General features: G+C 40.2%; 1 protein-coding gene across 1 annotated transcript; it reads left to right on the forward strand.

Moving 5' to 3' along the window:
• Positions 1–2,779: 2,779 nt before the first annotated feature.
• On the forward strand, positions 2,780–93,500 carry pth2ra (parathyroid hormone 2 receptor a). Its single transcript, XM_069663501.1, has 14 exons — positions 2,780–2,814; positions 4,974–5,076; positions 18,871–18,976; positions 32,112–32,222; positions 32,986–33,107; positions 40,497–40,594; positions 43,946–44,129; positions 57,989–58,142; positions 63,336–63,396; positions 69,268–69,334; positions 74,959–75,053; positions 83,661–83,799; positions 90,171–90,212; positions 93,029–93,500. Exons 1-14 carry the CDS (start codon positions 2,780–2,782, stop codon positions 93,410–93,412), a joined length of 1,701 nt encoding a protein of 566 aa, XP_069519602.1. The 3' UTR covers positions 93,413–93,500.
• Positions 93,501–124,406: the final 30,906 nt, after the last annotated feature.

Consider the following 124,406-nt stretch of genomic DNA (forward strand, 5'->3'; position numbering starts at 1 on the left):
AGGAAAAATGGGCAAGTGTAAGGATGTGAGTGACTTTGACAAGGGCCAAATCGTGATGGCTAGACGACTGGGTCAGAGCATCTCCAAAACTGCAGCTCTTGTGGGGTGTGGTCCAAGGAAGGAAAACTGGTGAACCAGAGATAGGGTCATGGGCGGCCAAGACTCACTGATGGGCGTTGGAAGCGAAGGCCCGTGTGGTCCGATCCAACAGAGGAGCTATACTGAAGCTCAGATTGCTGAAAAAGTTTATGTTTGTTGCGTGTTGGGCTGCATAGCTGCAGAGCAGTCAGGGTACCCATGCTGACCCCTGTCCACTGCCAAAAGCGCCTACAATGGGCAATGAGCAATGAGCATTATGTGGATGGCTGGGTGAGTGTGCATCGCTTACCTGGGGAAGACATGGCACCAGGATGCACTATGGGAAGAAGGCGAGCCGGTGGTGGCAGTGTGATGCTTTGGGCAATGTTTTGCTGGGAAACCTTGGGTCCTGCCATTTTTATGGAGGTTACTTTGACACGTAACACCTACCTTAACATTGTTGCAGACAAAGTACACCCCTTCATAGAAACGGTATTCCCTAATGGCAGTGGCCTCTTTCAGCAGGATAATGCGCCCTGCCACACTGCAACAATGGTTCAGGAATGGTTTGAGGAACACGATAAGTTCAAGGTGTTGACTCGGCCTCCAAATTCCCCAGATCTCCAATCGAGCATCTGTGGGATGTGCTGGACAAACAAGTCCGGTCCATGGAGGCCCCCACCTCACAACAAACAAGACTTAAAGGATCTGCTGCTAACATCTTGGTGCCTGATACCTCAGCACACATTCAGAGGTCTAGTGGAGTCCATGCCTTGATGGATCAGGGCTGACCACCTGCCTACACAATATTAGGCAGGTGGTCATAATGTTATGGCTGATCAGTGTGTAATTTAATGTAAACCAGTAGGGAGCTACTTGTTAATTGTTAATTTTGTTGATTTAAACTATAACTGTGCAATAAAACTATAATTAGCTATCAAACTGAGCTGAAAATTAATCAATTTTAGGTGGATAATTGATTAAAAAATGAATAAAACAACAATTTAGACTTTTTGGATGGGAAACACAAAGCATAACAGTACATTATTCTGATTAGAACCACCGGCTTTTGACTTAAGCAGAGCTAAGATGCTCTCTCATGTATCCTCTCCATACCTATGCAGCTCCATAAGCAAACTGCTCAAAAGGAAACAGCTGAAAAATAAAATCAGCTTGTGAGCACAAAATTCAAGAAAAGCTTCCAGTACCTTTGTAGAACCAAACAGTGGCACCTTTAATCATCAATTTGTATGCAGCAATTTCACACTGACATAAACCAACCATCATTCAAAATTACATTGTGTTTTCTCCTGTTCCTTTCTGACTCACAGGCCAAGTCACGTGTCCAGCTTTATAACATTTCGAGTCAAGACACCAGCTCGCTTTGAGGCGACACGTTTCTGAGATGAACGATTATGAAGGTACACTTTATTTAAGCAGCAGAGGGAGGGAGATAATGAATATATCAGATACAAGAATATATAGGACATGGTATTCAGCAATGAATGTAAAGGCTGTGGGGCTAATTTAATCAGTTGAAGAAAGGAAGATGGAAAAATTGAGGGCCGCACTTTTACTGGCAACGGCTGCTGGTGGATGAAAATAAAGGGCAGCTATGGAAACAAGAACAAATCTATATCAATGCAAGTATAATATAAAAATTGTCTTCTTTTTTTGTCCTCCATTGATTTCAGAAAATAAGCAACAGCATTGAATGTCAACAAAGATGTGTAATTGTATTGAGAAAGCAGCAATACATTTTCAGATCTGTACTACATGAGCATGGCAACAGGGGGTTACATATGAGCACTCGAGCCACTTTCTCATACTTGGTGTCGATGGGGTGCATAGATGGAACCCACCAAGGCCATCGCTTCTGCACTGTGAGGACGTGTTAGAGGAATGCCGAAGAGAGCTCATGAAAATATAAGTGGAAGACCTTTTTCCACTAATTGAGCAGGGAAAAATAAGCATTTGGGTGTAAAATCATACACTAATCACAGCCTATTTAAACTGAGAGAGATTGCATACTCCCCTGCATTAGTGCTGCATAAATACAATCACAAAGTCTTTCTATATTAGATTTACCATTTGTCTCCATTGTCAGCTGTCTGTTTCTGTCTCCCCTCTCCTTTGTTACTCTGCTAACATACCGTTGTAAAGTGGTTTATTTTTCACCCATTATATGCTGTTTCAATGCTGGCAAACACATTACAATTTGACAGCTGCATGCCATCAATATTTACCATCTGGATCTGTACACGGTGTGATGTTTGGGATGTATGTGCTTAATGCATAAGCTCATTCGTGAGTCACCAGACAGGCGCTGCCCACGGTTGCACTGTGGTACATGCTGGGCAACGCAATTAAGAGATTCACACTCGATGAAATAAGAGGAGGTGAACAGGGACCTGTTTTTCGGCCAGAGCTACTGCTGACTGTTTGTCAGTATTATACTCGCTATAATCTGTGCTAATAGGTGAGGCGCCATCAACTCCCACAACCTGATTAGAGCGCAAATGTGATGAGCTGGCAGCCTTGTGTCTCTCAAATGCTTGTTCCATGGTTTGAATTGGCTGTTGCTTTAAGCTGCCTTGTCAGCACCATGGAAAGCTCCTTCAGCATCATGGTCTCTAAAAATACTGACCGAAAGAATACACTACAAAAATAAAATAAAAACAAACATACAAATCGCGCAACAATGGCTCTGCTTTACATCAGCTATGTTGTTATACTGTAAGTGGAGTGGAATGTAAAAGCATATTTTGTTGGTATGGCTCCATGTCCTATATTTTAAAAAATATAAACTTTATCAAAGACTGTATAAAAGATGGACGACATCTCTAAAGTGAAGCCAAAATATCTCAATTGCCCCCTGCTGATAGGCTGCAGTACACAGATGGGAAGTACACGCATAATGTTGTTTCTGTCATTGCAGTTAGTTCTTATCTGATTTATGTCTAAGTGTTGATTTTTTTCTGAGAAAGTTTTAATTACTTATTTTATGCTATTAAAAGGGTGTTTTTGTCTTGATTGACAGCTGTTGCATATACAACTCCTAGGCGATAACAACTCAATCACCCCCTGCGCGTTCTTGGATGCGCCTGTGGTTGATGAGCTGTGAAAAAATGCCCTTAATAGAAAGCAGGGTGAGATTTTTTGTTAAAAACCACTTAAGCTTGTACAGGACGAAATCAGCAAAGAGACAGCACAGCTTTGTCCACAGGGGGCGCCAAATCAACACAAACCAAAAGTTCCTCACAGTAGCTTTAACAGTCGTATGTATCGCCTCAAGCAAACGAAGGCAGAGTGCAGTTAATCGCTTCGTGTGAGACCGGCCCCCGCTAACACGTTTCAGGCATTAAAAGTAACTATAGAGAAATAGAGTCTTGTTGCTGATGACCTGGTTTGCTTTTGTAGCTCATAAAGAGTATTTAGAATAAGTCTGTTTCAAAACCAGCGAAAAACTCCGCACAGGAGCTTTAATAAGGAAAATGTGATGACATGTTCTTATGGGTGTATCTTTCTTGTATTAATGAGAAAATTCTTACTTTACTTTACGTCTCTACTCAGCTTTACAGAATAATGACATCTTTCAGCTCATTTCAAGCTGTCCACATGCAATTGTACTGTTGTTTTTGACTCGTCGCTCTCACAGCGTCGTTTCCGGTTTCAGAACGAGCAGTAAAATGCTCGAAAAGCTCAGTGTACTCTACGTGCTTCAGCTCCAAACTTTAAACAGATAAGGCATTTGACCAGTAGCATGTGTACATTAATGAAGCATTTAACAGTAGTTTTGTCGGGAGTTGGAGACCAATAAGCAGCGCTAAGAACATGGGAAATGTGACTTGGCTAGCTAAGCGAGCTTCTTTCCTCACGTGGTCGTTCGCTGAAGTTGCGTTTTCTGCTAAACGTGTAAGTAGTCAAGTGTTTGCTAACAAGTTCGCCAACTGTGAAAGATGATATTCTGTCAGTCCTGCGTTAACATAATAATTAAGATGCTCCAAGGTGGTTAATAATATAAGTCTAATATCCATTTTAATATTTAATTTTTAATGTTTAATTAAGGGTATGAATTACACAGGTCTTACCCCCAGCGTCATGGGGATATGATACGTTAAAATACAGTCACAAAGATAGGATATTACTTTATTGTTACTAATGAATCAAGTGGGATTTAGGATTTTTAGAGTGTAATTATTGAAGTAAATAAACTAGATTCGCACTTGGTTGACTAAAAATTGGCATAGAAATAGTAATTCAAAAACACCTTCTAATGAACGATACAGGCATATGTTTGAAAACGTGAGTCTGCGTGAACACTTTGCTGCCAAAAGTGACACAAGCGACGCCATTTATCAACAGCGCGCGTGCTGTGATTTCATACGTGTGCGGAGAGAAGATTTTAATCACATGGTGGCGTCTGGTACAAGGCACATAAGAGGCAGCCTTTACGCACCGTCAAACACTGTGGGAGAGTGCGCGTAGGCTGAGGGGATGTTTCAGTAGTGCACTTGAGTGTTCACATTTCCCCCCTCTTATCCTGGTTGAGCGCATGGTTGTTGTCCCCGCGCGCCACATCACGGAGATCTCCAGGGCGTCCGGGACTCTTTTTTTGCTTCTGCAGTGGCCGTGATGTCACTGTTTTTATTTCTGAGAACCTCTCTGCGTGTACCGGAGCAGGACCTGAATGGGTAAACCACGTGGAGTTTGTAGTCCGATGTTGCCCACTGCCGTATGAGTCCCACTGCGCTGGGAAGCTCAGTTTTGGACCAAAAGTTGTGATGAAACTTTTTTTTAATAATGTGAAGCTCTTTGGCAATGACATTCCAAGAACAGAGGGGATGTTTATCTCGAGCATGAGGTTGCGCGAATTCAATTGTAAAAACGCGTAGTGTTATTTTTACACTGATTGAGATGAAGACAGACCGACAAACTGAGGACTTGTTCGTGTGGATATTAAACTTTTTTCTCTGCTGGGCTTCGGTTGACGCACAGGTAAGGAAACATCAGCCTACATCTACAATTGTTTTATGCGAGTTAAACGCTTTGAAACTATAGAAGTCGTTATTTTTGCTGCTGATGATATTCGTGCCCTATAATGTTACTCTCTTCCATTTGTGTTAACAGGCAAAGCATGCAACCTAATAGAAATTTGAAATGATTGCTGGAAAAAAAAAGCTAGGATTCACATAAGGACTTCAATTTAGGTAACATCACTTTCTCTCAGAGCATAGCAACAGTCAGACAGACCACTGATATTTCAATATTAAGTTATAGTTTTTTCCCCCCATCTTCAGTGTGGTAGATGTGGTTTTTGCAATAGTGTCTTTGAGGTGTTGTTTTCTAGATATATGAGCAACAAGTACAGATAAGTGGTCATAGTGCACAAACGTTACATGAGTCATATGTTTTGTTGTGATGTATTACTGAAAGCAAAATTTGGCTGTGATTACAGTTTATAGTTTTTCTAAAAACCTTAACCTCACTTAATCGCTGCATCCCCTGCTCCTCAGAAACAAAAACCTAATTTCAAAGGTAGAAGTACTTTATTTAGATTTCAAATGCTTGCTTTAAATGTTGGCTGTAATGAGGTGCACATGAAAGAGTGTAACACACACACATTCGAATAAGAGAATCTCCAGACCGCTGGGGTTATTAGTCACCGACCTGTGAATGAGAGCTGTTTGAATAAGTGTAAGCTTCTAAATGGTTGTCAGCAGAAAAGCGTTCCTGCATTTTCAGCACCACGGACAGCTCCTTCAGCATCAGGGGCACTAAAAGGACAGGATAAAAGAGATACAGTGTCGGAAAACCTTGCAACGACTAACCACATTGAGCTGCCATGACATTGCAAATCATAGAATATGATGAGTGAGGAAAAAGCTCTGGAGCTATGGTTTATTCAAATATATAAAAATGCTTAATGTCAGAGTCAGTTAGAGTGAGTAAAAATGAAGATAGATATATATATATATAGATACAAATCTGTTGTATGAAGATTTAAAACGGGCATAAAACAGCACTAATAAAAAAAGCACTAGATGAACAATCAAACCTGAAGCTTTTGCAGGAAAAGATGTGCCCTGCAATAGTGCAGCTAAGAGTGACATCTGTGCAATAAACTACACATCACACAAAACAATACAAGTACAGCCAATTTAACCTGTGTCTCACGCTCTCATTTAGGATTCCTTCTGGCCAACTTTTTCTGTTTGCTTTCTTAAATTTTTCCAGTATTTGTTCTGTTGAGATTTCTACGTCTTTCCCAGAGCCTGATTTGTATGCACTCCCTGATTCTTGTCAGTTTATTTTGAGTATACTTAACCTTTCTGGTGTATGCTTGCATTCTTTGAGCATGTCACAGTAAAAGAAGTGTACTTCTGCATTCTGCATTGCTTGGGTCTCTCTGCTTTTAGTTTGATAGGTTCCTAAGTTCTCTTTTATGTTGTCATTCCTTATCAAACTAATTGGTTTCTTTGTTTTGGGGGGGTCGGCTAGATTTCTTCAGCAGGAATTCATGAGCTGTAGACACAGATATGTTATTCTAAATACCTCCTTCTTTACTGCTGGTAATACTGGTTTCCAAAAAGTTTTCTATAATTGCTTTCTGGAACTTTTTTGCACTGGAGCCAATCTGTATGATGATTGCAGATGATGACATGGAGTCAGTCTGTTGCTCATTGTGGCTCCACCCTAGCTTCTTTTTAAGGATTCATCATTAAGTGTCTGAGCAAAGGCGCGGAGATCGTTCTTGTGAAGGTGGAGGTGGTTATAGAAGCTGTGAATGCTGAGGGTGGGTGGATTTTTTTTCAGCCCCCTCGCTCTGACATCTCTCCATACATTGTTGCACATCTATAGGTCCTGTTTGTATGTGTGGGTACATATAGCAATGTGTGGATGGAAGATATCATCTTTCTTTGTCCTCTGTGGCCCCATCTCCACAGATTCAGCCACTGTCTCCTGCTGTCTACCTAGACCATTAGTGCCCGTGTGAACAATGATGTGACTCGATCCCCCCAGTTTATACTGTTTGTGCAGATCAAGGGGCTTTGTTTCAGACTTCAGCAGGTTTATAGTCTGTTCCAGATGCTAGGCTGAAAACTACAAGGGACAATGTGTCTACAAGGCTTAGATGCTCTGGAATTATCTGCCTGAGGAAATCAGGTTGACTGAGTCAGTGATCTTTTAAGTCATTTTTTCTTCATTTTTTGAACATTTCATGATTGTATGGTCTTAAATTTGAAAAAAAAAAATGGTAATGCAGATTTTAAAAGTTCTCTATAAATGAATCAGTTTTTTATTTTATGTTCTGTTCCCTGACACCATATTGTATTTAATTTGTGAGCAGAAAAAAGTTGCTCCTCTTTTAAGAAAGTTCGATTTGAGTCAATCAAGGTTTTGATTTATTTTGTTGGCTCATCTTTGTTTTTGGCTGACAGGCTGACAGCTGGCAGATGAAAGTGAGGTGCATGATTTTACTTTGGGATTTGGTATGGTGTTACAAGATGATGGTCCTGGGTGAAGTTGGAGCAGCGTGCTGCAGGTGGAAGGTCTTTGCTCAGTGAGCTGTGTGTTTATGGTGGCAGGCTGTGCAGCTGTGTGTAGCTGGTCCTATAGTTAGCTATATGTTTGAGGCGCCACTCCGCTCCACTGATGTGAGCTCCTTCTTCAAAGTCTATCAGTCATGCAGTAACTCTGTCACCTCTTATCTTTGTTGTTGCAGTGAGGTTTTGAAGCATTTTTTTTAATCTTGCAGGGACTGGGACCCCATTAATCTCTATTTACAGATTCTGCATACTAGAATAGTCTACATAGTAGAATCTGTAGGCAGGGGCATGGATTTCTGGGAAGGCAAGTGTTCTGGTTTCCTTTTGAACTACACTTGTAGTCGAGTAATATTGACCAATCACGTATCAGCAGGCTGTGGCGTATGCAAGAAAAACAGTCAGTGAGGAGAGCAAAAGCAGGCGGAACGTAATCCACAGTAATGACATTCTGGCTCCCATCGGCGATCTGACAACGAATTAGCTTCTTATTAATCTCAATAAACCGACATGCTAACAGCTAACGATCTGTTCTAGATCTAAAATTTAACTTGAGATGAATTCCCTTGACGCTGTGTCACGAATGCCGTTCAGCATTCAGATTTCCCGACTTCCTCAAATGCATCAGATCGATTTGACCTCCGTTCAACAAACGAGCATTGTAAAGGTTTCTCTCCTCTTGAGGACAGACCTGACTAAGCTTGAATTTTTGAAAACTGTTTCTCTTTCTGTAACAATGCAGCACGCTGCAAAGGAAGTCTTGACGGGAAGTCGTTTATCGCTTACCGCCCGGCTCGTTCTGCGGTGTCCCCAGCGGCTATATCGTCTCCAGACTATAGCTGATGGGATCTGAGATTGGGACTCATGTGAATGAATATAAATGGAGAGGAATGATTAGTATGATTTAATAATTACAACATAAAAGCAGTAAAATTTGTTGAAAAAATAAGGAAATAATATCTATAAACAATTTTATGTTTATAGCAATCAGTTAATTAAGAGCAGGTCTAGACCAGCTCTTTAAAGACCTTTAAAGATGTTGACACTTCAAGCTGCTCTCAGATTTTCTGGCACACTGTAGCAGCGGTAAAAAGCATGAAAAGTGAAAGCTGTATCTTTCTGTTCCACTAATGGACCTGTGCACACTGGTACATATACTAGCACATTTGTGTTAAAGTAATACTTTTGTGTGAGTTGTTTTTGTGTTTCTGCTCATGAAACAACGTTGCAAGAAGGCACTGGGCGATGGATGTGCTATTTGCAGTCTATCTTTGGAACAGTTTCAAAACAGCATACACACATCAGTAACATCCGCCTAGTTTAAGTGCAGTCGGATCCACATATTCTTTTGCAACTTTTCAACTTCATCCAGGCGATTATTGATATGGACCACACCCCGAAGCTGATGTTCAGGTGGCTACTCCCACTCAGGGTTTACGTTAGTCGGCATCTCCCGGCAGTTGTCTGGTACAGCAATGCTTCTACTGCTAGTTTTGTCTTTGCTTTGTGTCTCTGTCAGTTTCCTTGGAACAAAATGGTTCCACTGTTGTAAATGTTTGGTGTCATCACAGTGTTTAGCCTACTCACCAATGATTAACTGGCCCCGTTGTAATTACCTGTAATGATGGCACCACTCTCCATAAAGTTGATACATTTAAATATCTTGTCTTATCTATAAAATGTTTGGCTTGATTCTGAACTCTCATTCAAGTCACATACTGACTGTGTCTTGCGCAAAGTCAACTTCAGTATTAATGTACTATTCTGTTCTCGCAACTGTTTTACTCACTGTGTTACAGTATACTCTGCAGATTTGTCCTTGGATGTCCTTTTCTCACTTATGATTGTACAATGTATGACACACTTAAATGGCCACCTCTTAGTTAAAGAAGACACATGCACTGGATTCAGTTTCTATTTAAATGCATTCATTTTAATTATCATATTACGAAAGTATTTTGTATCCTTTACTTCAAATTATCACACTAGGAACTCCACTCAGAGTTATTGTGTTTCTGTCCCTCATGCTAAGAAAACAATCAGCAAAAAGTCTTTTAGGTTTGAAGCTCCTGCAGAGTGGAATAATTATTGGAATTATTACTATGTTTAAAAATGCTGTCTTCTTACCTTGAGATGAAATGCTCTTGTTATAAGTAATGCTATCACTATTTCGATGTTTATCTATATGTTGATGATACTTAGTGATCCGTTCATACTTTTTGGTATCACTGGCCATCTTGTGGTTGTAATGTTTTTCATTTACTAACGTGTTTTGCTTGTGTGTTGTTTTCTGTGGTCTGTCTGTGTTCTGTTAACAATTGCCCTAGGTATTTATTTATTTATTTATTCATTGTATGTATTTGTTAAAAAATATTATTATTATTAGTTTATTTCATACCTTTTGATTTTTCATTGTTATTTTGTTATTTTTGTTTTATTCAGCAGGTTTTGGCACCATTTCCGTCAACAATTTACTGTATATTTGACTTTTTGATCAGATGGGGAAGGATGACATATAGTACAAGATGTACTAATATTTTCAGTCTTATTTGGTGTATTGTAGGTTGGCTTTCCCACTGTTGCTTTTAGCCGCCCACCTGCATGTTTACCCATGTTAGCTTGTTGGAGCTTCTTCTTTGTTACTGCTTTCTTGTTGGCGGTTTCTCCTATTTCTCTCCAAACTGACGTTCCTGTTGTTGATCTTTTGCTCTTACTTTTTAAGTTGTGGTATATCTCATTTAAAAAAAAAGCTTCGGTTAGTATTTACTTCAAAGTGACACACTTCTCCTTCTCAACAACAGCTATCCAGGGGGCTAGGGAGATTTTGCTTGTTTTTCTTATGCCCACCCACTAAGATTTGATATGTGGTTGGTTTCTCCAATTGGAGTTCAATGGCTAAACACAAGAGCAATTTGAATAGCTGAAAAAAATAGTCAAACGTGGAATAATTCAGAGGTCTGGAGCCAGGTAATGTAAAGACTACCAAGGCTCTGTGGCTGAGATCTGAGTCGGTACAGTTTTTGCATCACAAAAGAGCGTTAAAACTGAATGAAAAACCTGACAGTTAAAGATTTGTGTATATAAATAGATAATTGACCTTCTTGAGGTTTAGCAGTTTGGGGAAACTATGTCACGTGATCGATTGTGCAGTGTAAGGTTACAAACCAGAGCTGGAAGCCTCTTCCCCCACTTTATCAAGGGCCCTTGAGCTGACGGAGAAATCTCAAGGTTTTATAGCTTCTTTTGACAAACTGATTCTGAAGCAGGGCACTGTGACAACTGTTCAGCCTATTACTGGAACAGCAACATCTGCCTCCTCTTATTTGAGAGGTGAATCCTTGTCTGTATTTGATTATCTACTGTTAATCCTTTTAGATGTGTTGGTGTAAAAATGCCTCCTGATTGTGCAGGTGCCACAAATGTTTCCTCTATGATTTCATAATGAAAATAGGCAGGGAGGAGAGATTAACTGGCACTGTTAGGCACTGCAGTCTATTTGGCTGCCTGCAGTTGTCTGCTGTATTTTTGATCCACTTGCGTTTTTTTGTAATGGCACAAAGTATAGATCTGAAATCTGTTTGAGAAGTCAGGAGATAATTTAAAATGATCATGACCGATTCCAGTCTCTCTCTCTCTCTCAGCGTGTGTGTACGTGTGAACTGAGTGAACCTATTACTCTAAATTGAAAACGCATACGTGTGTTGTCTGTTCGAGTTGTGTAGTTAGCAAGATGTCTCGTGTGTAATTGGCTAAATTAAGGTTGTCACGACACCAGAATTTTAAACTTTGATGTGATACTTGTAAAAGAACATTACTTGATACCACTTTCAATACCACAGCAACAAAACAATAACTTGAGGTACCAAAAATTGGGTAATTGGGTATTAACAGTCTTCTGTGTCGTATAAGAACTGCAGGTGTAAGGGAGGGCGGCTCAGAGAGATACAGACATACCTGTACCTTCCTGCGGAGTTGTGCAGAGGTGTGAGCGAATTAATTTGTTGTTTAAAGCGTCACCACTGTGAAACAAGCCGAAATGACATCTTATTTTTCTGTTTCTGTTTGTTTTCATTGACGGCGCTCCCTCGCTCCACGTCCTCTCTGTGTTGCTTCACCACTGCTGCTCTCTCTCTTTTGCTCAGTCACGACAGATTTGGGTTGAAAACTGTAACTCGTAGATGTGTTTTTTTTTAAAGCTTCGATAGCTTTTAGTACTATGGAACACAAAAATAATGGCGCATGTATCCTCTTGAAACACATGGTATTGAAGTACCAAAAATTTTAACAACCCTAGGCTAAATGAGGGTATAAAGTACGAGTCAGGCACACTAACGCAAAAGGAGCAGGAGCAGTGGGGGAATGTTGTAGTTTTTTGGTAATTTGACATTCAAAATTTAATTTCAGCTACAATTATCATTTGAAATGAAATTTAAGATCATGAGATGTTGGCTATCTGGCCTTTTTCAAAAAATAGCACACTTTATTGCTGCTTTTGTTCATTGCGTCTGCTTTTCTGATTGTTAAATAGTGTATGTATCGGCCTTTGTTCTGTGGTTCCTCATACTTCAGTCCGCCCAACCTTGTTCCCTTCTTTTCACTCAGGTTCGGGCAAAATATTGCACAGTCCATGGTTCTGAAATTGCTTATCAGCAGTTGTGCTGTTGAAATATTAGATGTTGATTGTTCTGACATAGCACATTAAATCTGAATCACTCTCTGTTTCGCCCCTCTGTTTCTGTAAGTCTCCACTTAGTCTCCTCCATACAGTTTGGGACCACAACTGGTCCTCAGGCCTGGTAAAGCCAGAAAGTCCAAAGCAAAAAGTATGCTTCTAAAACTAGATATGCTCACGATTCATCTCTAAACATGCAAATGAAACCGACATGACCAAAATCAGCTCCCTGACTACTCCTTTGAAATAACGCCTGTGGTATGCCATTAGGCATCTTTATTTTTGCATATGAATACATCCCAGAACTCCATGAGGGACAGGAAATTTGCTTTCACATTTTTTCCTATAATAATTACCATTCTTGTGGAAAAAACAACTATTATCTGGAAACATCCGGATGCAAAGCATTTTGAAGCATTAATAGTGTGCCTTGAGGCTATTTTTAAAATACAACCTTAATCACAGGTCTGAGCCTAATTCCAACCACTGCATGGTTTTTAAAATGCTAAAATGGGGGCAAAGGGCTGAGGATGAGGTGGGAGGGTTATGGTTGGAGCATGTATGCAAGAGGCAGCTGTTGCTCAGTGACTACGTTCACGCTGCAAGCCTTAGTGCTCAATTCCCATTTATTGCTCAGATCTGATTTTTTTTCTTTGGCTGTTCACATTATTTTTTAAATGTGGCCAGTATCAGATTGCAGTGTGAACTGGTCACGGTCCTGAACTGATTGGCATGCGCTAAAGAACAATAACACTACTAACACACTAACAACTACGTGCAGCACGCTGTCGTACGTAAACAAACACCAGTGCCATGGAAGTCAGCGTTTACGGTTCCATGTGCCGGTTACGGTACGACCCCTCAAGTTTGGCTTGAACTGAAGTGTCATCCAACACTATATGAGGTTTAACATCTCACTATCCCTCCACTGACTAACCCCATCACAGCCGTCTTCCATCTTTATTTTTACAGTTTGACTCCCGCCAGCGCAGAATTGTGACGAATGTCGATCGAGAGTGACGTAAAAGTCGCATGAATTCCGATATGACAGTTTAGACTCAGGTGGCATTGCAAAAATGGATTTGTGCTGTACACAGCGTCATGAAAAAAACAGACCAGAGTCACATATGAGCAAAAAAATGTGGTCCACATTTGCCTGCAGTCTGAACGTAGCCTAACACATTTAATCATATTTGCTACTTTATCATCTATTTTATAACGCACATGACATGTTTAAGTGTCTGTCCATAGATCATATTTTGTATCACATACGTGAAAGTCAGTGAATTCAAGTGTTTTTGGCATTTGGCATCATATCAAATATTACCTGAAATATGAAATAGAGTTTACTTCATGTGGCATTATGCAGTCAGTGATGATGAATGCAGCTTGTCAACATTATCTAGTAGTAATTTAGTAATTTGACAGCTTGTTTAATACGTTTATTTGTAAGTTGGCAAGACAAGTGGAAAAACACCTTCAAACTTGTGCCCGATAACTTTAAAGAAACAACAGTTTGTCCTTTATCTCTGTAATTAAAACCTTACTCATTACTCTCTTTTCTATTCCCCTCATCCTCTCTTCCTATCTCATTACGCAGGTCTTTTCTCCAAACAATTAAGCTTATAGAGTTTTTCATTATTACATTTTGGAGGAATTGTGGGTGCTCCCAGGATTACATTCCCCAGTAACATTCCTTCCAGTTGATTAGGTTTTGTGTTCTTGTGCTGCACAGAAGACACAGAGATATTATGGGGAACAAGTGGGCGTGTAAATGGTTTAAGATGGTAGCTTTCTTTCTATACCTTGGAGAAGTAAGCACATTCTGCCTTGTGCTTCAAGACAAAACTGACTATTTTAAGTATAAACCTTCTCCAACATCTTTAATATAAACATAATTTTTGTGTCTTCATGGAATTATGAATAATTATTGAAAGAATTTGCTTTTGAATTTAAAAAACTTTATAATTTTATCTTTTTCTTCTGCTTATCTCTTAAAAATGTCAAGTCTGCACAGCAAATTGAGAAGAGTTAAATTTCTGGTTTTGATAAAATGAGCTCTCTGAGCAACAGTAGAGTTGATCAAAATCCAGACAAACTCAAATCCCTTTTGTTTTAACTCACAGTTTTGTCACTCGGTTTTGACACCAACTATTTGTCAACTGTAAGTGTCATTGCTCATTGCAACATTAACTCTGAAGGTTTTGCTCTGAAATCCGAACCTGGCTGTGACACAAATTCGGTACTTTCTGTTAACATTACGTTCGGAAGTGAACCTGGCACCTGGTCTTTTTCAATGGTGAGCCATCATGTATGCCACCACACTGTTACTAGCCACCCTAACCAGTGATAACTTTAGTAGCTTATTCATACATTTTAGTGAGCTACATTTGATGTTTTCCTATTGAGCTATTGACTAAGCTACGTAGCTAAGCTAACACTAACTGAAGCTGTGTTTCCGTTGTGGGCTGTTAGCATGAAGTTGTTGTTATTGTTAAGGAGTTGAGCTATGTACCTTCTTATAGTTAAGTGTTACAATATAAAGTGTTGAGTTGCAGTGTGTTTGTTGATGCCTTTGTGCTTGAACATTGCACTCATGTTGCTAGTTTGGTGCGTGGGTGGGGGTTTACCTCCAGCCTTGACCCCTGTCCCTTCAACAATGTATAAGTGTGTGACTTGCATGTGCGACTGCTAATACATTTAGCTGTAAAAAGAACATGACCTCTTTATTTAATAAAACTTTATATTCCAAGTGGTTTTTTGTAATTCAGAAGAGCTATATGTACACCTTAGTGTTAATATGAGGGTAACACTTGTATAGTTAACAAACAGTCCTGTGACAGACTTAAAGTCGAGGTGAAATGAAAAATGTCATTTTAATCCTTTTAGATCACATCCCCGGTAATTTTGTGCATCTATTTGACAATATAGGCAAAAAATATAATACAGAAAATCAATTTCTTCGTATTCTTATATCAAAATCCGATCATTTTTTCTTCCGGTAAACTCAATTTCACGCGTGCCTACGTAAGTTAGCACCAAACACTTTCAACCAATCAATCTGCAACATTTAGCCGCAGAGCACCAAGAACGCTCGGCCAGTTAGCTAGCTACTGTGCTGTGGAGAACGTCTGTCTACGCCCACTTCTCAACAATCAAATCAAATCCCTCTAAAGATATGTCCCGCCTGCACGTCCTGTTTCACTCGGAAATACATCACGATATGGAAGCTAGATACTCTTGAAATGCTGTTTCAGCTCGACTATAGATACAAGTGTTGAGAAAAACTAACACTGGTTAGTGTTAAAAAGTGTTACATTTTAACTCCAAAAAGAGTCAATAATTACACTAAATTAGCTCTCAAAAAAGAGTGAGATTAACACTTAATGGTGAGGACCCATATAGACACTTGAAAAGAGTTGGGATCAATTCTGACAGTGTTAGTCATTGGTTTACTTCATGGTGTCATGCACAAAAATGTTCCCAGCCCACATGGGCTTACAAGACACTACAAACAAAACAAACAAGAGCGAAGACAGAATGAGAACAAAAGAACAGTTACACCTCAAAATATATCAAACAACGTCTAATAAAGTATGAAAAACATCAAACATAAAGTGTCCTACTACGCCGTTGGAAAGCCTTTAACACAAACTCAGCCAATTGAAATAGTTAATGTGTGAATAGATACTGAAGCCTGCATTCATCAGATATGAAAAACAAGCTCTGTGCTCGGGTTAGGTTCAGGGTGACATAAAGCTCTTTATGGCAACTCTCTTTAATCAAACAATATGTCCTTAACTTCGGTTTATATGCTTTGGTTTATATACAGTGTTAATATGAGTTTGCTAATTTCCTGATGTTTCCTGATGAATCTGCTTATATGTGTGTTGGGAATCTATCTAGCCTATATCTATCTATAAACTTGACTTGGTTCAACAAACACAACTCTTCTCGACACGCAGACCAGTTAGAAACCATGCATTAATAATGATGTCTTTATTCATTTTTATCTGTGCATCTATGTAGTTAAAATTAACACAACACTTGAACAGACGTGTATTTGCTGATATGTTGTCTGAACTGTTGTGTTTGTTAGTACAGCTTTACCTGACAAAATGTCCCTGATTTCTGCAATCAAGGGACTTTAATCCCAGAGACTGAGTGAAAACAATCTGTAACTTTATTTGCAGATCTTGATATGACGAAGCAGTGTCTGCTCATAGGTCAGCTGTACTACTTCAAGTGAAATTAAGGAGAGAAATAGAGCTGGGTATTAGAACCAAAGGAAATCATTAACCATAAATAAAATGATTGGAAACAGTCAAAAGTAAAACAAAAAAAGAGTAGTTATTCTGAAAGAGTAATTTGAAAAGGAAAAATGTGTAATCCATGGACATTTCATTTCTCCAAATTAAAGTCTTTCATTGCTTTCAATTAAAATTAAGACTCAGGCAAGAATTTAAAAAGAACTGCTGGTACCGTAATTAACGGTGCATCATTTTAAACTATTATCTGGCCTGTCAAAAGGCCTGATTCACAAAGGATATTGTGCTACAGTGCAATCATACCCATAAAGTTTTGTAGCTCAGTGTAATTTGAGCTATTCTTCTGATTTCAGAGAAAAGCTGTCAACGCTTCCGCTCTCTGCTGTGAGAGCCATGCTCTCATAATAACTGTGTTAGGCTCTATCCACATTTAAATGATGAGCTGGGAGGGGAGCTCATTTTTCAACTGATTGTGAAACCCGGACTTGACAGAGGTAATACCAGTTACGCAGTTTGTGAGGTGGCTTCCTCCCTGAAGCAAGCAAGAGCAGGCTGTTCAGATAAAGTAACACTCCATCCCCGTCATGAGTAACGCTCCAGACACATATGAAAAAAGCATTCCTTTATGTGCCTGTGCATGTTTATAATAATATTGTCAAATAGACTGTATTAATATCATATTTATTTTGTCAACAACACATTCAAACTTCTTCATCAGCAGAAGCTCACTCTCTCGTACGAGAACACACCCACCCTACCCTGCTAACACCAACAGCATCACGGTTACCGTTGCGCTAGCATGCTAACCGCCGGTTACGGTTGCGCTAGCATGCTAACTGCCAGTTACCTTTGCGCCAGCATGCTAACTGCCGGCTACCTTTGCGCTAGCATGCTAACTGGCCGTTAGCTTACCTACCCAGTTTAAGGCACCTAGATGACCAACAGAAAGAAGGCCAACTCTTTCGCCATGTTCGCCGGTCTGAACGGGGCCCAGCTGCTAATTTGAACCACTCCCACGCTCACCTATATGCTGTGATTGGCTCAGGGAACCACAACGGCCCCCCTCCTGAAAACGTCCCCTGAAAAATCAAAACAACAGAACAGATGCAGAGGGAAGGGTCTCACAAGGGTCTGCACACACATGTATAGAGGCCCATAAGTGATGATTTATATTAGTAAAAGTCTATATTTTATTATTCAAGGAAAATCCTACTTATTATACCTTTTAAGGTCCCACAAAGGTCTAATTGTTGCCACAGGAAAGTCTAGGTGGGATGCTGCGTGTAAACAGCGGTTCAGTTACCTCAGACTCTCTGCAGACAGTAATAAGTAGTAATTCCCTGTGACGGCCTGTGGCAATTAGAGCTGGTGCTTGGGAATTGGACTTTTTGCAATGAGGCTTATTTGCATAGAAAGGGGACAGTTTTCCCAAATGTAAAGCTTATTGCCTAATTTAAACATGTGCAAATTCCATTAAAGCTCCAAGAAGCGTTTTGCTTGGCAGCACAGGAAATGTTGTATTTAAACCTTTGCAAGTTCTCTGAGAAACTTTTTTCTGCAGATTTAATGGTCTGGAAAACCACCAAGTCTGAGTTCGTCCCTGAGTTTATTCCAGCTGACAGACTTAACCTCTTTTCTCCAGGAAGTTTTGTGATCCAATGAATGAAAAAGGTGTTTTTACATTTGGATCGCATGGATAAATTCTGAAAGGTACAGGGACCTGGTGCAGCGGGATGATGTCCTGAAATTTACCAATAACTATTCCCTTGAAAGTTACTAAATTCATGGTCTCCATTGGGTTGATATGATTAAATATGCCATCTTCCATGCACGTGGTTGTCTTTCATCAGCTACTGACCCCTCCATTATTGTAGCATCATGACTTAAATGGCTTTTTCCTTCATCTGTGAAATGAAAATATCAGCCTTCCACTCACAGTAAGTGAGGATCCTGTATATATCTATTTAAAAAATGCTCACTATTTAGCTCTTCTCCTGTTTGGGGGCGGACAGCCCTATCCAAACAGTTAATCACAGTGGACAGCAGCAGAGCAGGTTGTAACATCAGCACAGTCTGGTGCATAAGTGCTTCAACAGACTATAATAACAGTCTCACCAGAGCAGAGAGCAGCAAGTCATACTACCCTGCCTCATGTTGACCGATGTCACGCTGCTTACATTTCTGTCACCTTCTTGTTTTTATGGGTATAGGTTGGTAAAGTTCACTGCCTGCTGTGCTGTTGATCATTGTAACATTATGCATGGTTTTATATTGTTCCACTGTTCTTGTCTGTTGTGCTTCACAGATGGGGTTTGATGGTCCTCTCTCTGCACAGGAGCAGATGTACATCCTTTATGAAATAAAACTGCAGTGCTACCAGAACCTCTCCAACATTGACCCAGGATCCACAGGTAAAATAAAAACCTTGACAGAATTTAACATGTTTGTAAAATGCTGCACAATTCTGCTCATTTGGTTTAATTAGCCTTTTTTCCTGTTCATGTGGAGACCATTACAAGTGCTAAAATAACAGATTTATTAGATTTAAGAACAGTTTAGCCAGATGGTAAATAATGTGTGTTGAAGCACTCTGTTTTATGTCATTTGACAGAGGATGTATACAATAGACCATCTTGATTGTAGGAGTGTGGGCCACCGCCACAAAATTATTGCCACCGCTGCTTCAGATTTCCGCTCCAAATGAGCGACCGTTGGAGGAAGAGCACTGAAACAGTGAAAGGAGTCATGGACGTCAATCACTCGTGAAGTCGTAGTAACCAAACCTAACCACAAGCGCTGACATCAGATGCTCTCTGTCCATGCAGAATCATATGCAGTACTATTACACAATGTAAACAATCCACATGCCTATATCAGCAGTGCGTTCAATGTCAAACTTTCAGCCAGCCAGCTGCCACAATATTGTAGTGAAATGAGGAGCTATTTAGCTGTCAGACACCCAGTTTTATGTCTATTTCTGTTGCTTTGAAAACACCGCAATGGACGAGGAGCATATGATTAAGGAAGTTGAAAGATACCTCCCTGGATGTGTACTCTCCGACATGCTCTGCGGGCCCTGACTCTCTCCGCTCTGACAGCCTCTCCTGCCGGTAAAGCCTCCAGATACATAGACTAGATAAAACATAGGTTATATGAAAAGTATAGAAAATATGATGTTTTGTTTAAGTCATTAAGTACTTTTTCACATAAAAACATTATGTGGTTCCAGCTTCCCCAAAGTAAAGTTTACTGCTTTTACTTTGAATTATTTTACATGAATGCATGATTAGGCTGGTAATACCATCAGGGTGCGATTGGTGCTCTCAGTATGCCTGCTTTAAAATGCCCTCTGTATAAATGTTTGATTTATAGTCAAGTCATTGTGTCGTTCAAGACACATGAAAGACACAGTCCTTTCATTTCCAACTGTAAACCCTCGATCTTGTTGGCTAAAATGACAGCTGTCTCTGGCAGATTCTATTAGCACAACATACTTGTTGGTATTCTCAAACAGTATGTTTTAACAGGCTGAATGAGGCCGAACAGAAATATAATGCTATCTTGGGTAAGGCTTGGACAATGAGTATCATTTTGCCTCGTATGTTACTACAGCTACAATTCTTTTAGTTGTGCCATTTATTCTTAGTGAATGCTACAAAGCTTGTGAGTTCATAAAGTATATCCATCCTAATCCAGCTAAATCTGGATTTGCTATTTCGTACAGACTAGTTGAAAAAGTTGCTAAAACTTTTCTTGGTAATTTTAAGTTAAGCAAATAAAATGTTTACAGCAGCCTATGTGTTAAGCAATGTGACAGTTACTTTATATTGCTTGCAGGTGCCTCCTTGTCACTTCAGTCAAATGGCAAACAATGAAAAATATGTGGTTGGATGCACCAGCAACTTTTCTATTAAAATATTTGAAAAACAAATACTTGCCTAAGCAGGGTATAGCTTCAGTCAGAAACACTCTCGTCATAGATTTAACCGTTCATTGCCAAATAAAAATACAGTTATGCTTTATGCTGATTCTTCTCTAACTTGTTTCAGTGTTTAGTCAAACTTTAGTCTTGCTCCGTCGCCCTGTTTCTGAGGTACTGTGATAACATACACTATGGACCTATAATCTGCTCACAGGCAGGTTCTTTGTCTCTTTTTCCTCTCCTCTTTTGAGGGAAAGCAGCTTTTTGAAGCCTTGTTTCTTTTTCTCATTTATGTAGTTGTTATCAAAGTATTTTAAAATATCTAAACAGTGGTGGGATATTTGACTGTTACTTAACTACTTTAAATATTTAGATTTTTATAAGCAATCTTTGATCAATGTAACAACGGAGAAGGAGATCTTTGTCTGCAGATTCAAATGTTGCTCATTTGTGATGCAGCCTGAGCTCAGGATAACATCTTTAGGCTACACTGATTAAGGCAGCTACCAAACATAGGCATACATTAATGTAGTTATATAACTGTTTAAATTAAACTCACCTGTATGAAACTACTGACACATAGAACACTTATTAATACTTTAATTCAACCTTCATATCATAGTTAGGTATCATGCTGGAAATGATGTAAATATTTCTGAGAGAGGATGATTGTGGTGCAGCTGAAAAGACTTTAAGATTTTAAAATTGGTCCAAACTATTCATGTATTTTTGCAGCATTTGAGTGACTATGTTTGAGCTCACACATGTTGAAACTATTGCTTTTTATTAAGTGCTGTTTAGTTTGTTTTTTTCAGTTGTAAAATAAACACCTAAAAATGTGAACTCTCTTCTTACCTTAAAGCCTTTTCAACTGTAAATCACAAAATCATTGTTAAAAGTTCAGATTCTTAAGTTTACATTTATACGTCCATAAGTACATTATTTCTTATCTGTTTGATTTTTCAACCTAAATTGCAGCTTCCAGTAACTTGTCCGAGTCACAGCTGTCAGAGCGGATATAGCTGAAAAAGCACATTTAAAAAACTAAATGAAACACACGGCAGCTATCGATCGTCTCTCAATCGGAAGGTTGGTGGTTCGATCCCTGACTGCTACAGTCACATGTGGAAGTGTCCTTGGGCAAGACACTGAACTCCAAATTGTATGAATGAGTATAAATACCGAAAGATGATTGGCACTTTGGCCTATGCCATCTGTGTGTGAATGTGAGTGTGAAAGGGTCAATGTTACATGTAGTGTAAAAGCGCTATATGAGTACAGTCCATATGCCATTTACCATTTACAATAGGATTCCAGCATCTGTCTATCATCTGTTAAGGAAATTCAAATATTCTAAAAGGTGAATGAGTGAAATCAATAAAACATAATGCAGCCTTAAATTTTTCTTCTTTAAAACTCAGACTGCCTCATCACTCCTGCTGTGTTTTTTAAAGAAATGTCATGGTCTGCATTGGCACTCATTATGGATCCACTGTACACCGCTGTACTTTATTTTTCCAATGCCATGGTGAATCATAGTATAGGAACTCTACGGCTGGCTTCTTTTTATTCACCATGCCTGCACAGTTCAGGGTTAGAGTCAGTTTGTCAGAGGAACACGAGTGCATTTAAACCTTCTTCTATGGTAGGCTCAGGGGACTCAAAGGGGGGACACAGCTCTGTTCCTTTCAGTTATGCATTATATAAGCCTTAAAGCAGGTTATGTAATGTGAACTAAGACCCAGTTTAAACCAGGATTCTGTATATTCTGTTGCTTTTGTATTAGGGCTCATGATTCACGATCACGATTATTTTAATCAATATTGAGATCATGATAATTAATCATGATTATTTATTATTATTTTGCATCAAACTAAGACTTAAAATTAGGTTCTTTCCCTGAATTGAAGAATGTTGAAGAAATTGAAGAATATTCTAGAGGCAAAATGCAATGCAAATTTAATTGGTAATTTCGGTCTGTCTTTGGGAGCTGGGTGGATAGGCTGTCATGCTGTTAGATGTCTGTCTTGGCGCAGGACAAGGATGGGGAGTAGCGACATTATTCCTCTTGGTCTTCATACACTCATCATGCTGCACTTTGTGATGTTTTTGCAGATGGTTAAACAAGTTAGTTTTGTTGCTTTGCGGCGCAGACACAGGTTTCATACACTCTTTGCATATTTTTTCTTGCTTGACTTGCTTGCTTCTGGTCCTAAACCCAAAATATGTCCAAACAACCATTGATGAGCCATTTATGGGGGGCTGATGTTTAAGAGTGACTTGCTCTCTTCCTGTTTTAACTTAACAATAAGCAGCGGTCAAAATGCTTTTGCACAACCAACACGTCAAAGATGAATCCGTTAAGTGTAATTTGAGGTTGTAATGAAAAATAACAAAGAGGCATTCACAAGGACAGCTACGTATTCTCTTCCCCGTTTTCAACAGCTGCTGTAGGTACGACACATACAGATGCATTCGGCTGAAAGATACCAGTTAGCATGGTCACTTGTTGAACCGAAACACCAGTCTCTGTTGTTTACGCTTGGACTCTAAACTGCTGCTGCAAGCTAAGCACTCATAACATGACATGCCAACTCCCCCAAAAGTGAAACCAGAACCTCTCGATCGCTCCCTGGGGGAGTGGCTGTTAGTTTAGGGAGCACTTGATTTGATTTGATATGCAGCTGAGTTTTTTACGGACCTTCAATCAATTATTTAATCGTGGATAAGCCAAAATTATTATTGGGATTAATATTCAAATAATAGTGCAGCCCTAATGTGTATATCACAATATAGTTAACATCATGGTAACAGACACAGCATTCTTGGTCATTTGTCACTAAACAAATATTGTATTTTGATAAATGAATAACTCCAATAAAGTCATTTGGTAAGTCTTTTGGCTCTGTCCCGTCTACAGCTCTGGTGAACAGCTGGTTACTTTGCGCAACACAAATAACAATAAACAAGTTGCAACTGCAGCAATGAACACCTTCCTCAGAGAATTTATAAAATGACATCCAGCCCTTGCCAAAATCCTCATCCACTTTGCAGGTTGAGAAAAGTGCAGGAGAAGCAGATGGTATAGAATTTGGCACAGCACAGGGACAGCAACTTTAAAGGCTTTCTTCTGCCAGACTGGGGGATCTGAAAGCTATCAATGTTTTAAATACTACAACAAACACTGAAGGAGAGCTGTGTGACGTATAGTTCTTTGTCAAGCAACCACAGCATCAGTTACAGCACAAACCATAACTCCTGTACTACTGTGCTGTGCTGAGACTCTGCTTAAACAATGAATTATGATTGAAAATATCTTAAAATAGAAGAACAACTTGTATGTTATATTAATGAGGATTTCCAGAAAAAGTTTTCTCAATGACGCCTGTAGAAAAATACCAAATTTAACAACTCTAGTATCTCTAAAGCTGCCTTAGTAATTTTAATTTTGCCCACTCTGCAGCTCTCCCCTTGCCCTCAGCCTCTCCTTACTTCCCCTGGCCCTTGTCCATTTCTATGACACGTTGCAGTCATTGTCATTCTCCACCTGATGCCCTCACCCAATCCCAGCTGTCACTGGACTCGAACACCATCTGCTCAATTGTGTCATTTCCCCAATCACTCAATGATTACATGTATTGCACCTCTTTTCCAACAGTCAGTTGTCACCTCATCAATCTTTCTTTTGTGCCTTTGCTTTGCCACCTCCTCTTCCTGATTCCATCTCCCTGCTTGCCTGCATTTCGGTGCTTATCCTTGCTGCCTTGTGAAACCATACCAGAAAATCTATGAATACAATTTAGTTAACAGAAATGCAAACATTGTTTTAAATCAATCTTTTTATTATAATTATTTAATCACGAGGCTTTGTTTTTTCATTTGAAATATTGGGACTTCTCAGACTTGGATAGACCTTTATAAGTCCTTGAGAGTATATGCAGCTGCTTGCAGGCTGCAAGATGCTTTCTTTTTTTTTGTAACTTTGCTTGCAGACAGAGAAATAATTTTGACATGTAAGAGTATTATATGTAAGTTTATCTTACAATCACAGATAAAATGGTGCACTGTGAGCTAGGACTGCAACAAGTAATCGATAAATCGATTAAAATCGATGATTAAAATAGTTGGCAACAAATTTCATCATCGATTAGTTCGGTCTTTGTTATGATGCACGGCGTGTGCTGTGAAAACGTCACTGGGGGCAGCCAGCCAATGCCGTGGCTTGTGTAGCTCACGTGATGAATTACAGGAAGTTATAACATCTCCGGTCTTCTTTGGGATAAACATGAATTATTTTTCAATGAGTATTATCCGTTTGTTGTGCAGTGCAGATGATGTGTCTGCCTCCGGTTGATTAGTGAAACGCACGGATGCGGTTTCTAACGTTCATTTAAAAACAAACATAACGGACTGAAACCGTCTTTTTTCTCTCCTCTCTGTTTTGTGATGAGCCCATAGCCGGGCCGCTGGTAAAGCAGCGGAAGACAATAGACCGTGGTAATAAAGCTGTTAATAACCTTACACCACTGGTCAAGCTGAAATTTGGTCGGACAGACACTGGAGTATAACATAACGTTATGGAGTTTTTAAATGCTTGCCGTTAGTCAGAGACAGACTAAAGTGAATCTTTTATTTATTCACATCTGATTAAATATATTTTGGTTAGTTACATTTCCCTGTTATCCTCAGTTCATGGCTGCATCCCCAACGTACTTTTTTATTGGCCTCGTCTGTACTTTCCTTTTTCATGTGAAATTATTAAGTAAATCAACAAGATATTAATGAGTTACATAATTGATATATTAACACTGCATTGTACAAGATATAATATTTTTTGTGTTTTCAATATAATGTTAATACTAAAATTGAGCTTTTCTTTTTATCCGATTAATAATCGATTCATCGTAGAAATTATCAAAATAGTTGTTAGTTGCAGCCCTACTGTGAGCCCAATGGCTGCTAGCTGAGTCATATGGAGGTGTCTCCACTCATCATTTTTGAAGGATCTCATGTATGTACTGAAACCCATGAATTGTAAGAGAGATAATTAGAATTCTCCCCAACTTAAGCCTTGGATTGACAAATGTGCATATAATGTACATTGCAATTCTGTCATACATCCAATTGATTCATGACTCTTGCAGTGTCTGTCTTTGAGCTCGAACATTTCTTCTCCTCGTTTGCTCATCTTGCTAAAGACACTCGGTCATTTCTTTTTTTTCACTGGCGCCCATGTTTCTAAATATTCTTGGTCATTATTTTGCAGCCGGAAAGCTTCTTTTTCCAGTCCAGTTATCTCCATTGCTTCAGTGATCCAGTCTTCTTGCGGTGGTGCATTTAACACAGTCCAGTGATTCATAATTACTTTTTTGTGACCATACATAGTGAAAGAAAAATGTTTTTGTCCTTTGCAGATATGATATGATTAGAATTATGTGACTTTCATAAATACACAGATTATTGCTAAAGACACTTCTACAGTTAAAGCATCCTGAATGCTGAGATGTTAAACTTGCTAGGCTCCTAAGATGTCATTATAATGCAAATAATTAACAACGTAAGAATAGAATAAGTAAAACATAATGGATACTAATTAATAATATAATTACGATAAGCAAGTGTTTCTTTTTAAATTACCCTCAAATGAATTGAAATATGAATATCATACTTGCTTTTGGAATCTTGCCAGGACTTGCTCATCATCCACATCATTGTCCTCTCGCTTCCCCCTCTCATCCGTAGGCAATGCGAAGAGGTCTAGGAAAAAAAATCCATAATTTCCCCTTTCAGGATTTGCATATAACGAGAACAAATGTGTCTTATTGTTTCTCTTTTCTTTTGTGATGTCTTGATAATAAAATACAGTATGGGCATTGGCATGGTTAGCAGGTAACGTTAGCATTTATGAGCTGCAGTCTACTGTGGATTTTCATAATATTCAGTTGATTAAAAACTTATTAAAAAAGATATTGAACATGATACATGGTTATATGTGTTAATTTAATTCAGTTACTAGTGGGAAATATAATCAACTCAAGGTCAAAAACTATTATCTTCTGAATAGATAAAACCTCTATTGGGACATACAGGCTCTGTTCTACACTGCTCAAAAATATTAAGGGAACACTTAAATCAAACATCAGATCTTGGTGAATGCATAATTCAAGTGGAAAATCTTTACTGATGTACATTATATAATTTGTTAAGAATAAAATGATGCAACAACGGTCAATGGAAACCAAAATCATCAACTCATTAAGGGTTGGATTCAAAATGACACCCAAAATCAAAGTAAAAAATTGAAATCACAGGCTGATCCAACTTGCGTGAATGTCATCATGACAACTCATGATGTGTCTCAGTAGTGTGTATGGCCCCCACGTGCCCGTATGCACTCCCGACAACATCTGGGCATGCTCCTGATGAGTCAGTGGATGGTGTCCTGGGGGATCTCCTCCCAGACCTGGATCAGGGCATCAGTGAGCTCCTGGACAGTCTGTGGCGGTACTTGGCGGCATCTGATGCACCGATACATAATGTCCCATAGGTGCTCAATTGGATTTAGGTCAGGGGAATGAGAGGGCCAGTCAATGGCATCAATGCCTTCGTCATCGAGGAACTGCCTACACACTCTGGCCACATGAGGCTGGCCGTTGTCCTGCACCAGGAGGAACCCAGGGCCCACTGCACCACTATAAGGTCTAAGAATTGCTTGGAGGATTTCATCCTGGCACCGAACAGCAGTCAGGGTACCATTGGCTATGACATGGAGGTCTTTGCGGCCCTCCAAGGAAATGCCTTCCTAGACCATCACTGACCCACTGCCAAACCTGTCATGCTGGACGATGTTACAGGCAACATAACGTTCACCACGGCATCTCCATGATTCTTTCACGTCTGTCAAATGTGCTCAGTGTGAACCTGCTCTCGTCTGTGAAGAGAACGAGGCGCCAATGGCGGACCTGCCAATTCTGGTGTTCTCTGGCAAATGCTAATGGAGCTGCACCGTGCTGGTTCTGTGAGCACAGGTCCCATTAGAGGACGTCGGGCCCTCATGCCACCCTCATGGAGTCTGTTTCTAACAGTTTGGTCCGAAACATGCAAGCCAGTAGCCTGCTGGAGGTCATTTTGTAGGGCTCTGGCAGTGCTACTCCTGTTCCTCCTTGCACAAAGTAGCAAATATCGGTCCTGCTGCTGGGTTGATGCCCTTCTACGGCCCTGTCCAGCTCTCCTCGTGTAACAACCGGTCTCCTGGTACCTCCTCCATGCTCTTGAGACTGTGCTAGGAGAAACAGCAAACCTTTTTGAGACCGCACGTATGGATGTGCCATCCTGGAGGAGCTGGACTACCTGTGCAACCTGATTGGGCTGCAGGTACCGCCTCATGCTACCAGTAGTGACAAGGACACTAGCAGAACACAAAACTAAAGTAGAATCAGTCAGAAAGTATCAGGAGAGAGCAACTGTCTGTGGCCACCACATGCAAAACCATTCTCTTTTTGGGGGTTGTCTTGCTTTTGCCTCTCCATTGCACCTGTTGTCTCTTTAATTTGCACCACAGCAGGTGAAATTGATTCATAATCACTTGTGCTTCCTAAATGGACAGGTTGATATCCCTGAAGTTTGACTGACTTGGTGTTATACTGTGACGATTAAGTGTTCCTTAATTCCATTTTCTTGAGCAGTGTATATGAAAAGACAACATCAAGTGTAAACGATTAAGAATGTAGGATTTATTAAGTTTCTGAAAAAATGGATTTAGATGGCTTGTGCTTGTTGATTCTGTAGGACCAGTCATTGGCCTGCAGTTTCTAGTGCAGAAGTTTAGCATCAAATCTGCAGTAACTTCCTTTGATAGAAACATTGTGGTTGATCTGGAAATACCCCTTGACGCAATATGAAATCCTCACAAACTTTGAAATATTTTGACATGATTTGTGAATATGTATCTACTTGAATGCTCAGTGGTGACGTAAGATGAATATTTTGAATTACGAATTATTACTTTTTTTTTTATTACACACAACAACAAAAAGACGAGAGACACGCGTCTCTTACATTGAATCAAAACGCAACTTAGACCCACCACTATCCATTTCATCCACACCATCATATACTCCTCAAACAACAACAGTCAAAAAATTAATCACTATACATTTGCCTTACACATAGATAATCATGTAAGACTAGTGTAGTGGCAAATTTCTTATAGGTGTTAAAAATGTCACTTAAGATAGTAGGAGCTTATCACGTTGCTTATTTGACGCGTGTCCACTGTGATCCATTAAAATAAGTCATGATACTCATGGATCCATTGAATTCACTTTCCGTTTATTTGACATTCGAAAAGGTCCACAATTTCCGTTTTGATACCAGAACAAAAGAATAACAATCTCTAATCACGGTCCAAAAACATTTGGCGTGACACTCCTACTCTCTCCACACAGAACAAAGAAGATTCCTCCCACATGTGCATCCTGCCCCATATAATTACTTAACTCCACACATAACCAAAATATTCACCAAATCTATATTCAAATAAATCAACCTAACAAACAATCCCTCTTTCTTCTTTTAAATCAAATATATCCCATACAATTATATTCTTATTTCTGTACTAAACTATTTTAATTCTTTTAACCAGAACATCAAAATCTTTAAATTACCATTGACTAAAATGGCTTCTACAACTACAATGGGAGTATCATTACTACAAAAGGAAGTAATAATTAATAATAATTATAATAATAATAAATACATAACAATCATTTAGTAGATCATGAGGCAGAATATATGAGCAAATAGCATAAAGTACAATGGTCATGTTGGTCATTTCTCTTTTTCACACTGATTTCAAGTACTTTTTTTTCCCGGCGCCCATGTTTCTAAATATTCTTGGTCATTATTTTGCAGCCGGAAAGCTTCTTCTTTTATCTCCATTGCTTCAGTGATCCAGTCTTCTTGCGGTGGTGCATTTAACTCAGTCCAGTGATTCATAATTACTTTTTTGTGACCATGAATAGTGAAAGAAAAATGTTTTTGTCCTTTGCAGATATTATTATTATTAGAATTATGTGACTTTCATGAATACACAGAGCATTGGTTTTGAAGTTGCACTTAACATTTTACATACACAGGTAGAGTCATTTTGTGGTAAGAGCAGGAAGGGGATGAATCAGTGAGGTGCATATTCAAACATCTGTTTCACTTCAAGTTGTCACGACCGCCTTTCAGCTTCTGTCCTGTTTCATATTTTGCACAATAACAATCCACAGACATGTGTCCGTTTCTGTAAATGGCTGCTGTTGGCATAAGATATCGGAATGTGCTGCTTGAAAATCAGTGCTGCCAGCCAAGGTTCAAGATATGCAATATGTTATTGAGATATTTAACAGTGAGTCAATTGGTATAGTGAGAATATGAATACTACAATACAGAACAATGCAGTGAATAGGATAAGTCAACCTTAAGATTTCATACATATAATAAATGGACTTTAAAACAAGTGTGGCATTTTAAACTAGGGATTTGATAAATCAGCCTCTCAACTTTCAGACCCTGGAGTTTATAAGCCTCACTGAGATGAAAATGCAACATGAAGTGGTAATTAAAAACATAGGACGTGCGAGGAAGAGTGAGGTGACACACAGAAGTTCGTTTTTTTAATCAGTAGATGATGTGGGTACATCAATTTTATGCCAACAGAGCAACAGCATGGTGCTGTCCACCACGTTGGAGCAGAAAACTAGTCCCTTCTGGGGGAATTTAGCAGTTTGAAGGATAATGATGCAGTGAGGGAAGAAATAACATTCTGCTATCTTGGTTTTAAAAAAACATTCTTATCTCTATTCTTACACTCCGACTCGGCAAATGGATCAATGCTTTTTGTTGAAAGCAGGTGACATTCAGTTACCATGGAAGCATGAATATAGAAGCATTTGGAGATAAGCACTGACAGCAATTTCTTTGACATGTTGTATACAGTTGATAGCAGTCAACATATAAAGCTACATCCAGATTAAACTTGGATGAAGCAACAGCCTTGTGAAAGGGTCTATAAAGTGTAAACACCAGGGGAATGTGCTTTCAGTAATATAGTGTGATGAGTAATGCGACCAAAGTCATCAAGATTAGATAAAGTGCATCCCAAGGCACCAGCAAATAAACAGTAAAAGCTGTGAAGGCCATCACTGCTCTTTTAATTGCCTTGCCTTGTGTTACTAACAAAGTCAGTACAATACCAATACGTGTTCCCCACAGCATGGAATTTATAATCATGTGTGTTAAGAACATTTGTATTTTTAATTTAACATGTTTTATGATAGCTTTTACAGAATAGCTGTTCATAGAAACGTAGAACTTCAGAGTAATTGTCCTCAAAGTTATAATCTCGAAGATCTCAGTTTCGTTCTCTTTGGCGGCACCCATGGCGATAAACGGTAATTGCGAGAGCACACTTCCCACATATCCAGACAGTGTTGCATGTGTGATGTCCACGGTTGGCTCCGGTTGTAACTCTTGATTTTCCTGGCTGACGGTTGCTTTCCTTTTTAGACTGTTTGCCTTCATCTGAGCGTCCAATTTGTTTCTTTTTCTTTTGATTTTCACTTATTTTTGAAGTTGTATCTGTAGTCATCCATCTTTTCTTTGTTTGTTCAGCCATAGTAGATTACTGTTTACTCGCAACACTTGCAGAGACCAGAAAAGCAGCCGCTTAGCTCCCAAGACCAACCAATGCTGGGTGATGGAAAATGCGTCACTAACTGGGTGCCAGTTGTGATTTTTTCTGCAAAAGTCGCACCGGGCACCCAGTCCATAATACTGCAAATGCAAAGGCTTTCATCAGTGAGCCATAGGCTCAATCACCATTGTGTTGCCTCATTTGGCGATAGACAGTGACTTAACAGACATTTATGAAAATCTTTAAGATTATTACTTTAAATCACTGTGATATTGTTTTACTGATGCAAAATTGATGCTTTGTAGTAAGCATTTTGAGTATAGGATTGTATTGTCTACTGTCTACAGGTTTAAGAACTGTCTGTGCTAAATGTGTCACAAGAAAAAAAGTTTCTTTTTCTGTAAACATTGCAGCATGCAGAAAAAGAAGTCTTGACTGAAAGTGGTTTATTGCTAATTGTTAGCTACACTCCCGGCATGTTCACTGTTGTCCCCAGAGGCTATATTGTTGTCAGACTGTAGCTGATGGGATCCAAGACAGCGTAACCCTTAAAGTCATAACAATTAATTGCAGGGCTTCACTCCTGTCAAAGTACAGAAAGTTCTGGTTTTAATGATGGCTGAATGTATAAACAATACTTTGTATCACAAAAAGATTTGCTTTTAATTAGAAGTGATTTGGGAAGGGCAGCGATAAGAATTTAATTCACATTAACATTATAATTAGATTATAATCTAGATAATTAGTAAAAGAACACGCTTGACATGCAGTAAATTACTTCCCTTTAAGTTTATCAGCAAACAGAGTTCAAGCAAAGTAAAGTTAGCGTTCAGTGACTGGAAGCAAGAGTGAACAGACAAAAGAAAATAATACAGGTTGAAGAAAAAGCTGAAAAGTAACCATTGTGTATATTGAATTCTTCTCACTCTTCTTCTCTCATCAGATGAAGTGTGTCCTCCTGACTGGGATGGTCTTATTTGTTGGCCCCATGGCTCCCCTGGACTGGTTACCAAGGTCCCCTGCCCGTCTTACATCTATGACTTCAATCACAAAGGTTATTGTCCAAGAGTTTTCACAGCTAGAAGACTGAAACTCAAACCATTAATGTAGAGACAAATTCAAGCTGCTTATTTTTTGATATATTGTAATATTACTGCTTTCAGCATCATTGACTTTAAGCTGAACTTCCTGAAATATTCAGAACCTGATTTTTCACAATGCATTTTAAAGCATTGTCTGTTATATTACATTACTTAAGCACTACACACACTACTGTTTTCAGTCACTCTGGCTGACGTGATGTGTGGAGCTATGATGGGAGAAATGCGAGGGCACTGGTCTTCCTGCCCTAAATCACCATCAACAGACATTTTAATTTGTAACAGGAAAAGCACAGGTGTTACTAATAACATTAGTGATGTCTGTCCAAGTGCCCCAGTCAGATAGTATGACAGAGAGCCAGAAAGCGCAGTGCCAGGACCCTGAAACTAAGGCAGCTCAGTGGACTCAAACCATTGTTATTTTTGTTAGTAACACCTGAGCTGTGTGAAAAAAGGTCTTTAAGAAAAAGGTGTGGTTTGTGGTTTGATGCAGCAAAGCTATTAGAGAAGTCAGGGAGTTAAGTATCACCTGTGAAGAGGTCTAATTAGTCTAATTAAATTCACCTGTCTAGGTTAACTAGGAACGAGGGCCTTTAATATTTTAAGGCTGGTAGAAATATTGATTTAATAGGCTCTAATCGACACAATTCAACTGAATGAATTGCTCTAATGTCTGTGTTGTAAATGTCTAAAATCATGTAAAGTGTATGTTTACAGGACATGCTTACAGGAAGTGTGATGTCAACGGCTCCTGGGTGTTTGTGGAACGCTGGAACAAAACATGGACCAACTACTCAGAGTGTCTGCGCTTCCTTCAGCCCAGCGATGAGGAAGGGAGGGTAAGTATGACTGTGAAATACTTAAGCACCAACTTGTTTGGTTAACTTGCTAGGCCAAACTTATTAACATACAGTATAATTATTGATATTTGTGTACAGATTGTAAGTGTAGCTGTCAAAGCTGTTAAACCCACAGGACATATGGTAATGTGAAGGCTGACTATGAGCCATCTGGGAAGTCCGATGAAAAGCAAAAGTCTGATTTTCAGCAGCTGTGTTGACTTCATCCCATTTTGCAAAGTTTCTAAGTCGTGCTGAGGTTTAAATTCACATATCAGCACTTGATTGTGTAACAAATGAACATCTCCGACCACCTTGTAAAATCTTCTTTTGCTCTTGTCCCTGGTTATGACGCAGGGTCATCTTTTCACAGCTCCTTACTGGTTGCATGTCTGTGAGTTGGTATCAGCCCATTTAAAGAGCGACCTTCCATTCTCAAATCATTAACTTCTTTTTTAATTTCCATATTGATGGCCATGGATCGTTCAAACCATGCAGTATTGTACTGTTATAAAATCACCATTAGAGGAAAGTCTGAAAATCTTATTTTATGAAGCCGCATTCAGTTTTTCTTATTTCCTTCTCTGTAATCATCTCCAAGTATCTAAAACTCCCTACCCCGGACACAAGAGCACTTTTTCCTCTACTGTTGTACTTAGCAGACAAATGATAAAGAAATAAAATAATCTCTTCTCACTGAACTCGCCTTCTCTCATATTGCCTGAGGGACTATTTGTCATCCGCTCCGTTTAATTGAAAACACATTACCAGCGATTGAGCTCTTGTGGGCTGTTAGGACAACACTTTTGGGACTTGGAAGCTTCAGAGAGAATTACAAGCCGGGAGGGGGGTCATACTTTATACCATACTTATCCATGAAAGGCCATCATTATATACTTCTGTATTACTTAGATTATGAGTAAGTGTTGACTCTTTGCAGAGCGGCTTAAGCACTACTATCTATCACTCTACATACATAAACACAGACCATTCTTTGAATGTAAACACGCAGGCAAAAAAAGAGTAGAAGAAGAAATGGAACAACGGAAAAAATCAGGTGCCTATATAAGAGAGCAGACGCCCACAGTCAGATCGTTCCAACCCTTCAATAAGTCAGGGGTTCCCAAACTTTTCCATGCCAAGGCCCCCCAAACAGCATTAGCTTCTGGCTGGGGACCCCCAAACCCACAGACAATGCTACAAAATATGCTCCTTCGGTCTATTTGTTGTCAAAAACCTGTCCATTTTGCGCTAGCTAGCTACACGCAAGCTTGAGGAGCAGAGCAGCTTGATAACAACCGCCAGGTCTACACAGATTATGACGTCATTATGATGTCGTCATGCCGAATTTGCAGCTGAATTTGAGAATCCGAGATTACGGCAATTTACATGTTGTATGGTTCAGGACAAATGGTTATTAAAAAAAATAATTAAAAAAAAAAAAAATATATATATATATATATATATATATTTTTTCTTATCTTCCCTACAATTTTCTGAGGCCCCCCATTGCCCCCTGGCGGCCCCCACTTTGAAAACCACTGCAGTAAGTTACACTACTAAAAGAAAGAACACTCGTCAAGAAGACCAAAGACCGACAACTGATAGATACGACATCCAGTCATCGGAAACAATCTTCAACCTTTAACAGCAGCTTTTCTTTACCACTGAGTCCACCAGAGTAAGAAAATGCAGCAAGCAAGAACCGCCAAAGGGAAGAAGAACACCTCCAGACAGCAGGAGGAAGAGCTCGGCAGAGCAACTCGATGGAGCTGGAAACTCTCAGTCGGGATGTGAGCCAGCTCAATGAGCTGCTTAACAGAGAGAGGGCTCATTGCAGCAGTCGTAAGAATGAGAGGATGCTCATCGATGCTGAGTTGGAGGAGACAAAAAAGCAGCTCGCTAAACAAAAGGTCCTCAAAGAAATGTATATCAACAGGGGCAAAGACACCAAGGAGGACCTAGAGCGGCTGCAAAAGTACAGCACCGAGGAGGCTCTCTGCACAACCAAGATTGCCACACTTGTCAGGGACACCAACCGACAAAAGCAGAAGAAACAACTTCATGCTGATTATGAGGAGCTGCAAGTGGCCCACCTGATCAACAGCGAAAAGTTTGCAGCAGAGCTCCAGGGAGAGAGGGACAGGTACAGGCTCCTCCAAGAAGAGCTGGACAGGACGAAGGTTTCTCAACATGAGATCACCCTCAGGTGCGAAACTGACGCCTCGGTGCTAGACAGCAGGTGGAGAGCCTTCAGTGTGAGCTGCAGCAGCAAATGCAGGCTCACGCTGACAGAGCGTTGCAGGACCATCAAGTCATCACTTCCTTAAGGGCCAAACAGGACGCCCTCCGTCAGAGGATGGCAGAGGAGGTGGCTGTCCTGCAGCACAATGCCTTTGAGAAGGAGAAAAAAATCTGGACAGAGCTGGAGGAGCTGAAAACTCAGCTCAGTGTTCAAAAGATCGTCCAGCAAGACTACGAGGAGCTTCAGCTGGAGCACAAGATCAGCCAGCAACGTTTCACTGCTGAGCTATAGGAGGAGAAGAAGAAGACACAGGGTCTTCAAGAAGAACTGGAGAGGTGCAGAGATGACAACCAGCAGCTCAGCCAGAGGTACCAGTGGGAGGTTCTAACTCTCAGACAGCAGGCTGAGAGCGTTCAGCATCAACTTGAGGCAAAAGTCAAGTCTCAAACGGACAGGCTGTCAGAGAGCCAGCAACAGATCTGCACCATGAGGGCTGAGCAGGAGGCCGTGTGTCAGAAGATGGCAGAGGAGGTGAACGTCATGCGGCAGCACAGCGCAGAGACGGAAAGCCGTCTTTTCAGGGAGCTGCAGGAGCTGCAAACTCTCGGAGAAAAAGATCAAGGCGAGAGGAGCAGCCAGAGGAGCAGATGTGCCTGGAAGAGAACCTCCCAGGTGCAGCCGCCCCTGAAGATGTGGAGATGCCAGGAGTGTCTGAGGAGAATGCTCCAGTGACGGAAAAGAAGACACCGTCCAGCTGGAAGCAGGCCAGACTCTTCCTGGGGTTGAGGAAGCCTCAGAGGTGGAAGAATAAGTAAATGTCTTCCCCCTATCCCCTCCCCTCCCCCCCTTTTCCCTTCTTCCTGCCTCCTTCTCCACCCCCCCTCTTTTTTCTCTCCCCTCCTCTCCAAACCCCACGCTTTCCCCTTCTTCCTCCCTCCTTCTCCACCCCCTTCTTTCTCCCCCTTTCTCCCCCCCTCCTCCTTCTATTATAACAGCTGTGGTCGGTCGTAGGCTCAATATCGTCATCATCATCATCATCATAAATATCCTTTATCAACATCGACAACAACCTCAATGTCACCATCATCAACATCATCTATAGCCTCAATATCATTAAGTGCAGAGGTGTTCATAACAGAGCTTGGTCTTTAGCTTCTACTTAAAGGTGAAAGGGACTCTGCGGACCGAATGGAGTTTGGGGGACTACTGAGGAGTAGAGTCTAATTGGCGACTTAGGACCCTGTTGTGATGGGAGTACCAGGCACCTTTCATTGGCAGAGCGTAGTGGGCGGCAGGGAGTGTAGACCTGGATGAGGGCGTTCAGGTGGGCAGGAGACGTTTTTGTTGCTGTTTTGTAAGCAAGCAACAGGGTTTTGAATTTGATGCGAGCGGCGACTGGGAGCAAGAGAAGGGATATGAGCAGTGGATACTTGACATAGAGCAAAGAAGGATGTATGTCAACAATTTAAAACAGCAACATGGGGTGCTGGTTTGGCTCAGCTGGTAGAGCAGGTGCCCCATGTATTGAGGCAAAGTCCTTGTCTCATAGGCTGCGGGTTCAACACTGATTTGCAGTCCTTTGATGCATGTCATCCCCATTCTCTCTTCCACGTATTTCCTGTCACTTCCAAATAAAGGCAATAAAATAATCTTTACAGTTATTTGGCTAGTGTGGAAGGGAATGGACCAGTTACTAGAGCATTCCCTAAAACGCAGCTCTGTACGAATCAGCTCCAGACTGAGCTGTATCACAGAGAACATCATTAATCAAATTGCTTCTAAATGCACGTTCAGTGAATAACAGTAAAGGCTGTTTGGGGTCTGGAACAGCAACAGTGAAACATTTAAAGATAATCCAGACTTTCTACAGAGTTTCTTTCCCAGCTGATAAATACATTCAGCCTGTAATGCAATTTTTTCTCCATGCAGCGGCCTTCAATATTATGTTTTTCTTTTGAGTAAAAAAACACTGGAGTGTATTTCTCAGACATTGCCACCGGGGCATAAGCTACTAAAGAAGCCACAGAGGTAATGTTCTCTTCATTATTCATGAGCAGCGTCTTATTCTTAGTACTATTTTTGACAATTTAACGTATGGGGGGGGTTTAAATTTTGCATTATTTGATATGTTTATCTAACTGGGGACAGCACAACAAACTGTAAACACACCATTGGCATTTTATCACCATAGAAAGTTACTGTAGTGTCACCTGGTGAAATGAAGTCCAACATTGGCTCCTCCTTCTGGACTTTATCTGCGGCCTGTGGCCTCGTGCCTACAACCAAATCCCAGCTGTGATGATATCCAGTACAACATCACTCCCTGTCATGTGATATTGCTTAAGTATTCAGAACACCTGAGGCTGGGCTGAGGTGGAGTGATACACAAAGTGAAAAGTCCCAGTGATGTTCTCTATATCGCAACTCTTCGAAAGTCTCTTGTCCAATCAGATTACTTGGTCAGAACTAACTGTTGTACACTGCTCAAAAAAATTAAGGGAACACTTAAATCAAACATCAGATCTTGATGAACGTATAATTCAAGTTGAAAATCTTTACTGATGTACATTGTATAATTTGTTGAGAACAAAATGATGTAACCATGGTCAATGGAAACTGAAATTATCAGCCCATTGAGGGTTGGATTCAAAATTACACCCAAAATCTGAGTAAAAAAATGAAATCACAGGCTGATCCAACTTGCGTGAATGTCATCATGACAACTCATGATGTGTCTCAGTAGTGTGTATGGCCCCCACGCGCCCGTATGCACTCCCGACAACGTCTGGGCATGCTCCTGATGAGTCAGCGGATGGTGTTCTGGGGGATCTCCTCCCAGACCTGGATCAGGGCATCAGTGAGCTCCTGGACAGTCTGTGGCAGTACTTGGTGGCATCTGATGCAGCAATACATAATGTCCCATAGGTGCTCAATTGGATTTAGGTCAGGGGAATGAGAGGGCCAGTCAATGGCATCAATGCCTTCATCATCCAGGAACTGCCTACACACTGCCCACATGAGGCAGGGCGTTGTCCTGCACCAGGAGGAACCCAGGGCCCACTGCACCACCATAAGGTCTAACAATTGCTTGGAGGATGTCATCCCGGTACCTAACAGCAGTCAGGGTACCATTGGCTATGACATGGACGTCTGTGCGGCCCTCCAAGGAAATGCCCCCTCAGACCATCACTGACCCACTGCCAAACCTGTCATGCTGGACGATGTTACAGGCAGCATAACGTTCACCACGGCATCTCCAGACTCTTTCACGTCTGTCACATGTGCTCTGTGTGAACCTGCTCTCGTCTGTGAAGAGAACGGGGCGCCAATGGCGGACCTGCCAATTCTGGTGTTCTCTGGCAAATGCTAATGGAGCTGCACCGTGCTGGGCTGTGAGCACAGGTCCCATTAGAGGACGTCAGGCCCTCATGCCACCCTCATGGAGTCTGTTTCTGACAGTTTGGTCAGAAACATGCAAGCCAGTAGCCTGCTGGAGGTCATTTTGTAGGGCTCTGGCAGTGCTACTCCTGTTCCTCCTTGCACAAAGTAGCAAATATCGCTCCTGCTGCTGGGTTGATGCCCTTCTACGGCCCTGTCCAGCTCTCCTCGTGTAACAACCGGTCTCCTGGTACCTCCTCCATGCTCTTAAGACTGTGCTGGGAGAAACAGCAAACCTTCTTGCGACCGCACGTATACATGTGCCATCCTGGAGGAGCTGGACTACCTGTGCAACCTGATTGGGCTGCAGGTACCGCCTCATTCTACCAGTAGTGACAAGGACACTAGCAGAACACAAAACTAAAGAAGAATCAGTCAGAAAGTATCAGGAGAGAGCAACTGTCTGTGGCCACCACATGCAAAACCATTCCCCTTTTGGGGGTTGTCTTGCTTTTGACTCTCCATTGAACCTGTTGTCTCTTTAATTTGCACCATAGCAGGTGATATTGATTCACAATCACTTGTGCTTCCTAAATGGACAGATTGATATCCCTGAAGTTTGACTGACTTGGTGTTATACTGTGATGATTAAGTGTTCCCTTAATTTTTTTGAGCAGTGTATAATAAAGCTTTTACTTGTATCTTTGTTTTGTTTTTTTATTCTGGACAGGCAGATTACTCTGAATAATTAACAACATTGGTGTATTTGTAAAAAACAAAAATACAAGGATCATAAAGAAAATATGAGCCTCTTTCATCACATGTTGCAATTACAGCAAGTTTAACTACACCCAGGAGAGACGGCTGCCGTTGTTCAATCACCAAATGGAAAGAACAACCAGGAGTGAAATACATATTCACAGTCATGTTCTTTAATCTTTTTTATTCATTTAAGAGTTTCATTTAAAAAAAAAAACGCAAATATATTAAAGGTGCCATTTCTGCTTTTGAACTTATCAGGATACATTTTCAAAAAATGTTATCTCTTTGAAATATAAATGACCTTTCAAAAACTGAAGCCACAATCCCACACAACGATTTTTCACATTCCTGTGTTGTCTGTCTCACACAACCCTCAGCTCTTCATTTGCCGCAGGTTTAGCCAGTAAAAAGATAAGATATCAAACTGTTAAATGTTGCCAAAGAGAGTCAGTTATAAAAAAAAACATGCACTCTAAAGGGGTTAAGGAAGCAGGGATGCAAATCAAGCACTTTGATATAGTTGGCAGCCATGGGTAAATGTTTGCATTCTGTCTGCACCACATAAGAGGCGTAATGAAAATAATAATGCATCATTTGAACACTGATTAGGCCATCCATAACCATGGCTGTAAGCTGTAGCCATCTTTTGTTCAAGTTATCAGCTTGATCTTGCTTCTTAGAGTCTGACCAGTGCTTGAAAAGATGACTTTATCTTAGATTTTAGACAAATAGGTTCTTTTGTGGTCTCCACTTTGCAAGCTGTTTCTAAAGCCCTTCATTTGAGATCAGAGATTGAGGTTTAAGACTGCCATTAACATGCTAAGGGTTATTATTCTACCACTTTCTGTCCTGTCAGGCGGAAAAAAAATATCCAACCCTGAAACGTCACTTGTGAGGGCTGTCTTCTTCTCTTTGGAGAATCCTGTTTTACTAAGCTGATATGAGTCATGTTTGTGTTTCAAAAGAGTGGACTGAATAACAAATATTTCTCTCTATGTTCACAGCAAGACTTCTTTGAGCGGCTGTTTGTCATGTACACCACTGGCTACGCTGTGTCCTTCAGCTCTCTGCTAGTGGCAATCTTCATCATTGGATACTTCAGGTAAGAGAGGATTGTAACATCTCAAACTCAGCCAATGAAAACAGAAATACACACTTAATTGGAAAAACTGCAGGAATAGGTCCTCTGCTGTGTCTGCATCTTTCTACCTTATGTTTTATCCAATAAAGTGTCAGTTGCAGCCACTACAAAAACAGCAAGGGGTTACTGCCTGGAAATGATTCACTCCTCATGTTATCCAATGGTTTGTGAAAAGCCTCTGAACCCCAGGGGATTTCTATTTTTATTTTGGCACCTGGACCATTTGGTGACATGGGCATCTCTTTTTAAACCGTGTATTTGTTTCCTAAAACAGTCTGCGGTCCTTTTTGCATACTGCTTTTAAAGCTGAAAACCACAAAATTGCACAATTAATTACAATTATGTCCTGGTGCACACCATCAACTTGATTATTGAGTGAGGTGTTGGTGGACACTATAGAGACAAATTAGAGAAACAAAGGAAATTGGAAATTGTGCACCACAGACTTCTCTATATAAAATATCTCTATATAAACAATAATAATAATAAAAATAAGTGGCAACAAAATGTTGAGTCTTTGGATTGACAAAAATAAATGCATACATTTGCATGCCATTTGCAAACATTTTGGTGGTGTTTTTTGTGGCTTTCTTTTCATGGCTTTGTGTCATTTCTTGTTGGCACAAAAGTATTCTTTTCTTGATGTCTGTCTTTCCAAAGAAATCATGGTGTAAAAAACACACTTGAAAAAAAGATGTTTTTCAGGCCTCGAAAAATGCAAAGAAAACAAGTTCATTTCTTTCATTTTTAGACCCGGGAAGACCTGCTAATAAATGCAGATTGTCTCTTTTCCCATTGCCAGTGGAGTATACTCCTTTCAGTCTCTTTTCCGCATGCATCCCCGTCTGATGTCACAAACGCACCGGAAACAGGGTTAGTAAACAATAGTACGCACAAAGAACTTCAATTATACTCTTTAGTAAGCAGCATGGAGGCATTGGAGTGGTCTCTTATTTTTTTGCGAAGCTGTATTACATTCTTTATTTGCAAATAGTGCGAGGCAAACACCAACTCACAACTATCCTTCTCCTATAGCTAACATCACTGCACCAACTTTGGCAAAAAAAAATGCAAGGTGAATGTCTTTGCATTCAAATGCCACAGCCCGAGCAGCAACTGCTTGAGACAGAGAAGGGCTGATGAGGATGCAACATCCAGATTTTCAAACTTACATCTCTCTGTCTCAGTTATGTGGTGAGAAAAACACCTGCTGTTCTTGCCAGTGAGTGCAGAGGATTATATAGACGAGGGGATGTCCAGCCGTATCTACTTCAGTGTAAGGCCAAAGAAACCCAGTCAAGCGAAGCTGAGGGTTTGGCTGCTGGCTGACAGTGTAAAGTGGCACACACTGACACTGCTGGCACTGATCAACCAGCAAGAAAACTCTGCTTTCTTAGCAAGTACAGCACGCACTGATAAATGTTCTGCTTTAATTGACTACATTTACAATCAAAACTGTTTGGACATCTACATAAAATGTGGCTTTTTCCCCTTTGATTAGTAATCTTTGGTTGGCCCTAGTATTGAATACACAATAAATCACTTCAATAATTGATTTGACTTGGTAAGATGGAGGAAGAAAGTTTGGTATAAAGCATCTAACTTCTCTGACATGAAAGTCTCCAAGGTGATTAGAGCAGCATAGTTCTAAAGAAAAACTTTAAAAAGATCACATTTTCTGGATCAGTTGAGGCCTTGTGGTAAAAACAAGTCGCATATTCTGCCTCTGTTGTTTTTCTGCAGAGATACTGTCACTGTAAACAGTGAGTGCACCCAATAGAAGACTTTATTCAAGCAAACCACAGTCAATAATGAGGTTATAACAGTGCTGAGCAACTCTGAGATAGCCTATCCTGAATATGGAACAGGTCATATTGTGATCAGTGAAAGAGAGAGAGTTTCCATGTTATGGGCATGCAAAAAAGAGAGATGTCTGAATGTCAAGAAAGTAAACCTCAAATCTTATGTCACATTAAAAAAGTTGTAAGCTTGAAGATTTCAGTTTCGTTCTCTTTGGCGGCATCTATGGCGAGAAGCGGTAATTGCTGCACACTTTCCAGATACTCAGACAGTGTTGCATGTGTGACGTCCACGGTTGGCTCCGGTTGTAACTCTTGATTTTCCACGCTGATGGTCGCTCTCCTTTTTAGACTCTCTGCCTTCATCTGAGCGTCAAATTTGTTTCTTTTTCTTTTGATTTTCACTTATTTCTGAAGTTGTATCTGTAGTCATCGATCTTTGTTCATCGATGTTTGTTCTGCCATAGTAGATTACTGTTTCCTCTAAACACTTGCAGAGACCGGAAAAGCAGCCGCTTAGCTCCGCCTACTCTCTCTGGCAGACCAACCACTGCTGGGTGATGGAAAACACGTCACTAACTGGGCGGCGCTTGTGATTTTTTCTGTTAATGTCACACCAGACACTCAGTCTGTGATACTGCGAATGCAAAGGCTTTCATTAGTGGGCCATAGGCTCAATCACCTTTGTGTTGCCTCATTCGGCAATAGATGGAGATTTAACAGACATTTATGTAGGAGATTATTACTTTAAGGCAAACATTTACAATGTTTGACACAAATATAGCAATATTCCTTTGAAATGATGAATTGACTCATGAAAGCAATTTAAGGATGAAAAAGTCTTCATTTAAAATCATCTTCAACACCACAGATATTTTTTTCTCTTTTTTTTGTCACTATAATTATAAACAGCCACAACAAAGGCAGCAGCAGTAGCTGCAACAATAGCATTGGTTGTAATTTCAATGAAATGATACTGTGTGTAATATACTGTAACACTGGTGTGCCTCTGAGGCACTTACTTATGCGAAGAAGTGGGCTTCAAAGTCCCTGAGAGCTTGTTTGGTCCCCAGAGTCGGCTGATCTTCAGTTACATCTGTGCATTTGATGTGCTTTCACTGAGTTTGAGGAGCTGAGGTTTAAAATACATTGCAACCCCCTTATAAACTAATGATTTTTCCTCTCTTGTAGAAAAAGAAAGGGTCTCTGAGGATTCACTTAGAGCAAAGGTTGACCTGCAATGCAGTATGTTTTTGATGCACTAGGCTAGTGCACTAGGTTGGCTGTATTATCTGCTGGATGCCATTCCCAGTGTTTATTTTATTAAGAAGCCCCGACTGAGGGCATCTTCAGCGCCTGAAGAGGAGAATTAATCTCCTAACAAAATATGGAATTATATTTTCACCTTCAAACCAGACTATGCCCTCTAACCCCCCCTCAGGGTTTGAATATCTACATTTTATTGTGCTCATATTTATCATTCAAAACAATGAATACTTTCTGTTCACTGCAGGCGTCTTCACTGCACCAGAAACTACATCCACATGCACCTGTTTGTTTCCTTCATGTTACGGGCAGTCAGCATCTTTGTGAAGGACAAAGTCGTCCATTCCAGTGCTGGATTACAGGACTTTGATTCCGCCCTGTTGGACAACTTAAAAACCGTCAGCATGGCACCACTGGACAAATCTCAGTATGTAAGTACCAGTCATTTAATCCTTTTTCTTACTGACAGACTTGTCAGGCTGTCATTCAAACCAAATATAGTCCTTGATGTGTTCTACAAGTGCACATGATAGCTTTGAGCTGCTGGCTTGTTTGTCTTCTGATCCTTTTATGTGAGTACCAAAGTTAGCAGAAAGGTTTTATTTTGAAAGGATCATTCCTCCACATTTTATTTCTAAAGTAAAACGAACACATTTGGAGCAATAATGAAAAAGACACATTTCTTCAGATCAATGTCAGTAAAGTTGGTGAAACTGATTCATAAGTACCCAAGGACAACTCGATAAATGTACCACAGGCTGCCGAGGCCTCATTTTGCTTCCGCTGAAGTTGAGAATGCATTTCCCAGCAGGTCGTGGTAGATGGCTGCCTGAGTGAGTCTGGTTCTGCTCAAGGTTTCTGCCTGTTGAAAGGACGTTTTTCTTTGCCACTTTTGCCTAGTTCTTTCCAATTAACTGAATAATGTTGTGTCTCTCTGTAAATAATATTACAATTAGTATGGTCTATACCTGCTCTATATGTAAAGTCTTATGGTATAACTGTGATTTGGTGCTTTATAAATATATATATTGATTTAATTCCAGCTTGTCCTTGTCCAGCGCTCAAACTTAAGGACCCCCTGTCGTTCCGGGGCTGGAAAAAATAAGATCGGGGAGGATGTTTTCAGACAAGGGTTGAATGAAAATAAAATGCTGTTACCGTACAATGAACTGTGATGAAACTGTCAGTTGTCACACCGTTATTAAGCCTCATTGACAACATAAACATGGGCCAGGAGCTAGGGGCTCGCAGGCGCCTCTCATCACCGGTATTCTATGTCAGATGTACAAATACATTGGCGTCCCGCGGTGGGATACTGGACTTTTTGAATGTCAAATCACGGAAAGGCACAGCAGAGCCGGACACATTAATGTTAACTTTACCAGCTAGCTAACGTCGGACTGATGTTAATGGTAATGTTACCTTGTTACCATTGCTAGCACCACTGTTCATTTAAATCAAAACTATCATGCAAATTATAAATTAACTATTAACTACTAAACTAAATACATTATGTTACATTGATGCAGTATATATTTCTGTAAATCTATGTGGGTATGCTGCACTGTATAACTACACTTTTACTTGTTATTTTCAGACTGCCTCAAATGCCTCCAGTGTTGTGATTGATCATTGAATCATTTGTATGATGTTTTATTTAAGTTAAAGGTCTCTTTCAATGATTTTAACTAATGATAATGTAAAGAAACACATATTTTAAATTCAAAACAACTGTGTAGCAGTAGCAGGAGTTCTCGCTTCATTTATGAGGTTTCAAACTTGGTAGACAAATCTCAGTTAGAGAAAATATCACCCTCTTCAGCCATATGATGACAGTATTACAAGCAATATACAGTGCATACTGGTAACTACAATACAATTTAACTTCCCTCTTATGTATTTATAGCTCACAACCATGTAGGATCTAAAAGATACTGATCATATTTGGTCAAGCTGTGTAATGTTATTAATGTTATTATTCCAGGGACAACTCAAGATGTTGTCACACCTAATCTGTTTGGTTCTTTTTAATCAAGCTCTATGTTGTCTGCCAGGTTAGTATGGGAGTATGAGTATGGGTCAGCTGTTTGAAAAGGCAGATGTTTGAGTATTTGTGATGTGAAAGCAAACAAACCAACCACAGGATTTTATGATACCAGATATGTTATTTGAGCAAGTTCTAATAACACCATCTGTCAATCATGGCATTTTCTTCTCAGATAAATTGCTCAAAAGCTGTTAAACTGCTGTGCTTGCAACTCAGCTCCCTGCATTCAGTTCATTTAGTCCATTAAAAACTGTGACAGCAATCCAACAGGAATAAGCCCCAACGATTACTGTGCAAGATGTCTCCTACATGTCCTGTCTGTAGCTGTTAGCCGTTCTTTAAAGCAGTATATTAATAGTATAAATGCTTACAATCAGTTAATTTTTCATCAGCTCTGTGACAGCAAAATATATAAATGTATCCAGAAACATTAAAGTCCTACAAATCTGTTACTTAACCACTGGTATTAGATTTTCCTATGTGTGTCTTAATGATGCAGGATGACAATCAGTCAAAACGTTCCAAACAACAAGTTACCACTCATTTATAACTTCATGGGAACAGGAAACAATCCAGAACTGAAATACAGCAATAAATCATGTTTTCCCCTTGGCCCAGGAGGAAATGGGCCAAACTACAGCTGTAAAAGCACCTTTAGTTATCCAGCAAAACACCCATGAGCATGGGACCCTGCTGACGGTTAAAATGCTATTTATTTTCTCATTGGTTCCTCTTGCTTGTTAGAAGCCCTTTTAAGGATGTAGCTGAATTTCCTCTAAGTGAGTCCCTAGTACAGCAGGCATTGGAGCTAATTACCATGGCCTTACATCATCATTAATACAACATTTGAGTGGACAGCAATTAAATAGCTCTTATTTACCATCATTTGCAGAGTGGTTTGCAATTTAGCCTCTCTTTTACCCTTTCACACTCACAGCCGTTGTGGTGGCCTGCTCATCAGGAGCAACTCTTGCTCGCGGACTGATTGGATGCATTCCAAGTCTAATATTTCCTTACTCATTGATCCGCGCTTGAACTGGAAGGCACTCTGGTCCATCATTTTTGCCAAATGACTTATTTCTACTCAGAGGGGCGTCCTCAGAGGGATCTCTGATAGACCATTAGTGAGGAAACACAAGAGTGGACTTCATGGAAGCTTTTTACCAGCTGACACCCCCCTAATTAGTCGGTCATGTCCATTTTGCCTCTGATTAGTGATAAACGACTTGCAGCCAAGACTTCCTTATCTGTGCGCTGCATTGTTTAAAGTCCAGTTAGCAACTTGAGAAGTAACCGTTTGTTCAGATCAAAAGTGAAGCCAATTTCGCCCGCAAAAAGACGTTACACACAGGCTGCACTCTGGCTAAATTATGCCGCATCAACCCAAAAAAGAAACTTTTCTTGTGATTGACTTTAATTAACAGGTTTTGCCTTTGCTGAAATTACAACATCATAATGTAGATTAATAAAAAATAAAAATGAAGCTTTGTCAGGTCTGTCCTCAAGAGGAGAAGAAAACTACTTTAAAATGCTCGTTATTGAACGGAGATCGGATCGATCATTTCTGATGCATTCAAGGAAGTTGGGAAATCTAAACGCTGAACGGCTTTCGTGACACAGCGTCAAGGGAATTTATCTCAAGTTGAATTTTAAATCGTTGTCAGGTGACTGCTGATGGGAGCCAGGATGTCATTACGGTGCATTACGTTCTGCCTGCTTTGCTCTCCACACGGACTGTTTTTCCTGCTTAAGCCGCAGCCATCTGATACGTGATTGGTCAATACTACTACAAGTGTACAGCTACAAGCGTACTACCAATGGAAACCACAACACTTCCCATACTAAAAATCTGTCCCTGCCTACAGATTCTGCATTTCTACGTAGAATCTATAAATAGAGATTAACCAGTTATTGACTGGATGCAGCAGCATAACTGGCTGATTTGATGCCTCTCAACATAACTCAATTTTCACACTTAAGTTTTATACTACATACATTTATTTTCATGATCTGTCATTTCCCCCGGTTAACGTTGACAACTGATCCAATACAAGTCAGAGAGAGTAAGAGAGTCTTACTTTCCTGAGAGTCAAGTCTGATATGAGTTACATAATTTTAATTTTCCCTAAAACATTCAGCCTAATGAACAAGTTCCAGGGTTTTATAACGCAACGTATAATCATATTTTGGGTTATAAAGTGAAGGACTTCCTAATATGTTGCATTATTTCACCTCTCGTCTCATGAACATCTCAACTGTGAGGGGTAGACGGACCCCGGCGGTCAGCCCTACACATGGGTCTGTATGTGATTGACTGAGTGAGTGAGTGACTGAATGACAGTATTTTCAAAGCTGTAGAGAGAGAGTTGCGACATCGCAATGGCGGATCATGGAGCATATTGGACATCCACTGACGCGACTTTCTGTCTATACGGCTCTGGATACTTTGTTCGGGGAGTAGGCGGGGCTGCTCTTCTGCTGCTCGTCTGCTGTCCTTACCTACGTCCACGGCGCATACCTGCTTTCAAACACGATGTCATCGGCCTCATAAGGACAGTCCTTGTAACACATTACCCACAAAAGCGCACATTGACCTGATGCGGTCAGCCACATACTAGGTTTTTACCTATTCATGTTAAGAGGCTTGTGATGCGCCCTTTGATACATGGACTGGAGGAGCTGGAGACCCGGATAGTAGACCCTGACATTAATGTACAACAAGCAATATGGAACTCCAGCCGCCCAAAAGCAAGACAACCCCCAAAAAGGGAATGGTTTTGCATGTGGAGGCCACAGACAGTTGCTCTCTCCTGATACTTTCTGACTGCTTCTTCTTTAGTTTTGTGTTCTGCTAGTGTCCTTGTCACTACTGGTAGCATGAGGTGGTACCTGCAGCCCAATCAGGTTGCACAGGTAGTCCAGCTCCTCCAGGATGGCACATCCATACGTGTGGTCGCAAGACGGTTTGCTGTTTCTCCCAGCACAGTCTCAAGAGCATGGAGGAGGTACCAGGAGACCGGTTGTTACACGAGGAGAGCTGGACAGGGCCGTAGAAGGGCATCAACCCAGCAGCAGGAGCGATATTTGCTACTTAGTGTGAGGAGGAACAGGAGGAGCACTGCCAGAGCCCTTCAAAATGACCTCCAGCAGGCTACTGACTTGCATGTTTCTGACCAAACTGTCAGAAACAGACTCCATGAGGGTGGTATGAGGGCCCGACATCCTCTAATGGGACCTGTGCTCACAGCAAAGCACCGTGCAGGTCGACTAGCCTTCGCCAGAGAACACCAGAATTGGCTGGTCCGCCATTTGCGCCCCGTTCTCTTCACAGATGAGAGCAGGTTCACACAGAAACATGTGACAGACGTGAAAGAGTCTGGAGATGCTGTGGTGAACGTTATGCTGCCTGTAACATCATCCAGCATGACCGGTATGGCAGTGGGTCAGTGATGGTCTGGGGAGGCATTTCCTTGAAGGGCCGCACAGACCTCCATGTAATAGCCAATGGTACCCTGACTGCTGTTAGGTACCGGGATGACATCCTCCAAGTAATTGTTAGACCTTATGGTGGTGCAGTGGGCCTGATGTGGCCAGAGTGTGTAGGCAGTTCCTCGATGACTAAGGCATTGATGCCATTGACTGGCCCTCTCATTCCCCTGACCTAAATCCAATTGAGCACCTATGGGACATTATGTATTGCTGCATCAGACGCCGCCAAGTACTGCCACAGACTGTCCAGGAGCTCACTGATGCCCTGATCCAGGTCTGGGAGGAGATCCCCCAGGACAGCATCCGCTGACTCATCAGCAGCATGCCCAGACGTTGTCGGGAGTGCATGCGAGCTCGCCTGGGCCATACACACTACTGAGACACATCATGAGTTGCCATGATGACAGTCACGCAAGTTGGATTAACCTGTAATTTCATTTTTTAACTTTGATTTTGGGTGTGATTTTGAATCCAACCCTCAATGGGCTGATGATTTTGGTTTCCACTGACCGTTGGTACATCTTTTTATTCTCAACAAATTAAACAATGTACTTCAGTAAAGATTTTCCACTTGAATTATGCGTTCATCAAGATCTGATGTTTGATTTAAGTGTTCCCTTAATTTCTTTGAGCAGTGTATGTCAAATAACAAAGATTTAAACTGTGTTTACATCCACATTCTTATGAGACGGCTTTAAAAACCAAACACGATTCTGTCCCTCGGTTCACTGAGGCTGAAGAAGCAGGATGTTGTGGTGATAAACAGATTCCCCGTGGCTCGGGGTCTGCCCTTCAGCCCGTTGAGTCTGTCACCCACATGTAATTTTCACGTCCAGCAGAGTGCACATATCCAGTTTGAAAATTGTGGGTTGATGACAGTTGTTGGAAATCTCATAAGAAGGAGAGTTAACAAGAGACTTATTGGTTTTTTTCTTCTGAACCATGTGATTGAAAAAAGTTGTAAAAGGTTTTTGTTTTGACGCAGGCAGCCTCTTTATTTCCTAAGAGATTTTCAGTGCCCTAAAATTAAATGTTTGCTTTGTCTGTCTTTTCCAAAACACTTTATGTTGCAAAATCAACTAGTCGCCTTCAAATGTTGTGCATAGGAGACAAAACTTATGGCCTCGTCATCATAAGTGTTTTGTTTTTGTTTCGTAAGGAGTGCTTTCTCTAAAATCAATCAAATGATCAAAAGACTATGCCTCTGCCATGCCTTGGCAAGTAGAGTACCTACCAGCTTGATTTCTTTAGGGTCGCATAAGGAGATTGAGAAGAAATCTTAAAATCGAGGCTGCGTTGTAGCAAGCATCAGTAAAACTCAAAAGTATCTTTTTGACAGTATGACTCTACAACAAAATGCTCATGGGGACTTTTCTGATCAAAAATAACTCATTTAATCAGTGACTCAGCCCTCTTCGTGAGCATGAATGAAAAGAGGAACAGCACTTCCATTCGGGGTGCCATATTAATCGTTTTTTGGCTGCACTCAACTAAATTGAAATCACTCACATAATCATCCCACAGTTCATTTGACTGTTTCATTTTAGCTCATGTCATTGAAAAGATGCAAATGTTGCTTTTGAATGATTCTCATTTGTTCTGTTGAGTTTTGAGAGAAATCTAAGAATCTCTAATTGGCAGAATTGCACATTTCATTCAGATGATTTATGCTATAAATAATAATAATAGAACCCCGGTAGGATGAAAGCAATTACTTTGATCTGCACTCAGCCACGTAGCTTAACCTTAACCTTGAAAATCTTTCATAAGCTGACATGGAAAATACATGAAACATTAAAATGAAGTGAGTATGCTCGTACAACAGGTCTGATATTATCCCGAGGTTTCTTATTAATTAAGTGCATGTATTATACATAGATATTACTGGCATCCATTGTATTTTCTTGTGTTTGTGCTGAGCCAAACGTTTAAAGTTCATACATTCTCTCTCCATCCCCTTTATTAGGTGCAACTGTTCAACTGCTCATCAACATAAATATCTAATCAGCCAATCACACTGCAGAAAACTCAATGCATTTAGGCATGTAGACATGGGCTGGATCTTAGGTCTCTTATTTGATATTTCCTTGCTCCCTGCTCCTCGCTCAAACCGGATGTAGTTCCAGAGCCGACATGTAGGGGATCGTCTCAAAGCTCTTACAGCTGAGGAGGAGCGAGGAGCGAGGAGGGAATTCAGAGTAGCGATAAGTGAGGATACACGAGAGCAGCCTCCACGGAAGTCTTTTACTGGCCGACACGCTCCCTTATTAGATATCAGTTACTGATTGGATGCTGCAGCTGATAGGACTCATCTGAAACTTCACAACATCACCAGAGTTTCATACCGGAGAGAGGAAGAAGCGGGCCTTAAAACAGACTTTACAGGGCGCCCTGAAACTGGCTTTAAACAACGTTCGTATAAAGAGTCTGTATTTGACTCCCTGGGATCGTTCAGAATGAAATAATGAGCATTGTCATAAAATAAATAAAATTAAGTGAATAACTGCCGATTTGATTTGTTGTTTGAGTCATCATCTTAGTAAAAATAAGTTAATTGTCTAAAAATCCAAAGTAGCAGAAACATATTAATTTCTATCAAATGTAATAAAAAAAGACCTCTAATCATGATCAGTTATATTTTATTACGGATGAATGAATGAATTCAGTGGGAGCAGGAGAGTCTCTCTGTTAGCAGTCTCTCTTAGGTCCGGTCCTCCAAGCCCCCTCCTCCAGCTGCTTCATTGACTGTCGGTGATTCCAAAACTAAAACCAGTAAACAGCACTCTCCACGTCCATCCTCTCTGCCTTCGCTCATCCCTCCTACTACTTTAAAAGTCGGTGATTCCATAATTAGAAACATCCGCTTTTTTAACGCAGCCACACACTGCTTTCCCGGAGCCACGACCCCTGACATCCTGAAGAAGCTCCCAGGACTCTTGGCCTCACTCCCATCGACGATCACGAAAATAATAGTACACGTCGGCACAAATGACACTGTCCGTCAGCAATCTGAGTTGACAAAAGCCGACTTCCTTCTCCTCTTTGAACTGCTTAACAATACCGGAAAGTCTGCTCTCATCTCCGGTCCCGTACCGACGCTGGACCGAGGATCTGCGAAATTTAGCCGAATCCTGAATCTTCATACCTGGCTCCAATCTGTCTGTAATACCCACAACATCGGTTACATTCATAATTTTGATTTGTTCTGGGAGCGCTCTTCTCTGTACGCACATGACTGGCGGCCAACTTACAGCATGCAGCACTGTCCTTCCCGCGTGATTGACTATTTACATCACACACACCTGAACCCCCGTCTTCTTCTCCGGTTCCATCTCAGAGCAATCTATCCAGCGCCAGCCCCCCCTACTGTCCTCCCCCAGCAGTAACAACGGGTTATTCAAATACGACACCGGTCACTTCCGGTCGCAGACTGCAAGCTGACCTCTACCGCGCATCGTTGCCATCATCCCATTCAGGCATAGACTCACTAGCTCCCCCTTGTGCTCAGGTGCCTTCAATGCCCATAATCCCAATTGCTAGTCAGAGATCACAGCATAGGACAAGATTACACAGACAGAAAAATCCCTGAAATCCAAATAATATTACTGCTATACCTCGCCAAATTCAATTACAACCAGTTATATCCACCACTAACATGGCCCTACTTAATGTAGGATCACTCACCACAAAGTCCTTTGCAATAAATGATTTGATCTCAGATAAGCACTGAGATTTCCTATTTCTTGTAGAGACATGGCTCAGCTCTGATGGTGCTGCTATCCTTGTTGAAACCTGTCCACCCAACTACAGTTTCTTTCATTCTATTTGGCAGAATAAAAGAGGGGGTGGAATTGCCACAATTTTCTCAGACAAATTCAGTTGCACTAGGGTAAGCTTTGGTGATTTCTCTACATTTGAGTACATTGCATTTACTTTAAAGGCTGAGCCAGTGGTAGCCAGTGTATTGCCCTCCTAAGCTATGAACAGGTTTTCTCTCAGAGTTTTCAGAACTTATGTCACTCTCTATCACTGACTATGATAGAATAATTGTAAATGGTGATTTCAATATCCACATAAATAATTTATCTGATTTCAAAGCCACAAAATTCCTCAACGTCTTGGACAGCTTAGAACTCAGTCAACATGTTACAGGCCCTACCCATAACCACGGTAACACTCTTGATCTCGTTATCTACAGAGGAATCACTGCCACGGACCTAGTGGTGTCTGATATCAAATTAATAATGATAATAATAATAATATTCTGAAAGAAAAATTTGAGAGACAGACCCATTTCTCTAAGATTATAGCTGAGAATAGTGGCAACTCTAGGGTCTATTCTCAACTATCGATAGGCTATTAAATCACATTCCCTTTCACTCCGAGCAGGTTTCTGCTCAGAGATGTGAGGAGTTTGCCACCTTTTTTAATGAGAGAGTTGCCACGATCAGGTCAGACATTAATAGAACAGCTGATAAGCCTGCTGACTCACCCCACAGCCACCCTCCAGCATTTAAATGTTTTAACAGCATTTCGTATAACGACCTCCGTGACATTGTGGCTCAAACATCCTCCTCCACATGCGCTCTTGATCCAGTCCCCAGCAATTTCTTCAAACGTGTATATGATAGCTTGTCTCCCTTGATCCTAAAGATAATCATAATACTTCCCTAGAAAAACTGCAGTAGTGAAGCCTCTTTTAAAGAAGCCAAATCTAGATAAAAACATCCTCTGTAATTACAGACCTATATCCAACCTCCCCTTTATAAGCAAAGTTTTGGAAAAAGCAGTTTTTAATCAACTTAATACCTTTCTCAATGACAACAGTATTTGAGAGAAGTTCCAATCCGGTTTTAGATCCAACCACAGTACAGAAACGGCCTTAGTCAAAATAGTGAATGATCTTAGACGTGCCACTGACTTGAATCAAGTGTCGATCCTCATCCTTTTAGATTTAAGCTCAGCATTTGACACCATTGACCATACTATTTTAATAAATCGTCTGGAAAGATGGGTTGGTCTTTCTGGCAGTGCTCTAGACTGGTTCCGTTCATGGTCCTACATAACTGGCAGAAATTTCTGTTTGTTTGGATGAACATGTGTCTGTAAGACATGACCTGCCGTTTGGTATTGCACAGGGAAGCTGTCTTGGTCCCCTGCTAATTTCCTTATACATGCTTCCGTTAGGCTACATCATCAACAAGTTCAATACAAATTTTCACAGTTATGCAGATGATACCCAATTATACATTTCTGTTGGTCCAAGCAACCCAAATGGCCTATCTTCTCTGACTGCCTGTTTAGTCTCAATAAAACAATGGATGAGTGACAAACTTCTAAAACTTAACGAAGATAAAACAGAGATACTGCTTCTAGGACCAAAAAGCAAAAGAGAGACACTTTCTAATAGGCTTGGGAACTTTGCTCACCAGAACATACCCGAAGCCAAAAGTCTCGGTGTCATTTTGGACTCTGATTCAAGCTTTGAAGCCCACATTAGCAAGCTGACCAAGACAGCTTTCTTTCACCTGAGAAATGTCGCCAAAGTAAGACCGTTTGTAACAAAGCGGAATGCAGAGAAACTGATTCATGCTTTCATTACCACCAGGCTGGACTATTGCAATGCCCTCTTTACTGGCCTACCTAAAAAGCTGATAGGGAAACTTCAGCTAGTTCTGAACTCTGCCGCCAGACTTTTAACAAAGACGAGGAAAAGAGAGCACATTACTCCTCTTTTAGCTACCCTGCACTGGCTCCCCATTTCTTTTAGAATTGATTTTAAGGTCCTTTTGCTGGCATATAAAGCTCTTAATGCTACAGGACCATCTTATATTTCAGACTTTTTAACCCCTTATCAACCAACGAGAGCCCTTAGGTCCTCTGATGCTGGCATTTAAACTGTTCCCAAAGTGACCCACAAAACAAGTGGGGAAGCTGCTTTTAGTTATTATGCTCCAAGACTGTTGAACACCCTGCCCAGTCATATTAGATATGCAAACTCTGTTGAAATCTTTAAAAATCAACTGAAGACCTACCTATTTAGGCAGGCATTTAGTTAATGTAATACGTTTTTATTTCTTCTTACTATCTGCTCTCATTTCTCTGCCTCTTACTGGATCTCCTTTAAGTAACTTTTATTTGTATTACATTTTCCACTGAGTTTATGTTGCTTTTAATGCCTTACTGTAAAGCACTTTGAGTTGTGTTCTTGTTTTTAATACCACACTGTAAAGCACTTTGAGCTGCATTTTGTGTATGAAAGGTGCTATACAAATAAAGTTATTATTATTATTATTATTATTATTAGCAGGTAACACTTTTTCTCTTTTCCCTGAAACTTTAAGCCCAATAAATAATTTTCATAGTGCATGAACATCACAGCATTTGGGCTTATTAAATAATGAATTCAGATCAGATTATCAGTCATCAAAAATGCAAATAATGAATAAATTATATTAAGGCCGGTAAGAAATGTCCGTATGGCTCTAAGCAGCAGGAACACAGAGTGAGTGAGTGAGTATTTCAGAGACTGCTGATCTACTCTGATTTTCATACACAGGAATGGTCCGATAGAGGAAAAATCCAGTGAGCGGCAGTTCTCTACGCGAAAATACTTTGTTGATGGTCAGAAGGTCAGAAGAGAATGGCCAGATTCTGGTTCAAGCTGATAGAAAGGGAACAATAACTTAAATAACCACTCGAGGTCTGCAGAAGAGCATCTCTGAATGCACCACACATTGAACCTTGAAGCAGATTTTCGCTATTCTAGTCTTCGCGACCACAGCTCATGTTACGTAAGAAACAGGAGACTGAGTACATGGTACTACATGGTACTTATATAGCACTTTTATTGCACTTTTCTAGTCTTTGCGACCACTCAAAGCTGCTTTTACACTACTTATCACATTCACCTTTCACACACACACATTCATACACTGATGGCAGAGGCAGCTATGTAACTGCTGCTGTCAACCAGTTCATCATGCCAGTTCAGTGTCTTGCCACTCTTACATGTAGCCTGAGGGAGCTGGGGATCGAACCTCCGACCTTCCGATTGGAAGACGACCGACTCTGCCACTGAGCCAAAGCCGCCCCATGGATCCATCCTGCCTTGTATCAAACGTTCAGGCTGCTGCTGGTGGTGTAATGGTGTGGGGCATATTGTCTAGGCCCCTTAGTACCAACTGAGCATTGTTTAAACGCCACAGCCAACCTGAGTATTGTTGCTGACCATGTCCATTCCTTTATGACCAAAGTGTCCCCATCTTTAAACTGGTTTCTTGAACATGACAACTCAATTGGCCTCCACAGTCACCAGATCTCAATCCAATAGAGCACCTTTGGGTTGTAGTGGAACGGGAAATTCACTTCATGGATGTGCAGCCGAAAAATCTGCAGCAACTGCGTGATGCTCTCATGTCAGTTTGAACCAAAATCTCTGAGGAATTTTTCCAGCACCTTCTTGAATCTATTGCACGAAGAATTAAGGCAGTTCTGAAGGCAAAAGTGGGCCAAACCCGGCACTAACAAGGTGTACCTAATAAAGTGGCTGGTGAGTGTATAGCCCTTTTCCCACTGGTCAAAAAACCCACTAACACTCCTGAACACCCGCCCGTTTTTTTTGCTTAGTGGGAAAGGTTACAATGGGCATTCAAACCCGGATAAAATTTTTCGACGCAGAGTTTGATAAATAGACTGCATGAGTAATAGATACAATAAAGACCTAACCACGTAACATCTTACCTGTTTACTCACCCTGTCTCCGGCGCGTTTGTGATGTCAGACGGTGGCGCAACAAAAAAGAGACCAAAAACAATATTCTCCACTGGCAATGGGAACAGAGACAATCGGCATCTATTAGCAGGTCTTCCTGTGTCTGAAAAACCTGCGTCAGTGCTCTAATTTCGGTGGAAAGGACTTACTTGACTTACTTAAATATTGAATGATGAATGATATATGGCTTAGCTACTGTAAGATATTGTTGAATAATGCTTAATTATGTATTATGACTTGCAGGTTAATGAAATGTGGCTAGAATACAGCTTTGCATGTTATACATATTATATATACAGTGGGTACAGCATGTGCGCTTAAATACATAGACATCGTAAGAGTAAATTAAGATGACAGTTTAGTCATTTACTGTCATGAGTGTGGTCATGATTGTGCATACATTTGCATAAATGGGGTTTGCAAACGACCAATGCCTGAGAGTTCGGTGGCACTGTATCTTAGTTCCACCAGTTCATGTGCTGGAAATTAAAGAGGCAAAAGAGAGTGAATCTACAAGCACAGGACCTGGCTTTACATTGCGGATACATATAATTATCATCTACTTACAACAAAGCTGCCTTATTGTGTTCTATGGGTGGTTCTCTGCTCTCCTAACAAGACATCACTGAATCCAGTCTGTATAACCCTTAGGGATGTTGTAGCTTTACTGTTCTTTTAATTCTACAATGAGAGCTGTCATTAAAGTGAGTACAAAGTAACATTTGTGGACCAAAAGTGGGTATCTACACTTAGTAGATTTGATGACTTTCATTAACATAAACTTTATATTCAGAGTTTATTTTCAGGATACTTGTCCTCATTGCTGTGCAAATATATACAAGAACAACAAGGTGCTTTAAAATGTAAATCAGATCATCTACTTGACAGGCACCTGTTGTGATCACAACGTGTGATCACACACAGACTAAACTAAACAGGTACCGGCAGGATGTTATAAAAGTGTTACTGTTTTGTTGTCAGATTGGCTGCAAGGTGACTGTGCTGCTCTTCATCTATTTTCTGGCCACCAACTACTACTGGATCCTGGTTGAAGGCCTCTACCTCCACAGCCTCATCTTCATGGCCTTCCGATCAGACTCCAAATACCTCTGGGGATTTATACTCATCGGATGGGGTATGCATTTCTTATATAACACATAGCACCTACAGCATGTCATTATGCAGCATGATTAGAGCACAAAATAATCCTCCTATTTCTTCAGCAAGCTCAACTCCACAATACAGCGAAGATTTCAGTTTATGATTAAATATACAGAATATTCAAGCAGTTCATTTTTTTGTCCTGGAATCATTATTATTGCGCACCACACCAAATTGTAGGGAATATGCATTATGCAGAGGCGATATAGCATTCAAGCCATCAGATATAATTGCTCTCTGGTCATTAATATTGTATGGTGCATAGGAAGGATGACATTAAAGTCTCTCCATGCAAATAAATACACTTGCATTTTGGAGGGATAAAAAGTTACCATTAGATCAGAGTCTTATAATTCACACTGAAACAATAAAAGGTAATATGATAACATTTGCTCTTAGGAGACTAGCTAGACTTAAAATAGGAATTATCTATAACATCATGTCAAGATTGTGAAAAGATCCTCAAAATTCAAAAGACCAAGGGTGTGTCGTGAATAACCTTTGAGAATCATAATGAAACAGAACTGCTGGTATTATTTAGAGTTTTTGGATGTCATCCACACAAGTATTTGAGAATGTTCAGACAAGTAGATGAAAGGTTTATGTCCCCCAAAAGATGTTTTTGTTCTTTTCTTTGAAGTCCAATGGAGAAAAGGAAGGGTGCATTAGATTTCTGTCTGATCTGTGTCTCGTTTTTGTTATACGTTTGCTCTCTTTCTAGAATATGAAGGTTTGGTTATATCCAAACAGTTACTGTTTCTATTAGGACTGCATGCTGAACTGTGCTTAGATTTTTGTAAATCTATTATGCAATAAATGGCAACTGACCAGAAAGAAGCACCAAGAAGGAAAAATGAGGGATTGTAGTGGGATAAACCAGTGATGCGCCATGAGTTAACAAGACTAGGTCAAAACTTAGTACGTGGCTGACCGCATAAGGTCAATGTGTGCTTTTGTGGGTAACACTGGAAACGTGGCATGTGCGTGTCGGCAGCGGGACGTGTTCATTTTCATTTTAAATGCATGAAGCAAATGAGAGTCCTCACACTGCTGGCGTGACACACGCTGAAAATGTAGAGAGGCTTGCCTATTTTTACCCCAAGCGGTTCTCAGCCAAAATACACGGTGAAAATGAATTGTGATGAGTCCTATTGATCTCTGACAGCAACATTAACATCTCTTCCTGTAGTAACAGTCACAGGCATAGAGAGTAAAGTAGGTCAACACTTCTGGTATGCTTTTTCAAAGTAAAAGCCCGATCTAGAGTCTGACTCCCCTCGTTTGTACACAGTGCTTTTATTTTGAAGTGTTTCCTGGCCGTTGTTGTTTTTTTTTTTTACTTCATTTATGACCTTTTTAGGAAGTTATTTGATCATTAAAGTCACTCACAGGCTGCTTATTGCGGTTCCTGCTTAATTTTCTTTGAAATAAAAAGGTAGTCATAAGTCTCCCGCAGGTCATAAGTGTATGGTATAAAAAATAAATAAATAGCATCATGTTACAGACTTAACTTTGGTGTGATCTGTCCCTCTCTCTCCCTCGCTCGCTCGCTCTCCGTCTCTTCATCTCAGCTACGGTTGGTTTCACTGTGTGTTAATTAAGGTCCAGTTTCTAATGTAAATAAGATCGTTTTCTGTTAAGACCAACCCACGGAAACTTTTAAAACAAAGACCCGGAACAACCTCTGGATATGCGCGCTGCGGACATGGTGAGGACAGCGGAGGAGCAGGCCCGCCTACTCCCCGAACAAAGTATCCAGAGCTATGTAGAGAGAGTCGCGTCAGTGGATTATGCTCCACAATCCGCCATTGTGATGCCGCAACTCTCTCTCTCTCTCTCTCTATGGCCCTGAAAGTACCGTCAGTCAGTCAGTCAGTCAGTCAGTCAGTCAGGCACATACAGAACCATGTGTAGGGCTGACCCAGCCAAAAAAGGTGAAAAGTTCATTCCCTTAGTAGGAATTTCTTGTGTCACTAAATGTCACGTTAATGTAATCAATGCATTAGGTTTAGAAAATATTAGTGTTGTTTTTGGCCGTTTGCCCACCTTATTGTAAATACATCCTAATTTGTAAGATTAATGTGAAACCAGATTTGCTCATTTTAGAAGCAAATTGGATTCAGTGTCCTGTTAATTAACACCAATACCTGTTTTTTTTATTGCCAAGAAACAAATAAGACATATCTTTATGAAACACCGTGCATGTTGTAATTTAGGGCCGGGCACCGTTACAAAAGTAGTGCTCTCACCACACAAACACACACACGCGCACACATACACACAAACAATGACCGCTGATAAGCAGCCTTACTGACCTGCCTACTGATTTTGTCATTTTGGATAATATGACCACTGATTCTGAGTAAGTCAGCAGGTGCTTTATTCGATCTAATCACTATCTCACACACGCACATACACACACAGCTCGGCAACAACAGCCTTCCTGATTTACAGAACGACCATGGTGACACATACCTGCACCTGCGAGGGTTGTTACATATCTGATTCTATATCAGAAATGTATCGAATGAGCTTTCGATTTCAATCATCAACATACATCCCACACGTCTTGATCAGAATATGCAACATATTTTTCTAGAGGAGATTTTGCTTACTGTAACTGACGTGCTTTTATACTTCTTTTGTACTAGCCCTGCACACTCCCCTCATACTCTGTGCCTCTGTTTCTCACCTTTCTTCATTTCCTCGTCCTCTTTTTGATACAGATGAGAAACAGAGTTCATGCAACATGTCTCTGACTGATTGTATCTTGAAGGAAGGGGGAACACTTATCTTAGATTAAGAGCTCCATGATTAATCATGTTGACCGTAATGAAGCTGCACAGTTAGATGAAGAGCTGAGGAGGATGAAAGACTGTTTGACGTTTCTTGTGAGATTCGCCTGCCTTGCACAACCACATATGCAATTTGTGCAATCTCTTGTAAGAAGCTGTGATATGAAGAACATAATGTATCATTTCAGGGGCATTTTCAAGGAAAAATTGAATTCACATTTCCTTGTTGATGACCTGAATTCTTAAAGCTCTGTAATAATATATGGATGCAACTCGACAATATACTGTAAAACAGCAGAGCCCATTAAACCAATACAGGACCCCCCTGTTAGTTTTGATGGTTGGCTGGGGTTGTGGCTGTTCTATCACTTTTAAATTCTGAATTGTAAATACGAAGAAACTGTTGATATTTGTTGCAGTTGGTTAAACATGTTTTAATTATGGGTCCTTCTTTTCTCCCAGAAGAGACTTTGTTTCTATGTTTAAATGGTGAAATTCAATCTGTAATACCATTCAGATGCTTATTTATAAATTGCCAAAGGGCACCTTATGTTTTGGCTTTTTAATCTGCAGATTAACATGGTCAGAATTGATCCAGAGAAGAGGCACTGAAGCCAGCCTTAATAAATTAACAAATTGATGAGACAAAAGTGAAGTCGCACAGAATCAATAGCAAACAGTTGTGTGTCTGGACTTGAAAGTAGTTATTTGCATGCTACAAAAACTTGAAGAAAGTACGGAATAGCTGCTCTACTCATTCGTACGGTCTTGGAATGCTTGGCACACCCGAATAACTCGACTATATTGAGGACGAAATGACATGCGGCAGGGATTCAGTTGTTAACTCTGCGAAGCTTCATATGTTAGCTGTCTCTTCCTCATTTACATAATCTCCTGCACTTGGCCGTGTTTAGGAGATCATGGCTTTAAACTGACCTTTGCTCCTGACAGTTTACCTTATGAGCTTATGTTGCTAGGTAACCTCAGCTTTAGAAAGTCTGCGTAAATGAGGGTAAAGAACACACCTGCTGTTTTTATATTTCATGTTTTCATGTTTAAAACCAACAGATGTCCCTCTGTGAGCTTTCCATCCATTATATCGGTGTTTTCAACCGTGACCCTAACTGTAACATGCGTCTCAAAACAGCTAAAGTACATAAAAAAGAAATAGTATGCCTGGTTGGGGGTCAACTTGGCTGCAGGGCCTGCAATGCACATGCGGAAACCCTGTAGTGCTTTATTCAAAGACTAGCAGAGAGTTTGTTTGCGCAAGGTACAGCGCAACACACCATGACGTGGGATTATACCGAATATCAGAAGAATACACAGAATGTGCCACACAGAAAGAATAAGTTGTCAAGGTTAAGTCAGTTGTATTTGCTACTCTGGTGAGTGAAAGAAGTAAAAGAAATAAAAGAGATGACGCCTGTCAATATGCCCCCAGTGTGTTAATGTATTTGTTTGTTTAAAAGTGTTTCTACTTTGTGTTTTGTGTATAATCTTTTTAAAAGTTCAAAATAGGATTGAAAAAAACAGACAATGGACATGGAAAATGAGAACACAATGCTGTGTGATTCCTGTAAGGCAGTGGTTCCCAACTTTTTTTTCTTGGAGCCCCCCCTGCTTCTATCCAAGAAAGGCTGAGCCCCCCCAGCCCGTATACACGTACACCAAAACAACAAAGTGATTCACTGGCAAAAATGTATACCGATCTGCCTATAGTTCGCAGAGGTGTGGCTGACAAAGTAGCTACTATATTTGAATGAGGAGCAAAAAACATATTTTTTAATAGTTGAACAGACTTTTAAATATCAGTTAAGAGCTTTTTATTGATTTAATTTAACATCTAATGCAAATCTAATCTTGACAATCTCAGTGCAGACGAAGCCTCACGCACCCCCAGCGATCTTTGGCGTTTACCAGACCCCAGGTTGGTAACCACTGCCGTAAGGGATAAAAGAGGACTATGCACCATCGGTATTTATGATGTGTAGACAATCATGTCGAGCCCTGTCTCTGTGTAGGGGGGGGTCTTTTTTTTTTTAGAACATGCAAGTAGCTGAAATAAAAGCTTTGGGGAGGGCCTTGATGGTTTGGAAAGTGAAACATTTTTACAGTCTGTAAAGGAGTTCATGCTCATCGATGACTTTTTTTTTTCATGGCTTCTACCTGTTAAAGTAAATCTTGTCAATCAAAAAGGTGAAGCCATTAACTTGGCAGGCCAAATTAAATCCAATGAAATTCCTATACTTTCTTAATATCATGTTTAGGAACTGAAATCTAAATGTGAAATGTGATGTAGGCCATAGATGAGTAAAAAAAAAGTAGATCTTCGGGACAGTACAGCTCATTTTTGTTTTGTTCAATTTCAGGTGTTCCAGCTGTTTTTGTGGCAGTGTGGGCGATTGTCAGGGCAACGCTAGCAGATGCAAGGTGAGAGAACGAGTCTCACTGTGTCTAAATGCAGGCCTTGTTTTGCACCAAAAAAATGAAGAAAACTAGATGATGTAATTAGTACTTAGTTATGGAGTCATTTGAATCATCAGTAAAATCCTATTAAATATGCATGACACAATTCGACAAAGTACACTCAGTCATGATTTCTTAGTTGAGCTTCTCATTTAAAGTTGTCATGTCAGGTCTGGAACATTACACTCATACATGATTGTGACACATTTCATCCCAAACCATGGACATTTATAAGCTGCTATGATAGCCTCGACTGTTGAGAAGTGTTCCACATGATTGTGGAACCTGGCTAAAGGGTTCTTCTATTTGCTTTTTTTGATGGATTGCATCGGAATACATACAAAATTAGACCTTTAGTGTTAATACACATAAGCAATCTCACAAGAAAGGGAATATCAGCATGTTTTTTGTTTAGTTAATCATTCATTTGGCTCAAGTTCTTTTGCCAAGGAACACAACGTTTCCCTACTCTCGCAATTTTTATGTGTTCAGACATCTCAGCAGAATGGCTTCTTTGTTATGTACATTTATCTATGTTTACATTCATCATGTGACCAGTGCAGTAAGAGACTGTTGACAGTTATTGTGGTGTTATGTGTGATTACAAGATACTAGCATGATCCATCTAGAAAGAACTGTTAGCTGTAATGTTAAAGGTATAATAAGTAATTTTTTTCCTTGCATTTTGTCAACAACACATTCAAACTGGGCCCCTCCTCCTGGGCTCTTCATCACCAGATGCTCACTCTCTCCCTCTCCTGCGAGAACACGCCCACCCCGCAAGGCTAACACCGGCAGCATCACGGTTACGTTTGCTCTAGCTTGTCCTACCAGGTTTGAGGCACCTACCTGTCCAACAGAAAGAAGGCCAACTCTGCATCGCTCATTCGCCATGTTCGCCGGTCTGAATGGGACCCAGCTGCTAATTTGAACCACTCCCACACTCACCTATACGCTGTGATTGGCTCAGGGAACCACAACAGCGCCCCTCCTGAAAACATCTCGTGCAAAGCAAAACAACAGAATAGATGCAGAGGGAAGGGTCTCACAAGGGTCTGCATACACACTCACCAACACGCATGTATAGAGGCCCATAAGTGATGATTTATATTATACTATATTTGTAAAAGTCTATATCTTATTTTTCTAGCAAAATCCTACTTATTATACCTTTCATTCATATTATTCAGAACACCTAAAAAGGTATGATATATATTGTTCTAGTGCTGTTTTACTGTTTCTTTTGTTTGTAAAAACTGTTTGTTTGCTGCCAGCATGCTCAGAGCAGATCTGTTGTCTGCGGACTAGCTGACTGTGTACCTCTGACTATATAAGTAGCGCAAATTCAATGAAAGTTGGTTATTCACCATGGTTTTATGGTATGGCTGAAACTCGGCAGGCATGCAAGGAGTGGTATTTTTTGTGCAAGAAGTATTTACATAATCACATCAAACTGCTTAGTCAAAAATACATCCATTCGGTGGCCACCAGTGGATTGAGATTCTAACAGTTTTGGAGAGAGTTCTACGGTTGTGGCCTTCAGTGGCTATTTTCATGGATGCTATTCATGTATCCTACTAGGAAAAAGACGCTACCAAAGCCAGGAACATAATTTCTAAGGAAGACCCTCTTATTGTGGCAAATCTTTTTTTCCACAAGTACAGTATATTACCAGGACCTTCAATCCTTTCTTGACAACATACCAGACGGATGAGTTAATGAAGCTATTCCTTGCAAACACTTTGGCAGAGCTCATGAAGGTCATTATCTGGTTTCATGAATACTGTGTTAAATCAAAAGGAGGTCCTCCAGTTTATATCCAGTTGATCTGACTGGATGTTGGTAAAAGAAGTGAATATTGGCTTAGGTGCAGTTAGACCAAATAATTCAAATAAGTATCAGGATGCAAGGAATCGATCGACAAGTTGTTTTATATCATTAGTTCATCCATGACAGAAACTTCAGAAACAGAAAAAGATAGAACTCATTGTCCTAAAGTTTGTGAGGGACTGCATCAAGCTGATGCTAACCATTCTTCAGAAATAACAGGACATGAACCTCTTATAAGCCTTGGAGGCAGTTGACTTATTTGAACTCTAAAAATGTGCTCTCAGACTGGTCCCAGGGCAACATGAGGAATCTTGTTGTACAGGTGTCAGTAGGTGTCTTGGTGGTTAGAGAGAATAAAGGCACTTAAGGCAGTTTTGTCTGAATTGTGCTTCATAAGGTAAAAGAAACCAGGAGAGGATCTAAAAGTGTTAGGTTTCACATTATTTTGAATATGCCTGGTTCTTAACAATATTCACTGAAGCATTGATATTCTTCTATTGATTTTTGACTGTTCCTTGGTATTGTTTCTTGCAGGTGATAGAAGTAGTTTGTGATTTATCATCTATTTCGGCTATGAATAAACCTTTCCTTTTCTACCGATCCATCATGGCTAGGCTTGATGTCTTCCTGAGCCATCACTACTCTTAGCTATAGGAGTCGTATAAAAAGCTACATCTCCTTTCCCATGGTCAGGCTACAGTGGAGAGAGGCTTCTCAATAAACAAAACTTGAGCATGTTGTAAGGCACCATGGTTCCACAAGGTCCCTATAACTAAGGAGCTGCTGTCCTTGGTTGCATCTGCAAGATCCTGGTATAGGGTGCCCCTGGATGAAGCTGATCAGCTCTCAAGCTGAGAGAAGACTGGACTCCTGATGGCACACCAAATCAAACACTCAGAAGAAGCTAGTTTATGGCAAAGGTGGGATAAAAGAGTAACTAGGTGAAATCACAAGGGATATATTCTCTTTTTTTTTTTTTTTTTGCATATTGTCCTTTTTACTAATGATTTACAGCTTTACATTAGCCAAAATGCTTTTGGTAATTGTAAATGTATCTTAAATTTTATTTAAATTCTTAGAAAGTCCTAAATGTTACTTGCCTTACAAGCTGTAGGAACCCTGAGATTTTACACATGAGGCTATCCTCATATTGTTGCATTGAAATAGAAGTAAATGCTGTAGCATCATTATTTCCCTTAAATGAAACTAAAGTGCCTGGATGAAACTATGAAAACAGGCCCAGAAAAAATGTACCCTAAAGTTTGTATAACACCTTTGACCATAAACGGTACTTCAGAAAATCAAAAGGTGAAATTAAATGTGCAGTTCAGGATTTCTACAGGACTCAAGGATTGTAATATAGTGTCATTAGTTCTTTTAAAATGGTCCACCTCCATTATCCATTTGCAGAAAAAATCATCCGAGGTTTTGACCACTGAGTTAAGTGCTGACTTTCATGCATTCTGATGTAATGGTATTTTCTGCCATATGACCCCCTGCACCTCACAGTGAGTTTGTAAGACCTTCCATTGGGCACATAGTGGAAACACAACAGATTACAGAACATTGTAATAAAGCAATAATAAAATAGACAAATACACAAAAAAAACCTTGACAGATGCAAATAAGTCATAAAGCCACAGTTTCACACATAGTACGAAATGGTTCATATTTAAAAGTCTAAAGAGGAGAGTCAGGTCGTTTTCTTATCTCTAGTATTCCGGCTACAATAATGAACTTTCCTGAATAAAGTGGACGAAAGGTTCAAATAAAACTCCTGTAAATACACCCTAAACAAAATTGCCTTACAGGAAGAGGGTTTGGGGTTAGAACGCTGTATTTTGTTGCCCTTCTCAAGTCCCAAGTTCTAAATTGCCTATTAGTGTGAGTATTTGTCTGTATGTCACCCGTCCATGGCGTTTCCTCTCAGCTTTGACCCTGCTGTGGACCTGCTCAGACTTTACAGGTTTGGGAAATAGCTTTTCCAAAAGCACAGGGGAGTTGTTTTCTTTGAATTTGCATTCTGTTCAGACTGTTTACAGACAGTCTAGAAGGAAGAGGGAGGAAGTTGTGACATAATATTACAGATAAGGCAACATTTAACAGGTAGTATGAGTGCTTCCTCTATTCAGCACAGTGCAGTCTGCATTTACCCTGTAACAGAAAGCTATGTTTATAAAATAATTATGTTTGTATAAGCTGTTTTTGGATTTGCATGTATTCTGTTTTGTCACTGCTTTCATTCACTGCAAATCTCAACTTATTCTTTCTGCTTTCATCTGCGACCTATCGCAAGCCCTGCATCAACAATATACAAGCCATATAATTGGGCTGATGGCCAGGAGCACTTCCTCGTGTCTGTGAGTGCTTGTACAAAACCCACCAGAGGGCTTACTGGTATTGTGTCATTTGTTCTATAAACAACTGTGACAGCCTGCCACAAGATAAATACTGTTATATGGATCTCCTGGCAGCACTGTACAGCAGAGATCCATTTTCAGTCTGTGAGCTGAAAAATGGAATGTGCACTGAAAAACTGAGAGCAATGTAATGAAAAGTTTCTTTATAAAGTTTTTGTTCGATTGCACTGTTGTTTTTGACACTGTGTCAGAGAGGAGCTGAATTAACTCTGTGGGAATTTATGAGGCTATGGTCAGGGCTGTTCTATTATATTGTACAGGGTTTTTTGTCTTTTTGGTGGACGAACCTTTTGTAAAACTTTTGTCAAATCTATGACTGAAAGTCAGCTTTGCACCGAAGTGAAAGAATTGACAGCAAAGCTTTTGGGTCAGTCTGTAAGTTAACCACTGGATGCTACCACATTTTATTTTCGCATTGGACATTTGAGATGGTTATAACAGGTGAAGTTTTCAAAGCTGACATGGTTTCATTCTTACAATTTCCAAGGTACTAGCATCTTTTCAGGATGTTGCTGTGTGAGGTGTACTGAGACCCTCCTTTCATTCCATTTTCACCATATGACATTCATGATGTGTTTTCGACTACCATTCATGCGTAACATGCAAAATACACACTCTAGCGGGCGTGTAGTCTGCTCATCATTTGTTAATAATAGTGTTTGCATAATCCCCTTGAACATCCATAATGATGGAAGCTATATGCTCGAGTAATTGTGCAAGATGTCCTTTGAAGTTTTCAGTCAGAAAAATACATTCTATGTGTAGTTCACAGAGAGATTGCCAGACCAAACTCCTACATTTTCCACACAGATTAAATTGTCCCATGAGTTTCAGTTACACTTTTGACTGAGAAAAGTACACATCATATAAAATGTATCTGATGTAATACAGCACTTAAGATAAATTCAGACAAAAATAGATGAAAACAATTTAGTCTTCTTCAAGGCAAGGTAGGTGATTATGAATTATGTTGCATAAAGGCACCTGGAAACAGAAACCTAATAGAACACCTTGAAATAAAAGATGGACACTACTAAGTATACCAAGAATTGAAACTGAAAAACAAGATGACACATGTATGATGTAAAAATGGAAAATCATCCAAAAAGAAAGGTAACTTGGGTTGAAAATGGCTTGCAACAACAAATCGAAAATGTCAGGAAAAAAGAACACATCTTCAAAAAAATTGGAAATGGATATTGAGCTGCAAGACATTTTGTATACGTGTTCTCTTTTTTCTCTTGTGGTTTTACTCCTCTTTCCATTTACCAGTTGGCTTTAAAGGCACTATGCAAATGTGTTCTAACTGCCTGCTGTCTTTTTGATTTTGTCTTTCATCTGTTTTTCCATTTCACCCTCTGTCTCTGTTGTTCTTGGTTTCTTCTCTGGCATCCTTTCTTAGATTCTTCTATATGTGATCATGGTGACAATATGAATAACTTTGAATAACTTTGTATAATTGCTCATTTGGTGACAATTTACTCCTCTGTCTGTCTCATCTCCACCACCACACCTCTTTTTTTCCCACCATATTTTTCCTGCTTCTCATCTCTTACCTACCTCTCCCTGTATTTGTCACCTGCAGGTGTTGGGAGTTGAGTGCTGGAAATATAAAGTGGATCTACCAGGTTCCCATCCTGACAGCCATTGGGGTAAGAGTGTGAGTGTGACATACTGAGTTTCACATTCGTCATTTCTAAGTATGAAGAAGCTGTTGTGAAATGTGAAAGTCTCTTTGTGGCTGAGGTAAAGATTCAAAGTTACATTTTGAAAGACACAATTATCCAAATTTGTGTATGTGTGAAAGAGTATAAATCCAGTTATTATAGCCTTTTAAGCTTGTGACAGCATGACACTTGGTACAAACTTTTATTCCTCACCCAAAATTTGGCACAGCAGTTCAAAGCCAAGATAAGGGGAGGAAGCAGGGATTCCTGCTGTGACAGTAGTGATGGGAATTTGTAGAATTGAATATAATTTTGTGAGTTTTATTAATTGTAGCTAATTTATTCACCTTTTCATTACTGGACAGCTTCCATGTCTTACAGTGATTTGAACAGATTGCTTCAAGATTGCTGTTTAATTAAAACTGCTTCATGCTTGTTGACCTGATTGTTTGCTCTCAACCTACTGTGGTGAGGCCTAATGGAGGAGCGATGGCACGACACAAATACACAGTACAGTTAAGACATGCCAAGTCTAACTTTTATAGACATAAGTTGTTTTATAGGACTGTAATGTAAGATGTCTGTGAAGGAGTGTCCTTTGTCTTTCAAATGTAGCTGGACATCTGAGTCCTGTGCTGAGGAGCTGGCTCTCCTATGCTGGGCCATGCGTTTTGGAGGGGTTGTTTTGTTTCCCCGATGTACAGGTCCCTGCATTCCTCATTGCATTGTACTGCATAAACTACATTGCTCTGTTTATGTCAGGGTTTATTGTCCTTGCGGTGGACAAGCTTCTGTCCGAGTGTGTTGGATGGTTTGAGGTGTTCGGCATATTGTATTATAACAATGCTGTGGCGTTGTTTGTTTTCTTCTTTCCTGTTGGAGCTGTGTTTCTAAGCAGTCTTTCTGAAGGCCCAGTTTGGGATGTGATCTTTCTGTTCCTTCTTTTTCCCCTCTGTCCTAGAGGGTACATTTTGAGCCCTATGGTGTGGGGTTTTGATAACCCCTAGCTTGTGTTCTTGTGGTTAGTGAGAATCAAAAAGTAGTTATTGGTCTGTGTGGGTGGCTTTTCCTGTAAACTTAAAGGTTGAGGGTTCTCTTCAAAGTTCATGTCACAGTCCAAGAAGGCCAGGCTGTTTCCTCTCACATCTTCTCTGGTAAACTTGATGCCGCTGTCTACTGCATTGTTGTGTAAGTGAATGCTTCCACTTCCTTAGATTGGATTTGGGCCCAGGTGTCATCCACCTATGTAAACCAGTGGCTTGGGGTAGCTCCTGTGAAGGAAGTTAGAGCGTTCTTCTCTACTTCCTCCATGTAGAAATTAGCCACTATTGTGGACATGGGTGAGCCCATGGCACAGCCATGCTTCTCCCTGTAGAAGCCTTCATTCTACTGAAAGTATGTGGTGTTCAAATAAAGGTCCAGCATGTTGCAAATACAGTCCGGTGTGAGAGTTGTTCTGTTAGATAGGGTTGTGTCCTGTAGCCGGCGTTTCTTGACGGTCTGGACTGCCTCATCGGTGGGGATGCATTGATTTTTGCAATGATCCTTATATCACAGTCCGACAGTGTGGCATAGTGGTATCTTAGGAAAGTGTAAATCAAACTGAAATGAGAAACATTTGCATAATACCTGCATGTTCAGATTTCACTGAGTTATGACTTTAAGAAGGAGTGTGAGTTTTGATGCAATTGTGCCAATCATGTGCTAATTGTTTTAGCTTGAAGCTTGGTGTGGCAACTTTAGAAAAATAACCTATAGTTAGCCAAATTTTAAAATGTCCCAACCAAACACACCCCAGTTCATCCCTTCAGACATCTCTTGAAAGCCACTCCCATTCAGAATTGGGTTTTTTTTGGGCGTAACATGAATCAAACTAATCACAGTGTTATCTCTCATTCCTTATACATGGCACCATGCTCGGGCCTGCTCATGTATCTGTTCTTCTTCCACTGTGCCCCCTGTACATGCTTAACGTACACAGGCCACTGTATGAAATATGGTAATGTATGGATTTATGTTATATCCACTCAAGCGATCCTACAGCAGAAGAATGAGGAAGTGTCTTTCTCAAAGGAGAGGAATTTGTGTACTTTTATGCACGAGGCACAGCAGCGTAACCTGAATTAAATCTCCAGACACGCCAACAGGATTGCTCAGGATGTTCAGTAATGTTGTTTGTTCTTAACATCCAAGAAATCTAGGCTGTTAATCTCTGTTTACTTATTTTTGCAGCTGCATCCCATGCCTATACTGCTTGTGTAATGGACACTGGACAGTCTGTAATGATATTGTGGACATGATTGTTGGTGGCACTGGTAGTTATGTTTGAGGCCCATCTACATTTCTGCATGTATTAGAAAAAACGCATGCATGATGGAGAGCTCGGTGTCTTGGGCTGGAGTTTTTGGCCGGTGTGGGGCTCAAGCAGGAATTGCCCTGAGGTGAAGGAGGTAAAGGAGGAAGTAGAGGTAAGCATGTCCTCGGCTTCATGCATTACCAGATCGGTCTCATCTGAAAGGAGTATAAGGATGAGGTCAACATAAGCGTGCCGTCTCTCCCATTAACATATCAGATAATACACTCGTAATCTGAGGAGTAGGAGGGCTGATGTGCGTCTCTGTGTGTGTAATAGGCTGAGGAACACACGCTGTGTACTGCGCCATGGACATTAGACAAAGATTTTGGTGGTCTTTGGTGCAGTTGTTACAAATGACTGTATATATAGATGGATGAGGCGTCTTCATCTGATCCCATTGTACGAAAGTGATGCCAAAATAGCCCCCGTGATAGGCGCTGCCATCTTGCGATGGTGACATCATTTGGAGCCAGAGTCTGTGCAGTAGAGATCGGCGGGTGACGTGGCCGTAGCCACTTCCGCTAATGAAAACACACACACTTAACTTACAAGGATCCCGCACGCTGTCGTATTTAACAGCAGAACAGCTTCTTTGTGTTGGTCTGAGGTTAAAGTTCACAGGTATGGAAACTTCAGTGACTGTATTGATTGTTTTAGTTACGTTTCCTCTCGCGGATCGTCCTCTACTCTGCTAATCCAGAACAGATTGGCTGCAGTATTGGTAAACAGAGCTGTCAATCATCATTTTTACAGCATCAAATAACTAATTAAAAATAAACTTGGAAAAAAATGAACACTTGGACATAAATCAGCATGATAAGAACTAACTATAGATAGATAGAAAAATTGATCTGGCTTGTATTTTGATTATATAGTTTGACTCATGTAACATGGAGGAGGCGGGCTTTATGACCTATACTGCAGCCAGTCAGCAGGGGGCGCTCGAAATGTTTTGGCTTCACTTTTAGGGAGCTGTCATGTCCTCCATCTTTGTAGACAGTCTATGTTCGCTACTGAGTGTAAACCCATTTAAGAAAAGACTGCACTGTGGACTAACCAGTAGTGCCAGCTGCAAAGAGTAGGCATTAACGAACAGCATCCTTGCCATCATAGGTGTCCAAGTAGCTGCATGCTATGAAGATACTCTTTGTGAACAAGTTATGTAGCTAAACACTGAATAATGAACGTCTGAGACAATAATTGATGGAATCATTAATATCTTTCTCTCTCGTCATCTTTTTGGTGCCAATGCAAATTCTGAAAAACAGCCTCAGTCTCATGTCTCTCACTTGCATAACTTCTCCATGGTGTGCAGTTTTTCTTTTGGCATTGGAGCCTGCCATAAAGAAAAACTAATTAAAAAAGAGAAGATAGAGAGAGAGCTTGGTAATGCAGTTTCATGTTGTGAGAACCACAAGTTCTGATTAATGACCAAGTTACTTAAAAATGAGTCATTTCCTAAGAGGCCTGTTGTGACTTAAACTGTCTTCACCTGACTGCTCCGTGAGTTAAGTTGCTATCAAGTTGTTATTGGAAAAAAACAGCTTCAGACAGCTTTATATTTCCTCCATTAAAACTAATTCTCAGCTGGCTGTGACACATTATCTCCTCAATTAACAGAAAGTGTTGTCCTGCAGAAATAAGACCACGTAGTGTGTTGAGGATTTAATTCATTAATCTTATGCACTGAAGCAGTGAATTTACTTCTAATGTGTCTTAATTCATACTACATATACATAACCTATAGCTTAGCAATTGAAATGCACTTCTTAGAACTGCCAAGGTCGTGATAATCCATAAATTGAAAACTCAGTATGTAAGTGGGCGTTCAAGAACAATCTCATTGTCTTTTAACTGTGCTTGCAGCTTGTCTCTATGGACGGCAGTGTCATTCTGTGGAACAGTTGATCTGTTGGTTGCTTGGTCAGTTCACCACGTTGGTCTCCACTGAAATATCTCAACAACTAATAGATCAAATCCCAGAGAATTTTGTCAATCCATGGTAGTCAGAGGATGAATCCTACTGACTTAAGAGAGCCACTGATTTCTTATCAAGCACATCCACAAGGCCGATCATGCGTTAAAGGCCTTGACACATTTTGTGTCGAAAACTATGAACTGTTGGTATTTTTTTTAGTGCAGCTTGTATGGTGACAAGCGTATTAAGATAAGATGTTTTAACATTTCTGGGAAAAAGAATTCTCTGATGCACAGGCAGTTTAAAAGGGTTGCTATCACTGCCAAACACCTGTCACATAATTTTATATCTACAGATATTTGAAGAGACGTTTCATCAGGTCTGCATGTTAAGTGCATGGTTTTTGAAAATATGGCGGTGTTATATAATCATAACCTTGATCCTTGAAGACCAATATATAATAACGTGTCAGTTTTTGTTATGATCGCACAGTTAGACCTTTTCTGTGGTTTTAGGTTCAAATTATAAGAGAAACATTTTCTCCATGATACTGTCAAACATACCCACATAGTCATTTTCCCCCATGTATTTACGTATATGAATAGTAATAAAGAGCAGATGAAAAGGAATGAACATAAATTCCTTTGACTCCTGTCAATGTATGCAACCGAAGATGAGCTCTGGATTTGGGTGACATGCTTCCAAGGGAAGCCCCTTTGTCATGCCTGAATTATACTGTATGAATGTATGTTGGTGGCTTTGGAAAACATAAGCCTCAATTTGCATCTTTCAAAGACTTCGCCTCAGCCTCATCAAAGGCTTAGAGAAGCATCCTTTAGCATAAAAGCTGTTCTTTGCCCAGAACATTACAATAGGTCCCGATAGGGTATGTATATGCTGCTAGTGGTTTGAATATTGTTGGTGTACAGTATGTTTTCTGGAGGATAGGAACATAGTAAATCTGGCACATAAAAACACACATGTTCTGTAATTGATTCACTTATAAAAGTTGGTCATTAACGTCCATCCATTATTTATACCGCTTATCCTGTTCAGGGTCGCAGGGGCAGCTGGAGCCTACCCCAGCTGTCATTGGGCAAGAGGTGGGGTATGGGTAATTTTGGAGTCACCAATTAATCTAACAAGCATGCACCTACCTACACATGCACAGGGAGAACATGCAAACTTAGTCCCAAACGGAGTTTGAACTAGAAACCTTGAAACAAACCTTAAAAACAAAAGTATTTATTTTCCACATGTCAATTAAAGTTAAACAGATTGTTAATAATGAATGGTGTATTATTTAAGTTTTCCATCTCTGCTCTTCTGTTTCAGCTCAACTTCATCTTGTTTGTGAACATCGTGCGAGTGTTGGCCACGAAAATTCGAGAGACGAACGCAGGGAGATACGACACAAGGAAACAGTACAGGTTCGTACTCTTATTGTATCTGTATATCAAGCAGCTTACATGTGCCTAGTTTGATCTGTGATCATTTATTTTAAATGTCAACAGAACCAGTCACACAATACTGCTGTTATCATTGATTTGCATGCGACGAAGGTTTATGTTGAAAGGTGCCGCTGCATGACAGAGAAAATCCAGTTCACTGTATGACTCAGTAGTTCACTGTGTACTGGCTGTATGCATGTCAATGTTTGCCATTTCACTGAAGGTAAAAGCAAAAGATTTAGCTGTTTAATGTAGACCAAGAACTCCCACAACAACAAATGAGTCTTTAACTGTACATAGCAATGCAGATAGTTTTAGATAAGTCTGTTAATATTCTATTACATTTGTTATTGTGAACAAATCCTATGAAAAGACAAAAATCCACAATCATTTATTTAATCGCTCTACCATTTCTGACTTAACCTGTCTGTAGCGTTCAGCCCAGGAAGCTTTTTTGACCAAATGTTGAAGACATATCCTAAACAACAGGTTACAAAAGACTGTAATTTTCTGGCAACAGCAGGTTTTAGCAGATGTTACTCAAAAACAGGAGGAAATTATGGGGATGAGTAATAAGATGAGTAAACACACACACACACTCACACACACACACACATACACACAGTCATTCTAACACCCCCAAAATGTGTATCCCCTGACCAAGACTAATACATAAACACACGCAAACACACACAAACAAATACACAAAGATATACTGTGCTGTAGCTTTTCTAACCCTGCAATTATCACTATTTTTCTCTGCTGCCGTCCTGACGTTGTGTGTCAGATAAAAAAAGGCATTTTAATTACAGTGGGTAGCTTATTAAATGCTGCAATGAAGCGAGATGAGCAGACTGTTAGCCGGAACAGATGACAGTGATCGAGTGTAGTAAACTAGAGGCCATACTGGAGGGTGGATGTAAGCCAAATGCAGCACATTCCATAGAGAGTAATACGTTGTAGCTAAAGTCAGAAAAGAAAGTAGGAGTACAAAAGATGATATCAGGTGCGGGGAAATAGCCACTAACAGTATGATAACTTACTACTGAAGTAGCTTGATGGAACCAAAAGGAAACCTACAGTTTATTACAACTTCTGTTTAACTTTCATTGTTTTGGCCGTCAATATACAGTATTCACAAAAGCCACTTAATATCTTCGATTGGCCATGAAATCATATCAAAGCCTACAGTATTATAAGAATAACATCAGCTGAGTTATACAGTAGTATAGTTATGTAAGTCTGTAGCATGAATATATCATTAACTCAATACTTGTTGAAAGCTAAACCAAATAAGGTCTGATGAATTAAACACAATTGTTTACCATGAAAGTTGTGGATGCAAGCTGCACGGTGGTGCGGTGGTTAGCACTTTTCGCCTCACAGCTAGAGGGTTCCTGGTTCGTTCCCCCATTCAGACGTAGGGGGCCTTTCTGTGTGGAGTTTGCATGTACTCCCTGTGCATGCATGGGTTCCCTTCAGGTACTCCGGCTTCCTCCCACAGTCCAAAGACATGCTCGTTTGGATCATTGGTGACTCTAAAATTGCTCGAAGGTGTGAGTGTGAGCGTGAAAGGTTGTCTGTCTCTATATGTCAGCCCTGTGATTGACCGGCGATCAGTCCATGGTGTACCCCGCCTCTCACCCAATGACAGCCCCTCTGCGACCCTGATAAGGATAAGCAGTATAGATAATGTATGGAAGCATGGATGGATGGATTGATGGCTGGTTATGGATGTGCAAGATAAGATAAGATAAGATAAGATTGCAGTACGTTAACTCTGTCTGTCTTTCTGTATGTATTTCTTGCATTAGATCTTCCTTGGAGAGGGAGTTAATGCTTGTTAGGGTGAGACGTTTCCTTAGTTGTCCCTGTTTGGTTATTGACAGTGGGAGAAGTATTGACTGAGGCTGTGGGTATTGAGTGTCGCCTGCAGTTGTCTATTTTCTGCTGTTGTTATTCACACCAAAACTCGAGTAATTTGGAAAATAATCATGGTTTGTGCTAGGGCTGCACAATATATCATAACCATCTCATTTGCGATGTGGACACATGCAGTAGTCACACCGCAGGACATGCATTGGGTAGCACGTGACCTGTAACACGTCAGGCTTCTACATTTTTGTTGCTTAATACAAAATGAAAACTCGCCGTCGTTTGTCATCTTCGACGACTGATCTACAAGAGAAGTCTGCCTTGTATCATTTAAGTGCAGCCCTTCATCAGAGCACATAGAGAACTGACCGCTGTGCTGCAGAGTCTGTGTGTCACCTGCATGTAAACAAGCACAGGATGCAGTCACAGATAATGTTGTAGGGATCGAGGCAGACGTTCAGTTACGTGAGGAGGCTTTTGAGTGTACCATGAGTAACTTGTCCTGGTGCTGATTAACGCTGTGGTTACATTCTAATAGGATCGGCTTTCTATTCAAGCCTGTTAAATTAAAATAACATAAATGTGTGTCCAATATAGTATTTTTATTTTCTTTGTATGTCACTATTGAAAGTATGCAGGTAATTTAGCAGCCTTGTGGCCTGGGTGAAATAATGTTTTTATTAGAATCAACTGAGAATAGTTGCTATGCTAACAGTAAAGTGAAGGTCAAATGCATGTGACAAGTTAGAGCTGCTACAGTGTATTTCTGTCACAGCTGAAGGGAGCAGAATACACATCGGTTCCCTCTACAAACTGGAGGATGCAAAGGTAACAGTCAGCAGAGAATTGCTGTAAGTCAGTTCAGTGACTTGAAGCAAATATGTTGAAATAATACATACATTGTTATGCTCCTCTCAGGTAGTTTAGAGTTCATCAGGTTGATGTTGTTTTTTAGAATTGCTCCACTTAAGATGATGGTAACCTTCCTGCAGTCAATTTCCTTTACCTGAAGTGTTGTTGTTTCTGTTCCCTGGTTGTGCACAACATTAACTTAAGTAACAGTAACTTACATTTCCTACAGAGTTTAAATAGATGCAGTTCCCGACAAAGCACTTCCTCTCCTTCCAGGATGCATGATTACATAAAGACAGTCACAGAAGTCCCCATCTGAACTTCAAGGGCGTATTAATATTATATGTGCTGACGTCCTTAAAAAAATATGCAGCTGCCGCCCTTCAGGATTCCTCATCTCTGTGCCTTTATTGCATGCTCCTGGCTGCTGCTGGATACCATCCAGATGGTCTTTATAAATGTAAAAGAGGAAATGAAGCACTCTCCATTACTTGAGAGCTGTCTGAGCTTCAGCAGCCTTTTGTTTGATGTACTGAACATTGATGGTCAGACAAGGTGGACGAGAACACAGGCGTTACCTCAGGACATTATTGATATGTTATTTATTATAACTGTCAAAGTCTGCTTTCATATTCTTCTCCATTAATCCGTCTTTAAACACTGCCACAACCCATACCGTTTTCTGTTTAGTATGTACTTCATGTCTTGTCCAGTTTTTCATGTCTTCCAGCTCTTTGTGACTTTTATCCTTTCTTGCTTTTCACCATTCTTTTCTTTTATCTGCTGCAGTAAACACAGTGATGTTAAATTAACAGGACTGCTTTCTGTGGGTTTATATGATTAAAGCTCCAGGGTATGTGATGAGAGCTGTGTCCCTTGTAATGGTCTGTTTTTCGTAGCAGCAGTCTGCAGAAATAGCAGAACTTAGAATACCATTTGACCAATCAGAATCAAGTATTTAACATAGCTATGTATCACTCCTTTTACCTCCTCAAGTCTTTTCTTATTCTTCCATTTCTTTTTCCTTTCCTATGTCTTTTTCTTCTTGTTATATTATTATTGTTATTATTAGTAAAGGAAAATAACAAATGGATGCCTTCCTATTGGTAAGGGCTGTAAGATAAATAAAAAAAATGTTAGAGCAATTAGGATACCTAAACTAAATTTATGTTCGTCACCTCCAGGAAATAGTCCCTACGTACATAAATACTATTTTATAGAACAAATAAAATGATCTGTCACCTTGGTTTAGTTGTGTAGATTAGCTGACTAGATTCTGACTGAGGGTGCTAAAATATTAAAAGGCTGTTTTGTACTCTGGGAAATAGACACCCAGAGTTAGTGTGCCTAAACAATCAGCTTAAAAAAAATATGAATGAAAGGAATGAAAAATGCTCTGCACTTCAGTGTTGCTGTCTAGTAATTACATAGCTGAGGAAGCAGAGTAAAGTCTCTTCAGATTTTTTTTCCCTCAAGGACAAGTTTGAAATGTTTTATTGTACTTCTGCATCCAAGACAGAAGAGACTCTCTCATCTGTGGAGGGGATGGGAGCTTGAGTGTTGAAAGCCATTAACCTCATACACAGAAAACTAATTTTCTCCAAACAATGAACACATATGCTTCCACTCTTTTTTAACTCCTACTTTTTTACAAAGGTACCTGCTTTTAACATATTTTATGTAATGACAAGTATGGCTGGGTATCGATAAGGATTTCTCAATTCGATTCGATTCCGATTCACAAGGTCCTGATTCGATTTCCAATCCGATTCGATTCGATATCGATTTGTTTGTGAATTAGACAGCTTATGAACTTTTTTTGCGGTTTCAGATTTTTAGTCTGTACATCTTGCTCATGGTTTTGATTAAACGAACTGGGCTTCAACTTCCGCGAGATTTGAGAACAAAACCACACGAGACTAAGAGTAATGGGGAAAGGATTCACTCGCAGCCAAAGCCGACGCTAACAGAGAGTAACATAAACTAACTTATATATTCATGGATGCACACACGATAAAAAGAGTCCGTCGGCGAGCACTGATATCACCGGAGTGCAGTAAATGAGTCCGGGCATGTCTTCCTCACTGCTGTGTTTCGGCTGAGTCGTGCTGCATCCAGGAGCGCTCAGAAATGTCATAAGACACGTTTTTATACACATTTTCAAAGACTGGACCCGTTGTCATGTTCCACAACCCGGTCCTGAACCATTGTTGCAGTGTGGCAGGGCGCATTATCCTGCTGAAAGAGGCCACTGCCATTAGGGAATACCATTTCCAGGAAGGGGTGTGCTTGATCTGCAGAAATGTTTAGGCAGGTGGTTACGTGTCAGAGTAACAACCACATGTATGGCAGGACCCAAGGTTTCCCAGCAGAACATTGCCCAAAGCATCACACTCCCTCCGCCGGCTTGCCTTCTTCAAATGGTGCATCCTGGTGCCATGTCTTCCCACGCACCGAGCAATCGACATGATGTTAAAGAAAACAGGGGTCAGCATGGGCCCCCTGACTGGTCTGTGGCTAGGCAGCCCCAAACACAACAATCTGTGATGCACTGTGTGTTCTGACACCTTTTTATTAGACCCAGCATGAACTTTTTCAGCGGTTTGAGCTACAGTGGCTCTTTTCCTTCTTTGGACTTCTTTTGGTAGGTACTGATCACTGCAGACTGGGAAGACCCCAAAAGAGCTGCAGTTTTGGAGATGCTCTGACGCAGTCGTCCAGCTATCACATTTTGCCCCTGTAAAAATGGCTCACATCCTTACATTTGCCCATTTTTCCTGCTTCCAACACATCAACAAAGTGATTCACTTGCTGCCTAACATACCCCACAACTTTTACATAAACAAGCTTAATTTTATTCACTCTGGGAACCTTAATTACATTAAAGTACATTTACTTCACACCTGCTGTCATTAAACATTCATAGACTTGAGTTCGAAGAAAGTAAAATGAACTTCTGTTCCGTGCGTTTATGTAATATCTAAAAAGGGGCTATTCCTCACTCATAGACACTCAAAATACACAATACAGATACAGTTCATGCTGTGTAGTGCTGCACTGTTCACCTCACCATCTACTGCTGTTTCTCTCTCCCCCTCTCGCAATCGTCTGCTTCTGTCTGTCTGTCTGTCTGTCTGTCTGTCTGTATCACATAAAAGTATGGCCCGCTAATTAAACTTCTGCACCTACTATCACAATAAGAAGAAACCTATCATAAAAACACAATTATCATGGAGGTATGTTAGAGCCTTACAGCCCGAGTGTAATTATTCACAGGATAAATGAGTTCAGAAGCAGAGAAGTTTTGCTCAAAGCCATCACCATCACATCCAGCCTGAACATTTGAAAAGCATTGCAATGCAAATACAAACATCCAACCGAGGCAAGAAAAACGAAACATTTTCCACTCACAAATACAAAGCTTATGAAGACAAATGAGGCACGTCTGTTCTTCCTCACGTCTGAGCAGACTTTTTAATGACAAGTTTTGGAAAATCCTTTCCCAAGTTGTGTTGTGGATGGATGACAGCAGAGACAAAGACCCCTTTCCTATTGTGAAGCTTTAGGGAGCTTTACGGAAGTCAGTCCTGACTTCTCCTCGTTATCCGGTGGCCAAAGTTACTCTGCACAAGTTCTGGAGTTGGAAAGGGTTTAAGAAACTTGGAAAAACAGCTGTCAACTAGTTTAGCAGCAAAAATATGGTCACTCTTTTGCAAACCGCTGCTCAGTCAAGGATAATGAGGATTTCATGCCTCTTTCAAAACTGATGCTGTATGGCACTTTGAACTGAACAAAAGCAGCACTGACTTCGGCTGCATCAATTGTCCGTTTTTGCAGAATATTGTACAATTGTATGCAGTGCATAGGGAATAAAACAATTACTTGTAGGAAGTGGGGTCCTTAAACTGATAATCTCAAAGTTCTCAGTTTCGTTCTATTTGGCGACACCTTATGGCAATTAAAGGCAATTACGGGAGCAACGTCCCATATAACCAGACGTCTACAGTTGGCTCCCGTTGTTACGGTTGTAACTCTTGATTTTCCTTACTGATGGTCGCTTTCCTTTTTAGACTGTCTGCCTTCATCTGAGCGTCGAATTTGTTTCTTTTTCTTTGGATTTTCACTATTTTTGAAGTTGTATCTGTAGTCATCCATCTTTTCTTTGTTTGTTCAGCCAAAGTAGATTACTGTTTACTCGAAACACTTGCAGAGACTGGAAAAGCAGCCGCTTAGCTCCGCCTACCCTCTCTGGCAGACCAACCACTGCTGGGGGATGGAACACGCGTCACTAACTGGGCGCCACTTGTGATTTTTTCCGCGAATGTCGCCACAGACACCCAGTCCGTAATAATACTATATACTGCAAATGCAAAGGCTTTCATCAGTGGGCCATAGGCTCAATCACCATTGTGTTTCCTCATTCAGCGATAGATAGTGATATTGATAGAGATGATGACTTTAAGCTTTTTGGAAAGGCTGTATGCCATGCTGATGGTAGCCACATCCCCTCTTAGCCCCTCTGTGCATATGTCAATGTTCATGCATCGGATCTACTTTTGAAAGTTCCACTGGACATCTGGGGGCTGCATGGACGACCTCTTAATGCTCACCCTAGTCCGGTACAGTATAGGTTTTCTTTCTCAGCTCTGTATGCTGCAAACTCGATGCTTATCACAGTGGCTCTTGCATATGTTTGTGCCTGCAACTGTTTGATTGAAAAGTTGTTGTATCCTTATCCTCCACAAACTCTAAAATAATATGTTCAGTCATTATTGTTTGGCAGTATGTATCTAATATCTAAACAAGTGCGTGCAAGGATTAGCATGACATAACAGTAAAAATATCCACTTGAACAGCAACACACAATGTCACAGCCTTTTAAATAGCATTTTCCTCCCTTTTTACCTGGTACATGCAGTCCAAAAGCTCATTCTAATTTGTGCAAAAGGTCCCTTTGGAAACTGACCGTGCATCACAAATCCTGCAGAGGCATTGTCTTCACATATTCTTTCAAATATGCATCAGTACGACCCAGGCTTCAAACTGCCTGCCAACTCAACATGACCTTGTTACGCTTCTCGCATATGCTGCACAGTTTGATAAAAGTGATAATCTGACTGACCACACATTTTGTTCTAAACTTTTGTAGCTAAGTTTCCTGATGCACTATTAATTTGGGAAGCTATCTAGGCTCTCTTGAGCAAGCCAAATGTAATCTACAGCAGGCAACATCCCCCCCTAACAACACGCATGGGAAGCAAAAAGCCCCCTTTTTTGACAAGCAAGCAATTTTTCCCAGGAGAACAACTCTATTTTAGATTTGGGATGAGTTTTACCGACAGTTTGGCTCAATAACTGTGACTGGCGGGCAGACCTTCAAATTAAAATGATAATCCACATTGTTCATGATAATCACAGCTGAAAGTCTTTTGCCTTTAATCAAGTACAAAGTTTTGCCAATTACTAGCAAAAGAGGACAACAAATCTTGGCAAATGATCAATTTAATTTCAGGAGCAGCAGGGGATTAACACAAGTTTGGCATCACATTTGTGACATGCATTTTGATTTCCAAAGACTGAGATAACGTGTACTGTTGTTTTCACTCTCAACAGTTGGCAGTGGAGTTTGGCACTTTCCACAAATAGCGGCCTTTTTTGCAGAGCACAATGAAAACAGTCAATCAGTTTAAACTGTTTTAACCATTTTAATTAGTTAAATGATAATAACAGCAACTGAGGATTTTTACTTAATGCATTTATCCAAACATGTTGATTTATTTTTAACTTATGCAATCACACTTAACCCCTTGTTGAACCTGAAATGACCTATCACCTCTGCATGTGCGTGTGTCTCCATAGGAAACTGGCGAAGTCCACCCTTGTCTTAGTGCTGGTGTTCGGCATCCACTACATCATCTTTGTCGGGATGCCGCATACGTTGCAGGGACTGAGCTGGGAAGTCCGCATGTACTGTGAGCTGTTCTTCAACTCCTTTCAGGTACTTTCTGACTTCTTCTCAATTTAGTTACATATGATGAAGGTTGGTTCACATACACTCACAGATCAGGTTAGTTCAGGGTTTTTTTCCAACTAAAATTTAGTATGTTAAGGAAAAGTCCCACAGAATTTTTTCTGTTGGAGGTGGAAATACAAAATTACATGTGGCTACACAAAACAATGATTTGATTTTAAATATTTATCATGCCTTAATTGGTAAAAACGCAAAAAATTCTCAAAAACAAGTTCAACATTCATTTGTCATGCTAAATATCCAACTTAAACTGAATCAAAGCAAGCATATATTATTGCAATTTAAGTTGTTCTGAATCAGATGATACCAAGCATTTGATTTAACTCCTTGTAGTTTTTGAGATACAGCCATTTCTGTAACATGCTATTTTTAGTTGATAGACACAAGGGTAGATCATTTTTTGGGTTTTTTTCAGAAAACCCACTGGAAATACAGGTTCCTGTGGTCACATGTTCAAAAACTCTCATGCACTTAAATACCAGATTGACTCAAGTAAGAATTAATCCTAAAAAATATTTTCCAATCAACTTTTAGGAAGAAATGAAGAGAAATGTAACTTGTAATGTAAAAAAAAAACAGGTTTCCAACATGGCCTCCATTCAATTCAATGTATTTCAAGGATGCATGCTAATGGCTAATGGGCCCATAGGAATGAATGTAGTCTGATTAGCCGAAGCCCTTTCAGGTGCCTCAACCACTAGTAAACACATTTACACACAAACATACACACACAAAAACACATGCACACATACACACGCAAAATCACACACACATGCACACACACGCACGCACACACACATACACACAAAATTATTTTTCAATATAAATTGTAAGAGTCTAGACTATGTGTGTATGAAGAATTATGAAGATGTGATATTCCTAACCTGTTGGTTTAGAGGTTTTTTTGTGAAAAATCAAAAAACCTGCTACCCCTTGTGACTAACAAAAATATTTGTTTAAGAAAAACTGATGCTGTGGCCTCATACTTTGACCAATTTGAAAAAATTTCAATGGATTTGTTCTTAGCTCAGCTGGTACTTTGAGTGCTGTTAGGAAATCATAAAATTCCCCTGTGGACATTAATGGGGTAAACTGTTTTCTTTACACACAAACGCAAAATGTCTGTGGATGGCAGCCTGTGGTCTCGCACTGTAACCTTTCCCACTTCCATTTCATGCTTTAGGAAGCATGACTACTTTCAACAAATTACTCTGCCAGTGTCAAAGTCAAGATTGCTCTATATCATTAAGTGAAGCAGCTGGATAATGAGATTGATCCAGTGTCATAATTCTTCTCTGCACATCTTTTAAATGAGCAATTTCAAAGTGTGTGAATGTGACCTTTCCTATATGAACTTAATGAAACCTCATTGCTTTGCATTTATTGCATGCATTATTAGAGTTTGCTTGATTGGCAAACACTATTGAGCTATTGTAATGAACTCATTTTCAGAATGACCTTGTTTCATGTATAGAATAAAACAGGAAATAGGCACTTAATGGAAAACGTACAACTGATTGAGCAAATCCAATTAAAATTCCCTATTTACACACTAATTAAGTTAAATATTCATTATAGAAATATGTCTATATTATGTTTATATATATATATTTTTTTGGACTACAGAAAAGTTTACTGTTGGAAGTCCGCTTTCTTATTTTGCAGTGGAAAAAAAGGATTTGTCCATTTAATCAGAAATGCTCCCAGAGGAAACAGGAAGCAAATATAAACCATATAGGTGTTCCTACAGCACAAAGTCAGCAGATTAAGAAGCATTAAAGAGCTGTGCGTCTGCTGAGATTTACTCATATACAACTCATTTGCATTAGCAAATACACTGCAGGGAGCTTAGGGACACTCAGATTAGATGTCGGTCAACATAATGAAGTCGCATTTTCAGCGAACTCATCTGCAAACTGTTCACTGCCACCTAATTTGATTTCTTTTCCCTTCAGTGTATATCAAAAACTGCAATTGAGCAGTTTTTCTCCAAATCATTCGTTTTTTAACAATATAATATACAGCTCCGGAAAGAATTAAGAGACCACTCCAAATGTTCCTCATCAGCATCTCGCTCATCTCGCCAGCCCAATCTCCAGATCTGAACCCCATTGACAACATCCTGAATGTGTTCAAGAGGAAGATGGATGGGCACAAGCCATCGAACAAAGCCGAGCTGCTTGAATTTTTACTCCAAGAGAGTAAGACTGGTAGAGAGCATGCCAAGACGCATGAAAGCTGTAATTAAAAACCAGGTATTCCCCCACATTTTGATTTCTGAACCCGTATATAACTAGTATTCTGTTGTTTAAACATTAACTTGTTTTCTTTGCATTATTCGAAGTCTGAAAAACATATTTTTCTTTGCATCTTTAGGTTATATTAACCAGTTGTCATTTTCTGCAAATGAAAGACCTAAATGAGAATGTTTTCTATTTCATATTTTATTTTTTTTACACAAACACAAACCTATAAATAGAACCAGAGAACAAAACATTTTTGCGGTGGTCTCTTATTTTATTTTTCTGAGCTGTATATATTCCATATAGCTTTTCCTCTGGCAGGAAAGCACCAACAGGCACTAGGAAGCACTGGTAGGAAGTTCTTAGTGATAATGCAAAAACACTATATGGACAGAAAAACTAAGGGTACTGTTTCAAAGCCTAAGAACATATTTATTAATCAGAGCAATCACATGAGAAAGTAGCACTAAATATTTTGTAAATTATGAACGATTCTTTGTCAAGATCTGCACTGAGAGGCAGGTAGAAACGGCTATTTATAGCTTACTCGCTCTCTCTCTTTCTTACTCTAACTATTCTAAATGATCATTAATTTCACATCAGTATAATGCAAACTATTAGCTCAGATATAGTAAGGAACACTGTTCTTTTAATGGTAAAGACATGCCCCTACCGTCCATATGAAAACCTCAGCCCTCGCATCAAAAATACTCTTATTTACAGAGAGCATCAGTGTCTTTTATAGGCTGTCCTCAAATGCTGCCGATGTCCATCAGGGAAACTAAGCAGGGGTATGTAACGAAGGGCAGGAGTAGTAGGTCACCCAAAGACCAAAAGAGCAATATCATCATCCAGCCATCCTTTAGGAAGAATTTAGTCTCTATTCCTACTAGATCCTCACACCGTATGGATGTTAGATAAATCACCTTCAGACACATGTGAAGACTACTTAAGAGCACAGAGTAATGGGGTCACACAAAGGCTGACAGACATGGACATGTCTGATTGCTAGTTATGCAGTCTTTAAATAGACTAATTGAGATGCCTGTGACGCTGTGTTTAAGAGGGCAGAGACCCAAGAATGGAACAGTCTGTATGTATGTATGTAAAAATCACAAAGGTTCATGAATCCTTTCTGTTAGATTACTTTAGAAAGATTGATCTTAATGAATGTTCACTGACAGTTTGACCCATGCATAATTAAGTGTTGTAAATTCCTTAAAATAGAAGACTGCAGATGGAGCGCATAGAACTCCTCCTTGAAAATGACAGCTACGCTAAATGTAATTTTTGACAGGTCTGTGTTATGCACATAAAGTAAAAGAAAAGGACTCTGTGTGCTTGTAGGTGTGATGGTGCCCAGAGAAACAACAAAAGCACAATTTCGTTGTAAAACAACTACTAAAATTGCACCTGTTGTGCCTTAAAACCCCAGCTGCACCAATCCATCCACCTCTGCATGAGCAGATCTGTTTCAAGCCCAGTCATAACACATGCAATTTCAAATTAAAGCTGTCATAAATAGACGTAGACCGGTGGACACAGCACCGAGGAGTTATGTCACCTTCTGTGTTCGCTAAATGGTGCTAGGAAACGACTCCTAATTATTATATCTGATATTCCAATATATTAATTGTGATCTGCACCAAGAAGATTTATTAGAAGTAAAATGGCTTACACCTTATTACCAGTAGATGTCCCAATGACTATGACAAAGTGGCATGCAGACATTTTCAGACTAATAGACAGCGCTTTGCTGTCAGCAGTATTTGGTTATTTATCTGAAGCCTTTTTGTCAGCAGATCCAAGGCACAGAGAGATGAGAACTTAATTTAAGGATAATAATAATAAGTGCACCCACTCACAAATGCCCGGGGACCTCAAACAGATACTTCAATATCAATGATTCCTTAAAGGCAATTTCTACTTAATAATGAAACGAGAATTTTCCCTCTCCTATTCCCATATTGTCAAAAAAATATTGCATTGTAAGTTGTAAAGGGTCAGCTGCAAATGCAGATTGGCCTTAATGAAGCCCTTCACTGCCTTGAGGTTGCAACACGGCACTCAAGAATTAGATATTCACTTCATCTTTCATGCAGACCATACCTGCACCCAGAACAATGCACTGTAAGCTGCATGGGGTATTAGTAGACTGAATAGTAGAGGCACACTCAGACACACCTGCCTTTGATCGGCACCCAAATCTGTCTCTCACACACAAACTAACTAACTAACTAACTAACTAACTAACTAACTAACGAACTGAGAACAGCTCTCCATCAGTGCCAATTACTGTGAAGGTGATGGTAAGATTAAATCTTGGTGCGTGCACAGCCATGTATTTTCTGATTTTCACAGCAGTGTTGGTGTTTGGTAAACCGGAGATAATTTCCCATGGAGTTGGGAAGTTTGCAGCAGTGCTGTAACTGATTTACTAACAAACATCATCAGCTTCACAAAAAAGGATTTCATGACTACATACAGTGTGTCATTCAGTTCAACAAGGCTCTAACCCTTTTCTCTTTTAACCGTAACTCTTAGATTCAAGTGAATAAATAAACTTCAAAGCTGTCACGAAAACCACACAAAAGCCTGCTTACTCATGCCACTTTGTGCTGTATTGTTCATGTATAAAAATTCCTGGAGCAGTGACAATATACAACACCAATTTACACTGGTGCCCACCTTTCACACCCCTACTTTCCATGCAGGTTTCTGAATATATTTAAACTCTATGCGGTAAGAATGTATCCATCTTTCACACCATCAGTAACCTATTCACAGGCTTTTGTGCTGTAAGTGTTGAGTTTCAAGTTGACAAAATACAATTAAAAAGTGTGAGTTTGACAATTTATTACTTTTTTCTTTCACTATGTTTTGTAAGGATGTAATCTATATTTAACAATAATTCTTCTCTATGTTTACATTGTGTCAACATGTTTGACAAGCATTGATTTTGTTCCATCTTGAGCAAATGTTCTCACAATCCATCGTTGCCATTATGATGATTATGATGTTTCCATTAGATGCAATTTAAACCATTAGAATCGCATATCTTATAACTTCAGGTTCCTATGGATATTCATTGAAGCCATGGTTACCTGTGCTAATTCAAAGCCCCAGGGGGCAAAGTGCTGACCTCTCACAATTTTAATTTCTGGGTGGTTCAGATATATATTATAAGAAAAACTGAGAAGAGATGCACATGGAGTTTTATAAATCTGACAAAAGACTGCGTATGCATGGTGCCTTTATTGTTTCTTCACCTTTATACATTTCACTCCTGGTGATAAAGTGCTCCTGACTGGATGAGATCGATAGTTTTCACCATGCTACTTATCACTATATTTTTTTGATGTTGTCAGTGAGATAAATATAATCTGAATATTAAAATACCTGAAGGGTCATAATAATAAAGCCACAGATGACCTGCCTGTGGCCTTGGTCTGAACCCGCATGAATTACACAGCTAGCTGACACAAAGTGGTTTTTAACTACTTCTATGATACTAATGTGATAATAATGTCAAGAACATGTGGTTCTTATGTGTTTTTAAACTCCTAAAAATAACTTTTTTAGAACATATCTAATTTTAAAAAGAACCAGTGTGATGATAAAACTACATTCTAATGAACACGTCTGGAGGCTGTTCTTCCTTTCAAAGAACATTGCTTATTAAGGCGCCAGCACAGATGTGCTGCAAGACACTCACACACACACACACACACACACACACACACACACACACACACATGAGTGCAAAAACACACACATATGAGCACACATGTTCCCAGCATTTTCACAAAAACATCGCTCACAACCTGTTACCATAGCGGGAAGCAGGGGCACGTGTGGAATGAGGCCAGACCACCCAGAGATATAGCATCTTTTTTTTAACTAGATAAGCTCTATTTGAGGCAAAGAGATTTTTCTCTTCTATTGATAAAAGATAGCACCTGTATTTTACTCAGAAAACACATTTAATGAATTCTTGTGATTGTCCTGCTGTAAATAGCCTAACCTTTGCTCTTTCAGACTTGGCTCCCACTGTGTTACCTGCCCATCATTTTAATGGCAATTTATTTCCTTCAGGGTTTCTTTGTGTCCATCATCTATTGCTTCTGCAACGGAGAGGTGAGTGGATTGTTTTTTCTTAAAGGTATCGATCACAAGAAAATGCTCAAACACTGCGAGACTGAAGCAAATAAATACAAGTTACAAACAAAGCACAATATAAACCTCAGTTGTATTTAAAGTTAATCATAGGCACTAAAACAGCACATCTGACCCCTCGCTAAGTCCCACCCACTTGGTTACTGTTGCTACGTCTGTCAAGCTTTGGCACCGGCATTTAAATACTATTATTTTCAACTATAACAGTGAGAGATGTTCCAAGGGAAATAAAAGCAAATTTCTGGAAAAATTGTTCCTAAATATCAGAGACAAGTTGACAGAATCGACTACAATATGCATTTGAAAGCTAGATCCGGAATATAATTTGTCAGCGGAGTGTTGAGAATGAAGAGGGCACAAAAATCGAGGCTAAGGCTCACTGGTCCCAATGCAAGCGTCAGGCACCCCACATCTTGACAAATCATGTTAAGGACAATCATATACATGAACAACAATGTTCTTGCACAGCAGGGTAAGTCAATATATGTTTAATTATGACTCCTTCTAACTATTATCTAATAGGCCTAGGTTTTGGCCTGTTGCTAGTTAAACTTAATTATCCCACTTTTTCATTTTGTTTAAAGCTAGCTAGCTTAGTTAGCATCTTACTTTTTTGTTGATCTTCGATGGATTAAGCTGCAAGTGAGGTCTTCCATAGTTTTCAATCCATGTCCAACATCTCTCCTTTTGAGTTTTTGGCTTCAGAAAAACGAAAAGAAATATGACACCCCCCTCTAAACTTTGAGGATATCTGCTGTCAGACTTGCAGATTCCACAAGCACACTGTTTCGCCATTTCTCCTTGTTCTGAAAGCTTAACAGGCCTCCCGCACCTACTTACAGTTACTAACGTAGGATTGGACCCGTGGCCATGGAAGGGAGGGGCTTAAGGGAAGGGTCAGTTGTTGCCACACATAATTAAGAGGGACTAAAAGAAGTAAAGACGATAGTCTTACTTACTATTTGTCAGTTCCTGCCCTCTCAAATGAAGGAAAAGTGCTGACATGGTGTTAGTCTGTCGCTGCGTCTCCCCTCACTATCTCATATACTTTGTAGTCAGCTTTTTCAAACTGGCTATCCAAATGAAAATTGTCATTTCAACCAGTTTTTATCTTACGAGAAAACATCTCATCAAACTGCTGGTAGAGAACAGAAGGCAGCAAAGTGTTTGGAACACTCATTATCAGGAGTTATTTACAACTACTCCTGACAGTCAACTAACAGCCAGTTCTGTTTATGCAATGGGGAAAAAAACATATCTCTGTAAGTGGACAACAAATAAAATGGCCCAGAGCAACCCACGCAACACCATTCCAACCAATTAGCAACTAGTAGAGTTTGTGCTCTGCACTGCAACCTCTGTCTCTGCCAGCCAATCTCTCTCCTCACAACCTCGCCTACAGGGAATTGAGCTGCACCATGATATGGATTACTGCCATGTTGTTTCCCAGTTTGTAGTTTTCGTTGCAGTGTATTTAGAGGGTTGGCTGTTGAGTTCAAGTATCAACAATCCTTCCCCAGAATTGCGTACTGCCTTAAAGTGGTGGAGTTTTAAAATACACACGATGCTGGTGACAATGCTTACAGGTTCTAAACCTTGATATTGTTTCAGGGGGGATACTGGGAATCTGAGATCCTTAGATGGGTCCCTCCTTGTTGTTCCAAGGTCTAAATTATCAAACAAAGGTGATAGAGCTTTTGCAATCAGGGCCTCGAGACTACAGGACATCCTGAGGAGATTCAGGGCTGCACGCTCTGTGTCCTCTTTTCCAAAACATTTTCCAAAACCTACTTTTAAAAATTGACTATAGTTAATTTTTTGTGTTTAAGATGTTTGTTTTTACACTTGGTGTGCTGTTATGTGTCTAGTTTTTATGGCTTTTAGGTTATTTTATTCTCTTTTTATTTAATATCTGCACTGTTTGTTTTTTTAAAGCACTTTGTAACTTTGTTTGAAAAGATTCTGTATAAATATTATGTTTATTAGTATTATTACTATTAACAAATCAGATCTAGAATAGAATAGATTACTTTATAGAGTTAAAAAAATGAACAAATATTAACACAGCACACCAGTAATAAATAAATAGTAATACATAGTCAGTTAATTGCACTTAGTCATGATTAATTGCACTCTACCCAATATTAAGTAACAGTCCTACTTCTTAACAGAGTTCTGTTCCTTGATGGCACATGGGTCAAAACCGTTAAGGAATCTAGAAGTGCAGGTCTTAATAGACCTGTAGTAGCAGGGTGAAAACGTGGTGTCCTGGGTGAGATGAGAGGTTATATTTGTAGCCCGGCATAGACATCAGGATCTGTAAGTGACTTGGAGAGAGGGCTGCTGTGTACCGGTGATGTTCTGTACTGATTTTATTACTCTCTGAAGTGCTGTCCTGTCCTCAGTGCAGCTACAAAACCACACCAGGATGCCATAAGAGAGGATGCTTTCAACAGAACAGTGATACCAGCAGCTGCTTAGACTAAATGGTGAATAGTATTAGACTACATGGCCAAAAACATGACTTTAGTGGAATGTTTTACTTGTCAGTGTTTGCTAGAAGGCAACTGTTTTCATATATATTGATCATTTGTAAAGATGCTGAAGTTTTGATACCTTTAAGTGGCTGAATTACAGTCTCCACAGAAGTGCCAACAGTCTACACTGACTCAAAAGAAAGGAAAACAATTACACAAGCTAAAAAAAAAAGCATCTGCCCAAATATTTAAATGACCCAAATATTTCAAAATAAGACTTTGTTATTCCCTTCCCCACAGGTCCAAACAGAGATAAAGAAAACATGGACACGTTGGAACCTGGCCTTTGAGTGGGAGGGCCCGGTGGTCTGCGGCCGCTACCGTTACGGCAACGTGGTGGTCGGCCTAAACAACAATAGCACGAGCAGCCAGTCCCACCTGGCAGGGGCCGGACCTTCCACCCGCTCCACCACACTTGTTTCAAGTCGTGTTTATCGGAGCACAGGTCCCGGGATCAGCTTGCACGCCACACTCCCGGGATATGTGATCAGTAACTCGGACCCATCCATACCCGAGGAGCCTGAGGACAGCGGGCCGAAGCGGGTGGACGATATCTCGCTGAAAGAAAATCTGCCTGTCCTTAATACCAGTGCAACAGCTGAGGATGAGGAGGAGACACTGTAGCAGAAGCCCAATGTCAAAGACTAAAAGAGAGTTTAAAGGTGGAGCTGTGCCAACCCAGTCCAGCCTAATGTAATTCAAACTATAAAGAGTGTATAAATTGCAAAGGAAAAGTTGGACTGTTTGTGTGCAATGAATTAATTCCATTGCAAAAAAAAAAAGTCTCATTCAATACCAACTGGCAAAAAATGTGTACACAGGGTTTTCAGAGACACTCAGGCTACATAAAAACAGTAATTCAAACTGAAAGCTTGACTCTGGCCTTCAAGCTGACCTGCTGGTATTGGAAGTAATGTTAATGTTGACCTTCTGAACCTCCACAGTTTCACTTTTCACTCGCTAAGTGACCATTTTAGCCTTTGTGCTACATGTCGTTGATCACTGATGTTTGGATATGGATGTATTAGTAGGAGACAGGGCAGAGGTGCTATAGGGTGAAATACAGCTCACACAACAGAAACACTTATCTATAATTACATTTCAGCATTTGAAGTGTAAGTGAGCTGCTGCTGCACAGACCCTCCTACAGAAGACAATCATTATCACCTTTAGAAGTGTACAAACGGAACTAAAATGTAAAACTTCTGCAGACATCTGAAGATTTCCAAACGGGACAAAAAGGCTGCTTATTTTTCTCAGGGAGGGCAATGCCATAGTGCATTTCTCCTGATTGTAGTTTACCTTGATAGTGTATATAATAATTCTACCACAACTGAAGATGATGATAAGCCACGGTAGGAAAAAAGCACAAACAAAACACTTGAGAAATATGACACTGAAATCTGAAAAATGGGGGTGAACTAGTGGTAAATAAAGGTTGATTCTTTAAAAAATATATATACAGGAGCAGGCTTTGCTGTAGAATAATCTCCTGTATGAAGGGTATGATGAAACTTTGTTTTTATCCAACAAATGTTCATCATTCATTCACTGAATTCAAAATGCAGAGGATTGGTTTCTCCACATATCACAAAGCTGCATAAAGAGTGTTATTTACAGCCATTAACAGGAGATTCAAGCCCTCCTACTGGCTTAATTACAGTTACAGCAGATGCAGTATCTGTCTTGCAAAAGGAGAATACGCCCTGATGATGGATCATTTTTATGGACAAATTCAGTGTCATGGTGAACATCTGTGCTTGCCTGTTCTGTCAGCCCACATTGTGAAGAATCCTGCATTTTGTTTGGAGGAACTTGTGAGCTACATCTACCACTTGAACAAAGGGGGATTTATCATTTTCCTATTGTTTACTTAAAAAACTTCCTGATTTGAAATGAAGATATTGCTCACTTTTCAGGAGATTATTTAAGGAAGCAGTGGCTGACATGAGTGGATCTGTTTACGCTCTGTTTACTGCTTGTAAGCAAGACAAGAATTGTCACAGTCAGTAGCACATGAGCGCTTCCTGCCAGCGTTTACTGTTGCTAGGTTACGAAAGTTGTCTGGCAGGACTTTTGCTTCCCTCGGTAGTGATCGTTAAGTCTGTTTTAAATTACTGTATGCTTAATATTTGCTTTAATTCAATGAAATTTTACAAAGAAAACAAAAACAATGGAAAGGAATCGTGTGCTGGCGTATCCTCGAAAAAACAAAAATACGCTTCTCTTCGGCCATTGCTGTTGACAAAGTTGATATCTGAAGTCCCGTCCCTTCTCGATTTTGATTGGTCAGTGAGGGAGAAGTGACATTGACGAGCGTTGCGGTGTTCTAAAAGTTGAACTATTTTCAACTCAGAGCACTGTGAGCACAGCGACAAAAGACAGCTGACGCCAAGGGCGTTTTAGCGCTGAAAACGCTAAACTGCACTGGTTTTGTATCAATCAGACTTTATTTGTGTAGCACTTTTCATACAAATAAAATGTAACACAAAGTGCTTCACATAATACAACAATGTGGAAAAACATTAAAATTGTAATAGCTAGTGGGAGGAGATTGCCCCCAGGGCCCCCAGCCAGAAAGCATGTTGTATAGTATATAGAAAATAGGTGCTGCCAGCGCAAAAAATGTCGTTAGTGGACACAGGCCCTTACTGTTGCATTGAGACAGAGTCCGAATCATATCATTTTGTTTCTTTTTGAACATCCACTCTGCTGAATGTAAAGGGCTACATTATGGATGTTCAGTGATTTTGTGTCTGCTTTGTGCATGCATGTTTGTCTGTGGATTTGATGCAGAGCTTGTCACAAAAGGATCTTTATTGTTAACTGTGCCTCTTCTGCTCCAGCAGAAACTTTAAAAAATAACTTAAAAGTATTCTTTTTAATATTGTCTGTTCATGTGTTTAATGAATTTGGCTGTCTCTCTCTAGGATATGTGTTTGTGTCTCTTTCTTCCTTTCCCTGCCTACTCAATTTCTCCTCCCTCCCCTCTTCCCTTTGGACTGTTGATAGATGTTAAAAGTTTTCAAAAAGTACCTGGTTAGCCACTCTTTGATATTCCACTGACAATTATGACACAAGCTATAGGCTACTTCTTTAATTGAGGCTGGAATAATAAGATCAGATAATACTTTATTGATCACCAGAGGGGAAATCCGGTTGTTGCAACAGCACAAAGACAAGTAACAAGAAGGCAAGTACAAAGAGAATAATAATAGATAAATATAAAATAAAATAAGAGGTATATACTGCTGGTATATGAAAGTGACATAAGTGACAATCTAAAGTGACATGGTATGAAAGTGACATAAGTGACAATCTAAAGTGACATGGTATGAGATAAAGATACATATATGGGTAATAGCAGCAACATTTAGCAATATGAAATACAGTATCAAGTGTGAGATAAATAAGGTGCGATATAAAAGTGTCAAAAAACAGCATATCAGATGTAATGATAACATAATATAGTGCAGTATAGTATGGAGGTAAGTAGTAGTATGAAAACGTCACAGTATATGGCAATTGTATAATTAAGTCACATCAGTAGAATGTCACTGAGGACTGAAGGTGATGAGCGTCACAGTCTGTCATGGATGACAGTCCGTAGCTTCCACTGCTGTTGTACAGTCTGATGGCAGTGGGCACAAGGGGGCGCCTAAAGCACTCAGTTCTGGACCTTGGTGGGATGATGAGCTGGCTGGATGAGCTGCCCATCTACCATAGCTCATCGTGGAGAGGGTGAGAGGGGTTGTCGAAGGTGGCTTTAATTTTGTCCTTCATCCTCCTCTCAGCCACTGACTCCAGAGTGTCCAGATCAAGCCCAACCACAGAGCGGGCCTTCCTCACCAGCTTGTTGTGTCTGTTAGCCTCACCAGCCTTGAGGCCATCCCAACTGCACACCACGGCAAAGAACAGTGTGCTGGCCACTACAGACTGGTCTTCAGGAGCCTGCTGCAAACAATGAAGAACCTGAGTTTCCTCTGGAAGAACAGCCTGCTCTGTCCCTTCCTGAAGAGGGCGTCAGTGTTGTGAGACCAGTCCAGTTTGTTGTACTTGTAGGAGTCCACCCTCTCCACTTCCTCTCGCCTGGGACAGTGGTCTTGATTGGGGCAGTCATCATCAGTAATATTGGATTCAAAATGTTAAAAATGCTGTGTGATGTGTGACATGCCAAGCTAAAGTGCTTTCATGGCAAACTGTGTCACCTTAATTCTATAAAGTAAACTAACTGCCAATTTATAAAGCCCTTACAGTTATGCAAATTGTAACACGTGACTGCGGTCTTACCAGGAGTTGAAGCAATTTTGTCTCTTTTTTCAGTTTAGATGAGCTGAGAAATGTTAGCTTAGCGCAGGGTCTGGGCTAGCCTGTGCCGAAAGAGGAGGAATTCTCATTTCTGTAACTCCAAATTTGTCTTTTTTTACTCGTCAATCAGTTAGCTGAAAGCGGCTTGTTTCGTTTGCTTTGGGGTTTGTGTAGCTTCCTGCCATTGATGGCAACGTACCAGCTAGCCTATATTTCTGTACCTTAACATTTTGTAAGCTGTTGTTAGCAAGCATGTTGTTGGCAATTTTTGGTAGACAGAAGCATTTGCTTGATTTATTGCAGAAGTGAAGTTGTATGCTAATAAGTTGTATTATTAAATGGACTGTACTTAGAAAGCTAATTTTGTAGTTGTCTAAGTATAGTCTTCCAACCTCTCAAGGTGTTTTACACATGTCACATTCACCAAATTAACACACTCATACACTGATGGCAGAGGCTAACCTACCCATTAAGAACTTACATAACTGACTCTCTCTCACACACACACACACACACACAACACACACACAAACACAGAGGCTATTCCTTTGCGAGTAATTCAAACTTCATTATCTTGCCAAAAGACAGTTCAACATGCGGACTGGAGTATGTGGGATCAAACTGCTGATCTTCTGATTAAGCTAAGACCCGCTGTACACCCTGTGCAACAGCCGCCCCACAGTTGACAGTGTGGAAACATTTCTTGCTAAAACTTGTTAACTCATTTTTTAAGCCACATATGAGCGTGGCAGCTTAAACGTCGTTTGAAGGTGTCTTTAGTGAAGCTGGGTTGTGTAATAGAATGGAATGATTACGTTGGTCTCTGATCAGACCTTTGTCATTATTTTGGTCAAATAGCAAGATCATGTAAAGAATTTTCGAGAAAAAAAGGCCTCAACACCCACTACATAGCGAGGATACGTGCCCAGGCAACCTGCCTTGTTTTCTAAAGCCATTACAGCCTGACAAGTTATTATCTTCTTCCAGACAAGGTAATAATAGGCCCTTATATTGAATCGCTCATTCCCCGCTTGAATAGAGGACACGGGGTATGCTTGGCACTTTTAAACATTGTGTGCCGGCCTCTATGAAACACACAAACAACTTGTACATACACTCAGCTGTATCAATCAATTCCCCAGATACCTTACACTGGAACCCAGATATTCGTAGCAGCAGGACTGGCGGCATCGTCACTTTATATTTTAGCATTTGTTTAGATAATTTAAAGAAAATCTTTGGCTTTTATTTCTGCTTCTAAAGAAGTGTATCATAGTTTTTACATTGTTGTCCAAATTTGTCTTTTAATAATACTACTGGGTCTCTTTGTGTATAAGAGAGACTTAAGAGTAAGCTCTTTAAAACAAAGCCAAAAACATCAACTGCCTCATTTGGAATCTAATTATTTTGTCATGGCTGCCGTCCTTATTTCTAATGAGCGTTTCTTGGTACAACAACACAATTAGTGCCAGGTTGAAGAGGCAAAGGTTTGACTGGCCTTGTTTTTGTTTTCTACAAACAACTGACAGAACTGTGTGTGCTCTGCCTGTTAGTTTACTGTTACAGTCCATGTAACATGACTTCCCCTTCTCCCCCACTTTGCTGTTCACTTCATTTCAAAAGACATATGCAACCTCCTTTGTGGTTCACCCTTGTGATAATTATCAGAGTGCCGCTTATAAGCAGAGCACACAAATTCAAACACACAGACATATAAATAAGTATAAGTCGGCCATGCCTGCTATAAAACCCCTGCTAGACATTCTAATGGGCTTCATTCAGAAACAATGCACTAGAGACCTGCGCACTTACATTAGCAGTAAGGATGGTAGGGCATTACACTGGTCAAAAAAACCCAACAGTTTAGTATACATAGTGAGACTGTGCGGGTTTTTAACACATAAAAGCACACTGTATGCTTTACAATGGATACACTTTGTATCTTCCAAGGCTGCAATGATTCCAAACAAGAAATGAAAATTGTATCACCATATGATCTGTTTGACGGTGTATGACAAAAAATACCTCTAGTGGCCACTTGAGGCGGCCTCCAAAAGGAACTCAGTTCCTATTTAGCACCACATTAAAGTTATAATGTTGAAGATCTCAGTTTCGTTCTCTTTGGCGGCACCTATGGTGATAAACTGTATTGCGGGTGACGTCCACGGATGGCACTGGGTGTAACTCTTGATTTTCCTCGCTGACAGTCGCTTTCCTTTTTAGACTGTTTGCCTTCATCTGAGCGTCAAATTTGTTTCTTTTTATTTGGATTTTCACTTATTTTTGAAGTTGTATCTGTAGTCATCAATCTTTTTTGGTTTGTTCAGCCATAGTAGACCAACTACTGCTGGGTGATGGAAAATACGTCACTAACTAGGCGCCTCTTATGATTTTTTCTGCTTAAGTCGCCATAGACACCCAGTCTGCAATACTGCAAATGCAAAGGATTTCATCAGTGGGCCACAGGCTGTATCACCCTTGTATTACCTCATTCGGTGATAGATAGTGACTTAACAGACATTTATTAAAATGAAAATCTTCGAGATTATTACTTTGCTCAACTACAACTGTATGGGGGTGAATTTATATACAACTCATCTGTTTAAATTATTTTAAACCTTTAAGTTATGAATAATTAGCTGCATGGTCACTTTGAGTGACAGGTGAATACTGCTAGCTGTCTGCTAAACGTCAACACAGTTAAGTCAGTCACTGAACTTTACCTTGGCTGTCTTTGTGTTGTCGTTGCCTTTTTGGGGAACCATTCATGAAGTCTGTGCTCAAGCCTTTTCAGTCAGTATAAATCTAGTATTATTTGTACGTTAACACTATCAGTTACCGTGCTCCCCATACCTATCTTGTTAGCTTGTCACACACAGTTTTGTTTGGCTCATGCATGGGAGTCAGGATTGTATTAGACGGTGGGCAGTATGAAATTATATTTAATAAATCCACAACAGTGGTGTTAAAATTTGGTGTGCTTTATGGAAGTAGAAAACAAAAACAACTGTACAAACATCTGGTGTAAATTGATCCACTCTGTGTCTTAAATTAAGGGTAATCAAACTCTTGGTATGAGGGAAATTTTCCAGCTTTGTCATCCTGAAGATGGCTGCTGTGTTTCAGATGTTTCACACCTGGAATCTGTGTGTAACAGCACACCTGCCTGATAATGTAAAAACTATTAGATTCTGACTGAATCTTTCATCATGTCAGGAGGAAATTGTGGAGATAATTGTGAATGAAATACTGGTGCTGGGCCAGCTGCGAAAATATGCACCGCGGCTCAATTTGGAGACACATTTTTGGATCCTGCTGCTGTATGGTGGCTACAAAGGTCTGTTGAACTTAAAGTAGAGAACAAATGCATATAAACATTAACAGGAAAATGGTAATGTTCAGTGGTCTGAAATTTTTTGTCAGACTCATCATTGTAACTCATGACAAACTCTGCGTCCTATTAAAAGTCATGTTGAAGGGCCTTTAAAACTCTGAAAAAAAAAGTGAAAGAACCAAAGCTGATGAAAGGTGAATCTACATTCTGCCTCCGAGTCAATAATTTTGCGTTGTTCATCCTGTCGGGGGTTCCGTTCCATGATAAAAGGTTAAGTTACATGACATTAGTTATTTTAGTTAGCCAGCTAGCTACCTGTTATAGTCCAAAAAGGTTAATCTTGTGTTCACTGAACTTACTAATACTTTTCTTATCAATAGACAAATGATTTAAGGTGTTTTTTACCGACATGTTTCGACTGCCGTCTTCCTGCAGTCTTCCTCAGAGTAGGAAGATACCCTGCTTATCATGCAATAAAACAAATATTGGAGAAACAGGTAGGTCATTCAGCATGCTCAATAAAGTACACCAGAAAGAATGTGAGCAAGTAAATAGCTACCTGCTGCTAGGCAACAGGGGTGAAGCTTTGTCACGCAAGGGTAAGGGCAGCAACAGCAGGAACCAGACCCGCTCATTTCAGTCTAGTTTCAGTGGTCGACCCAGGCGACAAATGACTCATCCTTCGTTGACCACGTCCTTCGAAGGATGCAGCCCTTCAATTGAGACACAGCTGTTGTGTGCCCCTCCCTTATTGTTTTCACCTAGTCCTTGATTACTCTTACCTGTGCCTGATTACCCTCACCTCCCCAGTGTATTTAGTCATTGTCTTCCCGTCTCTGCCCCAGTTCATCTTTCGTCAAACTTTTCAACCCTGCTTCTTGTTTCCTCGTGGCTCCCTGTGTTTTCACGTTGTTTTCCTTTGGATATTGATCTCCCTGGGCTCTGTACTGTCAAACTCGAATTTTGCCTTGATTTATTTTGTCTGCATCTGGGTCCCCATCTGGGTCCTCTCCCTTTTTTCAAAACTGAAATGTGACATGTATATTTTCATCATTGCTGACAATGATGACATTCCTCATGCTTGCCTTTGGAACTTGGAAAGTTTCACAGTGTGAAAACAAGCCAACACAATGATATTTGCTGCACTCACAATACAGCCTAAACTTGCAGCATACAAAACAAAACTCAATTTGGCATGTTTTCAAAAGCAGCATGCCTTCATTCCAACAATAACAAAGCCTTGTTGAAACTGCTTAACCACTTACTTAGTTTTTGCAATGGTCTTATTTTCAGTTTAGTAGATTATCTCCCCCTGGAAAAGATTAATCGATGAAAGAATTTCAGGTGATCTGAAAGGAAATTCATTCACTACAGCAGGTCCTTAATTGTGCAATGTTCCACCACAACCAATTGTTCACCTTTAAATATGTTGCACAGCTTCAGTTTCATTTAAGATATTTCAGTCAGGGGAATGACTCATGTCAAGTGTGAAATCATTGCAGCTCGAGTTGCCTGTCTCTAGTCCCCACAGTTAACAGCACTTTGTCGTTTCCATAATATTGTATTTTCTTTTTTATTTGTTTTGTCTTCTACAAACCGCAGACACAAGTCAAGTAACTTTCTGCTGCTCCGTTCGTTTTGTGCATCAAGTCTATTTTTTCCCGCTGCTGCACCCACAACCAAGGAATCCATGTTAATCGACGTGATCTTTATTTGGCCAACTTCGATTTCAGGTTCCTATTGAAGTTATTGATAGGCTAGATGAGCAAGCAAGATTCATTTGAAAGAGCAATGAATATGTACATTTCCTCAACATCTAGGTATGCCAATCCTATTAATTAATTCTCATTTCACTTCTACATCCTATATAAATACAGAATTTATGCACAATTAAGAAATTAGTTGGTTGCGAAATTGTCATCTTCTAAGGACAAAAAAAAGTGCACACTTGTCTCACCTTGGGTTTTGGCCGAGCCGGATGTCGTGCGTGTTGCTGTCTGTCAGTCAGAGGCTCTGCCAAATTTAACATTTTATCCAGTTTTTATGCCAGTTTTTAACATTACACTTTGAGACCCCGACTGTTTTAATCGTAATGTTTTTATACGGTTAAAGATTTTACCCATCAAAAGGTCAGATCTTAAGTTTTAAGCCTTCTGGCCAGTATGTCACTTGCCAGCCAGCAGCATACCGGCAAGCTTGGTCGGGTCAGCTGTCAAGCTACAACTCTCTACTTTTTTACCGAGGTTTTTTATTACCTTTTACTAAGATCTGCAGGACTCTAAATAACTCCACTCACCTCTCCATCCGGCCGTGTAAGCTGCGCCTGTCTGGCTGTTAAAATTGGAGCTCGAAGGTAGAATATCCACGCTCTACCAGATCCAGGAGGCTGAAAAGCTGATGGACACCATCGTCTTTGGGTCAGTAAAACCCGGCTCAACCTGTGCCAGATCACTGGATATCCCTGCCGAGTCAGTCTTTCCCCCGGAGCTTGCTTGTTCCCCTGCTTCGGATCCTCCTCTGCTGGTGGCTGACTCTGATGACACCTGGACACGTCTCGGGGCTAGGCTTAAAGCTCCGGTAAACTCTGCTCCATCTCGCCGGGAACCATGGACCCTGGTCGGTGCTCATGGCAGGGGTGAGCAGCGTTCCTCCCTGGTTCTCCCGCACTACAACATCCAGGTGGGGAATAAATACGATATTCTCTATCAGCAAGATTTCCCTCCTTTGGCAGCGGAATCCCAGCCCTGTCATCCATCTGCCCTGTCATCCTGTGGTTCCCAACACTCTCCTCATCCGAAATCTGACCGTTCCATGCCGCTACTCACACCAGCGCTGCGGCAGCGACAGGCACCGGGTCCCCTCCCTGCCTGCCGTTTATCCCCTTCGGCCTCACAGGTAGCTGGTGCTGGTGGTGATCCTGCGGGTTCCCAATCCAGTGTCTTGGTGTCTGGGGACACGGCAGTTCCCTTCCCGCAGATGGCTGTTTTTGGAAATTCCTCAGGAGAGCCATCTCAACGACTCTACCCCGCACGGGATCCTGAAAGGGGTCGGGCTTCAGCGCACCAGTGGGCTTCCTGAAGTGGACCTGGCCAATGCTGTTGGTTGCACTTTTTTAATGCCACTACACACTGGGTCATGGGAGATGCTTCCCTCACTGAGTTGTGCCCGAAGGATTACTCTTTTATCAGCTCAGCGGGGGTTTCAGGTCGTGGTGGAGGTCTTGCAGCCTTTTTCAAAAGCAGTATCTCTTGCTGTTCGGTGAGCATTGAGTCTTTCTCCTCTTTTGAATTGCAGATGATTAAAGTTGGTCTTTCTAACCCCTTTTATGTAATTTTAGTTTACCGCCCACTTGGCCCAATAGCTCCTTTTTGAATGAATTCAGTGATTTTTTTAATCATCTATTTTGAAGCTAGTTTTAGTGCTTCTTGGTGATTTTAACTTTCATATTGATGATGACACTGATCGGTTTGCTTCTGGTTTTAAAAATATCACTGATTCATTTAACCTAACTCAACATGTAACAGGCCCCACACACATTAGAGGGCATACATTTGATCACCTTTAATTAGCACTGCCTTGCAATTTTGGATGAAGTTGCTCCCACTAAATCTAGAACGTCTCCCTTCAAAAAGTCCTCCCCCGGATTACCGACAGTATCCGCTCTTTTAAGCGTACTTGTTGTAGAGCGGAGCGTCTGTAGACATCTCCTTGTCTTTAGGTTCACTGTCATTATCTCAGAGATCTCCTAAATGAATTTAATAACATGGTTAAGGATGCCAGAGCCACTTACTTTTCAAATCTTGTTTTAAACAATCAATGAAATCCAAGAATCCTCTTCGAAACCATCAATAATATTGTCTCTCCTCCATCAATGGCCTTAACCATTTCTAATGCTGATAAATGCAACACTTTTCTGTCCTTTTTTATTGGCAAGATTAACGAGATTAGGGCAAAAATCACTCCCTCTTTCTCCCCTTCAGTACCCTGCCCAACTCATCCAGCAATCCTGGAGAGGTTCTCCACTGTCTCACTTGTAGACCTTACAAGTCTGGTGGGCACTATAAAAACCTTCTCAAGTCCGTTTGACATTTTACCCACCCCCCTGCCAAAAAAAGTTTTTGATTCCATCGGTCCATCCATCCTTTCCATAATCAATAGTTCACTATCATCTGGTCATGTTCCATCATACTTCAAGCATGCTGCTGTCCACCCACTCCTCAAAAAAAACAATCTAGACCCCTCACTTCCACAAAACTACAGGCCTATTTCTAAGTTTCCTTTCATTTCCAAAGTTTTAGAAAAAGTGGTTGCCAAACTGCTTTTAACTGCTTTAGACACACACAACATTTGTTTTCGTCAGTTTCATTTTACTGAATCTGCCCTTTTAAGAGTTTTTAATGACCTTTTAATGAAAAGTGATGCAGGTGAATGCTCTGTATTGGTTCTATTGGATCTAAGTGCAGCTCTCGATACCGTGGACCAAAATATATTGATTGATAGGCTCAGGCAGTGGGTGTGTATTTCTGGCTCGGCTTTATACTGGTTCTCCTCCTATCTGACAGACAGGACTTTGTCAGTAACAGTTACTCCTCCTCAAAAGCATCTTTGACATGTGGAGTTCCCCCAGGTTCTATCCTGGGTCCAATTGTGTTCACGCTCTAACGCTTCCACTCAGCCACATAATTAGCAGCTTCAAAGGCATATCCTACCACTGTTATGCTGAAGATATCCAATTACACATTTCTTTTACTCCTCAGAATTGCTCCGAGCTCTCAGTTCTACTTAACTGCCTCAGTGCAATTACCGACTGGATAAAAGACAACTACAACAACACTTCGACAAAACTGAAGTCCTGATGTCTGTCCCTGATGGCTTTGTACCCACAGTGATGAAGAATACTGTTTTTTTTAGCTGTCGGTCAAACCAACTCTCCGCAATCTTGGTGTTTCTTTTGGTCAGTCTCTGTGCCTCGACCACCGCGTTAGCTCTCTGGTTCGCACTTGCTTTTATCAACTGAGAAATATCTCCAAACTAAGGTCCATTGTATCCACAGCTCAGATGGAGAGGATAATTCATGCATTCGTTTCCTCCCACTATTGTAATTCACTTTTCACCTGTCTAAACAACACATCTCAAAACTGGTTACAACTGGTCCAAAATGCTGCAGCCAGACTGATAACTAAGTCTACAAAAAGGTCCCATATAACACCAATTTCTTCTTTATCTTCTTTACACTGGCTTCCCATAAAATTCTGAATTCATTTTTCAAGATTCTTTTCATCACCTTTAAAGCTCTGCGTGGACAAGCTCCTGCCTACATCTCAGACCTCTTACAGCCTTACAGCCCCAGCAGGTGTCTGAGGTCCTGCTAATCAGGGCTTGCTTGTTATCCCTCGCTCCAGGCTCAATCCCAAAGGTGACTGTGCATTTCAGTTTGTAGCTCCAACACTTTGGAACTCTTTACCAATAAGTCTTAGATCTGTGGATACTGTTGTCACCTTCAAAAAGCACCTTAAAACCAACTTGTTTAGACTAGCTTTCATTTAATCTGTTGTGTACCTTGTTGTTTCTGCTTTTACCCTGCTTTTACTTGTTTCTTGTTGTTTTTACCCCCTAACTTGTTTTTACTTTGTATTTTGTAGTTTTCACCCTGTTCTTGTTTTAAATTTGCTTTTGTGTTATTATCTTGTCTGTTGTCTGTGTTCTCTCTGTAACAACACCTTGTGACTTCTGCTCTAGAAAGGTGCTACATAAATAAACGTATTATTAGTATTATAATTATCACTGTTTCCTACAGACTGCACACTTTTTGGCGTCACTGCCACCCCTATTTATGGCCAGGAATAACAAATACCTTTGGCTAGCTTTGAGACTCATCTTTGCTGTAGTCGCAGCCGGTGTAGATTGCAAAATAGATGCTGCCTTGACGCTTACTTGTTGCTCTGGCGCTACAGTGTTGGTGTAGATTCCCAGTTACTGTTGATAAGTACCTCATACAACCCCACTTATAAATCTATTTAACACTATTTTGTTATTTAGGCTTGACTGTAGTTTTTGCAAATTTTTATTGTATGATTTTTTTCATTTATACAATTTAAATGGTAAATTGGCTGCACTTATATAGCACCTTTCTAGTCTTCCAACCACTCAAAGCGCTTTACAATATATGTCTGATACACCCTTTCACCCACTAATTCATGCACTGATGGAAGAGGCTGCTATGCAAAGTTCAGAGCTACCCATCAGTACTAACCTAATCCAAGTCACACACATTAATACACTGATGTCTTTGCCTTTGGGGGCAATTTGCAGGTTCAGCATGCTGTGTGGATCAACAAATACAACACAACTTCTTTCAGATGAAAATTGCCGGCGCTGAATTTCATTCCCAGTGTGTCCCTGTCACCGGAAATCTTCTTGAAAAGCAGGGACAAGAACTTTCACGTGCGGACAGGCCTGCTGGTCACAGTGCATGACAAGCATGGAACTAAATATTCATTCCTGACCACCCGTGGAGCAAAGTGATTCTCAGCAGGGCTATCTATTCATCATCTTCATCTTCATCCATGCACTGGGAGACAGGAAGAGATAAAAACAGCTGCCTGAAAAAGCTAACCAGAATTGAGATTTATTCATCATGTTTCTCTCCTTGAGCTCCAAGGCTGCAAAGACTTGATTGCAACAGAATTTGCGAACTGAAGGAGTTTTTGGAGGAAGCCATGAGTGGTTCAACAACACACAAAGAAACCTACAGAACTCAGCAGCACACAAACTCACACTGGAGAAGGCTAAATGTCCTCCTGCATGCCACTTTTCAGTCTTTGACGTCAGTGTCTCACTGAGTCAATAGAGCTGTGAGTCAGGGACTGTACTCATTCTGTAGTTCTGTTTCCTTTTAACACATTCAGCCTTTCAAAGCTTTTTTTTTCCCCCTCCAAGCTGTTTGCCTCGTGTTATTCCATTCCCTATTGATGTACAACAATCAAAAAAACTGCACAGAGGTTTTTTCCAAATAAAATCTCACCAGGCTTTTTGCTGAACAAACTACAGCTTTGTGCTTTTTATGTCCTTCGTCTCACTTGTTACGGGTTTGTGAATGTCCTTTAACACAAAAAACTTTGGACAATTCACTTTGGGATCTTGACAACTATATCCAATAAGAGGAGCAACAGGGGAGGTCCCTAGCTAATGCTTTTTGCTTTCCTCATACAAGTATGTATGCATGAACAAAGTAAATCATTTTCTATATTTTTATGTGATTTTTTTCCACTAGCTGCCACTGCAATATGACTAAAAGTGTAAAGCATTTCTAACACAGAGCAAATATTTAAGCAAGATGACAGATTGTACAATGATTATGACAGTAAGCTGTAACACGCCAATTAAACTTCCATCTACAGCCAGGTAAGATGGCAGAACTCCAGTTCCAATTTCTTTCAGGCAGGATCACAAAGCAAGCTAATTTCCCTATTAATACAGGGATAGCCCTAAAAGGTATCGAAACCTAAAATAGATAAAAGATAAGATTTTTCTGTTCAAAAGTTTGACTTGTACTGAAGTACAAAGAGTGACCTTTGCATAATTCCATAAAGAACTCAACTGAAAGGTGAACAACATCGTTTAGGGCCTTTGTCCACTAACAGCATTTTTTGGTAGGGCCTAGTTTCTGTACAAACGCAGCGCAGTTCAGCGTTTTCAGCGCTCAGCGTCCTAAGCTCAAAAGCAACCTTGGTGTCGGATGCTTTTTGTCACTGTTCTCACAGCGCTCAGTCGAAAATAGTGAAACTTTTAGATCACCGCCACGCTCATCAATAGCTGTGTCCCAATCCAGGGGCTACAGCCTTCAAAGGACGCAGCCTACGGAGGATGCCTTTCGTTTTTTTAAAAGTGTATTACTAGCTATTCCATTGAGTTCCATCTCCAAAAACTTTTACATTTAAAAATGTATTCTTCAGCCGTGTAAGAGTGCAATGAATCTCAGGATACGTTGGGCCGTGAACGATGCAGTCATTAACAGTCACTATCAAGGGAAGTGAAAGAGCTGCCCTCTGAAATTAAGGTTGTGGGGGCTGCCAGTGCAAAAAACACGGTCAGTTGACACAAGCCCTTAGGTGCATTCTTGATACGTAACATCACCAAAATATTACTTAATGAAGTAATTGCAACCGTTGGTCGGTCGCTTATTAGATATAGATGTTTAAGTAAACCAGTCTCTACACTTTATCAGATCGCCTTTGTCATACTCTGTTTAACATGAAAATTAATACAATAAACAGAACTTCAACGCAACAATAAGGAAAAGCAATTTCAAACAATATTATTAACTTATTTTAAATAAGTGCAATCTGACTTAGAACCCAAACTAAACCAACTGACAGGTGCAATAACATGTCTAAATTCTAACTATTGAAAACCCAGCACCTTAAGAAACCAGGTTTCACATCTTCCAATATCTTATATCCCCGTTTTAATGAAGACAAAGTATGAGTCGCTGTTTTGTAGCAGGAAACCAGTTAAAAAGGTTTTCAGGCCGCCATTTGGCATTTGAAAATATTGCTACAAATTAGTTTTTGAGGGAGCATTTGATGTTGGAATGCAATAATTACTGTCTCTCTACTGGCTAACCTTTGTAGAATTTCCACTATTTCAAAGGATCAGTTTTCACTGTCTGCATTTGGTCTGAACAGCAAAACCTTCAATACCCTCTGTATACAATGGGGATTCAGATGTAGCAGCACCTGAGGAGTCAGTTTTTTCATCACTTCCTTTGATGATGTTTGTCGCCTCAGGTTCTGTGATGCAGAGGTGGATATAGGCCGTGCTGAAGCGACTGGATGCTGTGCTTTTATAGACAGCAGGGAGTTTGCATCAAACATAGTCCCTCTCTCCTGATGCTGTCAATGTATTCGGTTTTGAACCATTGGGTCAACAAGCAAAGCGATATCCAGCAGCTAAGTGGAGGGATGCTGATACTTGGCAGAGGTGATTAATAAAGGCTCTCTTTGTTGTTATTGTAAGTTTAGTGTCATCATCACTCAGGTTCAAGATGACACATAGTCCTATCCTGAGAGCTTATCTGTGAAGTCCCTTAGTGGATTTGAGGCCTTCTACACAGACTGCATCGTATCAATTTTCTTGCGACAGTGGCATCACCACCTCATCTCCTTATCTGCCTTTAGGACCTGAGAAATGGTCTATTCTGCCAACAGCCAAAAATGTGATCTGTGAAATAAAAAAAAATGGACATTAATTTGCTTTTGCTAAAATCTGCTAAGTACATAAGTTTGTTTGACTTGCTGATGGTTTAATGCTGACAGGATAGGACCTGTGTTTACAGGGTCTGTTCTACTTCACACATTTTATTAGAACAAAATATATCTCAGGGCAATTTGTATAGAGATTTATGATATTATTAACAGAAACCCAACATTAATCCACCATGAGCAAGCACTTGGTGACAGTGGCAGGAAAAATCTTCCTTCTAACAAGCAGAAACCACGATTACATCCATGACTTATTGAAGACCAGCCATCTGATGTCACCCGATGGGCCGAGAAAGTGGGGTAGAGGGGGAGTAAAGGCTCTAAAAGGTTTAAAAAAGACAACACTAACATTGTCCCAGCTGGTTATAAGAATGATTAAAGTTTGAAAGGCAAAATGTGACAGACCTGCTTCACTCCTGCATTCTGATATAACTAAAGTCAAAACTTTGACCAATTATTTTCAACGCTGTCTACATCAAGGCAGGTAATGGCGCCAGCTTAACTCAAATCAGGCAATGTTTTCTGTGATCTGGGGTTAATGTTTAGCATTATGTTTAGCACACACCCCTGCGGCATGTCTGGAGATGTTAATAATGAATGGAGTTGCGATGCTGTGCCTCGTGCGTATTGGTACACAGTGTCTCTCTTTATTTTCATTTATGTTGCTTAGTGGGATTGCTTCAGTGGTCTTTAAGATTATTTTTCATGGCCTTTACCTTTATTGACAGGACAGCTGAAGACGGACAGGAAGCATGGGCTGTAGAGAGTGGGGGATGACATGCAAGAAATGACCGTCAGACCGGGAATCAAACCTGCGATCAGTGCGCTGAGGACTATAGCCTCTTCAGTGGTTTTAACATTAATCCGTGCTTCGACATATATCATACAGTGACCTGTGTTTTTTTCGTCGTGTGCAGGGACACAGTGGAAAGAAAGAATTTAAATAAGCCGGTCCGAGCCTGGTTTAGTATAACAACAATGAGTAAAATCCGCCGTGTAAATAGCAACACGCCTGCCTGCTGGCGCACCTGGCTCTTAAAGGGAATGAGAGCTGACACTGATTGGTTTGATTCATATTATGCCGTAAACCCACCAATGAATAATCCAGGGACTTAAGCCATCCTCTTTGCGCCTTGTGCCTCGGTTTGTGACCTGAACGTGTGCCGTGTAACTAGCAAAAGTGGATTGGACACGCCCTAAATCGCTTAAAGCCATGCGCTTTAGACTGTGCGCCTTCCGCCGTGTAAATAGGACCCCAAATCTGTAGAATACGTCACAGGCAGGAAAAATGAACTATGTTAACTCTTCTGCTATGATAATCAAATGAAAAACATGGGAAAGAGAGCTTAATTCATTGTCAGAGTAAAAGCATACCTGAGTGTTTCTGTGAAGACAATATTTTGTATGCTTGTTTAATTTCTTACCATTCTGCATAAACTCTCCTGCTCACTCATATTTTCCTATTGTCATCTGGGTTCATCTATCAAAAAGCACTGCAACACAATTTCATCGTTAGCCTACCATATCACAGCTTTCTTTTAAAATCTGTTTTTTCTCTGCCATGTTCATACATCACCACCCAGTCTTCACAGCTTCACCAGCTTCCATCATCTCATCAGCCTCTGATGACGTCATCAGCAAACACCTCCACCACCAGTGTCTGGACTCCACGGGGGGATATATGTTGCTGCTGCTCATGTCATTATTCAATCACCCTATCTCCCTATAGAGTCCAAGTGCCAAAGATATTTTGCCAACTCTTAATTACCATATCATCTGTTCATAATTTGTCTAATATTATGCTTACCTAGGAGGAGACACAACAGGCTCCACATCGGAGGCATTCTTTATGGTAATTGGCCCAACTCAAAGCTAGAGGCTCAATCATAGATAATGGGCATCACAGGGATGGCTACTGACACACAGTTTTCTTAATTAAGCTCTTGGAGCTTTCCAATTAAGGGAGGCTTTGAAGAAACATCTGACTTATCTTAGAAACAGGCTGTGAAATTGTAATGCAGAGAGGCTGCAAACTTGCTAAACATGTACATTTCAACTCAATGCCCTTTCGATACCTCCCTTTTACCTCTAACGTGACTACTTCTGGCTGGATCTGTAAAATCTAGAATAGAATTTAAAATCCTTACTTACAAAGCTCTTAATGGTCAGGCACCATCATATCTTAAAGAGCTCATAGTGCCATATTACCCCTCTAGAACATTGCGCTCCCAGGATGCAGGCCTGCTTGTGGTACCTAAAGTCTCTAAGAGTAGTGTTGGAGGTAGAGCCTTCAATTACCAGGCCCCCCTCCTCTGGAACAATCTACCAGTCAAGGTCCGGGAGGCAGACACCCTCTCTTCTTTTAAGAGTAGACTTAAAACTTTCCTCTTTGATAAAGCTTATAGCTAGGGTTGGCTCAGGCTTGGACTAGCCCATAGTTATGCTGCTATAGGTTTAGACTGCCGGGGGGATCTGACACACCAAGCTCCTCTCTCTCTCTCTCTCTTTGTGTCTCTGTGTGTGTTTCTCTGTCTCTCTCTCTCTGTGTGTGTGTGTTTCTCTGTCTCTCTCTCTCTCTGTGTGTGTGTCTCTCTCCCTCATTCTCTCTGTCTCTCTGTCATATTAATGCAGCTCATTAACTCTCATTTACAGCTCATTAACTCTCTTCTGGTCCCATTAACTAACCATATATCTTCCCGGGAGTTCTTGTGCTCCCTTGTCTTGTAGGTTCCTGGGGATCGTTGCTGCAGACCACCTGCTGCTGTGGACCTGCTCGACTGCAACAACTACTAACATCAGTCTCCCCCATAGTATCATTATTGTTGCTGCTAATGCTAATAGTAGACCTGTTGACTTCAACTGTAACAATTACGATTACTGCAGCCTTTATCATTACTATGCTTCTCGCGCTAATTTATTCTAATAAATGCTAATTTTCACAATAGTGTACCACTATTATCGGCATTGTAACCATGAGTATGTATTACCTGTTGTTGTTCATGTAACAAGGACATATGTTGTTGTTTTAACAAGGACATATGTTGTTGTTGCTCTCTTTGCCTGTCTCTATCCTGCATCTCCTTCTATCCCATTTTCGGCCCATCCAGTCGAGGCAGATGGCTGTTCAACATGAGTCTGGTTCTGCTCGAGGTTTCTGCCTGTTAAAAGGACGTTTTTACTTGCCAATGTGCCAAATATTGCTAAGTGCTACTCATGGTGATTCATTTTGGGCCTCTCTTGAAATAACATAACAAAGAGTTGGTCTAGACCTGCTCTTTTGTAAAGTTTCTCGAGATAACTGTGGTTATGATTTGGCGCTATACAAATTAAATTTGATTTGATTTGATTCTAGAGCTCTCAAAATGTTAATTTGGTACAAAATATTTAAACTTTAAAGTCAAGAATTGCCTGTAAGTCTGACACTCTCCCATAAAAAAATGAAAAAATAAATCTCAAACAGCTTTTTGTCATTCAGACTTTTTCTGGGCACTTGTTGCTACAATGCACAAATACATTCAAGCTTGTTGGCAAACCCTTTGCAAGTTTCCCTTAAATACTTTCCAGGATCATTCTCCCTGCCTGCATTAGGTATGGACAAGAAAGCCTTTAATTCCCAATCTATTATCCCTTTACAAATGGGAAACTGGTGGGGGGAACGGTGGCTGCAGTTACAGCACCTGAAGCTTTTAGCTCTCCAGTGTATTCATCTCTTCCCTTGGTGGTGTTAGTTCTGCCTCAGTGCTCTTTGCAAGTGGACGTAGGCTGAGCCCAAGCTGCTGCATGCAGCAGGGACTTCAGCCCATATTGGCACTGGCTTGTAATTCTCCCTCTCTTGTAGCTGTCAAAGTTTTGAACCTTGTGTCAATAAGAAAAGCCACCTTGGGGCATTGGTTTAGCTCAGCTGGTGCTCAGGTGCCCCATATACAGAGGCTACAGTTCCTGATGCAGCGGTCACAGGCTTTACCACCGCCCTCGGCCCCTTGCTGCATGTCATCTCTATTCTCCCGATATTACCCGCCTCTCTTCAGCTTTCCTATCAATAAAAGCTAAATGGCCCAAAAAAAAAAGCCAGTTGATCAGTGGAGGGATCCTGTAATTGGCAAAGTTGATCGTCTTCATTGTTTTCTTCAGTTATCTGTTGTTGTCATCCAGTTTTAAGATGACATATCACGTAGCCCTCGCCTGAGAGCTCATCTGTGAAGTCCCTTAGTGGATTTGAGGATTTTTACCGACTCCATCATATCGATTTCTTGCCACAATGGCACCAAATGCTCTGTCTCCTTATCTGCCTTCAGGCCCTGAGATATGGCCCAAATGCCCCACAGCCCAGAAATGTTATCTGGAAATTCTTATCACATAGCGCTGTGAAAAAAAGGAACTGACTTTCTCATACATTCGACAAAGGGACAATATAACTTGCTCTGTTTGATCAACCATCTGAAAAGTTTGTTCTACGTACTGCGGTTTTGATGCAGACTGAAACTCTTTGGACAAACACTTTCAAACACGGTCTGCATCTCATGCATACAGTGGCTTGTAAAGATGGCGTCATCCTGTTACCTGCGTAACAAAGAAAGAGCAATATAGGTTCAGGCTGAGCTGTCTTTTGGATCCCTTCTGTCTTATCTGACCTGTGGAAGCCTGAAAATTGATGCTGGGCCTGACCTCGCTTGAAAAACCTCTTTCCCACGAGGTTTAACCAAGGAGAAGCGAAGTTTTCTGTGATCTGGCGTTGTTGCTTAAGCATATACAGGCTGACATTTCAGGTGGGCGTGTAGAGGCTGGAATAAGAGACTGATCCATGTGCACACACTTTCAGGTGCACTGTGATTCAAAAAGGAAAAACTGCTGTGCCTACGCACTGTTTTGTAAATCTGATTTTTTTTTCTGATTTTGTGCCTGAGAACATTTTTAGTAGGGATCCTACACACGCAAAGACCCTGGAGGTATAAATGTTTGCAAAATAAGCAGTCACACTTGGTTGTTTCCCTCCAATGTCCAATTTTCCCTGATGGGGGTAATGAGCATGTAGGTATTTTGCTTTCATTGGTCATGATGCTTGAGTGAACAACTCATATTCTGGACCCCTGCGGAGATAATGGATTGATTTTAGTAAAAGCTGGGTAAAAGATATTATGAGTAAATATTTGTTGTTGCCTTTGTTCACTGGAAAGGAGCCTTTTGGTCGCCCATAGTTTCACACTGTCAGCCTCAGTTACTGACAATAAATGACTAAATTGAAGACTTGGGAGCCAAACTCTCTTCCCCTTTTTTAATGTTTTATTCATGTTTATTCATTTATTGTTCAAACTGTTTGTTTCTCGTAACTTCTTCTGATTGAACAATAGAATTTGAAAATGAAGTTCATCAATTCCTTTCTAAACTATTTATTTAAGAAGCATTTTTTGTTGTATTTCTTTGTGTTTACATCCACACAGCAATCTGTAAATGAAATGCTCAGACATAAGAAAAAAATATCAAATCTGCCAACAGCTGCGATTATCTTTTCGGCACTCGGCCTGCAGCCTTGACAGAGTACTTCTTTGGTACAGCAGCACTTGATTTTCTTTCATGTGATATTGCTTTGTGTGTGTCCTTGGATACATTAAAGCCAGGCTGTTTTGTTAGAATACTTCCCCAAAGGTCACTTAAATATAAAGACCACCTCTAAGAACTGTTGTCAAACTGCTCTTACACAGTCAGACCATTGTCAGCACAGTTTGAGCGCTGGAGTAAGGACTGGCTGAGCCCAGTGTTACTTTGAGCTTCGGAAAAAAGTTCTTTATGGAGATCTTGCTGCGAAGGGCGTGGGTTGCCATCGAGTCAGGGCTGCTGCTACAAGAACTGGTGAACTCAGTCTGGTGACCTTTTTGTGACCTTTTTTGATCTTTTCATATTATTATGTTTAAGATATTTGACCACAGAGAGTTCTCTCTCAATAAAACAGTTCAACAGCACGGAAAACTACATCTTGACGATGAAGTTCAATCAACACATGTCCAAACAGTTTACACAATGAACACAGTGACCTTTTAGACTGAATCATTAGTGTTAGCCTATCTGTATATGATTCATTTATTCTTTAGTGCTAGCAAAATGCCAGCGTCACGCATTACTGTTTAAATGAGGCTTGCACCTACACTGACTGGAATATCTAGCTGTCAATCAACATAGGCGTAGGATCAGTATATAAAGTGTATGTTGGCACCAAACCTGAAAGCTGAGCTGACTTATTGGTTGCTCTTTACAGGAAATCCTGGCAACAACTAAGAAAAGAAATTCATAAAGTTCTTTGCATTGAACAAATATGGCTGAATGTAGGCGTGTTGAAGTTTAAACAACAATCCAGAAGCATACATTTACATAATAGAAGGATCATTGTGAGCAGGTCTGCCACTATTATCTGGTTTCAAGTGAGGCACACTTTTACTATGCATCCTAAGCTGTTTTCTAAATGAGGGACAGTGAGCTGCAAACTAGAGAATCTGCCAGAGGAAAACTACAGAGCCAACAGACCCTTTGCAAATCCATTAAGGGTTGTTAGGAGTCATTCAAAACATATAAATAGACAAAGAAGTGCTGCTGTCTGTGAGGGGGAGGCAGGAGCAACACAGAAGTCAAAAGTGAAGAGTTCAGCTTGAGGAACTGGGTTTTTGTGTTTGTGCAAGAAAAGTTATTTAAAAAACGAATGCATAAGACATGACAGGGTGATGCCCAAAGCTACAGCAACAACAATGACGAAGACAAACAAACAAATAAATAAATGAAGTTGAAGAACTGTTGCTCCTTCTGTCTTAGAGAGATAGTTGTTGGCCTTGTCTGGGCTGAGAGCTCTCGATAGTCGGGCACTTCAGCTAAAGTCAACAATAACACCTTACTTTGTCTCTGTGAGAGGGAGCTCTTTCTGTAATGTATAACATTGTAACACTGTGAACCTTGATTCTGTGACAGTCAGCTAGACAGCTGCATTCTGTGTAGTACTGGTCTGACCCAACTCGAGTTGTGAATTGATTTTACTGATCTTTTATTCTTCAATTAAAGACATCAAAAGACAACTTTGTTTCTCAGAGAACTTTATTGGTCTCGCCATCAGAAATTGCCACCACAGATAGAAATCCTTTTTTTTTTTAATCAAAGGGACAATAGGGCTGCATGAATACTTTGTGACCATGTTTTGATTTCACATGTATCCCTGATTTGTTTGGCCTTTTGCAAATAGATTTCTGATAATGCAATCAAAAGGAGCTATGATCACTTCGCTCAGTCCCAGGGTAGAGTGAAAAGGTTGCAATGGTACTCCAATATGATCGATTTCTGTAGACAAAGTGTCGTCAGGCTTGTAAGATTTTTTATCGTCAAAAGGTTTTATACAGGTGGAATAACACTTGTTTGTCTTTGCTTAAAATGTAGAAAGACGGCCAACTTGAAATAAAGATAAAGAGTGTGACCTGGCAGTAACAAGAATAGTAATATTATAGAAGTGTCTGTTTTTTTTCATCTATCACTCAGAAAGTGAGTATAACTCAAAATATGGTGGAAAGCTTCTTTGTAAGCTACACAGGCCCTTCATCTTATTTAATAAGATCTTGGTTTTATGCATGTGTTGGAGACAAGAGAAGGTCTCCTGCATGTACTTAAAGCAACAGTGAGCGACCTTCATTTTGCTTGGATTTTGGTGGCACGGCTTCTGTTTATGCTGATGTTATCCTGTACATGCGTGTGTAGTATTCTCTAACAAAAGAAATTCTCCGACTGTCTTCAAACTGATAGAGAATCACTGACTGTGAATCTCTGAGTCATGGAAAATGTGCATCCCTTTGTCTGACATCAACCCGGTGACAGCGGTGTCATGCATCAAAGATAACTATATACATAAATAGTCAATCTTATGCTCTTTTTTAACAATATAGTTTTGTGTTTTCTGTCACACATTTAAATTCATTGTTTGGTGTTTGTCTCTTTTATTAAACATATACATCAGGGTCACATTTTCTGTCTAAAGCCTCAGAAATGTGACCTCTGTGACTCTCTGTCAATCATACACATTAATACCTGTGTGCAAATAAATGTGAGAGGATGACTCAGTTTGTTGTTTCCCCTCATTCATCATGCAGATACACACGGTCACATTTTGTGATGACAGCTGTCAGACATTGATGACCTCTGTCAACTGGCCATCTACTGTTCATACTAAATGTGAGAGCACACAGAACCTGAAAACACTTTTTGATGTTCCTCTCATGTATTACATGTTATTTTGTGTGCTGTTTCATAAACTAGTGTTTACTTTGTAATTTTTATAGTTATACAAATGTGATTTATGCATGCAGGCACGCAGGCACACACTTTTGGGAAACTTTATATAGTTAACATCATAAAATGTTATGCCAATAAAAACAAAACATTTTATGTCTGTATGGAACAGTTAAATTATGCTGTTAAAGTGAGAGTGATTGAATGGGAGGTAGAAGGGGGCAGTGTTTGATGCTCCTATTCAGCTGTCTGATGGCCTGTATAAATCACATTTAAATCACCAGAGAGCACATATCTCAGCATTTTTATATTTGATCTTTATTTCCTTTTATTGTATATATACTGTAAATTCTTGACATATTTCCTACTTCTCTTTATAGTTTCTATATTTCTTCATGCTTCTCTCTGTGTTCCCACCGCGGATAAATAAAGTATTTCTGATTCTGTTTCAGCTGCTTTACTGTTCTCACAAACTGAAAGTAAATTAGCCTCGTATCTGTAACACATTCTTTCTCTTTCTGTATATTGTGAACCATTCATATATATTTAATATAACTACTGGTATATGATGTTGCCAACCTTTTGCTGAAACTCCAACTTAATTGATAGTAAAGCTCTAAACTCTTTATTAGCATCATGTTTACTTGGGGGGCTCGATGTATCCAGATAGTAATATTTGTCATAATTATGGCGTATTATGTAGAACCATACTTAAATTCTTTAAGCATAATCTGATATTAATATATACGTTCCACTCGAACCGTCATGCCTTCATAGAGTAGTATCAACGTCCCTTATAATCTGACCCAATAAGAAATAACTGTTAGAAATGTTGAAATTAAATCTTCCTCTAACGTTATCCTGACTGTAAAATGATGAAATGAAACAGCAAAAAGGCTGATGTGACTCCTCATATATGCTATTAGAATGTGGCCATGTCACCAGCTGTCCTTAATCAACTGTCTTCACTTCATAATTGTTTAGTCACTATCCAAGAGTGGATGGATTTTCTCCATTTAAATCCTGATAAAACTGAAATACTTTTAATTGGACCAGATAACTTCACCTCTGCAGTTGAACAATTTATTGGCCCATTTCAATCGAATATCAAACCTACCGCTAAGAAGCTTGGAATCATATTTGACCAGTGTATGTCTTTTGTCCATCACATCACTAAGCTCGTCCAGTCCTGTTTCCTGCAGCCAAGAAATATTGCAAAAATCAGATCAATACTCTCCTCTTCTGATCTCGAGCTCTTAATGCACACCTTTATTTCCTCCCACCTGGATTATTGTCATTCCTTTTACACATGCCTCAGCCAATCATCTCTCAATCATTTACAGTTAGTTCAAAATGCAGCAGCCAGATTATTAACTAGAACCAGTCGTCGGTCCCATATATTCCCAGTTCTTGCATCCTTCCACTGGCTTCCTGTAAAATTCAGAATAAACTTCAAGATGCTGTTAATGACATATAAAGCACTGCATGACCTCGCCCCCAGTTACATTTCAGACCTTCTCGTCCCATATTCTACTTCTCGTCCTCTCCGCTCCTCTACTCTTGACCTGCTATCAATCCCAAGTTCTAATACCAGAACAAGAGGTGACCATGCATTTGCTGTTTTAGCCCCGACTTTCTGGAACCATCTTATCTGCTGACTCTTTGGACAGTTCCAAGAAGCTGCTACAAACTCATTTGTTTAGACAAGCCCTCTTCTCCATCCCTTTCTTGTGTTGAAGTTTGTTCTCCTTTTGCTTATGTGTTTTTTGCCTTGCTTGATTTTGTGATTTTATATGTTTTTATTCCTATGTTTGTGTAGCACTTTGTAACCTGGTGCTCTATAAATAAAGCATTAACTTACTTACTTACTTACCAGCTGGGAACCAAATAGGGATAGCTTTTGGAGCTGCAGGAAGATTCATTTTCAATCATAGTCTTTTTTTCCCAAAAGTGTCCCAACAGTCTTTGCGATGCTGTTTTACCTCAACAGATTGATAAAGAGACATGTGACTGACAGGGCGCCACATGGGAGCAGTCTATTACGGTCCAAAATACCCTCTATGTAATGTTGAATTGTGACCATAAATGAGCTGTAATGGAACGTCCCCATTAGGTTATGAGACAATTGTTAGGCAGGTAGTCCTCAACAAAACTTTTTTTTAGACCAACAGAGAACCAGAGAAGTTGTGTTGTAAAACTTGAACTGCATCATTATTGTAACCAAGAGGAGTATGTTTTAATAAATCCCTAATGTACTGTAAAGGTTTGGGATTACAAAATAAGAGATCATTTAGAGAACATATGTTTTAGGGACGATCCCAAAACAGCCTCTTTCTGTGTGGGTTAATTATGAAAATGCTAATAAATAGCAAAAAAATAAATATTACCCAATATTACTCTAATCAAAGCTCTTAAATCTAGGATGCAGAACATGATTTCAGACCCTGGTGTCTCAGTCCTGTGATTTTGTCATCTGAGTCATCCTCCTTCTGTGCAACAGAAAAAACCCAAACTCTTAAATTAAAAGGAAAATGTTCCCAGTGAGTAGACTCTGGGCAGCAATAACATGTGCATTGCAGAAACAGATTTTGACCATTAGAACTGGAACAGTGCCTGTCTCTCCTCAGAGGTTGTTGAATAGGAATGTTCCATTGATGATTGCAGCCTGTGTAATTTCTGTAGCTTCCCTGCTATCAGTTCTTTTTGTTCCTGTTGTGTCTGCTGTGCCACAGCAACAAATATGAAAGAGCCACAAAGCTACCTCCACTCCTGATGAGTGACAAATGTGACATTTTATTTCTGTTCATTCATATGCTCACTGATCACAAGAGGAAAACATTTTTAATTACTGAAACTGCAGACTCAATTAACTCCCAAGTTCCTCTGACAGCCTCAGCTCTTCTTCGCACAGAGCATATATATGAGAATGTGCTTAACTATATCTCCTAAAATATGCAGATACCTTTTTTAATTAGCCAGCTCTTCAGTGTCAGCCATGCTCACCGCTAACAACTGTGTAAAATCAAGACTGACTGGAGTGGAGTAAATTAAGATCTCAGACTTTTAATGTGGCACTCTCACTGGGATACCAACGCGGTGATTGGTTGACTTCTGCCCCGCTGGATTTGCCCCGGTCAAGTGCTGTTAACGGTGAAGTGGAAACGTCTAGGAGCAATAATACCTTAGCATGAGAGTGGAAGGCCGCACAGGCACACAGAAAAAGGCTGAAGGGGCATCTTGTTAGCTCACCTGGCAGAGTTCTTATTATTATTATTTCAGCAGCCTTGGTTTTAATCCAACCTCCAGAACCTTTTCAGCTGCTCAACTCTTCTCTCTCTCCCTCCTTACCCGTCTCTCTTTCATTATAAAATAAGGACAAAATGCACCAAAAGGACTCTTTACAAAAAAGAACAAAGTACTGCGTTTTGTTCCTGGTGCCTTGGAAAGCTTGTGGAGTGGAACATTTCTGCAGTGATTAGTCGTTTTATTTTCTGGCAGTCTGATGTTAAAATCTAGGTTAAAAGTAATGTTTTGTAGAGAAAGAGTTAAGGTCTGGTGCTTGTTCTCTATGGTTTGAACATCGCCGTTCAAAAGAAGTCTTGCAATCCATTATACCACTTGTACCATTCAGGGTTGCGTGGGGCTGGAGCCTATAGGGTTACCACCTTCCATGCATAAAAATAAAGGACGCCTGTGGCAGCAGGGGCCCCGCTCCCCAAGGCCTCGACCCCCACCATTTATTTATTTATGTATTCAGTTTTTTTATATAGCCTACGGGTAATCCTATAGTATTAAAGGATACAATTTTCCAGATTGGTTAATCCTGATAACACATCATAGTTGTTTATTCTCTTCACACGGACACGATATTTTTTATTCATGTATTTAAATCTTCCCTCTCCCGTCTGTATTTCTGCATCCGCTCTCGTTTCAGTTCGCGGGGCAGCCATTGTTTCCCGCTGGCTCTCTGCTAAGAGACCTGCCCTCCTCTGCCTCTGATTGACTCTGACCCTTACAGTTTTACCCTATCCCCAGCGCCATAGACCCCCGCACTCCTTATGCCAAAAGCTAACCAACCAAACCAATGATGGCACGAGTATTACCCAGTCAGGGGCAGATCAGGACGGGTCTTCACAGAATGCATCTTGGATGATGCTGCATTTAAAACTCGGAAATACGGGACGAACCCCGTCCCGCATTGATTCAAAACGGGACGGACCATTTAATTGTCAAATATGGGACAATTCTCTTTTTTAAGGGACTGGTGGCAACCCTACTGGAGCCTAAACCAGCTGTCATTGGGCGAGAGGCAGGTGAACCCTGTCTATCACAGGGCTGACGCAGAGAAACTTTTTAACCCCTGACATTCACACCTACGGGCAATTTTAGATTCATCACTTAACACAACGAACATGTCTTTGGACAGTGGGAGGAAGCTTAGAGATCCACACACACAGGTCCACTACATGCACACCAGGATTACAACCAGGAAACTTCTAGCTGTGAGGCGACAACCCTGACCACTGCACCACCGTGCAGCTACCCAATGCAGACACACTCACACTTCTCCCTCAGGCTGATGTTACTGATACTGTCATTAGAGAGAGAAGAGCGTGAAGATGCTCTGTTTCAATTATGTGGGTAATTTTGTGTCCTCTTCTGTCCTATTTTTCTCTCTTTTACCCCTCGTTTTTCTCAGTACACTGCTCAGGTCCGTATGCCACATTAAGAAGCAAATTTGTATGCGCTGGATAATATAGTACTCATTAGTAGTCCCTGTTGGCTTAAGAAGTTTCCAGTGAACACTGTTTACTTTTCCCCGGTGCAGACACACTGGGGAGGTGTCACTCAAAAACTCATCCCCACTCCAACATGCTTTGATAAGATGTCCTGAAGAAAAAGCTCAACGAGGTATTGCTAAACTTTCAAGGTCTGTCACCTGCTGTAAGAGAGGTGGCTGCTAAAGGAATCACAATGTATGAGAGAGTATTATGTGGGAGTATAAACTTACAGTGGTCACATACTTTCAACACACTGTCTGTATAAATAAATGTTTTGTAAAACAGTATTTCGCCTTCATGACCATTATTTGCTTGAAACATATCAACCCCATCTGTGCTTGAAGGATATTTCCTGACCAGATCAGTGGTTATAAAAATAAAGACAAGTTGGCTTTATGGCTACATGAAAAATGGAATGGTATCTGATCAATACTGGCATCAATCATTTATACCTATATTTTTTATACATATCCAACAGTCTTGCAAGAACTTTTTAAAAAATAAAATAAGCTTTGATATTAACATAACTGAAGTCAGGCTGAAGCTAACAGGCTGAGGGTAGCTGACGCCAACAGACTGAACAAAATGATTCGCAAGGCCAGCGACGTTGTGGGGGTGGAGCTGGAATCTCTGACAGCCGTGTCAGAGACGAGGATGCTGTCTAAGTTAGGTGTCATCTTGGACAACGTCTCCCAACCACTTCATGATGTGCTGGTTCAGCACAGGAGCACGTTCAGTCAAAGACTCATTCCCCTGAGATGCAGAACAGAACGCCACAGGAAGTCATTCCTGCCTGTGGCCATCACACTCTACAACTCCGCCCTCTGAGTGTCTGACACACAGACACCCATTTTAAACTGTGCACTGAACTGAACTCTTAATGTACATAAGCTGGATAATTGTGCAATAATTATACTGTGCAACATAAATACTTCTTATACTGTTCATTTGTAAATAACTCTTTTGTATAGAACTTTTTTGCATCGTCACTCTTATTTTGCATTTAACTTTATTTTTGCATTTAACTTTATTCTGGATATTATGTTTAATTCTGGCATTTATATTTAAATCACCAAAGATCCACCTCTCAATTATATTTAATTATATTTAATTCTTGCATTCATATTTAAATCATCTTCCATCCAGATGGATCCAGACTATCTTTATCACTTATTTTATTGTATATATTTATATATTGCACATATTTGAATTTTTTTCTTACTTCTATTTGATGCCATTTATTTCTCTATGCTCTCACTGTGTCAGAGCAACTGTAATGCCCAAATTTCCCCATGTGGATTACTAAAGTATTTCTGATTCTGATTCTGAAGTCAAACCCTTTTTTGCCACAGTCATTTAATGTATTCACATTGAGCACTGTGAACATCAGTTGCTCCTCCGTCGTATTAAAAAATACCATCTCAGAGTATTAACTGTACTGCAGTTGCTGTCACTGATTATCACTGGATTATAAAGGATTACAAAAAATCTTAAATAAACAATCCCCCTCCTCACTGTACAGGCAACTAACAGAAATACAAATACAGCATGAGCCACATTGCTGTGGTGCTCTTTAATTTACCTTACCCATTTAATTTAGCAAGGCTAAAACATTTTTCACATTATACAACAAAATAAACATGAATAATAATTTATCATATAACTCTAAAGTGTCATTC

This window comes from Semicossyphus pulcher, unplaced genomic scaffold (genome assembly GCF_022749685.1).
Source record: "Semicossyphus pulcher isolate SPU_LCO1_2020_fin unplaced genomic scaffold, fSemPul1.0.p SCAF_15, whole genome shotgun sequence".
NCBI classification, from domain to species: Eukaryota; Metazoa; Chordata; class Actinopteri; order Labriformes; family Labridae; genus Semicossyphus; species Semicossyphus pulcher.

What these genes read in the sequence shown, in the direction of transcription:
- pth2ra (XM_069663501.1), top strand. Translation starts at nt 2,780, where the DNA reads ATGGCTCTGCTTTACATCAGCTATGTTGTTATACT. An exon ending in CTATGACTTCAATCACAAAG is followed by an intron (nt 32,223 to 32,985) that starts GTTATTGTCCAA and finishes GTATGTTTACAG; the next exon opens with GACATGCTTACAGGAAGTGT. An exon ending in CCAGCGATGAGGAAGGGAGG is followed by an intron (nt 33,108 to 40,496) that starts GTAAGTATGACT and finishes CTATGTTCACAG; the next exon opens with CAAGACTTCTTTGAGCGGCT.